Here is a 118,645-nt window from a genome sequence, read left to right as displayed (position 1 = left end):
ATGGACAAAGCATACTAATATATTATATGGAGAAAATTGTGAGTTGAATGTTTCAGGAAAAACTTTATTTCACACGAGAGGGAATCAACAGACAAAATAATTATTGGTAAAGTGGATTTACAGCCAATGGAGACTGTAACTGAAATAGAACTTAGCAAGTATGACAGAAAGAAGATTTCATCTAAGCTAAACGAATTGAAGAGGATTCCCGCATTTAATTTTGAAACTCACGATATTATTCAATATAGTTGGATAACATTTATAACTATTGTGATAATAATGTGCCTAATCTATGTTAAAATTCTCAGATCCAGGTTTCGTTCAAAAACCTGTACTTCGAATTTGGAGGGGGACAGTAAAGCAAAGCAAAAGGCCACACTTAATTTTAAAATAAATAACAAAACAAGGCAAATACCTAAGAAACAGGATCATTATGCGAATTCCAGTGAACTCAATATGATAACACCGTGGACATCCAAGAAGGAACGTATCAACATGAACAATACGTAATTGATGAAACAAAGGGATATTAATTTAATGGTTATACGGTATCGGACCACCACCGGACCACCAGGCAGGAGGATATCTCGGGTATATAAGCAATTCACAAGTGAACTCGTCATTCTCACACCAGCTCTCTATAGTTAAGGTCGTAGATTAAGTAAAAATTGTAATTTGTTTAAATAAATTATTTTTTTTAAAAGTAATCTCGACCGAGTTATTTTTACTTGTGAATCGTTTATGTAATATTGTTGCGAGATAACTATAAATAATTATAAAATCTATTACCATCATACACGTCACAAAGAGATCACACATTGCTGATAGACATCCGCTGACCCGTATCATATTTTGGGCATGAATATGTAAAGCTTTTTTTCTGGTCGGCCCCTCGTCTACATCAATATACAAAAGAGCAGACACAAAATTAAATGTAACATGTTGTAGTGAACGTCCACTTGTTAAACACTGCAGTATTTTATTATAGAGTGGTACATATTTAATTATTACAGATCTATGTTCACCCTGAAATATTCATTTAATTTAAAATCAATTTCAATGTGATAATCCATACATAATTTTTGTATTCGTTTTCCTTACGTTCGACAACAAATAAGCACCCAATGTAGAAAATATATTGATTTGTAAATTCAATTCATACGTATTTTTCAATAGATTTAATAGATCTTGTATTTCATTTTCTGCCTCTTCATGTCTCTTATTAATGTCCTGAAATGAGAACAAGTATTAATGTAGATGTATTAGCAAATACCTAGGCTAAAATCATATATCCAATATATTTTAATTAATAAAATGCCTATATAATTTTTAATTGAAATGTTACAAAAAATTATTTAATTTAACCTTAGATTCAAAATTTACCATTATAGATTGAATTAGTTGCTCCAATCTTCAAGTTTTAATTTTAAGTAATTAATGGAAATTAAATCAATATAGATACATTAAAATTATAATAGTACATTAATTGTACTTTTATAATATTCTTCTGTGAATAGGTACGGTCAGAAGTAAACTTTGGATAATTCTTCAATTTGGATTTTCGCGCTCGCAAATTGCAAAAAAAAAGTCCTGACAGTAGTACTTAACGTTTAGAAATTTAATTGGTACATATAAATAAGGCAGACGTAAAGGTAAGGATTTCTCTTTTCTTCTTATATATTTATCTAATATCTAAACGTGATTCATATTGCTTTTAAAATCATAAATCGGATGTCATATAAATCTTACCGTTCAAATCTAAAAATACAAAGGAATGAATTATTATAGTCGAGCCAATTTAATAGGCAACATTTGACGTCTATCAATTTTATCTTCGAAGAGAGGTAACCTGCTTAAAAACATCGATTAAAGTGATTTAATCGATACGGATTTGAAACATTTGTCAATCGAATTTATTAATTTATGATGATTTTTATTCACAAGTAATCAATGCATTCGATTCTAGATGTCAGATTTCGATTTTTAGAGTAACGTCTCTGGTATTTAAAAAGAAAAAAGGTTTATTGACACAAAATTGTAGCGACGTCAGTTCTTCAATTCAGAAATTATTTATTATGTTTAGTATGGTTTATCAGTAAAATGAAATCTTAAAATTACTTGTATCGGTCATTATTATTATAAATATGTAATCATATTTGAAAAAAGTTAAGCAAATGTGCAGTTCTAACAAAACGAAATATCATGTTATTCTATGTCGTCGTTACTAGGTTACGTTGTTGAATTTTGTTGAACTGTCAAATGTTGCCTATTAAAATGGCTCTACTATAGAATATTTTATTTTGTAGCACGCGTCAACGGCTCCCTAGAGTATATTAATTGTTCTGTGGTCAACGGTCAATTCACATGTCATTTGTCAAATGTCAATTCAATAGGCAAAGGTTGGGCAAAGGCAACGGCAAGCGCTCTGTACACAGAGTACTTTTATATATATAGGTATAGAGGCTTTACTCGGCGGGTTCAGGAGGAAAGTGATTGACAGCGCCATCTGTATCTACAAACTTGCAACTTTCCTGCGATGTATATAACTATAGATCTACTATCATTCCTGCTTTGAGCCTTGTTTGTACTAAGTTTTGTTAATTTATTTATTAATCCCGTAATTTACTCATAGTCAATGGAGAATACGTTTACTAAATTGACTGAGTAAATTACCTAACGGATTAATAAATAAATTAACAAAACTCAACTGTATTCAAATTAGGATGCAGAAAATAAAACCATATATTATGATAATCAAAATAGTTTATTTCTCACCACAAACAGTTACATGATTAAAACTAATTAAAAATTTTGGATACAATTTTGGTCATACATTAATCTTATGTTTTATCTTGCCAACTTAACTTAGAATGATAAGTTGACATGGGACGAATACTAGCGTCCTATGTCAACTCATCATAGAATATTAATTAAGACTCCGAAAAATTCTCCCACCTTTGAAATTTAGCATTTATGATGAAATTAGGTGCAGATTACAAGAAGTTAGTAGTAAAAAAAGATCACACTGAAACACGTTCTGTTTAAATTATGTACGAATGTATCATTTCGAAAGGAATCTCACAATTTTTCGATTTCAGAGAAACTTCCAAATTTCATTTATGCGTTATTACTTTTACTGAACAATAAGGTCTGCTAATTATTGTTATTAATTGTATTTTAATATCCTGATTACATAGCTTTGTTTATTATTAATGCATTCTTGATAATTCTCTTTTATATAAAATAAGACTGATAGTTCAGTAGAAGTTACAGCGTGAAAGTGAAATTAGAATTTCATTGTCTACAATTTAAAAGAGTTGGATTCATATAAATAACTATACTAAGTAGGTAGTACATTCGTATATAATTATACAGAAAGTATAATTATATACGAATCACTGTGAGGATTTTTCAACAATCAGTAACAAACAACTTAAAAAATAACTAACAACTAATAAAGAAATGGTAATAATATCCCCTAATTTTATCAATGCCAAATTACATAGGCGGGAGGGTTTTGGTAACTTAAGCCCCGTTGATTGGACTATTTAGGCTGGTTTTAGAGTCATGCTGATGGTCCACAGTGACAAGCCAGTACGCTCAGCGCTGGCGACCGATCGATGTCATTCTCAAATATTCAAAGCCATAGCTCTATACATGTATGTCGGAGAGGCCACCGGATGGCGAGTGGTTATCTCGACCATGGAGATGATCTAGTACAAATCCCCCTCATATCAACTGAATTAACTCCAAGTGGACTTTGTCGATGATACGGAAATTGAAGCAACTCATGGGATGCGAACAGATGGTAATGCGTTTGCTTGAAAGGTACCTTAATTATGTTTTTTATTACATATACTGGCCGTTTACACACTAGCGAAGGAAAACAAAGAGTTGTGTTCAAAATTGGTAAGTTCACTTGAGGTTGATACGAGGGAGATCCGTACCATTACAAAATCTACATTACTACTCGCCAACCTGTTCAAGTGTTCATGTGCCATAGCTTTAACTAAAGCGCTTCATAAGCTACCATACATATTGACTTGTCAACGCAGACCGTCAGCACACTGTAAAACCAGCCATAAAATTAGATTTTCTAATACATAACCAGAAAGGAGAATGCTCACGCATCATTGAAAAAAAAACCCAGCTTCGGCAGAAAGGAGTTGTATTTCAAATTAACAATAATGTAGTGTGATAAAATAATAACCGGTTACGATCGTGATCCTTACTGGCAAACATAAAAAAATGCAATTTTGTTGTCTATTTTAAAAGTAGTATGTTCCCCGATTTCTCAAAGACGCCTGGACTGATGAGGAAAATTCGTTTTGTCTGAAAGGGTATACTTTCCAGGTGGTCTCATTATTAAAAAATATCCTTTTTTTTTGGAGGCATTGGGTCATTTCTCAAATACGCCTGGACCGATGTTGAATTTCTTTTTTCTGACCTGTTTATTAAGAAAAGTATACCCCTTCAAAATAAAAAAAAGGAATTAGGAAAGTTCTTTGAATAATAGGGGAACATACTACTACTACGAAATACTTTTTTTATGGACAACTGGATAACAAAATTGGAAATTTTTATATGTTTGCCAGGAATCACGATCATACCCGGTTATTATTTTATTACACAATATTATTATTAATCTATAGTACAATTCGTTTCTGCCAAAGTTGATTTTTTTTTGAGCACCCTCCTTTGACATTATTCTAATAATTGCATTACATTGTTGGTACAATGCATTATTATAATAATGTCAAATTTTCCTCTTAAAACATCTTTTAAAATATTTTTGTGCTTTGCACTGCATTGCATCCTCATCGCTGTCTATATTTTTTTTGCCCGTTAAAATTTTATTTATATTTTTACAATATGTAAATAAAAAAAATCGACTAACTAAATTAATTAAAAAGTCTATTAATTTTTCTTTGTGTTCAGAGCATGTCATAAAATTAAAGTCTAAAAATAAAAGAATTATCGTTTTTATATTTTCCCTTAGAAATTTTTGTTTTAAATTAGTAGATATTATTGTATTTATTATATCTTGCATGTTGGATATTGATTCCAAAAATGCTGGGCTTGGGGTGGAAAGCCAACGACGATTGGCAAATTCTTTTCTTTGTATAAAATCATTTTCAATTTCACTATAGAGATTACCCTTACAAACCTCACAAGACCTAAATATTTTATTTTTCGTCTTTTTTAAAAAATATCCCGATACATACTGTAGAGGCCCCATTATTTGGGGCTGACTTTTTTCCTCTAAAGGTGTAAGGGTAATCTCGTTAACAATGTCTAAAGACATATCACCAGTAGTCGTAGGTTCCTTATTTTTAGTAACGATGAGGGCATGTAGTGCATTGCATTGATCTTCTTCACAATTTGCTCCAGGGGCATGGACACTGGATAGGTTATTGACTAATAACGTTGTTAATGCTGATTGAAATCTTTCAGGTGTTGGATTTGTGTTACGGCACCCATGGCTTCTTATAGCCCCAAAGAAATTTTCGATTGGGTCTTGGTTTAGGTGCCGCATCCATATAGATGTAACATTGTAGTCAATGGCTAACATTTTAACTAATGTTTCTATGCCTTCCAGTGTCCATACCCAATTATTAATGGTAGGTACATTAGCAATTTTGTTTTCATCTGTGATAAATTTCATGGATTTTAAAACTTTTTTTGCTTCTCTCCAAAATTCGTGATGTTTGGAATTGGGTGTTACAGGTCCTAGGAGTGGTTTTGCATACCTATTTTTGACAAAGCTGCCATTCACAGAGTCAAAAAGATTATCAAAAAAAAGTAGTACATCTGCAGTCTCCTTACATTCGTCTGGAAGGATTCCGTTATCTGTAAAACAATAACAATTCAATATTAGAATTTAGATCATTTATGCTTTAAAATGTCTGTGCACCTAATGTACATGTTATGTGTATGCTTTGGGATATGTGTTTGCATAGTGGTGTACCATTAAACCTACATTTTAATTTAAAGAGTAACTGAACCCAGGTAATTGCAATAACCAATATTTTGAAATATAATGGAAATATTTAAATTCCGGCAGATATTTAATCTAATATTGTTGCACTAAGTTTAGTTGGCCATTACAAAAAAAACATCTCTTGATCTTACCTGCAAGGTATCCCATAGTAGAAGAGACAGATCTACTGAACACTTGACTGGCGTATTTCACTTTCATCTTCGTCCTAGTCGGATCAACGTGGCTATCAGTTAACTTAGGCACTAATCGTATTCCTTTATATGCAGGATTTTCTTGATGTAGTTTTATAATGTGATCCCACTTAGCCGTCTTTTCTTTATCTGTTTTATACCTTAAATTTTTCTGTAATAGGTTGTTCCTTATTCCTTTTAATAAATGCGGGGGATCATACAGTGGAACAATTTTTTTATCATTAATTATAATTATTTTTGTTTCTTCTCTGACTTCTTTTCCACTTCTCAGCATATGTACCCTGCTTTCATGTAAAAGAAGATTTAAGGCATGTCTATTATTAGTGCCTTGGTCACACACTGTAGCCACTACGTTGAACCCAGTTTCTTGTAGATTTTGTATGATCGTTTTGATTTGTAAAGCCAGCTCTGGGCCTTTAGTGGCCGCCTGTGCAAATGTATAAGCAACAGGTTGCTTATACTTTCTTATCAGACCCCTGATCATAAAAACCTGTGCATGGTCTGCGAATTCTTGTTTTGTCTCGCGTCCATTGTTCACAAAACCTATCACCAAATCTTTTCTCTCATTATAAGTTAAATTAGGCTTCAGAGACATTTCATCGAACATTAGTATGCAGAGTCTGTCTGCTGGTTTCATTTTATTTGCTCTTTTTTTCAGCTGTTCAAATATATTATTATTGATACCAGGCTTTATATTGGCTTGGTTCAAAAATGTATTTAGTATTTGCTGTGAAGGCAAAACCAACATTCTTCGCAGAAATCGATAGCCTTTGGGGCTTTGCTTCAGCATTGCCAAAGCCAATATTTTTTCTTCAGTAGAAAATCTTCTGCCTTTTTCTTTCTTTTTAGACTCTCTAAACTGCAACATGGTTAAAAGTTTAGCAGCACTTGGCATATTGTTAATAGTAGCTATAAAGTTGCTATTCTTCATAAAATTTTTGGCTGCTTTTAATTGCAGGGATTGTTTCTGTGCTCTGTTCCGACACTTCGATAACTTAATCCTAATGTTTACCAATTTTTGGTATAAGGATCGCTCATTTTTGGTCATTTTCTTATGAGTCACTACTTTTTTAGCAGTGTTTGGACCTGCAAATAAAATTAAGCTTTTAAAAACATGCTACCTTAGCTATTATTATATTAAAGAAATTATTTAAACAGAAGTACTGTCCAGCAGATCAAATGTATAAACACTGCTGTGCCCCATGGCTTCAACCATTAAGAGTTGTAGAGTGAAAGATAAAGGCAGTGGAAATGAACATAGTACTCTATCTTTAGGTTTCTATTTCTTTTTTCTTTAAAATTTAAGTAAGGGCCACTCACCATATTTATCCTCCAATTTGTATTCTTGTATTTCAAGATTCTCAACAACTGTATCAGGTTCAACAGTAGCTGGAAAACGAAAGTTATAATTAAGTAAGTTTATAGTTTTAAAACTATATAATTATGTACTTTTATAATATTTTTGCATAATGTGTTTTTGCTGCTGAACTGTTATATGTATAGTAAAACCTAAAATTTGCAATTAGCTAAATAGTAAGAAAAATTTGGATTATATTTAGATACCAACCTGGTGCTGGTGCTTCATTTTCTTTTAATGGTTTTTGGGAATCTTGAAGTGATAGTGGTCCTGAAACAAACACAATAGGAAAATTGTTATAAATGAATTTTATGTTGCTGCTTGCTGTTGCATGAAATAAATTTGCATTAAATTAAATATATATCTGCTCTTAAAATAATTCTTAGAGCAGTTTGAAAATTAAAAATGCTTTCCTGTAAACATCAACTTTTCTGTCAGTTTGTGTGTAGGGACCGATATATATATAACAGGCATTTATCCTTTAAATGCCAATTTATAGAAAAACTTATTCAGATAGTTACTTTAAATCAAAATTGAAGTGTATGGCTAAGAAATACATATTTTTTTGCATGTATTGCTTTTGCTTGGCTAACTAGGTAGCCAGGAACTGATAGCATGGGCTTAAACCAAGTTATTACCAGCTGGGTTAAAAGTTGTAGAGGTTATAGTAAAACAAAACATGCAAAAATAATATATGCACTTACGAATACATAGTATTACTTTGGCTGAGCATTATTTCAGTCACTGTAGCAGTTCTGGTCAAATTACAAGTGTAAAATAGACATGCTAAGTAACATTATCTCCTTAAATCTTCTTGAAGTGTTGACACATCAGTTATAATGTTATAAAACATTGTGTAACATGACAATATTTTGTTACAATTTACATACTTTTGAAGATTTTCTCACAAAACAACTTGAAACTTTCAGACAACAAGTGTTATGAAACATTCTATAAGATTATAGAATGTTTCATTTTCATTACACAACTGCTGTGTTAGCACCTTTATGTGAAGTTTAGGTGTAGGTACTGACCTTTTGAAGTAGAAGGTAAATTTTCAACTTCCCTCAATGGTTTTCTATCAGTGCAGATAAATTTTGATAAAGGTCCTGCAAAAATAATATAGACAATTTTAATAAGTTCAAAATCTCGTTTTGTTTCTACCAAAGTGTAGAAACGAAAGAAACAACCTCTCTGTTGTAAAAAATAATGTTGAATAACACATTGAATTAATTCAAGAACAAACTGAATAATATCTCTAAATCCTAAGGGTAATAAATATTATCTTCCATTCCAAATTCTAATTCAAATTTCCTGAAATGAACAGGTTAATTCTGATGAAACTTTCTAAATTATAGTAATGTTTTACTAGATACAATACATGCAACATTTATTTTCAATTTAATGTTATATTATGACAATAACATAAGGTGCCATAATTATTATGACACATTAAAAGCCTATAGCTACTAAAATATATACTTAGCTACTATAGATTTAATAGACAATTATATAGCTACATAGTTTACCAACCTGGCATATGTAATGTTGGAACAGCTATGTTAGAAATTTTGTTGTAACGGCAACAATATTTCTCTTCGAAATGAGCATGACAAACTCGACGAAGTTTATAAATATTTTCATTGCTCAGACTCAAAATTTCTCCTCCAATAGCATGAACCCATGTTCGGAAACGAGCAATGTCCTTATCAGGGTTTGGAAACCAATGAAGAACTCTGTAAGAGCCTGCAAAAAAGGAGTTTAAGCATTACATTTATAGAAAAAAAACTTGTGACAGACCTATGATATAGAATTACTTCAATTATTATTTTTAAGAGCATCTTCTCCATTATATTTATCTTTAAGACAGTTTAAATGCATAGAGACTATTTGTGTACTTTTCATTATATTATGTTGCAGGCATATTTCTATGTACATACCCCACTTTCTTAATAAACCCCCTTTCTTAATAAAAAATAATGACGTCCAGAGAAGTTTCAAGCTCATGTAATGCAAAAATAATAATACATGAGCTTGAAACAAATATTTATAAGAGCCCTTGGTCAGTGGGTTGTTATGCTCGTCAGGGCCACACCTCATGTTCACATTGTGGAATGCAATAAATGTATTGAGTATTGAAATAAGCCTGTCTGTACGCGCATTACTTTCAAAAGGCCATGTTTTACTTTCAAATTGCACCAGTGCAAAGACAGGGCGTATGAACTGGTTTGGTATCAGGTTTGAAACAGTCTGGTTACGTACCTTCGACTTCCACACACTGAGGAACACAACAACGTTTACTAGACATGGTAATGTCACTTAGAAGCACTATAGTCTCAGAGTCTCTATCTCGAAAAATACTAGAACAAACACTCGACGCTAATCGTGAGGAGCAAGGGCTCAACTCAACGAATTCACGGAGAAGCACTAGTTTGATGAAAACACTCGACGTAAACCCAAGGAGCAGTGGCTCAACTTGAAGAATTACGGAGATTCGGAGAAGCACTAGGTTATAAATTGATGAATTTATCAACAAAAACAACCGGCACTAACGACAGACAGACCGCCATTGATTGTTGACAGCTTGTTTCATTACTGCAAGTAAAAAGTACAAAATAACTACTACGACGCGAATTTTGTTAATTATTTAGATCAAGTTTTTACTGTTTTAAATTAAATTAAAATTATGGCAGTTTTTATAATTTATTTGTTTAAACTATATCTCAAAATATATACAATGATGATAACATAAAACTACTAAAATTTTTTTTTTTTTTGAATGGTAACATTTAGCATCCACCATACGGATTATAATGATTCAAGAATAAAATGGTCACTTCGTCACTACAGCTGTAATGAACTAAAACCGTACTTTCAACTTAGTCGGCTAACAGCAACAAGCGCCATCTGTATCTACAAACCGGAAATACATGGTTTTATAATACAACAAAATTAAAAAGGCATTCACTGTAGGACTTGTCACTAGATGACGGTGCTCTTTCAATTTGGTATCATTACTTTCGCCCAGTTGCACGGTAAAATGTTCTAAGATTGCACAGCCTGGCTCTGTATCATAGAGGAAGGATGTATAATGTGTATAACAGACTGCTCTGTATAACGAATCATAATATGGGAAATGCGGCTGTGATGTTTGTCTTCGTATTTTTGGAAATATAGTAATATTTTAAGAAAGAGCTATTAAATAATAAAGTGCAGGCATTGTTGGTGTTGAACAACTATATTTTTTTTTTCAAGATCTTAATGCTGAGCAAAAATGGATGTTGGTGAATTACTCTCATTTAAGGTTGTTATTATTGTTATTTTGTATCGTTTAGTTGTAAATAGTAGTTGTAATGAATATTTCAATAGTTAATTATATTCCTCCATAGCCCACACCCACTCCAAAACGTCCCAATGAAGATGAACTTGAAGATTCAGATGATGAAAGTGTGCGGTCAAGTAAAGTACGTCGTCTAGTAAAATCGGATATAGAAAGAACTGTTAAATCTCTTCCAAAAGAACCAACTATTACTGACAAAGAACGTGAAGATATTCTTAAATTCGTAGAAAATGAAGTAACAGAGGTAAAAATTTATTTTACATTACATGTTTACTTACTTATTAATCAATTTTAGATTTAATATGAATTAGGTTAATATTATGCTATTATTATTCAGGGTGAAGTTCTAGATGAAACTGCTGTAAAAAAACTAGTTCTTAATTTCGAAAAGAAGGCTCTGAAAAACAGAGAAATGAGAATTAAGTTTCCTGACCAACCAGAAAAATTCATGGAGAGTGAGTTAGATCTATATGAAGCTCTGCAGGAATTAAGTGCTGTAGCCACTGTGCCAGACCAGTATCCCTTGTTGGTGGACTTGAAATGTGTTAATTCAATTTTAGAATTACTATCTCACGATAATACAGATGTATCTACAAAAGTTGTTAATTTATTGCAGGTATGAATTTAAACATGATTTAAATAAAGTATTATATATTTTTTTGCTTTCAATTGTTCTTAAATCATTTAACTTTTTAATCATAGGAGTTAACCGATGTTGATATATTGCATGAAAGTGAGGAAGGTGCAGAAGAGTTGATAAATGCACTAGCAGAAGCAGAGTGTCCTTCGTTACTTCTGCACAATCTTGCTCGACTTGATGAACAAGTACCAGATGAGAGGGATGCTGTTCATAATACCTTAGGTATATTTGTGTTTATTATGTTTAATGTTGTCTTGCTTTTCTAGTAGATAATTAAGCATGATCAAGTAACTGGGTAAAAGTAAGGCTTTGTTAATACGAATAATATATATCATAATTGATAAACTAGCTTTCCACCCACGGCTTCGCCCATGCAGTCAAAGAAAAGCCCGCATAGTTCCCGTTCCCATGGGATTTCCGGGATAAAACCTAACCTATGTCCTTTCTTGGATATCAAAATATTTCTATACCAAATTTCATGCAAATTGGTTCAGTAGTTAAGGCGTGATTGAGTAACAGACAGACAGAGTTACTTTCGCATTTATAATATTAGCATGGATTATTCAATTGTAATTCACTATTCCCAGGTATAATTGAAAACATAACAGAATTTCGCCCTGAACTATGTGTAGAAGTTGCCAAACAGGGTTTTATTCAGTGGATTTTGAAAAGACTCAAAGTAAGTAGAGCAAACATAAAGTATATTAATTAAAGTAATTAAATAATCTATAGACATATTTACAAAATCTTATATGATCTGTTATTTCAGATGAAGGCACCATTTGATGCTAACAAGTTGTATGCAACAGAAATATTATCCATACTTCTGCAGAACACCCCAGAGAATAGGAAATTACTTGGAGAACTTGATGGCATTGATGTCTTATTGCAACAGTTAGCTGTAAATATTTTTATTTGCCCTAATATTTTATATTTTCTGCATTGTGGATGATCATCAACATTATAATATGAGAATATTTTTCATGAATTATGAAAAATAATTTGTTGCAGTACATGTTATTCTATTGCAATGTATTTTTTTTAAACAAAAGAACTTAAATTATAAAGTAAAAATGAGTACAATAACAAAATATTATAAGATGAGAAAGATGAAAATGTATGGATTCTATGTTTTCAGTTTTACAAAAGGCATGATCCAAGTGGTGCTGAGGAGCAAGAGGCAATGGAAAACATGTTTGATTCATTATGTTGCGCTCTCATGGAGCCTAGCAATAGAGACCGATTCTTGAGAGGGGAAGGTCTACAACTTATGAATCTTATGTTAAGGTTAGTTACTGTTGTATAAATAAAATGTTAATAATATCTATATTTTCATGAAAAACTTTTGTTTAGGAAAATGAATTGAACAGTTACTAATATGTATATACTATGTTTTTGTAGGGAGAAAAAGATGTCGCGAAATGGCTCATTGAAAGTATTGGATCATGCACTAGCAGGCCCTGATGGTCGAGACAATTGCAATAAGTTTGTCGATATTTTAGGCTTACGTACTGTATTCCCTCTGTTCATGAAAACACCAAAGAGAAAAAGATTGTTAACAGTTGATCAACATGAAGGTTTGTTTAAAGTAAAAACATTAATGATTTGCAATTAATTTACAATACTTGAAAATGTTTCTTATATATAATATATGTTTATTTCAGAGCATGTAGTATCAATAATATCATCTATGTTACGTAACTGTCAAGGCAGTCAACGGCAAAGATTACTTGCGAAATTTACAGAAAATGACCTGGAAAAAGTGGACAGATTATTAGAATTACACTTTAAATACATGGACAAAGTAGACCGTATTGAAAAGGAAATGGAGGTATACAAATAATATTCTACATAGATGAAATTAAATTTGTTCGAAAAATTTTAATCCATATTTCTCAAAATTATTTTAGCAAGAAACAGAAGATTTAGATGATGATGCACAGTATTTGAAGCGATTGTCTGGGGGTTTGTTCACTTTGCAGCTCATTGACAGGATTATACTAGAGGTATGGTGAAAATAAAATGCAAGAATTATTTAATATAAATTTTCAAATGGCGTAAAGTTGACGAAATTGAATAACTTCCTTTATAAAGAGCATGGGACATTTTAGTATGAAGCCTGGTATACCTACCAATTTGCGATAAAAAAAAAAGTCATTTTGGCGGCAAGAGATGAAACATGTGCCAATCGATAGTACATCAAAATACAAATAGGAAATACTCTTTGGTAAAATGTCGTAATTGATACGGTTTCGGAATAAATAAGAGTTTAAAAAAAATTTTTTCTTTTTAGTTTTTTTAATTATTTGTTACTTCTTACACTTAAATGTTAAGACAAAGCATATACAACTTCTAATTTGTAATAAGTGACGCACCGCACGTGCGTATCCCTAGCCCAAAGTTGGTTTATTACTTTGGTTTAGATAGTAATGCAACATTTTAAAACCCTTTTTTTACAAATTAGAAGTTTTATATGCTTTGTTTTAACCTTTAAGTGTAAGAAGTAACAAATAATTAAAAAAACTGAAAAAAAAATATTTTTTTTAACCCTTATTTATTCCGAAACCGTATCAATTACGACATTTTACCAAAGAGTATTTCCTATTTGTATTTTGATGTACTATCGATTGGCACATGTTTCATCTCTTGCCGCCAAAATGAAGTTTTTTCAAAATTTCCAACTTTAGGTATACCAGTTAGGTTCCTTGCTTTTTGTATTGAAGCTAATATTTTATACAGTATAAGATAAAGTGCTCTTATTTTTCAGGTATGCACAGCAGGTCCGCCATCAATAAAGCAACGTGTGCAGCGTGTTTTATCTTTAAGAGGCGGTTCATTGAAGATAATAAGACACGTTATGAGAGGTATATAAATCATAGCCTTAATTTAATTGTATTTAGAAGTAGAATCACCCCTTCTTTAAATTAAAAAATAGTATTTCATAATTACTATTTGTTTCAGAATATGCTGGCAACTTAGGTGATGCTGGCAGTGAAGAATGGCGACAACAAGAACAACAACACATACTTCAACTTGTTGATAAGTTCTAGAGTGTTCTCGAGTTTTAGATAAATAGAATTTAAATAAAAATAAATATATTTGAGCTGTTATAGTCGTTTTATTACTAATCAGAGTTAACACATTTGTGTCACCTGTTAATAGTTGGTAACATTTAACAACAATATAATATAATACCTTACGTAACAATTTAAGTAGCGCCAATATACATAATGTAGAAATATAAGTACCAATACATGATCAGATAATTATATAATTAAAATTGTTTTCTTTCTCAATATGTTCGTTTGTAGCATATTTAAACACAATGATGTAATTTTATTTGTACCGCAATCTTAAGTACACTATCAGCAAAGAAGAAAAGGATAATGATTACAATAGCAGAAATAATTAAAAAATAATTGATTAGGTAAAAATAGAAATATTGCAACTTTTATAGTTTAAAAAATTAAACATAAGTACTTTATTTTATTGCACATCTGTTTGTTAAAGGCACGTTTTATCTTTAGAGCCACTTACTTATTCTATGATTTCCAACATAAAACAGTTGATGCAATTTTAATTTTGTGACATTATTAATTATATAAATAAGACAGCAATATCCTTAATTTGTAAAATAGTACGTCCAGCGTCGACGAAAATAATTGAATTCATTGGTTTCTAAACAATATACTTCGAATAATAAAATCGATCACAACCTCTCTCAACACACACAACGGCAATTAATAGTAAACTTGCACATAATCCTAATAGGATCTAATAAAATTTTCTAAATACTCAAAAGTGCATGTTTGTAATGCTGTTATAAACTAATAGCTAACATAATATAAAAAGTAAGAAAAAAATACAGCGTTATTAAACGATACATCCTATGAAAAACAATTTGTATTTTTGTCAATTTTGGACTTAAGACTTTCTTGTGGTCATATAATCATGAGTAAAGAAATAAAAAAAATGTACTGAGTGAACTTCAGTGAATAATTATTACTAATTAATATGGATGTCATTTAAAATTTATACTTTCACAGATAAAATTCATAAACCTTTTAGATTTCCATGTAAGACCCTAAAGACCCTCTAAAGAACTATTTAACCATCTCACACATATAACTAATAAACATTTTTCATTATAATTGTAGGAGTGAGTATAGTAACAAAACCGAAAACCAAAGCCGCTAGTCGGAAGGCACTACGTGTATGTATTGTGGGTAAAGTTTAGGGACAGTCTTTGTTCATCATTTTAGTAAATGCTTTGGGAATGTCTTCGTTAGTCTTGGATACGTTGCTGCTGCCGAGCAACGTGGGCGCCGCGATCGAGCCCGTCTGTATACCGTGGGCGGTCTTCAACAAGTCATAGTTTATCTTCTCCGACACAACCGAGTCCTTCCTGAAATAGTAACATTTTAATCAAAATAATGGAAATAGAAGCTAATATTAATCGAAATACCTAATAAATTTCATATTGAAAACTGTAAAACTATAAACCGGCCAATATAAGAAAATTTCTAATAGATTTTCTAAAATTCTCAATTTTTTTTAGTTTCTACGTTTTATCCTCTGTTCAGAGATTATCACTTTCATAAACATAGATTCGGATTAAGTAGCATTTCTATTTCTTTTAAATGTATCTGTTAAGTTGAGAGCAGTGGTGGCTCAGTGGTGAGACCTTAGACTTCGAATCGATAAGTCCGTGGTTCGAGACCAGGCGAGCGCGTAGGAAATAAATTGATTTTTCAATTTATCTGCGCATGTTGTAACATCACCACTGCTCGAACGGTGAAGGAAAACATCGTGAGGAAACCGACATGTCGAAGAATTAAAAAAGTTCGACGACATGTGTCATCCGCCAACACGCACTTGGCCAGCGCGGTGGATTATGGCCTGTAAGGGATAGGAGGCCGTGTCCCAGCAGTGGGAACGTATATGGGCTGATGATGATGATGATGTATTTGTTAATATTTAAATGAATGACTCACTGGTAGGCGGGGTGTTGCGTGACGAACTCGCGCATCCAGGTGGCCATGGTGGAGATCTCCCCGGCGGCGCGGCGCTGGATCAGCTTGAGGTACTGCTGCACCGAGCAGTGCGTGTCCGCGTCCACGTCCATGCCCGACAGGTACGACTCGATCAGCGGCACCAGACCCGGGAACACGCCGTCCTGGGGACACGTGTATTGTCAATAGACCGCTAGATTCAAGCAAGTACGCTCCATCGAGTACGATAGGTGGATTGGGGCACATCATTCCAACTTATAATGTACAACGTTAAATATAGAAATACTACAAACTAATCAAATTATGTCATACATATTGTATAAAAACAATTGAAGTGATCCCCTTGGAACAAGATCTAGTAAAAATGATATTGATTAGAATATATTAAAACGGATAACTGTCTAACAACATGCCTTTCCGTTGACGATCTCGTTGATGGTCATCTCAGCGTAAACGTCGGCGTCAGGCGAGCGCACATCGCGTCGGAACCAGAACTTTTCCTGAGTGCACGCGCCGCGCCGCTGTGCGCGCTGCATGTTCTCGTCCACCTGCACAATAACATCTCATAGTAATTTGTATATATGATAGTATCTTTTAGTCCTCATTAGTTCTGCTTTTTTATAATTTTTATATTAATTATAATCTATTTTTGTTTGATTGAATTTGAGAAATTATATTTATTTTACAAATTTTTATAAATTGTTAACATACCTTACTGATAGGTAGAACAAAGTTCAACCGATAGGACAGTATAACGCGCGTGAGCAGCACCACAAAGCAAACATAAGCCGCGTTCTCGAAGTCCGTGAGCTGCGCCTCGCACGGGCGGAACTCGACGCGCCAGCCGATACGCGAGTTCGGCGGCGGCGGCTTGAAGCGCATCGTCTGCCAGTTCGTCGACTGAATGTTCTAGAACATCACGGGTTTCTATTTGAACGCGTCAATTCGATGTATTAAAAAGATCTTACATGACACTCCTTTATAAGTATACTAGAATTAAAAACTTATAGGTACTTAAGGTACTTAATATTAACCTACATTTGATAATGCCACCACAGCTAATTCTTTAAAAAAAATGTATGTATGTACATTGATGTTAAATACATATTAATTAATTGATGCCATTTTGTTTTGTATAGTCGAGCCAATTTAATAGGCAACATTTGACGTCTATCAATTTTATCTTCATAGGGTGGTAACCTGCTTAAAAACATCGATTAACGTGAATTAATCGATACGGGCTTAAAACATTTGTCAATCGAATTTGAAACACATGTCAACAATTTATGATAATTTTTATTCCGAAGTAATCAATGCATTCGATTCTAGATGTCAGATTTCGATTTTTAGAGTAACGTCTCTGGTATTTAAAAAGAAAAAAGGTTAATTGACACAAAATTGTAGCGACGTCAGTTCTTTAAATCAGAAATTGTTTATTATGTTTAGAATGGTTTATCAGTAAAATCAAATCCTAAAATTACTTGTATCGGTCATTATTATTATAAATATGTAATCGTAATTGAAAAAAGTTAAGCAAATGTGCAGTTCTAACAAAACGAAATATCATGCTATTCTATGTCGTCGTTACTAGGTTACGTTGTTGAATTTTGTTGAACTGTCAAATGTTGCCTATTAAAATGGCTCTACTATAGAATATAATAATATGAATTTTATTTTAACAAAACTTCATTATTAACATTTTAACTAAGCTTAAAAAAAGGTATGGTGTATTTTATGCCTACCTCAAAATGGTCAGTGTCATTTTCGTCATCTTGGTTGACTTTTTCAGAAAACAGCGACACGGTATCCCGAATAAACAAATGAGCAACGTGCAACGCAAGCGGGTGGTCGATGCCGCCCTCGCGAAGGCGTCGGTATATGTTGGGATCGTGCACTATTTGAATATCATTGTATCTGAGAAAAATTGTATGATAACATTTATAACTTTTTTACTCTTAATTACTAAAAATTTTAATATTTTTCTTCATACTCCCAAAAAAATTATGAAAAATTTGCAATCATTTCGAAAGTTACAAAGTAAAATGAGTCATTTCCATATCTTATTGAGCTAAACGTTAACAAGTACGATAGCGAAAAAGTTAATATGTAGTTTAAAAAGTTCACGCACTTCTCATGCTCCGGGGACAGATAGGAGTCGATGGAGTCGTAGCGTGATTTCTGAATTCGGAACTTATTATTCTTTAGTGGTTCGAGCCCACGCTCCTCCCGCGTGCGGCAGTCCACTGACGCGGATATTACGTTCCAGCGACAGTCCACCTCCGTGAGGTAGCCGCGATATATCGGCGACGCTGCCGATAAGGCCAACTGAAACACGCAATGATGAAAGGAATAAGCTTGGATATATTAATATTTCAATTTTTCATGAGTGGAAATCACACATTTGGTTCAAATCTGGGGCATCGTAGTTTTTAAATCAGAAAATAAGTCGCGTATTGAAGCGATAAAAACTCATTAATTAAAAAAATTAGAAAAATAATTATTATTAACTATATGTAGTATCTTTGAAACAAAAAAAAATTAATTGATCGTTTATATTTTATCCAAAAATAACATTATCGCATTTTAAATAAATATAGGAAATTATAATTAAGCATAACACAGATAAGGTTTTTTTCTTAGCTAGTAGAGAATTAAAACATTTAATAAATATCTAGTTGTTTGTTGATATCTGGCCTTGTAGTTTTTCACAAGTATAATTTTAATAAAATTCAACCGAATGTTGCTCTTAGACATAGTTACAGTCTCATAAAATAATTAAAAAGTCGATAACCTTGTGTCGGATTGATAACCAAAGAAGTTTTACGTACTTGTATTTACAATGTAAAATGTTAATATGTAGAATTATTGACTACTAGATTTCCGCCCGCGGCTTCGCCCGCGTTTGCAAAGGATAACCCGCATAGGTCCCATTCCCGTGGGATTTCCGGGATAAAAAACTATCCTATGTGTTAATCCAAGTTACCCTCTATATGTGTGCTAAATTTCATTGTATCGGTTCAGTAGTTTTTACGTGAAAGAGTTACAAACATCCATACATCCATACTTACAAACTTTCGCCTTTATAATATATATTAGATATTAGATTAAGTGATAATAATATGTAATTAAAGATTTCAATGAATCTATGTTACGGCGAAAGTCGTCTACGTCATGCAATTTTAAATTATTGCATTCAAATCACTTGACCAATACAATCATATTGCACATAGTAAAAAGTACTTAGTTTATTTACTTCTCCAACTTAAAAGCACCAAAAATTTATATTCACCATAATTGGGCATAAAGGTGCTAGTTGATCGTAGAGAGTGCGGGCCTCTGTAATGCAGCATGCTTGGAACGTAAGCTGCAAGCAACAGCAGCCCATACCCATCCCCATTGCGTCCATGTACACGCAATCGGGCTGAGCCACTCCCTTCTCAAGCTCGTGATAATTATCTACAGGTATCTTTGTATTGACATCGCGGAATACTGTAAAGAAACGTTTATATGTATATCGTTAAATTAAAATTGTAAATAAATGCATAAAACGCTAAAAAATAAATCAAAATTGAATAAAATTTCCTAGTAGTAGACATAGGACAGGATTAGGTTAATCAAACTGTAATGCTAAACGGTAGTTTTTTCAACTCCACTATTTAATAGTACATGAAATTTTTTTTTTTTTATATTTATATTTGTAAGTAATCAAATATGTGATCATGCATTTACGCTTTCATGTAAATTAATAGATAGGGAGGCGAAGATGGGAATTTTCTGCAATACTCGAGCGTGGCAGTTTAAGATGTGAGAGATACCTTAGACCTAATAGAACAACCTTGTTAACTATTTAGCTCTTTAAGTAGTGACGCGCGCCCAGGATAGACGATCAGATTAGTAAAAAAAAAATCGATAGTCTGAAATACTCGAGCGCGTCAGATTACGATATTGGGGGTTGATTTTAGTGTTTTAAGACTAAATTTAACTAATCTGACGATAAGTCCTTGACGCCGCCAAGTTATAGGGTCGCGAACTTGTAAAAAAAAAAAACGTTAATCCGGCATTCTCGAGCGCGATTGTTTTTATTTTTATTTTGAAGAATATAATCTAAAACTTACTAAAAATACAAAATCTGCCGGTTTCCGCGTGACCGGAAGTCTGGAGGAGCCATTTCGTCTTCCGAAAAACGCGTTGCAGTATATAAGTCGCGAACGATACATTTTACAAAAAAAAAAGTTTGAATAAACAGAAAAGGTAATTTTATTTTACACAAAAAAGGTCTCTTTACATTTTTGTCCAAAGTTAAAACTTTTTGACTTGAAGCATCATAAAAACTCAAACTCCCGGTTTTTTGAGTATATCTCGAAAACTGAGGGTGTTAAGAAAAATTGATATGAAATAACGATGATTAAAAAAAAGAAACTCTCAAACCTTTTTCGGTCAGATTAAAAGAACCCACCAACATTTTTGTCAGATTAAGAAAATATGCTTTCAGGAGACCGAGATAAACCTCCCCTATGAAAATCTGACGCGCTCGAGTATTTCAAAAGGACTTTTTTTTTCTGCATTTTCAAAAATTCATCGTAACTTATCGTCACGCCGAAATCGTCAGTTTTTTTAAGGGGAGCTTCCTTGGGGCCTACTTAACACCCCTTCCGAAAATCTGACGCGCTCGAGTAAATTTTTTTTTGTGCATTTTTGACGAATTAATATGCCTAGCCCCACCACGCAAACCGGCAGATTAGTATACCGTTCTTATCAGAGGCACTTGGGGCATACGTAGTATGAATATCTGACGCGCTCGAGAATGCCCAAGTAACTATTTTTTTTTACATTTTTGAAAATCCGTACACGCCAAACCCACCGCTAAAATGGTTTTTACCATAGAAGCTTTTCTTTTCGAAATTATTTTATCTATCGATTTTGATAAGTCTCGACGGCGCCGTTTAATTACGCCATTTAGCTACCTCGCCTCCCTATCTATAAGAAGACAATAACGAACAGATGTAAAAATATGCATATAATTGTCTTATTCGCGTTACGAGCAGTTTTTAAGACGATCACTATTCACGAAATTACGTACGATTGTTTGAACAATGGTTTGTGACGATGTTTGAGTATCGAGGCGATGTTCACAAGAATGTGTAAATGCGCCATGATGACATATTATCATCATTGATAAACAAGGATAAACGCTTCTAGTTACGATTTTAATAGTTGCTTTTTCCTTACGTAGTACACTATAATATTATTCAACAATAAATATTTAGATTGGTAAACTTTAACACCCAAAAACTATTAGCTTCAATTAGGAAGCAAAAGAGTTATTGCACATGACTTGCGCTTTAATAAAAAAAATACCTAATAATAATTGTAAACAACCATACACCATATTTTTTACTATATATTTATAATTAATGACTTGCAGAATAAACATTGAATCATTGATATTATCATAGTATGTTTTTACCACTTGCGGTATAGATATGATGATATAGATGATATATATATGATGATATATATACTTCCTGGCTCCTGCTCAAATGAAAATAAAACTTTTATATATGTTATTGTTTTATACAAATATTTTTTATACAAGTTATTTATTAGTCTAATGCTAATGTAACATACTTGGTAAATTTACTGCCATCTTCTCCCCTCTTCTGTGTCTTATGTTAGATGTTAGGGTCTTGAAGCGAGGGTGCCCTGGATAGATGGATTCATCAGGAAAGAAGTGTGACCTGGTTACACCTGAACTTGGTGTTGGTTCGTAAGGTGGGCTTGTAAACCCTGGACAGCCTAACCTAGAAACATTTATCAATATGAATTCAAAGTTCAAATCAAATTTGTTGTAGAAATTATATTTATTAAATGAATTTAATTTCTTAAGATACACTAACAATTTTAATATATCAATGTGAAAAATATTGCATTACCTTGGAAAATTTGTAATACTCATTATAACTTCACCATCTTTCAATAATGTACTAGCTTCAGCTCTACGAAACTTCATATTGGCCTCTACAATATTGAAATGTGCTAAAAGGCCTCCATAAGGTTTTCCTGGTGTACCCTCTATCATATATGCACCATACTCTGGCCGCCACAAAGATTTTACATCTAATAAGTAAATAACAAATTGGATAACTTAGCACACATTTATACTGAATAAACAAATTAAAATCAAGTACTTATTACTAATAAACTACCATTAATAATTACTAGAATATTTATTATGTTTTTTACAAATGCTATAAATGAGCTTGCAGGATATCAATATAGAAAATATGAAATAATTCACTTTATGGTCTTGAACAATTGTTGTTGAAATATCACTCAAATAACATGAAAGCCTATAAGTTTACATTTCTAAACAAGTGCCGTTCTGAATGTTTATTCAACATGTAAGTTGAGTTATCCTTTATGTTTTCCAAGCAGCGTTGATAAAGTCATAAACTGAGAAATTATTTAATAACTAATTATTTTTTTATTTTCAGTGATTTGTAAGAACAAGTTTTTTGTTATGTAGGTACATAATTGATTCATAAATTTGATAGACAGCGTATATTCAATTTGATAGATAGCCTATATAAACGAGCATTACGTATGAATAACATACAATTAATTATTGACTGTAATCTGTTCAAGGCATTTTTGAACAATCATCATTCTATGTGTGTTATCTTATCTAATAACAGTTAACTGCTTCTACATAAAGATAGTACAGAGAAGATCTAAATGAATATTTTGAATTCATATATTTTATACAAAATTTTTTGAATGATTACAATAATTGATAATAAAATATTATAAATAGTTAAATAATAACTATTCTTAATATTTTAAACCAACAATGAGTCATGTGCAATGAAGTATGAAGGCCATTACATTGAAGTCAATTCATTATAAAGCAATTCAATCATGACACAGTAGGTTTAGTAAAAATGAATTCATATTATCATGCAAAAAATTAAATTTAGACCAGATTCATCATATAAAAAAAATATGGAGTAGTTGTAGATAGGGAGGCGAGGTAGCTAAATGGCGTAATTCAACGGCGTCGTCGAGACTTATCAAAATCGAAAGAGAAAATAATTTCGAAAAGAAAAGCTTCTATGGTAAAAACCCTTTTAGCGGTGGGTTTGGCGTGTACGGATTTTCAAAAATGTAAAAAAAAACAGTTACTTGGGCATTCTCGAGCGCGTCAGATATTCATACTACGTATGCCCCAAGTGCCTCTGATAACAACGGTATACTAATCTGCCGGTTTGCGTGGTGGGGCTAGGCATATAAATTCGTCAAAAATGCACAAAAAAAAAATTTACTCGAGCGCGTCAGATTTTCGGAAGGGGTGTTAATTAGGCCCCAAGAAAGCTCCCCTTAAAAAAACTGACGATTACGGCATGACGATAAGTTACGATGAATTTTTGAAAATGCAGAAAAAAAAGTCCTTTTGAAATACTCGAGCGCGTCAGATTTTCATAGGGGAGTTTTATCTAGGTATCCTGAAAGCATATTTTCTTAATCTGATAAAAATGTTGGTGGGTTCTCTTAATCTGACCGAAAAAGGTTTGTGGGTTTCTTTTTTTTAATTATCGTTATTTCATATCAATTTTTCTTACCAATTCAGTTTTCGAGATATACTCAAAAAACCGGGAGTTTGAGTTTTTATGATGCTTCAAGTAAAAAAAAATTAAACATTCGACAAAAATGAAAAGAGACCTTTTTTTGTAAAATAAAATTACCTTTTTTGTTTAGTTATTTAAACTTTTTTTTTGAAAAAGTAAAGTTCGCGACTTATATGCTGCAACGCGTTTTTCGGAAGACGAAATGGCTCCTCCAGACTTCCGGTCAAGCGGAAACTGGCAGATTTTGTGTTTTTAGTAAGTTTTAGATTATATTCTTCAAAATAAAAAAAAAAAAATCGCGCTCGAGAATGCCGGGTTAACGTATTTTTTTTACAAGTTCGCGAGCCTATAACTCGGCGGCGTCAAGGACTTATGGTCAGATTAGTTAAATTTAGTCTTAAAACACTAAAATCAACCCCCAATATCTTTATCTGACGCGCTCGAGTATTTCAGACTATCGATTTTTTTTTACTAATCTGATCGTCTATCCTAGGCGCGCGTCACTACATATAGAGCTAAATAGTGAAAAAGGTTGTTCTATTAGGTCTAAGGTATCTCTCATATCTTAAACTGCCACGCTTGAGTATTGCAGAAAATTCCCCTCTTCGCCTCCCTATCTATTGTTAGTTTAAACATATTTTAAATGAATAATATTTACTTTGAGGATCTTCTAGTTCTTTCTTTTGTAATTCAGGTAGAATCTCATCAGCTCTCAGGCTAACTGTTGCACGTTGATTTTCATCATCAAATTTTACTATAATATATTCTACCTGAAAAACAATGTTTTATAATTTTATAATAACTTATATTTCCGACATGTTTACAAAAATGGACGGATGGTTACCGACCCAAGGGCCGCAACATTATGTCCACCACACAGCACCATAGTTACCTAGTTTACGTACAAGAACACGGAAGTTTTAAATTAAATAAAAAATTAAAGTCTTACCTCATCCCCCCATTTAAGTACATCTCCAGTACGATCTCTGAGTTTCTTATATAAATTAATGAATTGTTCAATTCCGTGCTGGCGCACATGTTCTGCTAAAGCTTTTGTTTCTTCCCAAGTCAAAGGGCTTCCTTCGGTAAGTAATCCCATTCTAAGCACTTGGATTCTAAAAGGATTAACACGCGATTTGCACACACTTTTCAAACATACACCACTATAACAGAATTTTCCTAATATTGAAGCAATGTTCATTTACTGTATACAGTAATTGGCTTCGCGGTGGTGAAATATTGTGTAAAGTATAGTTAATTTAATCGATTTGAGTGTTTAGTTTGAGGATATAATGCGAACGGGTCTGTTATTATATATGTTTCATAGTGATTGTAAGTATGACTAAGTTCATTTGTACTCAAAATATTTAATTTAAAAATTCAATTTACACAACTAATACAAATGACATCAGAAAGACAACAATTTTCTGTCATTGTCAGGTGATGTCAAAGTCAAATTTTGACTATGCCTCAGCGTAGATTGTATAAAACTTACTTAAAATTTATTTTTAGCTCGAGAAACCCCCATGTAGCCTTTAAAACCTATGTATAAAACAGAGACTACCGCAAACCTTATTTCACAATATTACCCTTCGTATAAAAAGAGCTAAAAATAAGAATCACTAAACATTTTATGACTAGGTAGTATTGAACGTACTTGGTGCGTACCACAGATTAAGTATTAGTTACTTGCCTACTTGGTGCGTACGACGTACAATATACCTAGTATATTATTTACTCTGTGTTTAATGACAGCCAGCGGCTTTCAATTTTACCACATAGCAACATTGAACATTATTGTTCTGTGATTGTATTGGTATTTGGCAGTATTTGGAATTTTTTAATATTAAAATCACGGTGGATTTAGTCAAGTTATTGTGATTTATTTTCGTCAATTGTTTGAAACCTGACTTTTGTGATAAATATTAAATCATATTTTTATAATTTAAAATAACCCTAAAATGCGATACACATTAAAATTATTAAATTTAAAATGACCAATACTCTATGCAAGTAGCGTCTAAAATGAAAGTTAAGCTACATTAGGGCGGCTTATTTATTTCTGTGAGAATTTTAATTACAATACCATCAACCATGGTTCCTGTTTCTATAGAAGGATGTACCCAGGGTACCGAAGGTGGCGGTGCCCGGGGAGGCTCTATCTCACTGGGACTCTTAATAGATTTCATAGTCCAAAGAACTTATGATGAATTAACAGTTTTAGCCGAGTTGTAAGTGTTTTTCTTCTGTTCATTTTGTTATTATCATAATTTATATATGTATAAGTAATATTTACACTATTGTTTCGTTCAGCCATAACATATAAATTGCTTGATTAACAGAGCCAATGTTTCAGTGTTTGAAATCATAATCTTAATGTCTATATTTTATTAACTGATTAAATATTTGTTTGCATCTTTCAGGTTACCCCGTAAAACAGATATGGAGCGTAAGATTGAAATTTACAAATTTAGTGCTCGCACACGGCAACTATTTGTACGCCTGTTAGCGCTCGTCAAGTGGGCAAGCAGTGCTACTAAAGTAGATAGATCAGCCCATATTATGGCATTTTTGGACAAACAAGCTCTTCTTTTTGTGGAAACAGCAGATGTTCTAGCAAGAGTAGCTCGAGAAACTCTAGTCCATGCCAGGTGTGCATGTTAATAATCTATAATAACCATAGAAAAAGTTTCATCCTTGTATTAGCTAATTTGTTATTATAAATTTATTTTGAGACCATGTATTCATATGTTTGCATGGCATTTAATTTTATTTATTTTACCTAAAACTGAATCCTTGAATTATAAAATTGAATGTTGAATTATACAATAAGGGGAATGAATAAACCCCATATGTCCATAAATGGACTTGTTTTTGACCAGAGGAAACTCCCAGTTTCGATTTCTCTATAAGCAACAATATTTAACAGGTTACCAACATTCCACATGGCTGCAGCAGTGGAAGTGTTAACATTAGGCACATACAGTAGACTTCCAGCTGTGATACGGGAACGTCTGGTTCCTCCTCCTTCTCTCACTCCTACTGAAAGAAGGTCAACATTGCGAGCTCTTGCTCATATTGTTCGTCAAAGATTAACAACAGCCTCCTTACCGTGTGATGTTAGAAATTTAAAGGTAACAATTACTAATCCCTATTTTCTTGATGTTTTAGCGATAAAAAAATATGTCATACATTGCCATACTAGTCTTATTACTGTCATGTTTTTTTAAAGGAACCTAATCTTGTGTCCTCAAGAATATAGGGCAATACAAATCACCAATAATCTACTTCAGAGTTGTTTCTTTACGTTATTCTTCATTATTAAACCCTAGACCTAGGTTGTATTAATTATTGTAATATGTATTATAACGGTATGAATTATTTTTGTATAAAAATAACATGCTTTTTAAACACAAGACAATTACTGATTAATATTTTTCTGTACATGTATATTTAAGGTTGAAAATGGAAGAGCCACTTTTACAGTGGGTCAAGAGTTTAGTGTCTCTTTAACAGTGATGGGTGACGGACCAAATGTGCCTTGGCGTTTATTAGATATTGCTATTCTAATACAAGATAATGAAACTGGTGGTAGGTATAACCAAACAATATACATCAACTTATTGGATATTTATTGATTTTCCTGCTGAAAATTTTTCATTTATTTCAGAAGGGAAACCTTTAGTACACAGTTCTCAGCTGAACTGGTTGCGAGGTGTAGCTCAAGCACGTCTAGCCGCCGCTGGTTTAAATGGAGCCCTCACAGCATTACGATTCTTCTGCCGATCACTATCTTTGGAACTTTTGTATACCCAAACTTTGAGGCTATGTAGAGATCGCTTAGCCCGCCATTTACAAGTGGATAAATACATACCTGGACAAAAACTACAAGTCTCTTATTGGAGGTAATTAAAAAATATGTCACAGTTACTTTATAAATATGTAGTTTTAATATTAATCAATAAGTATTATTTCATTGGAACATGATTGACATGTGATTTTTTTTTTTTTTTTTTTTTTTTTTTTTTTTTTTTTATCTGCAATCAGCGGTTTTCGCTATGAGCGGATGTGTTGTCAGGCAAGGTTTGGCATTTAGAGCGAGCCCTCCAGTGAGGACAACTTCTCTTCAAGTAAGTAGTAAAGCTAGATTATATCTTTTCTTTTCAGTCGATTGTGGTAGGACTTTTTTATCAGTTGGCTAGCTAGTTTGTTCGGGTGTTTCTCCAGTCTGGCAACATAAGACTTTGTATGTGTATTAATTTCCTATTTTTAAAATTGACATGTGATTTGATCATTAATTTATCAAGTACTACTACTATTTATAGATTACGACGATTTTGGTATCGTTAAATCTTGCCAAAGAAATTTCACTGCTGACAAGTGTGCTCGGCACACACGCTTTTTATTTTTCAAAGTCGCCCACCAACATAATTTTACTTTTCCTACAGGGAGTTAGGATGCGAGCTAGGTTACCGGTTGATCATAGGCGCGGAGGGCGAGTCCCTGTGCGTGTGGCACGTGCCCGCACTTGCAGGTGGGGAGCGGGTCGCGGCCGCGCTCACACCGCACGCGCCGTCTATGGAGCGGCTCCTTGCGCACACAGTGCACGTGCGTTCACGTCAACGGCTTAATGATCTTAAAGTGCTGTTGAACGATTTGGGGGTATGTATGTTTTTGAACTATTACTTCGTAATTATAACTATTATATCGTAATTCTTATACATCTTTTAACTCCTGGACCGATTTTAAAAATTCTTTCACCATTCGAAAGCTACATTATCCACGAGTAATATAGTATATTATATTATCACGCTAAGACCAACAGAAGCGGAGCCACGTGGGTAAAACCGCGCGGTACAGCTAGTTTATTATAACTTAGACTCTTAGCCCTCTGTCACTCATAAGCTTGAAGATATTTCGTTTTTTCGGATTTGACTTAAAAAAAAAAAAAAATACATGTGTTTTTGGAATTTTGATTTATTTTAATATTTATCAAGAAAATTACAAAAATAGGGAGTGTTGCCTAGGAGCAACACTGAGATAAAAGGTCAAATAAAAGGTACAATTCTGCAGCCAATATTAAGAGAGATGAAAGTTTCTAAAACAATTTTTGGTTTTTAAAGCTACCCCACATTTTTCACAGACGTTGTGAGTAAATCCATTACACTTCGGTAACTTACAACTAATTTTTTTATCAGACCATTGTGGCCAGTGGCCAATCTGGTCTTGCCGAACTGCTTTAGGTGGCACATGCTGAGCCGGGTCTTTTTTTTTTTTGCTTGAATCTCAGTCTCCAAAGACCGACGAGTAGATACACTAGGTTTGAAACCCATTTTACAAAGTGTCACACCAACTTCCAAGCGAAAGTCTGCCGACGATAATGGCTTGATGGGGTAGTTTAAAGTCTTTGACCTTAGTAACCCTTTTGTACAGAAGCCACGAATTTACCATCGTAAGATCCAGGTAATGGTAAAACAGACGCATTGGCCATCTTTTACTTCGCAAGCGAATCTTATAGATACCCATGAGGCTGTCAAGGAGGTCGACGCCACCCATATGGCGATTGTACTCTCCTACCACATTGGGACGTTTTATATACACGTGCCTGGCATGGCTTGCTGTATTACAGGTGTTCCTAAGTATGGAACTCCAGTGGTTTGTTACTCGAGGTAATGGCACAAGAGACATTATATACACCACACCCATGAATTGCCTGACGTCTTCCTCAGACAACCGAAAAGAATTCGGATCTTTCTGCACTTGATATAAATTAGTCTCCTCAGAATTTTTTTTTAATAGTTCCTGTGGAAAGAGGTGTAAAAAGAATTGTATAGGAGTATCCAGTACTAGAAGATCAGGACCCAGAGTCTTGTTTCCTGTGAATCTGAGCTGTTCTTCATTCAATTCTAGGTTCTTCTTTTTCCAGCGTAAGTTTAGTTTTGCTGGCTTCTCACGTGATTTCTTTGCCTGAGGGGTCCATCAGAAGTATCGCAAGATGGTGCGCTTTCTAACTCAACCGAATTACTTTCATGATCGGTCTATTATGGAGTTCACATCAATATCCTCAAGATTTTTCAAATCTAGTATAAAATCTGGGTCTGCGAGGCTATCGTCATCGTGATCTAAGCCATCGTCACTATCTGCACCATCAAGCAATGCAGAAGCAATGTCTTCATCACAAAGAGAGCGCTTATGAGACATGCTGTAACAAAATAAAAATAATCATAATAAAAGATCAAACAAACAAAGCACCTACACTTTTAGCCTGATGTAGCCTGTGGGCAACAAACAAAAAATACTAGCAAAAACCAAGGAAAATCTTAAAAAATTGTCAAATTTAATATTATATCGTAAAATACAAACACTTACCTGTCCAATTTATAAAAAAAAAAAACGACGAAAACCACTCGTAAAACTATACTTTTTATTTTTCCAATATGCACTCAACCGTCACCTTCCGTTTTCACAAACGAATGCAATATGAATTGTGTTTTGAAGCCAGTAACTCCATCTAGTGATATGCCGTTGTACTTTTCCGGTAGTTCGGACTGTAGACTTAGGGCAACAGTGCTTGAAAACGTTTTCAAATTAGATTTACGAATTTTATAGGACTTTGAACGGTATGTTGCTTACAGTCTACATAATGCTACAGAGGGTTAGAGTTTGTTTTATTTGATATTTAAAACATAAATGAAACACTAGTTCGTTTCAAGTCACTGTATGAATCTCATCTGTAAATGTTACGTAAACTTATAATAAAGATAAATATAATTTGCACAAGGTGGAGTGCATGGTGGGCGGGTGGCCGTGCGTGCTGGCGTGCTCGGTGGTGTCGCCGTGCCTGCGCGCGGAGCAGCTGCTGGTGTCGGTGGGCGCGCACGGCGGCAAGCTGCGCGCGCGCGTGCCCGCATACCCCGCCACGCCCAAGATGGCCGAGCTCGCTGCCGTGCTGGCTGCGGCTGACCTGAGAGCGCTGCGACCGATGCTCACGCAGCTTAGGTATGTTATGTATTGACGTAATAGAAATAAATATTTGCTTTCAGTTATAGTGTTAGTTGCCTCATTAATTCATAAAGAAAGGTTGAAGGGACGTGAATTTATTGAATTTGACTGCGTTGGAATTATAAACCAAAATAACTATAGTAAAGCAAGAGTAAAGATTAAGCAAATTGTAAACATTAGTCTGTATTGTATGGTTCGTTCTATTGTTTTTAAATTCATCATATCTTTTTATAGGTTCTGGTTGGTGGCACGTCGTTGTGAGAAAACACTTCAACACTTACCTGCAAGTGTGTGTGAACACTTGCCCTTCCTGCACGGTGCCGATCATCCGCTCAGCAAGTTGTCGCCTGACCGCCTGTACGTGACCTTACATCGACATACCGATCATATACTTGTAAGTTGTATTTTTCACATTTTCTTTTAATATTCCAACCGTGAATGTTTACAATACATTTCAAAAATTAATCTTCCTGTAATTTCAAGAAGAAAAAGCCTACTTAATTATATAATTTATTTTCTTAGATATAAATAAATTAGAAAAATGCATTTTATTCATTTTAGACATGAAGTTTTTATGTTTTTCTTATAACAGAACCTCCTTTGGAAATAATGGCAAAGTTTTTTTCAAAATGTCCGATTCCCGAAGAGTTATACATCTTTTTTTATGTACAAATGCATCTTTTCTTCACATTAAAATGGCTGACTTTCTCATACTGTTTGATCTGAATGTTACACCGTATATCATGTGTATGACAGGTGGTAGAAATGAAAGAGGTGGCAGCTGGCAGCACGGCGACGACGAGCAGCAGCACGAACAGCGGCAGCGCGTGCAGCGTCGCGCTCTCGTTCCACCTGGCCGGCGCGCGCAGGTGCACGCCCGACGAGTGCGAGGACGAAGTGCGTATATGTCTTCTTTATTTTGTGTGCATAATATTCTTGGTCTTCATAAAATGTTCCAAATTTTTAAAACTCTTACAGAAACAGCAAATAAAGAGAGAATGTATGTAACGGATAGTATATGGTAGAAATTAAATAATTATCAATGTAGTAGCTATTTTACAAAATATCTATTATAAAAGAGGAATGCGTTGTGACAAACTAGTGCCTAGAATGGAGTCAAAATTATTAATATTTTATTTTAATTTTACAGTCATCTACGACCAGCGCGTCGCCGGCGACAGCAAGATGTTTTTTGAAACTCCATTCATTAGTTGAACTTGATACTTTTACGCTGACACATGGACCTTTTACACCTCTGGATACTCCAGGTAAATTCACAATATGGAAAAAAATCTATGATCTTATAAATTACTTCACTACGCAATTTTACACTGAGAATTAAATTCAGTTAAATATAGTTTAGTGCCCTAAAAAGTATTCCGTAAATTTAACTGCCTCATTTTTATAACTGTGTAACAGAACAATACCCTCAACTCCGAAAACTGTTTATTAAAAAATCTTTAAAATGTTCAGGTATGCAGCCGGGCAAACGCAAGTTGTCTGCAAGTTCCACCAAATCGGTGAAGGTGCGGCAGCCCGCATACTTCCTGCCCGAGCTGGCGCACGTGGTCGCCGCTGCGGACGAACGGGTGCCTTTCGTTAATTTGGCTCAAGAGGTATTCTTATTCAATTTATTTGGATTTATTTATTTAACATCTATTTTACGTTTTTTTAATCTAGATAAATTGTGCCTTTTTTGCATTTGGTATAAAAAAAAAAAAATAATAATTTACCAAATGCAAATGAAGGCACTAAAAATTTTACGAATCAATCATACTTGACATTTTTATATAACTGAATGTTACTGGAATTACGAAATAGCTGAATGACTCAATTTCCAAACGTGTGCATTCACGTTATCTATGTTCAGACATGTTATTTGTCTCAGTATCCTTCATCGTTTGATGAATTTGAATATCTTGTAAACAGTACAACGATACTTTCATTCGACTAATTTACTTTGTATTGTACCAGTTGTCAAACCGCGGTGTAACGCACGGCGGCGTGCAGCCCGAGTGGAGCGGGTCAGCGCTAGGCATGCGCATCGTATCTCTCCCGCTCGCGGAGGGCGCACCCCCGCACGCAGCGGCGGCACTACGGGCACGCCTGCTTGCGGCTACCGTACGCCTCACTACTAAGAACCAGGCACGAGTGTGGACCGCGGAATTTGTGTTCCATGGGTCGCCCGTGCGCACACCTAACCCTAAGGAGCAAGGTGCGTTCAAATAGCTTCTTAACTTCAGTTTAAAGGAATATTTACAAGAGAATATTACTATAAATTGTGTCTAGTTAACTACTAATTACAATAATGCAATACGTATAATGTAACTTATCGCGATTATGCAAAAATGGCCGGACTCGAAATTGGTATCTAGGTAAAAGTGCGACATTCGCGCCAATTTCGTATACTTTTTCTAAATATAAGAATTTATTTTCAATAGGTGAGCGTCGTTGCGTGTACCTGCAATACGAGCTGGGTACAGACGCGGGTCGCACGGCAGACGCCTTCCTTGCGGACTGGGCAGCTATCGTACATCTACACACTTTGCTACACGATTTCATGTTAAGGCCTGCTCAAGGTAAATAAATAACAAAATGGATGAAAATTTTATTTCTGCATTGTAACAGACATGTATCTGAAATTATAAATTAACTTATTGGGAATTGAAAATATTGTTAAAAATTTAAAATAATTTGAAAAATATCAGATTGAAGTTGTTAATGCAACAAAGACCTCTAACACGGTTAAACTCTTTAAAAAAAACAAAGGCCTCTAAAAACTCCCTAACCAATGATTGCTAGTAAATTAGATTTGTTTTTCATTCAATTATTTTCAACCTTATCTTCATACCGAAATTGCTATAATTGCTGAAAAAAAATACAATCTATCGAGTATCGGTCTGTAGAATTGCATACGTTGCACAGAGCGCGAGACGCTATGGCAGGGCGTGTGCATCCGCTCGTACACGTACCGCTCGCTGGTGCTGGGCTTCGGGCCGGCGCAGCGCGCGACGGCCGTGCTGCAGTGGAGCGCGGGCTCGCAGCGCTACACCGTGGCCACGCCCGCGCACCAGCCCGCCGCCAACGCGCACCACCTGCTGCACCACCACCTCGACCTGCACCTCAACTGGTGAGTGTGACATACCACATACAGTACCGCTCGCTGGTGCTGGGCTTCGGGCCGGCGCAGCGCGCGACGGCCGTGCTGCAGTGGAGCGCGGGCTCGCAGCGCTACACCGTGGCCACGCCCGCGCACCAGCCCGCCGCCAACGCGCACCACCTGCTGCACCACCACCTCGACCTGCACCTCAACTGGTGAGTGTGACATACCACATACAGTACCGCTCGCTGGTGCTGGGCTTCGGGCCGGCGCAGCGCGCGACGGCCGTGCTGCAGTGGAGCGCGGGCTCGCAGCGCTACACCGTGGCCACGCCCGCGCACCAGCCCGCCGCCAACGCGCACCACCTGCTGCACCACCACCTCGACCTGCACCTCAACTGGTGAGTGTGACATACCACATACAGTACCGCTCGCTGGTGCTGGGCTTCGGGCCGGCGCAGCGCGCGACGGCCGTGCTGCAGTGGAGCGCGGGCTCGCAGCGCTACACCGTGGCCACGCCCGCGCACCAGCCCGCCGCCAACGCGCACCACCTGCTGCACCACCACCTCGACCTGCACCTCAACTGGTGAGTGTGACATACCACATACAGTACCGCTCGCTGGTGCTGGGCTTCGGGCCGGCGCAGCGCGCGACGGCCGTGCTGCAGTGGAGCGCGGGCTCGCAGCGCTACACCGTGGCCACGCCCGCGCACCAGCCCGCCGCCAACGCGCACCACCTGCTGCACCACCACCTCGACCTGCACCTCAACTGGTGAGTGTGACATACCACATACAGTACCGCTCGCTGGTGCTGGGCTTCGGGCCGGCGCAGCGCGCGACGGCCGTGCTGCAGTGGAGCGCGGGCTCGCAGCGCTACACCGTGGCCACGCCCGCGCACCAGCCCGCCGCCAACGCGCACCACCTGCTGCACCACCACCTCGACCTGCACCTCAACTGGTGAGTGTGACATACCACATACAGTACCGCTCGCTGGTGCTGGGCTTCGGGCCGGCGCAGCGCGCGACGGCCGTGCTGCAGTGGAGCGCGGGCTCGCAGCGCTACACCGTGGCCACGCCCGCGCACCAGCCCGCCGCCAACGCGCACCACCTGCTGCACCACCACCTCGACCTGCACCTCAACTGGTGAGTGTGACATACCACATACAGTACCGCTCGCTGGTGCTGGGCTTCGGGCCGGCGCAGCGCGCGACGGCCGTGCTGCAGTGGAGCGCGGGCTCGCAGCGCTACACCGTGGCCACGCCCGCGCACCAGCCCGCCGCCAACGCGCACCACCTGCTGCACCACCACCTCGACCTGCACCTCAACTGGTGAGTGTGACATACCACATACAGTACCGCTCGCTGGTGCTGGGCTTCGGGCCGGCGCAGCGCGCGACGGCCGTGCTGCAGTGGAGCGCGGGCTCGCAGCGCTACACCGTGGCCACGCCCGCGCACCAGCCCGCCGCCAACGCGCACCACCTGCTGCACCACCACCTCGACCTGCACCTCAACTGGTGAGTGTGACATACCACATACAGTACCGCTCGCTGGTGCTGGGCTTCGGGCCGGCGCAGCGCGCGACGGCCGTGCTGCAGTGGAGCGCGGGCTCGCAGCGCTACACCGTGGCCACGCCCGCGCACCAGCCCGCCGCCAACGCGCACCACCTGCTGCACCACCACCTCGACCTGCACCTCAACTGGTGAGTGTGACATACCACATACAGTACCGCTCGCTGGTGCTGGGCTTCGGGCCGGCGCAGCGCGCGACGGCCGTGCTGCAGTGGAGCGCGGGCTCGCAGCGCTACACCGTGGCCACGCCCGCGCACCAGCCCGCCGCCAACGCGCACCACCTGCTGCACCACCACCTCGACCTGCACCTCAACTGGTGAGTGTGACATACCACATACAGTACCGCTCGCTGGTGCTGGGCTTCGGGCCGGCGCAGCGCGCGACGGCCGTGCTGCAGTGGAGCGCGGGCTCGCAGCGCTACACCGTGGCCACGCCCGCGCACCAGCCCGCCGCCAACGCGCACCACCTGCTGCACCACCACCTCGACCTGCACCTCAACTGGTGAGTGTGACATACCACATACAGTACCGCTCGCTGGTGCTGGGCTTCGGGCCGGCGCAGCGCGCGACGGCCGTGCTGCAGTGGAGCGCGGGCTCGCAGCGCTACACCGTGGCCACGCCCGCGCACCAGCCCGCCGCCAACGCGCACCACCTGCTGCACCACCACCTCGACCTGCACCTCAACTGGTGAGTGTGACATACCACATACAGTACCGCTCGCTGGTGCTGGGCTTCGGGCCGGCGCAGCGCGCGACGGCCGTGCTGCAGTGGAGCGCGGGCTCGCAGCGCTACACCGTGGCCACGCCCGCGCACCAGCCCGCCGCCAACGCGCACCACCTGCTGCACCACCACCTCGACCTGCACCTCAACTGGTGAGTGTGACATACCACATACAGTACCGCTCGCTGGTGCTGGGCTTCGGGCCGGCGCAGCGCGCGACGGCCGTGCTGCAGTGGAGCGCGGGCTCGCAGCGCTACACCGTGGCCACGCCCGCGCACCAGCCCGCCGCCAACGCGCACCACCTGCTGCACCACCACCTCGACCTGCACCTCAACTGGTGAGTGTGACATACCACATACAGTACCGCTCGCTGGTGCTGGGCTTCGGGCCGGCGCAGCGCGCGACGGCCGTGCTGCAGTGGAGCGCGGGCTCGCAGCGCTACACCGTGGCCACGCCCGCGCACCAGCCCGCCGCCAACGCGCACCACCTGCTGCACCACCACCTCGACCTGCACCTCAACTGGTGAGTGTGACATACCACATACAGTACCGCTCGCTGGTGCTGGGCTTCGGGCCGGCGCAGCGCGCGACGGCCGTGCTGCAGTGGAGCGCGGGCTCGCAGCGCTACACCGTGGCCACGCCCGCGCACCAGCCCGCCGCCAACGCGCACCACCTGCTGCACCACCACCTCGACCTGCACCTCAACTGGTGGGTGTGCTGCTCCGCGTGTATAATAAAGGCTCAGACTTTTATAGGAACTATTAAACAGCTAATGAACATCGATTCATTCGCTATAAAGAGTGTTTTTGTAGAATACAGACTACGCTTTTGGATTTACAATTAAATATGTTAACATGTTTAAACAGTAAATAATTTTCTTAGCCGTTTGGATACGTTGTCTGCGTGCGTATTAATTTTAAGTGCAAAATCTAAAAAAATGTCAACAAATCGAAATAGCGTATAAGTACAGTAATACAAAATTAATAATGCGCATGCAAATCTTCGCTAATTGTCGTATTTCCGAAGACACTCGAATCATTGAATCGTAAGAGCCCTAAACAACGAACTTGCATTTTACACCTTGTTCAAAAGAAATAGAAGTCAATTCACGGTCATACACAATCAAAAACAAATCGAGCGGTAGGTGACAGGTGATTTTGACTGTCAGTCAAAAAACTCAAAAATCCGTCAGTTGTCTTTAAATATTGGTGGTGACTGCACGTGTTCTCTCTGTGTGGAATTATATAGAGCTGCTATTACGTACCCTTCTTGGTTTTGTTTTTAAAGGTGAATTGAATTAATCGATGAAATGATTTACACAGGTGATGGCAGTAGGGAAAGTGAAAATGAAGAAGAGTTCCGATGTATCTAAAATGTCAGAAATAAAGATAATCCCTAATTTTGATTGTTTTTATTTTTTTTTTGTAATTGTCATAGTATTGAAAAATGATCAGTACTGTAAATACTTTTGAACTGAGATTTTTTGATAAGATTTACATATATGGTTTAAATATAAACCTGTGTTTGAAAACCATACTTTATCTACGCTAATATTATAAAGAGGTAAACTTTGTTTGTTGGTTTGTTTGTTTGATTGTAATGAATAGGCTCATAAACTACTGGACCGATTTTAAAAATTCTTTCACCATTCGAAAGCTACATTATCCACAAGTAACATGGGCTAGGTTTTATCCCGGAAATCCCGCGGGAACGGGAACTATGCGGGTTTTTCTTTAAAAACGCGGGCGAAGCCGCAGGCGGAAAGCTAGTACAATATAAATTTTGTGTTATTTTAACCTTCTTTTCTTCCATTATTACACCAGCTTCAGTAAGACACTTTAAAAGTACTATAAAATTTTCCAAGTAAATCAATCCAACAAAGATAATATATTCGCAATCGTGGGGTTATACTCGCTATTTACTTACAAGGAATTATCGAAACAAAATCCTTACTTACCTACAAATACATATTAATCTCTTTTGGCACAAAACATATAATTTGACTAAATTATTATGCATGAAGAAAATGCATTTAACCGCTCTATATAGATATCATCTTCGGACGCTCCGAGAATATGACAGTTGCCGAACAGTGACGAAGATTTCTATGCGCATTATTACTTTTGGATTACTGTAAGTGGCTCTATAAACACGTTATAGAGATGCAATCTACAGATTTCCATCAAAGTGCGTGAATACTTTTTATTCTATGTTAATGCTATTAAAATAAGAAGTAATGTTCAATTTAATACAGGAACAAGGATCTTCTCTCTCTGGGCGTTGTGCTTCGCGAGACGTACGCGCCACTGCTATCTCTATCCCGGCTGCCGACGCTACCACAGCTCGGCTTGCACCACGTGCGCACTATTATGCCCACGCCCACTTTCACACTATTGGCTCACTCGTGGCGAAAGGTATGTTCAAAAATAAAAGGAATGAAATTGCTTTGTTGAGAAATTATATTTTGTTTTGTAAAAAATTTGATGTTTCTTAATTGTGTTTATGTTAGAGAATTTTTTACTTTTCGTCTTTCCATTAAATAGATTTCCTTCCAAAATGTAATTTATTTACAGATTCGGATAATATACGCGGGTGCCTATTCACTAGAAGTTGGCATTCGAGGAGGCAATGTAGTCACTATAAGAGATGGTGCCTATTCTAAATTCGACCGTGCTCCAGTTGTCGATGAATTTGCCCCAGCTCAAGGATTAAAAGTAAGATTTTAATGTAAAATTTATTAATAAATAAATATTTCTGGACAATTTTCACACACGGCACGGTCTGATCCCATACAAAGCTTTCGCTTGTGTTATGGTAACCAGATGGCTGATAAACATACATATATATAATTTTAAATAAATACATAAATAGATAATTAACACCCAGACACAGAGCAAACATGTTCATCACACAAATATTTGCCCCGGGTGGGACCCACTAATATCTATTTTTTTTATTCTTGGACCATAATTAAAACTATTTTATCTTCTAGGCTTTTTTGTCACGGTATGTTGAAGATAACATTAGTGCCCGGCTTCTCGCTGAGGACGACAATCCTCCTTCACCAATGTCGCCAATGCCACCAGGTACGTTAAAATCATTAATTATTCTGTAATCACACAATAAAAATAACATTAAAGTATACTTAACACTTTTCAGAGACTAATTTGACTGTGTGAATAAGTCTTTTGAAAATGTGTCATGTTATTCTCAGGTGGTCTACGTTTCCCGGCGCCGCTGACGCCGCCGCAACCGCATACTCCACACTCAGCGCCCGTTACACCACACCCCGCTTCGCCTGCGCATCAGGTTAGTGCATTGTTATAATATATCAATTATTGTTCAAAATAAATACTTGTCTTGTTTCAAATTGTCTAACCTTTTAGGTAGAAATGGTATGAAGTCAGTTTGTTTAGATTATTACTCATTTTATTGTTTTTGTAATTTATAAATTTAATATTATAGACCGTTAAGGTATTTTTGTAGTTTAAATATTTATCTTAGATGGAAAAAAAACCATGTAACCAACCAACGATAACTAGCTCAAATATGTTCAAAAACTTGTTCCTATAATAAATGTATGTACGCTTGCAGATGGGCGGCGGCTCGTTCAACCTGACGTCCCCGCCGGGCGGCGCGGGCGGGGCGGGCAGCGCGGGCGTGGGCGCGTCCCCCGCGTCCCCCCTCGCGCCCTCCCCGCTGGCGCCCGCCGCGTCCCCGCACCCGCCCCCCACCTCGCCCTTCACCACGTGGCCCGCCTCGCCCTCGCTGCCTCGCCCCTCGCCCGGACACCACCCCTCGCCCAGACATCATATTGAACACAAAGGTACGTTATCTAACATAATTACAATTTATAGATAAATTTATAAAATTGTAAATTTTTTAAACGTAGACCAGTCTATCCAATATTACAATGAGTTATATTTTCGTTCAGCACCTTGCGTTTTCGTATATTTCATACAGTTTGCTTATTTTTGATACTACTTTTTTTAATTTTTATTAATGATTTGTCCTATGAAATTAATCACTCAAAATTTATACTATTCGCGGATGACCTTAAAATATTCAAAAATATATATAATACAGAGGATGCTAAATTTCTTCAAGACGATCTAAATCGAATCTCAGAATGGACAGTATCTAATAAGCTACCGTTAAATATAAATAAATGCAAATTTATAAAATTTTACAAAAAGTTACAACCTCAATCATCTTCGTATTCCATAAATAATATCATCCTTGAGGAGATAACCCAAGTGCGAGACTTAGGAGTAACATTTGATAAAGAATTAGGTTTTATTCATCATATTAATAATATAGTAACGAAATCTCTAAAACTCCTAGGGTTTGTATGGAGAAATTGCAAAATGTTCAGAAAAGTGCTACCTATAAAGCCCCATCCACACGCTTGACAAACAATGGCAAACAGCAAACACGGACGTGTGGATGGGTGTTTGTCGTTGTTTGCCTGTTTGTGTTTGTGTTGGGCAGTGTTTGGCATCGGTGTCAGTTTTCTTGCCAGATCTAAGGATGCATGTTTGCCGATTCGGAATGTTATGAACGTTCGCCTAGCATGTGGATGGCTGTTTGTGTTGGGTGATTGTGGTTGGTGATTGGGACTTCGTTTGCTGTTTGCGGTGTTTGTGACAAACAGCCAGCGTGTGAATGTAGCATTAAACATCGGAGATGGATGGCAGATCAAATGTTGTTATATAAAATTGTTACAAATTCGTATATTTGTCCTAATCTACTATCAAAAATTAATATAGCTGTTCCGAGGAGATACTCTAGGAAAACTAATGTATTTTTTGTCAAAAGATATAGAACCAATTTAGGCTTCAACAGCGTCATTGCTAGAGTTTGTTGGGAACATAATAGATTATTTAATAGTACAAAAGTTGACATCAACTTTCTTAGTTTGTTTGCATGTTAAAGCGTTTTACATAAAAATTATACTGATTGATAATGTTTTCTGATTAAAATTTATACTACGATTAGAAGCTATAATTTGATACAACTCAAAAATGCATGTTGTATTTGCCTGTAATTGGATCTACATCTTACTATGCATGCTAATTTATGTCACATAGTCAAAATACATATATATATATTATAAATATAAGATGTAGGTTCATCTGTTGGCAAATCAAATAAATAAATAAATACTAAAACTTTTGTAATTTACTTTATTGTGTTAATTTACACAAAATTCTGTAGTATTTAATTATAATAAAATTAGCTTGCAGTTCTAATATTTATTATAAAATTAAGTTAATGCAAGAACGTCTCATCGAAAATGTACGTTGTCTTTAGTATGATTACTTTATAAATAAATAAAAAAATGTTGTATACATTATCAGGTCCACAAGCGAGTTCAACTAGCACGGCGAGCGGGCGGGGCCGTCCATGGGCGGGCGCCACAGCCACCCCCATGGCGGTGAGCAAGCTGGAAGCGCTGTGCACGCCGTGCGAGCCGCCGCCCGGCGCGCCGCCCGGCCCCGCGCTGGCGCCGCTGCAGCGCTTCCTCGCCTGCGTCTACATGAAGCGGGCCATGCAGCGCGCCGTGCAGCAGGAGGAGTTTGTGAGTATATCGCCGCTGATGTGTAATTGGAAAGCGCTTCCTGCTTAAAATGTTCGTCGTTAGAAAGCTATTTGTTCAAATATAATGAATACTTTGTTATTCGATGTTCTACTTAGACGTCAATCAAATACAAAATAGAACCAGACTAAAGTGATTTTAATTATTTTATGGTCTGGAATAGACGCTAATAAAAAAAAATGTTTAAAATGCACATAAAAATAATTTTTTACGCAGTACAAAACCAGAATATCAGATCAAAATGTTAAGCCAAATTATTAAATTGTCTCAATGTCGCAGTTGACGCTGGTGTCGGTGGACGCGACGAGCCTGACGTTCCGCTGCGACACGGCGTGTCTGGCGGCGCGCGTGGCGCTGCACCCGCAGCACATGCAGTCGCTGCACCTGCAGCTCACGCCGCTGCCCGATAATAAGGACAATTGGTCCGCTGAGGACTTGCAGGTAAACTATTTTTAAGCTTATAGAGTCATCTAATTTTGAAGAGATAAATAATAAATAAATGATTTCGGCAATTTCGCAAAATAACGTAAATACAAACTAAGAAATCTCAAATCTTACAGGAAGAAAAAAATACCAAAAATGTTTTTTTTTTAACATCATACTTCCATTGACTGAACAATTTTATACTCAACTAAAAACTTATGAATGCACCCAGTTTAGTGCACTAGTCAACTAGTCGATTATAGGTACCTAGTTGTTAACCACGCTATCAGTGATCTTCAATAACCATATTGAATTAAAAAATGACACGTAACGACAATATGTCAGGTGATGGAGAAGTTCTTCGAGCAGCGCGTGGCGATCGCGCCGTACCGCGGCACGGCGCTGCAGGGCTGGTGCCGCGCGCTGGGCGCGCCGCCGGCCGCGCTGCCCGCGCTGGTGGCGCTCATGCGCGCCGAGCTGGTGCCCGTGGCGCCCGCGCTGTGGCAGCTGCAGTGGGCGCTGCGCATCCCGCCGCACGGCCCGCAGATCGTGCCCGCCGGACAGCCCGCCGTGCTGCTCGCCAAGCACAAGATACTCTTCTTCGTGAGTGCCACGTCTCCTCATTGTGCTGTACACTTTATATTGTACAACTAGCTTACCGCCCGCGGCTTCGCCCGCTTTCTCTAAAACGATTTGAGATTTAAACTATCCTATCTCTCAAGTTGGATCGAACTGCACATGGTGTGCGAATTTTATTATAATCGGATAAGTGGTTTAGGAGTCCATTGAGGACAAACATTGTGACACGAGGTTTATATATATTGTACAATAATATTATAATGTGGGAAAGCTATAAGTAATGGAAATTGTGATTTTCTTATTGCATAAAAGGGCAGATATATCTCGTCTACAGTATATTATTGTTATTTTGAATTTAACACTAAACAAGTATATTATGACTTATAATTTCAAAAAAATTGATTACATATTTAAATTCATAACCACCTAAATAATATTGTATACAGATCTGTCTGACGCGCGGTGACACACAATTAGTTCTTCCACTGGTATATGACGTTCAGTCCAATGCGATGCAAATTGCTGAGCGCCGGGACGCACAGCAGCCGCACCTCATCGCTGTCAACCTTCATCTCAAACGGTAAATACAATGACACACTCTATTTCTCTTGAATAAAACATTAAACATTTAAGAAAAATAATGTCTTATTAAAAGGGTGTTAATCCAGTATTTTTATGGACTACATATAGTAAATTATTATTATATGTTGAAATAACCAATTCTTGTACGTCAAAAATGTTACCATCCATTGTTTTTGCAACACTCACCAATAGCACATTAGTGTTCACTGTAGAATCGCAATATTCAAAACAAGCACTCCTTATTTAAGTCATAAACATCGATTCCAGGTTCGCAGAGTTCCACCAGCCGCACGGCGAGTGCATCCTGTGGGCGGGTGTGCGGGACCTGCTCATCAACTTCTCTCTGCCGCAGGACGCCCCCCCGCCCCCCGCACCGCCGCCCTCCTAGCCCCTGCACACCCTCTACCCGCTTAATGCGGCCTCTACCTTGTAGCACCATAGACTACTCTTAAAAACTACCTTTATAAGTTGTTTGTAGAACGCAGCCTCGTAGTCATCTTTCAATGTGACCTCTATAATTTAGAATATACTATAGACATCTCTTAACTACTCCCCACCATATCAAACTTATAAACAAATTGTAGCAAGCAGCCTCTTCTTTGTAGAATAAATCCTCGTAGTTTTCTTACAATTTCTTTGCAATGGTTTCTTTAATATACAGATTTCATACTATAACATTAACAATTGTTTTTATAAGAAATCAAGTTTATGGAATCTGTAAGCAATGTTTATTTGTGAGGGACCACATAAACAATGTTTTATTTTATTTAATCACACGTTAGTCTACTAATTGAATCTGCGAAACAGACACTATTTTTTACTCTACCAATGAAAATTACATAAATATCCGTCCAATAGCTTTTGCGGGAATACTAGAACAACATAATAATTTTTTTTTTGTAATCATAATCATTAATGACTTACTAGTCAAATACTAACTTAACAATGTTTTGGATGTATAATATTTCTTATAAAAGATTATATCAATAGGATCGTGTTTTTTTGCTGTAACGAAATTCGGAATATGAAATTTCCACTACTAGAAATTTAAAGATGTTAATTAATGTTTGGATGTTTGGCATATAAATTATTTATTTACATCAAAGAATATTCTTGATCATACTATATTTTTATTCTGGATTTCCCCACAAGACTTTCATATAAAACATGCCTTATCGGAAATAACGAGAGAAGATAAGAATATTAATAGTATATTAATTAATAGCTCTTGGGCGATTGCTGGAAATCATTTGTAATGGATTCTAAAACATCAATATTGCAAATGTGCCTTTTGTGAGTGCCAGTACCAGAGAGCTCCTAAAATATAATTTATTAAAACCATTTTTAGTAAAATTGGTTGTACACCTACATGAATAAAAAAGGGCGTGTGTGCCGAGCACACGTGTCAGAAGTGAAACTTCTTTGGCAAGATTCAAAGATACCAAAATCGTCGCCTTACTCCATGACGTGATGGTATTGCCATGACGCGACCTTGAAATTTTACTCAACGTGCCTAAAAAAGTTTCACTTCAAAATACTTCAATTATTCAATGTCATCAATATCAATGAACTTTACATATTTACAAATGCTAATCGGACTCTAATTAGTTAGAAATTTATGAATCATCTCTCAGAAACAGGGTTAATATTAAGCATTTTGCCATTGACGACCAAAACAAATAGAATCAATCACGCTCAAACACTGTTCGAATCAAGCCGCGCCTATTAGGCAGACTTTTGTTCTAGGCGTTTATAATATACTAGTTTTCCACCCGCGGCGTCGCCCGCGCAGTCAAAGAAAAACCCGCATAGTTCCCGTTCCCGTGGGATTTCCGGGATAAAACCTATCCTATGTCCTTTCTCGGGTATCAAAATATCTCTAAACCGAATTTCAAGCAAATTGGTTCAGTAGTTAAGGATTGATTCTGATCTGATTGAATAACAGACAGACAGAGTTACTTTCGCATTTATAATATTATATAGTATGGATTTTGAGCGTTACTACTACGAAATAAGATGTAAATTTGATGGTATATTTTTACAACGCGACCTTTTCGGCGATCTTATAAAAGACCACAGTGAGTCTAGTTGTATACGTCAATGCAACAATATTTTCGAGGTTACCTAGTAACATGAATGCTTTGCATAATATGTATTTGGTAGAGTGTTATGAAAATTATAGTTCTTTGGCATAGAGGTTGTATAAAGTTTACCATAATCAGATTTGTATATCATTAAATAATGAATAATGTATAAATTAAAAATACAATTAATTATTAATCCTGTAAATTTAGATCATGTCTCATTGTTGCATTAAGGTACAATAATTTTTCTAGCCGTACATAGATAATTAAATTTTGTAATAATCCAGGTTTATTTTTTGTCAAGTGGTAAAGCCAGAAATGTTTTGTAGAATAATTGACTTCGAAACCAATAGGCGTTCAGAACAATTAATATTTATTAAGCCCTCTATTTATAAACATCTTAAGTTATATGAATATTTTTGTATACTAAAAATCTCCACACCGCGATCGGTGCCGAAATTCCAACAAAATGTGAATAGTGTTTATGTGTGTTTCTAAAATCTCATTTGTACGTACAGTTATAAAAATGTACAGTAGTTATTAAATTAGTTGGATAAGAATTTATTGTTATTAAGATTAATAAAAGAAAATTAGCAAAATTAAGTCGTTTCATTTATTCAGTTTGTCTATAAAATCGAAACATGAGGAATAATCACACTAAGGAACACACACTCTTTATATACAAATTTTCACGAATATCGTTTATGTGTAAAATGTACCTATCTGATCCGTATAGACAAGACGGTTCCACCCACAGGTTCCACCCGTTCCACCCACGTTCCACCACGATTCACAGCAGAATCAAAGCAGAATAAAAATATTATTTATACTGACTACGCGAGGACTACTGACAAAAGTGTCATGATGACATATTAAGCTAAAAGTATATCAACAAAACCAGAATATTTAATTTAATTTCATTACCAAATCTAACTGAGTAAAGACAATGGCGAACAGAAATCAAAATTCTCTGGATGTAATACTTACATACGACAACAGGAATATGGTATTGTTTCACATTTACGAAAAATATTTTTAGAATAGAAATCTTCGCAATATTTTGTTTAATTGGCTTCCTCGTTATTATTATTTTGTTACTTTAAAGTATAATTTTATGTTATAAAATAGCAAAGCGATACGTCTGTCGTGGTATCAACGTCTCACATCCCCGGGATGGATAATGCGGCGGGCAGCGGGGCGCGGCACGGACCTGCGGGACGATCTAAACTGCGATACGGGTCTCTGGCCTTAGGGGCATTTCTAACTATGCACTGTCGAGTTGCGGCTTCAGCTCTGACTGGTGGTTTTTGTACGAATATCAATTATTTTTCATATTAGCAAATACCAAAGGCAAATTGAAAAAAAGGCAATTGTCAGTAGAACTATTTTATTATCAATGCTAATACATTACATAAAATAAACTCGTAACTACATAAAACAATAATAAAATTATTAATTCCCAGTCCTTTTCATATTGTTTCTGGTAACGGCAACTGCAAGTTTGGCAAATCCTATGCGTCATTTCGAAGTATACCTTGGTCAGTGGAGTATCAGTGGTCCCGGTCGCGCTTTTCGGATTATTCCTATGCTAGATGGTAACTAAAGCCGAAATTATCTGGGTCTTTCAAGAAAAAAAATATATAATCTTAAAGAAATATACAAAACTGAAATAAATGCTCTATCTTCATAAATTGTTTTTATAAATAAATTCAAATAATTGGTCTTATAGGTATTGGAATTGCAATATGTATAAATACATTAATACGTGCCATCAACTGTTGCACTATAGCGGCGATAGCAGCGATTTATGTATTACACTCAATATCGGATTCCAAATTACCATTCACATATTGTAGGTATGTGGACACTGGACCTACAAGTTAAAATAAATCTGAACCAAGATATTATATTTTATCCGTCACTGTTAATTTTTCCAGGGATTTTGATTTAAAGCCATATGATCCTGTTCTTAAAGATATTTCTACGTTGACTCTAAGGGAGGTTGGTTAAATATATTTTCAAAATACATATATAGTCATACGTGTTTGCGTGATACTATTATACTTAATTATTTATGCGATGGTAAGATAATCAGAATTATATAGTCTAGGTTTTCACTATCGGTCGGAGAAGTAGATGAAGATTATAGAGATGATGAATATTATACTGTGGGTACAGACGATTTCGCTTGGAGAAATGCGTCATTCAGGAGGTGATATATTTAAAAGTATACTTAATAATTGATAAGTAAACATAATGATTTTCTTAGATTACTTTCATTGCTACTCATTTATATTGGTCGTAGCGTCATGTTATATAGCTTGTATTCGATTTTAGAGCATCAACACAAAAAATATTCTTCATTTCGTAATTCATAAAACTAGTGCGCAAACAATGCAACAAACTCTTGAGCTATATAATATTATATTAACTAGCTGCTCCCAGTGGTTTTATCCCTCCGCTGACCGCTTCTACTGGGCTTAGCGTGATAATTTTATAAGTAGAATTCTTCGATAAATGAGACAAATCGCACCCGTAGTTCCTGAGATTAGTGCGCTCTACCAATCAAACTTAGTACCTACTTAAGTGTTAAGTTGTCAAGAGAACTTAGCTAGTTTATAATACAATATAGTCTACATTGATAAATCATGAACTTTTGTCCTTTATTGTTGGAGTGAGCTGTGAGCTGCATATAAAATCTTAAATCATTATACTGCTTTCAGCGATGTAAGAGATTCAGATGTAAGCAAAAATACTCATCAAATACAAATGTGTAAGGAGGAATATAGCTCTGGCTACCCAACACTGTATAGCACTCCAGCATATAACTTTTTCTAGTAAGTATATCAATAATATTTTTTAGATATTAAGACATGTCTCATCATTTTATACGCATATTGAAATATATTACGTACGTTATTTAAATGTCTTAATAAATTTTCAGTGTGGAGGTGGCTTCACTGCGTACAGACTATAATTTTGGCCAGTTTAATATGCCTCTTGTGCTAAGTATTGTGCTTGTTTGGATATCGTTGTGGTTGTTAATGATAAGTGAACGTCTGGCATACGGGCGAGTCAGTATCTCTATTCTAATACTACTGTTTAAAAAAATATAGGTATTGTATTCTTATTCAAAATGTTTCAGCTAATTTGGAATAATATGCAGACTTTTCTACTGGCAATACCATGGATTTGGTCATTAATATTAGTATTCACGGCTGTTACAAATCTCGCCTCCATACCTCGAGCTTTACGTAGAGTTTACCGAATCGGTGTAAAAGAAATATTTGCTGTATGCTTTTGTATACTATTACATACGTAGTATATTATTATTAGTCTGTGCTATTACTATTATAATATGTTATTTTTTATTTTTTTGATAATTACATTAACGTATACATGAGCGTATGTAATTCAGTGATTATAATAATTATATAACGATATTGTACAGGGTATTGCAGATGCATTGGAAGTAGCGCTCTATATACATTCTGCTAGTACTGGTACTGAACTAATTCACGGAAAGGGACTCAATCATTACGGTGAGTAGGTATAATGATTAATGTTTGGAACCAAATATTAACACCTTACATGTTATACGTAATATTTATTTTTTTAGCTTCGGGGCATATAGATCCACATTTAAATAGTGAAAATGTATGGCATAGTGGACTATTATTATTATTGACTGGCTTACACTCGAGCGGTGCGGCTGTTTGCGCTCTCGTAGACTACATACAGCCAAATACAAAAGCAACATACAATATGCGTGAAAGTGGGTATAGTTCACAGTAATTATGAATGCGTGAATAAATTATATTTAAAATCAATCTTGATTTTAGGTACACTATGGATAATACCTATGTACTCGAAATGTGTTTTGATCTGTAATTACTCGCACTTTATGTAAGTGATTTCTGAATAAATCAACGTGCACACACTCAGAACGAATTTTTAATTTTGATATCTAATTATTTTTCAGGTCTGTACTAATATTTAGCGGTCTTGCCTTATCATACATGACTGTGGCATACATGTCTGTGAAAACGGCTCTCCATACAATCTTTGAATACAAAGTTAAATTAGTGTAAGTGAAGTTTGTCTGGATAACGTTACGAATATAATATTTATGTATACGACGCTGAACAGCTCTCTATAACTTATATACCTACTCCTGAAATATTGTAATAGGTTTGCAGAACAAGTAGTAGTAGCAGGCACCATATTGAGTTGTATGAGTCTCAGCTTGTTATACGCTACTACCGTGAGTATTTTCGTTCTTAATTAATTTGAAATAATCGTAAGCTCTGCGGTTTTTTTTTCTATATTTGTTGGATTTTAGGGCGGACTTGCACTATTGGAAAGTGTCGATGCAATTATGACGGGAATATCGATGCCTTTTGTGTGCCTGTTAGAACTAATCGCTATGCTATACGTATATCGCAGTCACGACTTTGTATCAGACATGAATATTGCGACAGAAGAGAACGCTTGTTCAACACGGATTGACGCCCAATGGCAAATAATACCATTTGTTACTTTTGTTAGTACATGCCTCATTTAATTATGTGAGAAAATTATCTACACTAATATTATAAAGAGGAAAACTGTGTTTGTTTGTTTGATTGTAATGAATAGGCTCATAAACTACTGGACCGATTTTTAAAATTCTTTCACCATTCGAAAGCTACATTATCCACGAGTAATATAGGCTAGGTTTTATCCCGGAAATCCCACGGGAACGGGAACTATGCGGGTTTTTCTTTGAAAACGCGGGCGAAGCCGCAGGCGGAAAGCTAGTAAGAAATAAAACAACAATTTAAAAATGATCCACCTTCTTATATCTTTACGATTTTTATGGGTCACTGAGAGAATAGCAAAGTGTAAATAAATATTTATTTGTAAAAATATTCAACTGAAAGTGAACGAACGCTATAGCACGTACGAGTACTAAGCAATAATCAATAAGCCTACATTAAAGATAGCGTGAATAAATATATTATCTTCATATTAAATTCAGTGAATAAAACGAGCTCTCTTAATTTCAGGCAACCATATTGATGAAAGCTTCTGCTCTAAGCGATGCTGAAATGCCCCACATATTTATGTTCTTAGCACTAGTGCCTTTAGCCGGTGTGATGCTCTCTGTGCCTACTAGAGCTTGTGTTAACGTATATCGTTTCATTAAATCAGGCAGACGCACTCGAAATTAATTACGGATAATATTATATAAACGCGATGTTATTATTGTTGTAGTTAAAGATGAAAGGTATTGTAAATAAATTAAACACTTAATTCAAAATAAACCTTTATTTTTTTCAATCATTAAACATATTTATAAATATAGATCTTTGTACAATGCAGTTATATGCGTACATTTGCGACAGTAGACGCACGAGTTGCCTTTGAGCCTACACCAACTAATGATGTAAAAATATTCGAGGGCGCATGCGCAAGATTTTATTAAATAATAATATTGGACAGACACGCTATATACATTGAATGGTTGACGTTATAGATGCCAACGTATTGTATCCGGTCTCTACGGTAAGCGTAATTATTTTCCGCCGTCTCCGTTAGCAACAAACCAATGTTAGGAACGCTGTGCATTAATTTCAGACGGAAAAGGTAGTCCACCGAATACAATTACTACTCTAACCTACATGCCTATTACACGATTAAATTAAAATATCACAATATGTACAAATTATTCAACACTATATGGATAATATCAATATTTTGATTTGACACGAAACTCTTCCGAATGTCTAATCGATATTGCATTAATCACAACATTGCACACAATTAGACAGTAATGAAAATTTTGCATAAAATATATTAACATGATTGTGGATATTGATTAAATATCTTTATTATCTAAAATTTTTGTCTCGCACCATATAGACATCAATTAAACATACTCAATATTTTTTTTGATTTAAAATCACTGGAAATCTACGTAATGCAATCTTATTACAAGTCCTTATAATGTTATAATACTATCAAAAAGATTCACTGAACCCGAAACAAATTCGAAACCTGCTTTATCGAAGGCACTTCTTACCCGACACGGCCTCGCCGAACTTTGCACCTAAATAAGTAACATAATTGCTAAGTGTCCCAAAAGTATCGACGTGGAATTAGTGTCAACCAATTAATTTTACGTTTTAGGAATAAAGCGATGTCACATACGCAATTATTTACATCTATAAACTCTACGTAATTTTTTAAGGTAGATACAGATTCCCCGTCAATAAATTAAAAATTCAGGAACCATAACCCACTGGATTGTGAACATACAGAGTTGAGCATCCGGTACCCATATATTATATGTGTTAAAATTGATTTCTCCTATAAAACTACCCCAAGGGCATGTCTACTTTAATCATAATAATTGTACATACGCGTGATATGTCATAAGAGTCGGAATAATACCCGATTTTAAATTGCAGTCCTAAATTAAACTTCACACTCACACAGATACACTTGAAATTCGGCTCTACATTCACTAACATCTTGTGATAATTAAAATATTACGAAATCAGATAATCATTCAAAAATAATTATAAAAAAAATCGAAGTCTGTTCAAATGTGCGATCTAGAATTAATATTTTGTGCATTATAATACAATAAATCATTCAGTCTTAGAAACGAATTTTACAGGATCATTCCGACTCTTATCAAAGTTTAAACAACAAAAGAGTTTGTCTAATAGACACATTGTAGATACTTTACAAATTTATAACAAAAATAATTAACTGAACAAAGGGCATTGAAACTTTCTGGCATATCAAACCCGCCGCCATTTTGATTTTTTTTCAAAATCGCGGCGCACGATTAAAGTGGTATGTATGGATAGAGGATACATAGACAAACAAAAAATGTCTAATAACATAGTACCCTAAAGCGTCACATTACCGAGATATTTTTTTGAAAAAAAATCAAAATAGCGGCGGGTCGATATGCCAGCGTCCATACAAAAAGTTTCAAACCCCTTTAAAATGTAAATTAACGCACCGTTTTTTATATTGTTTTTATTTAAATAACATTTATTTCACATTTTCCATCAGTGTTTTGATATAATATTTTGTTCCAAACTTGATATGAATTAGTATACGATTTTATTTTATTTAGCTTGATGCTCTTTTCCTACAATAATTACTTGTCTATTAAATCGACATGCAATTGTTGTCATTGAAATATTCGCGACGATGGGGTCGGGCGCTAAAGTGCGAGCGAAATTCACGTTTTCACCACTTTGTCCAGTAATAATTTCTAGCACATTACGGATACGGAAAAATTTCACTCTAAGAATGCATCTGAATAATATGCAATGAAGCAGGCGCTAACATTGAAAGCAGCTACACTTGATGCATCGTCAGAGCGATTTGGCCGCTATAAATAGTATCCGCGTGGATTACGATCCGCCACCCGCTCACTCAACCACTATAGGGCGAGCGTGGAACAATATGACGTCACGAAAAGCTACGTACACTTAGTTTAGACTCTTCCAGCCCCCTCCAGCTGCACTACACAGATTTACAGCGCTACAGCACGATATACGTAGCACAAAATTGTTTATACTTCCGACTATCGTCCCGCTGGTAAAACGCTCAGGAATCCGAACTCCGCAATGTAACCACGATATCCGTGCACAACTCCCGCTAGTACAGTGGTACTGCTAGTGGTACTGCTGGTGGTACTGCTGGTGCTAGTGGTCCCGCGCGGGGCGGGTGCGCGCGCGTCAGAAGCGGCGCAGCGCGGCGGCGGCGCCGGCGGTCGCCTTGCGCGTGGGCTGCACCGACAGCGGCGCCACCAGCACCTCGCCGCCCTCCCCGCCACCGCCGCTGCCGCCCATCTCCTGCAACACGACATAACATACATGTAGAACGAGGGCTCAATATCGTTACTATGATTCCTTTTCTAGATTTTTATACACAGTTAAATTTGTAAACAATGAAGAGTATTAACTTTTGTATAAAATATATCTTCTTTATATAGGATCACTGTTTGTTTATAAACGTGGATTCATATTATTGAGAAATAAATTTATTGATTCTTTTTTTTTCGTTTTATTTTATTCATATCCTATTATAGTTGATGGTAATACAAATCAGAGCATTATATTGTGTAGCTGGTATTCTAAAACAAATCTTTTAAGCTGTTCTTTGATTATAAATCTAATCTATACCTTTATTAACACAGAAACCACTTGTAGTTAAATAAACAAACACGATCTAAGCAAAAGTACAACACACATTATACCTATTTAAAATTTAAAAAGAATGATTTCATACATAAGACAAACTTACATTAATATTATTGCAACTCGCAAGCCTCATTTGCGCTAGTTGCTGCGACGCGGGCGTGAGGCTCGAAGTGGATCCGAACGGGGATATTATCGACGACATTGCGCGCTTCAGCTTTGACGGCGTCTTGTTGAACGACAACGCGCGCTCCACCTGATATCGACACACAATATTACTTATTGAAATAGTACGGTGTCGGTTAAGCGTTTGTTAGTTATAACACAATTTATAGCCCAAAACCATACGTCAATTTACTAATGATAACCATGATACTAATTAATTACAAACAAATCAATATTGTAATATAATTAATTTTATTAGTTACCAATAACCTGTAATGAACTATCTACAATATATTTATATTTAATATCATTGTGTTTCGATAATTATCACAAAACCCATTAACTTAGTAAATATCACCCAAATGTTTACACACAACTTACTAGCATACAAAATGACAATGCGATGTTAACATAATAAGAGTTATTAGTAGTTTTGTAAATGATCACAATATAGCTTAAAAACGAGGGGTATAGCACGCTCACAAACATGTTACAGATACATCCGAAATATTACAAAAGAAAGCATCAAGTAAGTGAACGCAATATTTTCTATTTTTTTAGTTAAAATTACGAAATTTGAACCGAGTTTAGTTCGGTCGAAAAGAAATGACATTTCGCATCTGAATGCAAACAAGTTTCGAGTGTGATAATGATATTTGCATCCGCATGGATCCCAGGTTTAAAATGACAAATGATACCAACGCAACAACTACGATCGTACACAGAATAGACTCAGGCAACACTCCGTCCCAAAGCGTGCCACCGCGTTCAACCGAGAGAGTGCATCCCAAGCGTTTAAATGAGTCGACACAACTGAATTAGTAACAAGAGGGTGACCAAGTAGCGCAGAGCGAGAGTCGGGCGAAGCGCACGTATCGGATGCGATTAGTGAAGGTGTCGCGAGGCGTCAGACCTGTGGTAGTAAGTGAGCGCGCAATACCCAAGTGTCGAGGAGCGCGGCCGACGGCGCCGCGCGCAGCCAGCCGCCCAGCCCCGCCAGCGCCTCCAGCTACAACACAACGCGCAACTCACACCACCCACTCCGCTCGACAACACACTCCAATACTTCCAACTTATCAAATATACTTTTCCTTAGCTCCGCTAAATGCCGCTTTCCAGCGTTCATGTGAATTACACGCTGGTATGAAATACTACTATAGAATAGCGAGACATACAAGTTACGAATATAATCAGAATCTCGATCGCAAAAAGAGTGTTATTCATAATTATACTAACATACAGTGACTATTTATTATTGCTACATTCTAAATCACTAATTAGGACTTTTTTAACTATTCAATCATCATGGCCATCGTCTTTTATGTACAATATTATTGATGAATTTGAATACTCATGATTTAACTGGGTAAAATTGAATTGAAAGTCCAGGAGAAAAGGACAAAGAATACTAAAATACTGGAAATATAAATTAACAGACAAGCAAATAATAATAGATAGGGAGGCGAAGAGGGGAATTTTCTGCAATACTCGAGCGTGGCAGTTTAAGATATGAGAGATACCTTAGATCTAATAGAACAAACTTTTTCACTATTTAGCTCTATATGTAGTGACGCGCGCCTAGGATAGACGATCAGATTAGTAAAAAAAAATCGATAGTCTGAAATACTCGAGCGCGTCAGATTAAGATATTGGGGGTTGATTTTAGTGTTTTAAGACTAAATTTAATTAATCTGACCATAAGTCCTTGACGCCGCCGAGTTATAGGGTCGCGATCTTGTAAAAAAAAAACGTTAACCCGGCATTCTCGAGCGCGATTTTTTTTATTTTTATTTTGAAGAATATAATCTAAAACTTACTAAAAACACAAAATCTGCCGGTTTCCGCATGACCGGAAGTCTGGAGGAGCCATTTCGTCTTCCGAAAAACGCGTTGCAGCATATAAGTCGCGAACTTTACTTTTTCAAAAAAAAAAAAGTTTAAATAAACAAAAAAGGTAATTTTATTTTACAAAAAAAGGTCTCTTTTCATTTTTGTCCAAAGTTTAATTTTTTTTTACTTGAAGCATCATAAAAACTCAAACTCCCGGTTTTTTGAGTATATCTCGAAAACTGAGGGTGGTAAGAAAAATTGATATGAAATAACGATGATTAAAAAAAAGAAACCCACAAACCTTTTTCGGTCAGATTAAGAGAACCCACCAACATTTTTGTCAGATTAAGAAAATATGCTTTCAGGATACCGAGATAAACCTCCCCTATGAAAATCTGACGCGCTCGAGTATTTCAAAAGGACTTTTTTTTTCTGCATTTTCAAAAATTCATCGTAACTTATCGTCTTGCCGTAATCGTCAGTTTTTTTAAGGGGAGCTTTCTTGGGGCCTAATTAACACCCCTTCCGAAAATCTGACGCGCTCGAGTAATTTTTTTTTTGTGCTTTTTTGACGAATTTATATGCCTAGCCCCACCACGCAAACCGGCAGATTAGTATACCGTTGTTATCAGAGGCACTTGGGGCATACGTAGTATGAATATCTGACGCGCTCGAGAATGCCCAAGTAACTGTTTTTTTTTACATTTTTGAGAATCCGTACACGCCAAACCCACCGCTAAAATGGTTTTTACCATAGAAGCTTTTCTTTTCGAAATTATTTTCTCTTTCGATTTTGATAAGTCTCGACGACGCCGTTGAATTACGCCATTTAGCTACCTCGCCTCCCTATCTATAATAAACAAGGCCATGATAATAGTTTATTACTATTTACTTCATAATATAACGTTTTATTGTTAAGGATAACGATAGCAATCAAGGAATATGTACAATATTGATAAGATAGTAACAATGAATTACAATCATACAATTGTTTAAAGTAGCGTCTTAGTGCAAGACTTGTGTACAGATATTTTACATAATATACTTTGTTAACTGTTCTCTATTAATTTCCCACTTTTCCCTTATCCAAGAAAAAATAATATTTAACTATATATGAGCGGCGTGTCAATTAAAGGCTAAAAAAGAAGTAATTTTATATTCCCATTGATATAATACATAAGCCCTCCTCCTTATTTAATGTGATATAATATATTAATTTATGTCGCACCATCGAGAATACAAGTGAAAACACCATTTAGTGGATACTATTTATACATGTACATGCTTTAGTTACGAATTACGATACTAAAAAATAGCCAGCTTTTGGACATCACTTACCTACCGTTACTAAGTTACTTGTCTAGACACAAAAGCTGAGCTAACACGTCTATAAACTATTCATGCTCGTAATGGAGTGTGACAGTAATACTTAAAAATAAAGCTTTTAAAATATATTCGATTTTTGAAAATTACCTTGAACTTTATGAAGTGAAACTTCTTTAGGCGCGTTGGGAGTAAAATTTCAAGGTCAATGGCAATACCATCACGGCATGACATCACGGAGTAAGGCGACGATTTTGGTATCTTTGAATCTTGTCAAAGAAGTTTCACTTCTGACATCACGTGTGCTAGGCACACACGTTATTTTTATATTTAAATATGTAAATGTACAAAATGGTGATGAAAAGAATACCTTTATTCTAGTGCGAGCTGCGAACTTGGAGACTTTGGAGAGAGTACTTAGTGCAAGGTCGCTAGTATCGATGTCTAGCTGGTGAGACTCGAGGCACGCTAGAAACTTGTCCTACACACATTGAATACAACTAGTTATTTACACTATTGTAATAAACAATAAAAAACAGCAAACCTATATCTACTATTTGTTTTACACTTTCTATAAAACTAATTTATAAGTAATACAAAATAACTTAATCATAAAAAAAGACGGGTTGCACTCCGGAAGTGCCGGCAGAAGTGAAAACTTGATTATTAACGTTGAGCATGTTTGATATCCATCCGTCTTACGCTTTTTCGATCAGGTCACGTGTCCTGACGCGAGTTTAAGATTTTATACCCATTACAGAAAAAGTGCTCAACGCCGCTAAAGAAGTTTTCAGTTCAAAAATATTTATAAATCTAATAATTATATTTTTTAGTGCGATAACTAAGACATTAAAAAAATGTATACTTACAGCATCAGCTTTACAGACAGTATTAGCCATTTGCCGGCAAAGCTGTCGAAGAAAGTGTCCTTTATCCACAGCCTCGTCTGTTATCATGAACGAGTATAGCTTCTCCTTTAGTTCTTGATTGCTTCGACACATCAACGCAAAAACGTTGTGACAATCTAGAAAAAAACAATGAATATTGAAAATATTAGTCACACTTGTCTTTTTGACTATGATTGGAAATTAATATATTTTGTGATGCATCTTTTAAGCAAGGCCTACTGACACAACAAAAAAAAATAGTAATATTTATTACCTTCAGCCTCTCTTATATCGACGACCCGCTTGACGGTGCTAAGTGGCATGAGCGATATGTGACGGTATGGTTTGCTGGAACCTATCCTCATAGTGCCCGTGCCGTTTGTTGGACTTTTACTGTTGAAAGCCTATAATATAAAAAGAGACATTTTTTAATACAGTAGAAACTGGGATAAATACTATGTAGCTCACTGACATACAGTTTGAATATGTTAAAGGAATAACAATATACGATAATACGAGTTTGTATTGTGTGTTAGTAATAGCGTGTACAGAGTAAAAATACATTTAAACATGTATCAATCTCTAAAGAATAATTTAATCATACCTTAGATCTTTTCTTGCAAACTTCCATGGTGTCCGTAAAAAGGAACAGTACAAGGTGGTCCCCTCTACCCGAGAGTTCTTTGGATAATTCGACGACTTCGCATCGAGACACGAAGGATCGATGTGACGATACTAGATGAGCCTGAAAATGTTTACAATCCATATAAATACTGCTATTGCTATCCTTTATATGACTATAGAGCAATAATTTTGCTGAACCAAATCAAGAGATAAAGGTATTTTATTTATATACAATTCTATCATTTGTTTAACTAAAATAAAGACTTTTAACGCAAAACATACGTTCGTCATCGATTTGCGGAATATATGCCTATAATAATATAATTATACAAAATTTGCAACATGAGCATTTCAACAATAGTCTTGTTATAAGTTCTCGAAAGCACAAATTTTGTTAAACAAAAAAAAACAAAGCAAATTACGTACGGGACACTGATCGATGTCGTTATAAATGTCGAACATCTGCAGCTGGCCCTCAGTCTTGCGCTTGTCCTCGTTGATGTGCGACATCACCTCGCGCAGGCCGGCCAGCGCCGACACCAGCGCGCCGTGGTCCGGGTTGCTCTTGTGCGTGTGCTTTAATATGTCTGCAGAGAAGGTTTTAATTAAACGAGTTTTAGTTTGGATTACTTTTGGAGCTGCTATTTTTATCTCTCGGTTATTTTTATTGAACTTTTTGATTTATTCTAGCTGGATAAAGAATTTCTAGATAGAATTTAGATTTAAAAAATTACTAAATACGGATCAATGTCCAAAAATGTACCTTAAGGCGACTACACCACCGAAACTAGCGCCACCGAACATTTTATTTTTTTACTCCTAAACCAGATCAAATTTAAAAAATCTAGCTCGGTACTTTGCTAGTATATTACTTGTAGTATTTTTGGTATTACTTTTCATTATTTTGCATTTGGTAAATTAGGAGAACTTTTGATTACCGCCAAAAGTGGCCACTTTTGGCGGTAATCAAAAGTTCTCTAGAATAATGAACAGTTAGAATAGTGAAAAGTAATACCAAAAATACTACAAGTAATATACTAGCAAAGTACCGAGCTAGATTTTTTAAATTTGATCTGGTTAAGGAGTAAAAAAATAAAATGTTCGGTGGCGCTAGTTTCGGTGGTGTAGGCCTCTTAATACAATCCAAATGAAAAATCCATTTCTATATCAAATACGAAAAAATAATTTATAGTATTGCATAAATCACTTACTTGTCAGTGACATAAATAATGATTTTATTTATTGCAAGTAAATAACGCGTATCATAAACTTACCATCCAGCAATAAGCTAATACTAGGTAGTCGCTGAACAGGTCGAATCAGGAGTTCCTGTAAGCTTTGCCGTCCACATTCTGGCTTTGTTTGGCAAATTTTCAGGAATGCATGAAATCTGAAATAATAACATTGTTTTTCAACATTTAAAAAAATATATCTTTTAATTACAATAGAATTGATTTTTATATAATATTCACCTAGGATTCTCACGGTCACATTGTTGAAGCATTTCCTTGGTGTTTTCAAAAAAGTTAACAAATGGCGGGTAGGCTTTCACCATGTCAGGAGTGTACTTGAGCACTAGTCTACCGATGCTCACTTCCTCACTCCAGTGGGATTGCGACCAACGAAGCTCTTCCAACATACGTCTAAAAAAAGTGTAAACGCTTAATATTTTTTACCTATCTTGCCTACTAGAACCCCTATTTTACATTAATATATTTTATATTCAAAAATATAATATTGTTATATTGAATTGACAGAGTTTAATTACAAAATATTTGAAATAAAAAACATTTATTAAAATTATATAATAATTACAGAATAATCAATTGAAATAAACATATAAATACTCACTGATGTAACTCATAAATAGGCGGTAGGTTTCCAAATATAATTTTTAGCTCAGTATTATTTAGAAGAGCTTGGTTCTTGCCATTGTTTGTGTCTTCTTCAGCCATCTCTTCAAGAGGTTGCTTGAACATCTGGTAGGAAATATTATAATGTGAATAAGTATCATATTATTAAAATAAAAATTACTTGTCTTAAAAAGATCATACTCACTGTGACTATCGTTTGAAGTATTCCAACATAATTGGATTCAGTCTGTAACAGTTCCATAAATACTTGCTGGCGTGGCGACATCAACTTTCGAACTACATTGTCTGGTACTTCTGATTCTACAAATGCACAAACATATTCACCAATATAATTCCCATTACATGATATAATATATAAATTACGTTTGTTATAATAAGATTACAGTTGATAAAAGAAAATAATCAAAAGGCAAGTGCAACGGCGGTACCTTCGAGCAGCTGCTTGCCGTCGGGCGAGGGCGTGCAGTCGAGCAGGTTGCCCGAGAGGCTGAGCAGCACCGCGTCGCCGACGGAGGAGCGCCGCTTGTGCAGCGCCGCGTCGCCACCGCGCAGCTTGCGCTTGCGCATGCGCTGCAGCTGCGCCGGCGTGCCGCCCGCCGCGCCGCGCTCGCCCGCGCCGCCCGCCGCGCCCTCCTCCCCCGCGCCGCCCGCGCCCGCGCCCGCGCCCCCAGCGCCCGCCCCGCCCACCGACGACCGCCGCGACACCTCCTCCAGGTACTGTACCCCATATACATAGTACATTTTGGTCATCATACAATCGATAGTAAAAAATTTGTCCTCTTCGCTTCAAAGTTACAATTTTATAGCTGTTGTTCTTTCACAAAAGTTAAAAGAAATAAAATAAAATGTAAACTTACGTCTTTAAACAGGTAATCTCTCTCGTCTTGAGCTTCTTCATTTTGAACTGACGCCCAGAACCATTCGGCTTTCACTACGTGAATGCGCAGGGAACAATCGGGCACCACGACTGTATTGTGTTCGTCCACGACCTGCAATTATTTAGGATAAAAATCTCTTACACTTAAAAAACGGTGAAAACTTTCCATGTATTTTTAACATTGAGGCATTTTTGTAAAGCATCTACATAGATAATATAATAGACATGCATGTCGATACTGTTATCGGATGGCGTAGCGGACTGTATTTCTTTGATATAATGGCATGACAATTCGCTATTTTCTATCGAATAGCAAGCTGATCTAATATTTAGTAGGTATTACTGAATTAAATGAGGGTTAGTACCGGCAACAAGAGTCCATGGCATTGCGAAATGGCGCGGGCGTCGCGGATGGGAGGCGTCGAGGCGGGCGACGGCACGGCGCGGGCCCGCAGGGCATCGGAGACGGACTGGCACGGGGACGGGGGAGGGGGGAAGCACTCTGTACTCACTGGGAGGTGGCTGGCACTCTTCGCCCTTAATTCTGCACTACCACAGATAGAATGACGGTGGGTTCTCAACCACACTCTTTGTGGTGTCTTAAATATCGCGGATTCGTCCAATTCGTCGAAATTCCGCGTTTCAATGGTTGGAGTTCTCATGTCGGTGCTATCGACCGTATCGACTTGTACGGGAGATATGTCTAAATGCATATCATCTAAATCCCTCTTAGGCGTAGAAACGTTCTTTAAATCTGAGGGTAAGTGAGATGGATCGACTTCAACTGTGTTACGCTCGGCACGCTTTTCATATTTCTTTTTTCGTTCACTTCTAAAAGAAGCCGTAAATGACTTGACACTTCTTCTTAGTTTAGATTTGACCGTTTTAGAACTACGGATCGATGCGAACGAAATATCAAAAAATCCAGATTGCTTACTGAGATTCATTGAACAAATTGATGTATCATCGTCTTCCCTGATTGGGGAAGAAGTTGTAGCGACAAATTCTCCAGCTGGATCAGTCGGTTTTACGCTTTCTGGGCTCACAGGCTCGACTGTAATATCTCCAGGTACCTTTGTTACGGAATCTTTTTTTGTGCGTTTAAATATAGTTGGTCTATTCTTGAATTTGAAAGAATCTTTAATTTTTAGTCGTTTGATAGATTTCCAAGTGGATTCTTCCGTTTTATCTGGCGATAAATTAGTTGCATCTACCGGGCTCACTTGAAAATTAGAATCCGTCGAATTCCGACTTCTTTTCTTTCCCGAAGAAATTGTTGTTGTAGACTCTTGTAATGCTTTACATTCGACCGATGTTGGTATTAAAAAACCAGTTTCATCTTTATAATCTAAATCGCATAAACTTTTGGTAAGGGAAGAATTCAGAGATCCAGTCTCTGTTAAGCAATCTACGATATTAAAAATATTCATAGATTTATTTTTAAAAACTTCCCTTTTATCTTTCATATGACCTCTTGTACCATGCAAATAGGACATGTGTTTATTTTCTTTGTCACTAGTTTTATATTTTCGTAATTCTATTTGTTCATTTCTTTGATTTCTATCGTTAAAGCTTAAACGTAAATCGTCTATAAACGTGTTATCTATATTATTAATACTGCTGTTACCATCGTAACTTTTATTCTCACAATTATTTCCTTTACTATTTCTAATTCTGTCTCGTGCAATTTGTAAACGTTTTTCCCTCTCATCTTTGAGAACATCTTCATTCGTTTCATTACTTTGTTTATTAGGACTAGACCGGCAACCCGATAGTCTTGCCGACAATCTACGGTACAGAGAGCTCTTTGGAGTGGTTTGAGGTCTATTGGGAGTAGAACGGATAGCTTTTGTTGAAGTGTTAGGGGTATTTGAATGGGGTGAAAGGACAAGCGAACGACCGAAAGTCTCCCCATTGGCCATAACCTGAAACATGTGTGAAACACACCACGCAATGATGTAATGAAGCCATTCCATCTTAATCATGCAGAACTATTGAGACATAAAAAGCGACTAACGAATTAAGTAACTGATACAGAAAAAGATTGAAAATGATAGTTTTAAAATAGTTTTCATATTTTCAGTTATAAAGTGGATAGGAAGCATTAAAATATACACATTAAGAGTTGAACTTGAGGTGTGAATTGATGAATGTAAATAAACTGCGCTAATGTTATGACTGTGCTACACCAAATATCTCTAAGTGAACATAAAAGCCAGTTACAACTGAAAATAAAGCGAATATTTAAATACACGCATTTGGTTTTGCTGAAGCAGTGAAAATAGACAATGGGTCGACTTTAAGCCGTGTGGACAGGAGTGATGTCAGTGCTTGGGCAAAACCTACTTTAACTACTCCTTTTACTCTAAAAGCTGTACTACTATTGGAAATAAAAACAAAGGAACTATGTCATGGTATTTGTAGGAAAAATGCAATCTGAGCATGAAAAATGAAATTTCAGGTATACTTTATATGCCAAGAAATTTTCTATACACTCATATTACCAACGAAACCTAGTAAGTGCACCAAAAAATAAGGAAAGCTAGCACCACTACTATAATATTGTATCTACTAAGAATCGTGATCTTTAACTACTACTTAGATACTATGTGCATGCTTATTTTGCGAAGAGTAAAGTTTACATGATACTGACGTAATTTTTTGTATCTCACTCAAATCTGTTTTTTTTATACACATTCTTACTTAAAAAAAAGTATTGAAACTTTATTTAAATTATGATTTATAAATAATATGTAAGTTTACTTACAACGTGAGTGCAATCAGGATCATCGAGAGGACAAGAAGAACCGCCATTGCTGGCGAGAACTTCAGCCATGTGCTGCGTCTCATCTTCAGGAAACCCCACGAAGCACACGCGAGCACCCGCGAAAACTTTCAATTTGTGCTCTTTCTGGAAATTTCAATCAAATTATTTTGACAGTAATCAAAAGAGATATTTAATATTAAATTTACATTTTTACATTGTTCCAAATACGAAAACAGTTCCAAAAGTAATATATTAATTAATAGGAATATTACGTAGGTATCCAGGTAGTTTTTGTAGAACTTTGCATTTTAATTTTAGGAAGACATAACTGGTACATTACCTACTATTTCAATGTAAATAATGTTGGCATAATGTATTTAAACTTACAATCATACTATCATCTGTGGCAAAGCACGCGGGGTCATCGCGTCGCTCCCAACAGGCGTCAACCCACGAGCGCGCCAGCACCGGAAGCCCGAAGCCCGACGCGTATCGATACTTGTCACCTGTCGCCGCAGCCGCAATCAGGTGCGTCACCTTACTCGACATGTCCTTGCGAATAGAGCCCCCCATATAGTGTATAAGTGTGATCAGGTACGTCTGTCGAAAAAAAAACAAACATTGTAAATCCGCTAGTCGATAAATTAAATAATACAACAATAAATATTTGAATCCTTACGAGTTCATCCTTCTTGCGAAAACCCGAGAAACATATGACGGCTCCGCGCATGGCCAATGAATATAGAGGACGTGCGTTGGCCGGCGGAGGTTCCTCACGCTCCGCGAGCTGAAGCACCGCTGTTGGACCCAGCACCCTGCATCATAATATATTTTTCATGTTATTTGATAAATAAAAAAAGATATATTATAAAGATAACACTATTGTACACCATCCACATTCAACTCTAAAAAGTTATAAATAATAACAGTTTACATTAGTAATATTTTTTAGTATTTTCATTCGTTAAGTACCTATAAAGGCTCAAATAAATACCCAGTATGAAAAACTGTAAAAAATATATAAAAATAATAATTAAAGATTCGTTCATAAAATCATTGATATTCATTCACTCAAATACGTATGTGACATTCTCATACTGTTTCCGTCGGGCTGAATGAACCGGAAGGACGCCACGTTAAATAACAGAATTAAAAATAGTCATCCCATTTAACCAAAATATTTACATAAATCTCGCCCAAATCTACAAGACAGTTATAGTCTAAAAATATCTGGCAATAATACAAATAATGCAATGGTTTCCGTATACATCAGTTCTATATACATGTTAATTAAATTACAGTTGTACAAATTGCGAATCAAATAACCAATCGTATTAATGTTTTTCATAAAAAAGTATTATCAAGACTATGATAATAATATATCCATCACCTGACATGAGAAAGATATCACCAGACGTTTATTTTGTGAACACTATATAGTTATGCATATCACGCGAAATTATTATGGATCCGATAACGCGCTTGCTTGGATATCACTAATTAACTTTACTAAATACCGTTTAGGTATACGATACAAATGTTCCCAACTTCTTATATTACACATTTGAAGGTTAAAGTTAAACTAATTTATTACAATATTTCATAAATACAACTAGCGGCTGGTCCCGGCTCCGCCCGGATACATAATTAAAATTTTAAACAGTTACCGTTTTTCAGTTATAAGTGATGTTATTAAAACTACATACTTTATTTTACAAAAATAGATAAAGATGGATAGATAATTACAATAATATAATATCTGAACCGGGACGAGTAGCTAATATATACCTAGATTTTCATTTTATAAAAAACTGTTATCTGATGTTGTGTGACAATGAGTTAATTTAATTTATCGTGTTAGTACTGTCTTGAATTTACTTATGATCTATTAATGTATTTAATTAAATTCTCTGCTCTACAAAATTTATGTACCTACATAAAATATTATATTAATTCTAGTAAACAACAACTAACATAATATTAGTATCAATGCAAAATTATAATTGTAGTTTTTACAATTTTTATGTTTATCAACTTTAATTTATTTCTTCTTGTACAAACCCGCGGTAACCATAAATAAGGAAAACGGAAGAAGCTTTTTTCTATTTGTTCCAATACCAGCTACTTAGATCATGTTTTAATTTAAATTTTTAACACTCATAGTCATAGTCGCAACAGGGGACGGAAGTTAACAATTTTTAAGAAATAAAAAAATATCTCGTGAAGCAGCCGCGGCGCGGGCGCCGACGCGGTTTCAGTGACGTAGCACCAATATTTACAGTGGGTAGGAAGAAACGTATCTACTCAACGATCACATATTCACATCAGACATGAGCCGATTTAAATAGTTCTGACGAAGAATATATGATTCTGCGGAATGTGAGTAGTCATACATGTATACTATCTGCTTATATTAAAGTAGGTTAGATCGGAGCACAGAAATATTGAATAATAGTAAGCTTGTGTCTGTAATAATTTTGAATGCCCACAAATAAATATAATCGCGTTTCATAAATTAATAATAACCCATTTTAATAAATATATCGAAATAGTTAAAGATGTAAAAAATCTTTAATCACACCATACAATATCCGTAAATTTAAGACGAGAAAAGATGACCAACATTTCACATGTTCGAGACTCTTGAATTTTCACGTCAGTCAAAAGCTCTTGAGGTGTTTCATCCTCTTCGGGGGTGGGAGGTAATCGTGTAGGGCCCATCCTTACAATATACTGTCAGCACTAGTCCGCAAGTACACATAAACACTTTTATAACACACTAAACAATCACTGAAAGTATTTAACATCGTATCGGTCGTCACCTCCATCATTCATAAAACGCGCACACGTTATCCAGCATACTTCACTACGCTATATAACCAAATATATTTTAACATGAATGTATATTCCGTAACTATCCTTACGCGATTCACTTTAATTCGAACAAAGCCCGAACAGCACGCACGTTATGCGTTTCAGGATAGATTGAAAAACAGCCGCGAGGAATGTTGGCCGAAAATAGCGAGGAGCGTCGTGCGGTAGCAAGGGCGACCCTCGTGCTACGCAGAGCGTCGTGCTCGCGTCGTCACCCCGCGGGCCGCGCTTGTACTCGTACACCTACTTACACCTTTATTTACAACGTTCAGTAAATACACAAAGATCACCAACTTATATGTTAAAAACATGCGTAAATCCAAGACTACAAAGCCGCCTTATTGCAGGCACATAAAAGTAAAACGGTCCAGTGATCAAAATAGTAATTGTATTTAATTGACAATATTTGAGACTAATCGGCTTAATTGACTAAATATTGCGTGTAAGTGAGCATTTAAAATACACCTTGACCAAGAATACATTATTGTTATTGAAATCGAACATGCTTATTACTCTCTCTGTTTTGGTATTTCAATTTTCAATTAAAATAATTTATTAAGATGATAATAAAGTATGTTATCTATTATTCTATTCTAAATTCATATACATAGCAATATTCTCAAATGGCAGACAATTTATGATTAGCTATGTGAAATAAACTCAAGAGTTTGAATTATACAATAGTGTTAGCGGTCGATAAATAGTAGACTGTATATCTACTGTAAATTGTAATGTAACTAAATGCATGATGAAAAATATCTTTTGATTAGTTAACCACTATTTCTATGTTTGACAGGTTGTTAAAACAATCATGATGTGTTTATTCAATGTAATATGAATTCCATGAACTTATCATTATTATTTTAACGGCATATGGAATATGATAAAGAAAATTTTCGAGAAAACATTATGGTACAAGCTGGTGATTACTATACGTTTTGTAAACAAAGTTAGGTGAATCATCCGTAAACCCAGAAGAGTGATAAGTAGAACCTAAAATTAATTTTCTCAAAGCAAACATGAGTCGAGGTGTAAGGTGGCTCCAGGATTGGTGCGGCGACCGTTTAAAACAATAAACATTTAATCTCATCAATTGGTATTCATGTTGAAACAATGAAATGTTCTTGAAACAAGACTTGATCTACCAGTCGATATTTTTAGTAGGCTGAATATTTGACTTAAATTAACATTGAATTTGGTAGCAATGTGTTTTAATTGAAAAGAACTGAAATATCTAGAAATTCTAACGTTATTATGAACGGTTAATAATTTTGCAATCACAAGCTAACGCATGGTGCGGTGTGCCAATGTTTTCAATTACAAATAACGATCAGTTTTAGCACAGCAGTCAAAGCGTTAATAGCTCCATATAAAAACCATAAATCATGATCTAAGGCCGATTAATATTTTTCTAAAATTACATAATAGACACATTTAATAAAATAAGTACATTAATAACAATTTAAACTGCACCAGCAAATTCTACATTATAAATAAATATTTTAAAATTAAATTTACAATTACATTTTTTTAATGGGCATCTATTAATTTGGGGGGATGGGAAATTTTTATTTTAATAGGACACTTATTTACTTTTATGTTAACATTTAGGGAAAGGGTGGATCACTGAAACATTATATATACAAAGGAATATATTACATAATGTTAAATACGCAAGTAGTGATATCAAATTTGAAGTTTATCACATACCTACTTATTTGTATTTTTCCGTTTCCATGTTTTTTTAGGATAAACTATACTATGATTTTTTCTGGGTCTTTATGTCTGAGGATAAATCTAACTTAGAAAATTTTCAAAGACACACGTAGTATAACGCGAACAGATAGAAAATAGATCTGAAAATGGCGGCGGGTACTTATGGTACGATGGGCAAAACAACTTCTCAAACATATTTTTTTAAAGTCCATGTAACGTCTTGGCTTTTCTATATGTATGATATCACCTATTTTAGTCGGAAATTATTTACCTTTCCAATGACGCTTTTTTTCGAACCAGACCTATAGATTTAAATTGGATTATAATTGAATATTTGAATTAAATCGTTACAATCAAACAAATAAAAATCAAATCATTCCTCTCTATAATTGTAATTTCGAGTGCTTGGACAAACAGAAGCGGAGGAAGAGGAAGGAGTCTTGATGGAAATTTTATAATTTATTTGTGATTTAGTATGACTGACCTGTATTTTGCCTTGTGTGCAGCATCGAATAGGTCCCCATCGAATGGTGTGGTTACAAGATAGGCTGGTGGTGTGGGCGGAGGCTGGGATATGGGCAGTCCTTCGGGCCCGGGAACCGCTAAAACGGTACCAAGTCGTTCGCAAGCTGCACGCACTCGCTCACACTCCAGACATAGCTCGCTCACGTACACCACTGCCGTAGATGAACCTGTCAGACAAAAGGCATGGACTTCCGTTATTTTAGTGGCCTGAATAACCGTCGAAAAATAATTAATGTATTTTAGTAATACATTTTAGTTTAGTTCCGTTATTTTAAATCAATGTATTTAATACTATTTTCAATATTGCAATTTTGTCTCAGTTTTTAAAAACCAGTTTTCTACACGTAGTGATAAAATAAGTAAGCATAGAAAAGGAACCGTTAGCTTTCAACACTCAGAAGCTATAGGCTCATTTGTGCTCACGCATGCCAAAAATTCATAACGACAGATAAGTAATTTTAGAGATATAACATTTTACAAGGATGTACCATTGACGTATGTGAACGACTCCACGGTAGGATTTGTTCACAGTATTTAAATCCCAAAGAAGGATGTTTTGTACATCACATAAGGAAGTCGTAAGCTATAAACAAGATTTATCTTATCACGACAAACCGCTCGAAAAGAAACAGACGCTGACGTTTAACATTTTCTTTGATCCTGTAATAATACCTACTTTGTCAATTTGAATTTGAAATTTGTATTAGATCTTTTGATATTGCTCTATGCATTATATTGCGTCCTTTTCAAATGATTATTCTATTTCCTTTCTAGGAAATACAAGGATACCTAGGAATTACGAGAGTAGGTACATTTTTTCATGGAATACCGTTCGTTAGTGACGACCTTTTGGGACGTTATAACGTTAATGGTTCAGGGTCGCTGAGTCATCTCTGCGACACACAGGGAACACCCGGCACTCTTGGCACACAACACTCAATGAAAATTGAACAACCAAATGACACGAAAATTTTCAAAAGGTGGTTTCAGGTAAGTATAGGTATTATGTGAGTAAGTAAATGATCATTATAAAAAATAATCATAAGTTTCATATTTCATCTTGTAGATATGTAAGTGTTAACTTCTCATATTAACTTCTTTTACGGAATAAGTTATGTTGAAATTTTTATATATATAAACTATATCGAAATATATCTGAATTTTATGGCTAGAGATTAATATTTATTTTTTGTAATTCATGCTATAAAGGCATTATTAACAACCTAACAACTAAGAGTTATTGTAAAAAAATTTTGCGCAGCAATTGACAAAATTTTACAATGACAATTTGAAACTGTTCAAAGGGTCCTGAAAGTAAAGTTTACTTATTTTTCTGATTGAAAATCTGCTATTTGATTGAATGGCTAGCATGTTCATTGAATGACTAAAGGACAACTTGTCAAGTAGGTTAATAACATATACAATAACATTCCACGTCTTGACCGAATGTAATTTAGCATAGTCGTTGCTTAGGATAAGGGGGTAGGTTAGGTTGGGTTCATGTTATTTTTTCTACACAGAATTAGGAACCCCGCGCATCGGGGCTTCTTGTGGATGTTTCGAAAATCATATTCCATCGTCATAATATGAATATGGCAATGAATGCGCTAGACCTTCAACAATATTCCGATGGTTATAGCTGAGTGACTCTCGTTAAGACAATATTCGGCCTAGTCATTCAATTAAATGTCGTCATTCAATGAACGCGCTCGTCATTCAATAAAATAGCATATTCAACCAGATGACGATGACATATACATTATATATTTCATTTAAAGTATAAACCAATAAATTTAATTCATAATAACTGGTTTTCTTACAAAATCTATAACTAAAATTCTAACCCAAATTGTTTATTTTCAATGCTCAAATTGTTCAAAGTATTATACACATTACACATAAAGATAGGGATTTAAATATGTTAGGCTGGTTGCAGAGCTTGACCGACCATCAGTGCGTACGTCCATGGCGCTTGTCATTGTATGGAAATTCATAAAACCGTTCATAGCTAGACCGACCATACGCACGCGTATTGTCATGCGCATTAGTGTCATAGTCATACAATTGTTGATACGTATCGTTAGGACCGACAGTACGCACTGACGGTCGGTCAAGCTCTGCAACCAGCCTTAGAGCCCAAACCTAATTTGTGCTAGTATAGTGTACCACAGAAAGGAATATGTTGTGAAAGAAAATTCTATATCATTAATTGTAATTTTTTTGGTAATATGCATACAAGTTTACATTATGAAACATGGAATTTAAATATATATATTTCTAATAATTATACTTATCTCCGGTTGATTTATTATGATATTATACTTGTTATAAAGATATTTTGTAAATTAGGATTCAATTCAAAATAATTGTAATAGAACCCGCAGTATTTATTTATACTTGATCTCTTATAAAAAAGCTGTAAAAAATTACAGCTACTTCAATATTAATATCACACACAAAATAATTAATAACCAAAAGCACTATAAACTAAATTTTAAGACACAATAAAACAAAGCTTAGTACATATTTGACAAAACTTGTAATTTTCTCTTTAAAATTATTGAATTATCTGCTTTTTGATAAGATTTTTTTTTCACCAGCATCTTTTATTTTAAAAGGGAAAAGGCAATGTGTACAAAATGTTTTAATGAAATAACAACCATTTTTTTTAGTATTTATAACAAACATTAATATTTTTATTTGCAAAATTTACATTTAAATCTGCTAAATATGTTTTAAATAAATTGATCAAATATCATATTTATGTTATATCACAAGAATCACACCTCAATTTATGCATGCAAGTGCACTCACATCCTCCACCGAGGTATGACCGTAGTGTTTCTACCAACGCTAGCATGGTTGGCATGACAATTGTGAACCACACATTACTCCATCTGCAAATGCTGTGCCTATTGACATTAATAAGCATGAAATATAAAAAGTAATGAACAAATATATCATTTACTGATTGAAAGACTGAAAAAATAATGATTTAAATAAAATTAAGTTTGATACTTTAATTTATTAGCCCCTTCAGATATATATCACTTAAATATGTGGTAAATAACAGAAATCACATTTGATGTGCAGATTTTAACATAAAGAATTACCACTCATCATTTTGTTGTTAAATTATTCTTTATTTGAACGATCTTAGCTAGGTTTTTATTTTTTCTCTTTAAGTTTATTATTAGAATTGATTTGACGCTTTTAATTGAAAATATTTTTTTAAATCAAATGTTAACAGTATTTTTGTTATAAAAGGAATGGCAATGGTATTTCAAGGTTCAAATGTTTATCAATTGACACCATTTATCCAAGTTCAAGAGTTAATATTATCAGTAAACACTTAATAACTTACATATCAATGTTATTTTCACAATTCTACACAACATTTCTAATGTTTATATTATGTTAACTTACATAAGTGTAAAATGCACAACATTTTCAAATGTAATGACTTCATTATTTTTAAACCTTGTCTGGAAGGTCATATTACAACATACATGAGACATTTTATTGGCTATTAGCAGAAGTTAAAGTGAAGTCCAAATAATGTTATATCAATATAACTACAAATCAGAGTAACAATCAATTTTGTTGATTTTAATTTATTGGAAGTGTATGTGGTGATATTTAATAAATAAATAAAATAATATCTGATCTCTAATCATTACATACCTATATTTTTTCAAGTTCAATTTGCATGTTATGTTTCATTCATAAACCATTATACAAATTAATAGTATGTGAACACAACACAATAATTACAATACAGTAATTACACAGACAAAGATTTTCATTTATGTTATAAATAGGGTAAGAGGTACAATGATTGGCACCTAAAGCAATTTACTGACTTTTAACGCTTGTGTAAAATCAACCGTTTATACTAGTGACCTACACTTTATGGCATTTGATTGTAAAATATATTAGGAACCATTTCGAATCAAAATTTAGCTGTATTAATAAGACTTTACATGATAAAATTAAACAAATATTGAAAAAGTCCCCAGGGCACTATTATTGGCACTCGGTGGTATAGTGATTAACATAGTGAAAGGTACAATGACTGGCACTGCCAATAATTATACACGTGGTATGCCAATCAATACGACGGAGAACAAATAGTGTTGGGAATAGGCTTGTAATAATAAAATGCTGCAACAAATAGTAGCTAGGTATCTATTAACTGTTAAAAGCCATGCAGATTAAAGAATCGAATTGAAAATGGGCGTCCGCTCGCTTCGTGATTGGTCCGCCTCTCATACGTTCTCGCTCTTCCTAATAGAGATTGAAAAGAATGCAAGATGTAAAATGATTTATCTTGAATATCTTTGTTGAATTGAATAATAATAAAAAAATCTGGCTTAATTCACATAGCACCATCCAACATTGTGTTTACTACCTCAATTAAATACCTTTTTTTAATTACATATTATTATACCTACATGTGATAGCACCTTAGACACAACATGATTTTGTTATGAAGAAATCAAATCCAGGACCTTCTGCGTAGGAGGCAATGTTACTTTCTATCAGGCCTGTTATTGTTATTATAATTATTTACCTAATAAATCACATGAACGTTAGCACATCACTACTACTCCTCATTAAAAGTAGGTATAATTATTGGCACCGTACGAGTATAATGATTGGCCCTGCCAATCGCCTTAAAAGTACAATAATTGGCCCTGCCAAAATTTGGATGCAGACTCACTATCACCATAATATGGATTTTTATGAATAGAACTTTTAATGCACGTCATAAAAAGTCCAAAATCTAACATGGATAATTGTTAAACCGTTATCTATTCATTGGCCCCCGTGCCAAAAAACTGTACTATCATACAAAACATGGCTCATAGTCATTGGCACCCCAAGAACTCAATAATCAACAGATTTTTATGACAAATTTTGCTTTAAAACCGTAATATAATAACTCATTAACAAGTACAAACAACACACCAATCATTTATTAATCTAGTAGCAAAGAAAAACAACTTACAAACTTACCCAGTATTAGCAAAATTTGTTAAAAAATCACGATAAAGTTGTTGCGCTCGGAACCATGACAGAAAAGATTTTTTTTCTCCGTGTTACGAGTTATTAAAATTCATAACTACCATTTAGTGTTGCCCATAAATAATGGGGGCATTATTTGGTAAATTTTATTTTTGGTAATTAGTCAACGAACCATAATAATTGCATGTTAAACCTCAAAGTGCCAATCACTGGGGGGGTGCCAAGGTTAGTACCCGTTACCCTAATTTATGAATGTACTTAATAAAATTCACATGTAGGTAAAAAGTTCACTGACAAAATGTACCCATTATTTTTAAGATTTGTTTTTTGACATCATCTATGACAGTCATAATCAACGCCAAACTCAAAAATACGTTAGGACATTTTCAGTAATTAACCTTAACATCTATTATCATTTTGCTATAATTTCTACTAATAATTGCACAGGGGAAAACTAAGATGAAAAACATGAAGATGTGTAATAGAAAATTACCTACCATCATTTTCTTGAGTTTTGTCAGTTACAGTGGTGCTTCCTGTTTGTGACATGCCCCTAGACAATTCGTCCATCTTGCGTTGCACTAATTCAATTAATCATTCATGAAACACGAAATGTATAGGCTTACACATAATTCTTCACACATAACTATACACAACACTTAACAAAAATTTGAGTGTTTTTCGCATAATATAAACAATGCAATCCACTCTAAATACATTCCCAAACTTCAAAATGACCGTAAACGAAGTGAGCGCTCGCCACCGCGGGTGACAGATTTAAAATCAGGGCTGCCAACATTAACAAAGTGAACAAAATGAATGTAGAAAATGAATTATAGAGTCGCTTGTACACTTATATGTTTTTTGGTTTTATTACAAACATATTTGTTTCTTTGAATTGATCAAATTATGTGTTATATTTTGTTTGCTCGATCAAAATGTTAGTAGAATTAAAAAGTGAATAAACGCGCATATTTCTTCTGCAATTTGTTAAAAATTTTTGATTATGCCCTTATTAAACCTCCCTAAATCTAGTTAATATTTTCGAAGGCCATTTAGAAATTAGTAGCTTAAGATTAAATTCTCATATATTTAGAAAGTAAATCAGTTAATCAACATAACGAGTGTTTTGGAAGTTTAGAACACACCCTGGGGTGTGCAGAAATTATTTCAAAATCGTTTCACATATTATTAAATCTCATGACATCCTTAATTAATCATCAGATTCAGAATCACGATAATTATATACTACGAGGAAGTCTAATACTTCTTATTTATTCAAAGAAAGATATATGTGATAATTTGAAATTATCTTCTTAATTATGGACTAAATTTAGAAAGGTGTAATATGCGTATTATTAAACCGACAGCAAACAGACCAACGCAAACTTAGCACCCCATCAATGGAATTTTGGGTCGAAAATGACCTTGATCGATAGGTCTCCGTTAGGTCCTTTAAGTTCCCACAATTTTTTCGTTAGGTCCCCTTTAGTTTCTTTTTATAATTTTTTAAATTTTGGGTATAAAAAAATTACACTTTAGCACCCCATCCATAGAATTTTGGGTCAAAAATGACCTTAATCGATAGGTCTCCGTTAGGTCCTTTAAGGTCCCACAATTTTTTCGTTAGGTCCCCTTTAGTTTTTTTATAAATATTTTTTTTTTAATTCTGGGTATAAAAAAATTACACTTTAGCACCTCATCCATAGCAAAATTGGCAAATTTTAACAAAATCATATTCTTTACCGTTAGGTCCGTATAGGTCCATCATTGAAATTGTTAAATTATTTGTTTTATTAAAATTATAAAATAATTAAAACCTGTGCATATCGATAATCGTCGATGTATCGTTTAGCGATATGATCAAGACAAATAATCGAGTCATGTTTACTCGATCATTGATGTGGCCTCACGAGACTGGAAAAAAAAATACTCAAATTTAATCTTTATGAACTAAGCAATAAAGTTGAATTTAGAACCTGATATTGAACCGCACTCCCCACGAGACGATTTTGGAAAGAAATACAAATTTAATCTTTATGAACTAAGCGATAAAGTTGAATTTAGAACGCGATATTGAACCGCACTCCCCACGACACTATCTTGGAAAGAAATACAAATTTAATCTTTATGAACTTAGTGATAGAGTTGAATTTAAAAACTCGTCGCTTAAAAGGTCGTAAATTTTTACGACTTTCTTAGTGACGGACTACTTCTAGCTATAATTTGAAATGAGATGAGAAATAACCTTTATTATATTAAAATTATACACAACTGCACAAAAAAGAGTATAATGTTTATTTTGTAAGTATATATTTATTAAAATTTTCGCTCTGTTACTTTTACTGACAGAACATTTTAATGGTACGGAACCCTTCGTGCGTGGGTCCGACTCGCATTTAGCCGTTTTTTTTTTGTAATGTTTAATCTTGTAACCTTTCTATTATGTAATTCGTTTATACGTATGTATTAATATTGCGTACTTAATTGCGTATGTTTCAGATTATATATTTATGTCATTTCGTTCAGACTGTCATAAACTTTTAGTACTACTTTTAATAATGTTCTTAGGCCGCGTTTCCACCTGCAAGAAAACTTCCGCGAGAAATGTCCGACAGTCTGTCTGACAGCAACTTGCAAGTCTACTTGCAGGTGGAAACGCGGAAAAAAAAACTAAAGGGGACCTAACGAAAAAATTGTGGACCTTAAAGGACCTAACGGAGACCTATCGATCAAGGTCATTTTCGACCCAAAATTCCATTGATGGGGTGCTAAGTCCCGATTTCACCAATATTTTCTAAATCAGAGATTTATTAATCGAGCTTCAAAATAAACATGTATTTTAACATCGTTGTCAACTCTTCAGGTCCCATGAAGGAAATCTAACAGCCGATTATCAAATCGACCTTTAACTGAGCGACTCACGAATCATTCATTCGTATTTTAAACCGCCCGAAACAAAATGTCATAGTTGACAATGCCATAGTTTCGCACATTAGGGCTATTTGTTCTAGTTGTATAATAACTGTCATGTTTGGTAATTCGACTAAATCGAGATGTTCTAATACAGTATAAAATTTAATAATCATGTAGTAACTTTTACGTTTACTGGTTTATATGTCAAACGATTTGGTCGTTACCATGGTTACAAATGTTTGATGTTATTTGGAGATTGTTTTGTTGTGATTTTTCTTGTGTTATTTTAATTTTATTTTGAGTTGAATAAATACAATAATGTTGAAGAAAAATCGCGGTTCAATTTCACTTGGTAGAAGGTAAACTGGATCTGGTTGAAATTACGAAAAAAAATTCGGAGTACGAAGGAAAGTGGAGAGATCTCATACTAGAAGAGCAATTAACAAGAAAAATAAAGACAAACATAAAAGAAAGCAGTAAATTAATAGTAAATTCTTGTTCGTAATAACCTATTATCTAGTTGTTATAACCAATTTATTGAATGATGTTGATAGGTACAATCTAAGGGTACAATAAAAATGTTTTATAAAAACACAAGTTTTATTTATTTAGGTAACATGAAAAATTACATATTTCTATAACAATGTCACATTTAAATTAAATTAGGATCATCATCATCGTCAGCCCATATACGTTCTCACTGCTGGGACATGGGATTGGTAGTGCTAACTTAAACTTAAACACGGTAAGGGATCAGGTCATTATCCACCACGCTATCTTATGATATGTCGGTTTCCTCACAATGTTTTTCACCACTGAGCCATCACTGCACTGCACTACAATAAGCTGTTGGTCTGTAGGTGAAACTGATTGATTCCTAAAACAGAATTTAAAATTAAGATAAGTACATTTCATAATCATGAGGAGGCCTGAGCCTTACCTGAGTAGTGGTGAAGTTTACATTTTAAATAGGTACCTATATTGCCTATATTGGTATTCAATACTAGATTTGACATGACTCACAGGATTATTATGGTTTAATTGAAAATAATACAGTATGTAGGAAGAAACCTTTTATGCACATAAATATATTTATATTTATTATAAATATTTTTATATTACCTCACGAGATAGTTTTACTTACAGATCCGACGGTTATTCAAGTTTATCTTCAATAAATTGCAATACTTCCAAAACTGATTGTTTTGATAAACGAAATCTTGTACTAAAATCAACATCATCATATTCTACGAAACAATGACGACGTCTTTATAAATTCTGGGCCGTCGCGGTCGCACTATATAATCCAAATTATACAAATCATCCAACACAACTTCATTTTCAAAAATAAAATAGTATGCAGAGTCCATCTTGACAGCAAGAAAACATCAAATCATTTTTTCTAATCGCTTGTTAAAAATTTAAAGAGCCTCTATGCCAGTAATTAAATATGATGCCTTAAGGAAACTAAACCTCGATTAGGTCATGGTGGGACACTCCCTAACATTGATGTCCCGTTAAAAGAGTTAACAGCGTGTTAAACTAACTAACAGAGCTTGGTGAAACTGGGCCTTAAGTGTATTTTTTTAATACCCAAAATTTAAAAAAATATTTAAAAAAAAACTAAAGGGGACCTAACGAAAAAATTGTGGGACCTTAAAGGACCTAACGAAGACCTATCGATCAAGGTCATTTTCGACCCAAAATTCCAATGATGGGGTGCAAAGTTTGCGTTGGTAGCAAACTTGGTAGCAAACAGTGACTAAGGCCGCGTTTCCACCTGCAAGAAAACTTCCGCGAGAAGTGTTCGACAGTCTGTCTGACAGCAACTTGCAAGTCTACTTGCAGGTGGAAACGCCGAGTTTACACATGCAAGCTGCTGTCAGACAGACTGTCGGACAGTTCTTGCAGAAGTTTACTTGCAGGTGGAAACGGGTCCTAAAGCTTCTAAATTACGATATAGCAACACAGACGTGTTTACATTTTTCAGTACCTACGTAATATACCTAGGTATCTGTAGGTACTTATTCTTCTCTATATAAATATAAATCTATTTCAATTTTCAATTGTTTATTATATGTAGGTAGTGGTAGGTAGATTCGTCGCCCGTCGGATTCGTAGTGATAAGATAAAAACAATATGGACATTAGCATACCGATAAAATAATACAATGGGATAAGACAATATGTATATTTAGCAGTTAATTATTTTCAATTGTTTTCTCGGCGAGGTAATAGTTATAGGAATGGAACATTTTGGCTTGTCGCACATATTGAGTGAGCCAGATAAATATAGTCCAGATACTTTGGACTTATTAGCAGATGAAGATGCAAGGGAATACTGGTTAAATACATGCGAAAAACTTGTAGATAAATATGTTAATTTTGCTCTAACCAATAAAGATGACCCTACAATTGAAATACGAGCCCTAAAGTTCAAAACTTGTTACGTGGAGGCATTAAAAGAACTACGAGTTAATCCTCTGTAAGTAGATTATTTTGTGTTTATTAAATTACAATGAAAAGTGTTAACATTTACCTCATATGATAACAATTTTATTTTACAATATTTCAGTGCTCATGGACAGTTAACGATACGCTTACTGCTTGATATAAACGAAACTTGCCTTCGAGCACAAGGTTTTTTTGATTTATGGAAACAACAAAAGAAATTTGAAAATGAAGCAGCACTGGCAAATCTCGCTTCAAGACTGGTTGAAATAGATGCTTTTGTTGATGAAAGACAAAGATGGATTGCCCTTTGTAGTGGTGTCTTAGCAGGTAAAGAAAATTAAATTAAAATGTATTTGATAAATTGCAATATCTCAATATAATACTGTAATGTTGATCATAGGCAATATGTTTGATTGGGGGGCACAAGCTGTAACCTCTATTCTTGATTGTGGTCTATATGAGGCATTACAAAAAATTCAAAAAAGACCTTGGCTGTATGATTGCTTTGACAAATGGATTGAAAAACTGGAGGTAAGAAATCTTAAAGTATTAATAATAATCTAATTATCATATTATTGTCATAGTGTACTAAGTTTAAGATAACTTTTGCTTCACAGAAGACGGTCCATCATTGTGCTGCAGTATTTGTAGACAACAGTGGTGTTGATGTTGTACTAGGCATATTACCTTTTGTAAGAGGTCTACTGCTCAGGGGAACATCCATTATACTGTGTGCAAATGAATGGCCTGCACTAAATGATATCACAAATGCAGAGCTGGAAAATGTACTCCAAAGTGCATCACATATTTGTCCTGTTATTGCAGGTGCTATTGCAACAGGCAATTTAGTTGTGAGATCAAGTGGCCAAAGGGGTCCATGTCTTGATCTTAGAACTATTAGTGTAGGTATGATGATTTTTATGCTTTCTATTAATTCATTTATAAAATAATATCCATACAATGTATATAACTATAATGGATAAATTGTTTTTAGATCTTGCAACAGAGATGAAAATCAGAGGGGTAGATCTGATTATACTTGAAGGAATGGGCAGAGCACTACACACAAATCTCAATGCACGCTTAGCTGTGGATTCCCTAAAACTGGCTGTAGTTAAAAATGCCTGGCTGGCACAGAGACTCGGTGGTCCATTGTTCTCTGTTATATTTATATATGAAGACAAGCCTTCACAAACATAACTATATTGATTTAACTTACTATTGTGACTCTTACAGTATTTTATCAGTCTGTCAATATTTAACTACCAGCATATTGTCTCTTGATACAGGAAATTTTACAATTGTGAATGTTTAATAATAACTGTGTTAATGTCAGCTGACATATTTTGAATATATTGAGTGTTACCCTCAAATAATATTTTAATTTAATAGATACCCATTTATTTCAATATAAACTAAAAATTGAACAACTGTTTGTGAATGTATATGGAATTAAAATACATAAACTCTAATGTGATTTAGCTTTATTAATAGTTATAAAGTATAATGACCCAAGGAAATGAACAATGTCTGTGAAAAGAAACTTAACAGTTCATTTTTTCATTAAATATAACTAACTAGAATACCAACAATGTAACCACATTCACTTAATATAATCAACTGCAGCAGCACAATCACAGAAGTATAAAAATGCACCTATTAACTAAACAAATCAAATTGCATTAGATGATTAACACTTCCTTCTTTATAAATTTAACTACAGTGGATCAGGGCTCTATAAGATTTGCCACCCAGTGGTTGCATGACAAATTTCATGAAGTCAACAGTACTATAAAACTTCATCTTAATTTTATGCTCATGATTATAGATTAAGATCTATTGAGCCAGGCGATCACTTTGAATAACAAATAAGCAATGCTTATTGCATAAGCAATTTTCTCCTTTTGTTGTCTTTGAAGTGTTTCTGCTTCAATTGTCATAACACGTCGATTTAATTTGGCTATTTGCCGACGAAGATGAACCAATTCTTCAGCCGCTGATAGCCCCTCTCCGTTTCCTATTGGAGGGGTCGGATCTCTGGAAACAAAAACATTATTGGTTATTTAAATGAAGTACCATTCTTCTTCTATCTACGATTCCAAAATATTATGATGAGTGTTTTCTAGCCAAGAATATTCTATTATTATTAGAAAGAAGAAATATTCCTAATCATTACAAGTTGGAAAAATAATCACCTTAGAACCAAGCGGGATTCTGTCATGGTAGACTCATTAAGATTATCAGGGTGTGCTAATATTGGGCGAACTACTTCCCCCTGTGAACGTGCGGATCTTATGTGCTGAGGGGGGGAATTAGCAGTTCCAGGTGGAAAGTCATCTGCAGATGGGAAGTAGTGCTGGTCAAGTGTGATCACTCTTGGTGGTGTGCTAACACGAATCATTCCAGGATCAGTTGGTAGTACAGCATTATCCAATTGAATTTCCCTCGGAGTAGCCTTGGTGCCTTTAAATAAAATAAAGGAATATTTGAATAAATTTAGCAATGTCATAAGGTTTATCATTATCATTATTTTATACTAATTAATTACAGATAATATTTTCCTTCTATTCTATTTACACTGTAATTTCCTTAAAAACGTTAGTTATAAAGGAAGAAGTTAAATTTGTAAAGATTTGTAATTATTTTAGGTTTACAATGATTTGAATATTATGATAGGATTTTGGATATAGATTAGATAGATTGAATAAAATTACAATTATTAATATGAATGGATAACTTATTTTAAAACTAAATTATATTAAAAATCTGCTCAAATTTTCAGTATAGTGAAAAAGTGGGCCCAGATTGTATTTTAGAGTAGTCATCCAATATTTTAAGGTATTATCTAAATGTAAATGAATATATTTAACGCTCCTAATTAACAAGTTCACATGAAATTTACCAATGTGCTGATCCTGGCCTACAACCAAGATTCTTTCTGGAACTTTCATGTCAAATTTCTCATTTGCATAGTCCCATCCAGATATTATTCCATTTGGTGTATTTTCTTCATCCATGACATCTCCTGTAGCCTAGATAAATAAATATATAGTTTTCTTAATGATATACAATTCGTGATGATCTTTCATTAAGTAAACCTATACTTATTATGCATACTTAATATTATTAATTTAGAGGTTGTTAACTTAAAATATATTGATACAAAGAAACTGTTAATGTTTATTTCATTATTTGTTTAATTACCTTTATTCTTTGTGGCACCGTCATATTGTGACTTATTAGCCGAGCGTAAGCTTCATCTGAAGTATACTGCATTGTTGTATCTTTCATAAAACCTAATATGGTAAAGTCAGAAAGATTTATAAGTGGCTTCTAAAGAATTAGAACATTAGAACACGTATCTTTTACGAATGGAATGTAGGTAGGTATGCAAGTCACCAAAACTTTTGTCTTTTACGTTCTTTATCTAAATATTTTATTCAATAAAAAAATAAATACCACTCACGAATTTAAAACAAAATGTCTGCACAATTCATTTATACCTTACTCGATTTAGTTCAAAATCCTTAAATTTTACTGATAATCCATAGGTAGGTAGGTATCTCGATTCTCGTATTCAGATTTCAGAATACAGAAATCTGTCAAACCCACAGGTCAAACCGACATTTTTTTACTAAAGTCAAAATAACGTTTCAATGCATGCAGTGTATTGATTTACTAGTACCACATTGTAGTACCATAATATTATTCGTAGATGGAATGATTAAAACTTGATTAAAATAATACGGGGTAAAACTAGCTTAGAAAAATAGTGTTCTAATAATCGAGACATAAATTTTAGTTTCTCCTATTTAAACTAATTGAAATTTTTACTCAGTTTATATTATTTTTACAAATATTGTATGTTTAAATCTAAAAGTAAACATGTGGTTCTTTCTTGGAAATTAATAAAAGCTATAGTTTGTAATCCGTCGAAAGTTACCTATATATTTATAGGTGGTGCGATTAAACTTCAACTAAAATACGAAACGAAGGACTGTTCGTAACGAACACAGTAACGAACGAACGTTTCCTTTCCTTTTTAGTTCTGTAGGGTTTAAACCAAGATAATCACATAGGTTACAGTCAAGGATATTGAATCTAGGGTAGGCGGTAGCGAACACACATGGAACACACGAATTTTGAAATATTTGGTCACAGACATCAAAATATTCCCTTCGCGTTTGCCGCGGGATTTCTTTCGTGACAATTATCTCAGTATAGCATAATATCTTGATGGCATTGCATATGGCATGGCAACGGCATGGCTCTGTGGCATGGCTCATCTCACAGAACAGTAAAAACTGTTTTTACTATAAAAACAAAACTTTGTTTTTTCTATTCTGTGGCTCATCTTCTTGCCCTACAAAAAAAAATCTCAATGACAAAATTGACGTTTGGTGCAAAAGTCATTAGAAAACTTTATCGTTCACGTTACCTATGTCAAAATCAAAATTGTGCCGTGTTAATCGGTCATTGGCGGTGTTAAGCCCTATGGTTAAGCCTAGCAGTTTATGTGTACAGGCAATGCATTAATGTTATTATTAGCAAAATTAAATTTAGAAATTAAATTTACTTATCATAAGAAAAAATATGCATATGTTTAATGTAACGTAGTAATATATTATTTCATATCAGGCCACTTGCTTATAGCGCTTATAACGTGAAAACAATGAAGACAACCGGGTGTATTATTTTTATAATAACATTATTAGCACATGTTTTTAATGGCATTGCAAATCCAGAAAAACAAAGAGAAGAAAAGAAATCGAAAGGAGTTACCACTTTCGTGAGTGCAAAATGGGAAGCTACTCCTATAGTATTAGAGTTAGCTGAATATCTCTCTGGAGAGAGTGTAGATTTGTTTTGGTCTTACGTTGATGGTATTAACTCCCTAAAATCTAGTCTCTATCTTTTGGGTAAGTGGATAAAATATTAATCAAAATAACTAAGTTTGTAAAATTGTAGTCCTATGTCTCCTTTCCGGGCCTTTAATTAGGTAATGCAATTATTATTATATATTTTTCATGATTGATTTGACGTAAAAGAAGGTGATCAGCTTTCTGCAGACCTTATTCTTGTTTGTCTATGCCGAAGATTTGATCAGAACCCCTTGATTTTGCACTGTACCTCCAAATCAACGACCCTACATTTATTTCTTATGGGTGATTTAATTCTGTTTTTCAGAAACAGACAAAGAGATTTATGATTCATGTATAGGCGTTGCAAGCACACTGCTGCCACCAGCTCAGTTGCGTATGGCTAAGCTAGCACTGTCTATGCACTTGAATTCACCAACAGTTAGGATGTTTGATGAAATTGCCAACCAAAATGGAGCCAAAGTAGTGGCCTGTGATGTATTTGTAGCAATTGCGTCTCGAAAGATTTGCGATAATGATGCATTACGAGATGTCCTTAAATCTATTGAGAAGTTTGAAGCTGTAAGTGGATTAATTGCTATGAAAAAAATAATTTAGATATAATATGTTTATTTCATTTCTTCATTTCTTCATTTACATTATTTTTTTTTTATTGCAGAATGATCATAGATTGGAGACATACTTGTTAGATCACACATATCCAAGCAGTGATAACAGAACAATCACTGCAATATTGTATGGTGAACTTGGAATGCCAGAGTTTTCGGTGAAGCATAAAATATTAGCAGCCTATGCTGATAAAGGAGTTATCAACTATGTTGTGAGATGGAATGTTAAGGTAAGAATTGTTAGACTAGCTACACCTTATTACATGAAATACTAAAAATTCAACCCTTTAAATCTTTTATAGGGTCAAAAAGGTATTGCATGCACAACATAAAATTAAGTGACTAAAAAGAGGTGCCTGTAAGTAAATACGGGTAGTCTATGGTTTGACTATACAGATAGATCGCTTAATGCCTTACGTGTCATGTATAATAATACGTTTAGAATGCTGTTGGGACTGCCTCCCTACTGCAGTGCGTCTGGAATGTACGCTAATGCGCATACTGACGATTTCTGGGCAATTATACGCAGAAAAACAGCGTCTACTTTAGATAGAGTGCGGCATAGTCGCAACAGTCTCATGATGATCATTTCGGAAAGATATATGTCATCTTTCATGGGACACTTTGTGCGTGAACTTGTCCATTCAAAGCGACAGGTCTACGCATAGGGTGCCTCATCAACTGACAATAATTAGTGTATTTTAATATTAACTAACATTAGTTAATAAGTCACTTACTAACATAAATGGATCTCTGTAATCTAATTGTTTAAATAAATAAATAAATAAAATAAATAAATATATAGTAAAAATGAGTAAGCCTGTATTTTTCAAATAAGTATTTTCAATTTTAGCCAAGGGGTAAACCAAAACTCCGTTTATCTGGCTATGGTGTAGAACTGCAATTAAAAAGCACAGAGTACAAAAGTCAGGATGATACAACTCCTAAGGAAAATGAAGGTGATACTTCAGTACCATCAGAAGAAGAGGACGAAAATGACCCGCAAAATCAAATAGATGGATTTAATTTTGGAAGGCTTAAGTGAGTAAATAATGAGTAAATAATAAAAAACAATATATTAATGTATGATGATGTTGATTTTTATAACTTTTTCATTGTTTCTAAATTCCAATCCATTCATATGCCAACAAAATATTGCTATGTTTATAGTCATTTTTCATCATAAGCACCTTTTAAATGTATAAATGTATGGATATTACAGGAATCTATTCCCTGCACTCCGAACACCATTGGAAAGGTTCAGACGTCACCTGTCTGAAATGAGTGAAGAGTTAGAGCCCCTTAAAGTGTGGCAAATGCAAGCACTCAGTATGCAAGCTGCGGCTGCAGTTATTGATGCCCACGATGCCGGTGGTGATGAGGCCCTGCGAGTGCTTACGTCTATAGCACAGAACTTCCCTATGCAGGTTACTACTATAAAACAATAATTATTTAAATTCATTGTTTGAATAATAGTTGAATAAATTTTATGCTAGATCTACCCAATCGAAATTTATGTGATGTTTCGAAATATAGAAAGAAAAAGTGTACACACACAAAAATTCTTTCATAATCAAACTTATATTTTGCATTTGAATTTAAAAAATCCTTGAATGACATCAAACAAATAAATTATTTAAATTTTAGACAAAATCTCTTATTCACGTGAATGTACCGCGATCTTTCCGTGACGAAGTATTGTATAACCAAGACGTGTGGGCATCGTCGCTGGGCCTGCGACCGGCAGAACCGTTGCTTTTGGTGTCTGGAGCGCAATATGATGCAGAAGAGGTTGATATTATGGCGCTTTTGAATTCTCTGAGAGAAGATATTGGACCAATGAACACACTTCATGCTTTAGGTAAAAATGTGTCTTGATAAATGAAAAAAAAAAACTGCTTTCAATTCTCTATATTAGACATGAGATATGAAAGTGTAAATATGCTGAATTAGTACAATAGCGTTTTACAAAAAAATTATAATGTGATAACATTCCTGGCCATTTTTGGTTTACATAAATGTAAACCAAAACAATGTCTATTTAAAATGATTTTTCATACTTTTGTAAATAATTATAATATAAGTTTATAATATAATTGTTAATAGGCCTATCAAAGAAATTAATAAATACACTAATGACTTTGGAGTTGGGTGAGTCCTACACTTGGGAGGAGTATGGGTTGGACATCAGGGACTCTTCTATAACCTGGCTAAATGATCTCGAATCGGATGAACGTTACCGACGTTGGCCCTCTTCATTCATGGAATTACTGAGGCCAACATATCCTGGAATGTTGAGGAACCTGAGAAGGAATATTTATAATTATGTAAGTAATTTGGAACCCTGTGGTCAGTTAAAATTTAATAAAATAAATTAAAATATTTTCCTACATTATTATGCAGTATGTTATCATCAATTCCATAAATTTGACTTATGTGTTTGGGTAAGTAAAAAAATATGTAATTAATCCAGATCTTCATATATAAAAATTCAGCTCTAATACATAATTTCACTTTGTTACATATATGTATTGTATGCTTTCCACAATCTGTCTGCAAACTAAAGCACACAAATTTGCAGGTAATAATTGTCGATCCAACTTCCGCATCATCTGCACCGCCATTAAAACTAGGCGAAACTTTACTCAAGCACGCAACTCCGGTACGTGTGGGTATCGTGTTAGCTCCCAACAACACGCCTCTGGGCATCGCTGTACGAAGTGCTTTTAATTATGTCGCTCAGGATAGAAACTCGAATAGGGAAGCCTTTTATTTCCTAACCCAGGTATGTTTATTAGTAGTTACTTACTTACTTACTCCTGTGGCGCTGAAACCCCGAAGTGGGTCTTGGCCTCCGAGACGAGAACTCTCCACCTTCCCCGGTCCTGAGCGGTCTCTTGCCAATTGTCAAGTTATTAGTAGTTAAGAATGATTTTTTCCTTACGGCTTAGATGTATATGCTCTTATATAATACATTCATCATTGTTCTTCTAGTTACTTAATTCATTACAAGATGAAGAGTTGAGTGTGGATCACTTGAAGAAACAGTTGAAGAAATATACCAGTGCAAATGCTAATATAGATGAGATCACATCAGAGGATTCAGAGTATAATTTCGGTCACCAGCTCGCAGAGGAGTTTGTTTCGAAATTAGGCACTGAAAAGTTCCCTCAGGTAGGTTGTTACTTCCTATGCATTAAATAAATTTTGATATCTTTGATATTAGTGTATATCTTATAAAAAGTATTTTTTTTTATGTTTTGACTTTAATTGTTTAATTAAAAATTCCCAACAACACACTACGAAAAATGTTTTGTTAATCATTTAAGACTCAACATCCTCAGGTTCTAGTGAACGGAGTGCCACTACGGGACGAAGGGCCGGTAGCACTCACATCATCTGTGGACAGTTTGGAAGAAGCGCTAGTGACCGCGCTATCGAGGCACACGAGCCGCCTGCAGAGAGCGGTCTTCAGGGGAGACTTAGCAGATTCGGATGATGCCGTGGATTATATTATGAAACAACCGCATATTATGCCGAGGTGAGTTTTTGATTTGAAATATAGGATGGATAGTGAGTTTAACATTTTTAACCACTTTTTTTTTGTTCCGATATAAGTACAGAACAAATAAAAATATGTATCCTTATGTTTCCAGCAATTAAATTAAAGTTAAATTAAAATAAAGCTGAAAAACTGTCCCAAAATTTTCTGTGATCATAAATTGAGATCCGCCAATTATTTTATTCAACATAATATTATATAACTTCAATAATATTTCATTCTTTCAGATTAAATCGTCGTATTTTAGGCTCCGATCCTACACAGTATTTGGATCTGTCTGGAATAGCCTCTTCAACTGAGTTGTTCACGCAAGATAAGATACATAAAATTTTACATTTAACAGGTATCATTTTATTCTAATATGTGCAAAAAATAGCAATATAATAATCAATGTCATTTAATTATAAATGTTTATTGGTTATATTTTTATTCTTTCGCAGGGCGTGACGCACTAGCTACTGCTTTGCCTATATTAAAATACTTTGTGAAGTCTGAAAAAGCAGAAAAAATTACACAAACCATTTGGGTTATTGGTGACCTGAACGAAAAAGCATCACGGGAACTACTTAAAAATGCATTAACTTTTATGGTAATTACATACATTATTTGTTTTGTCTATTATAAGATTAATTTATCTAATATTTTTTTTACAAATAAATAAATATAGGTATATATTATTGCTTATTGTGTTTTAGAGAGAATCTGGCGGAATACGAGTAGCTTTCATTCCTAATGTTGATGGACAGTCAAATGTCGATCAATCGTTGAATAAAGTGGTATTAGCTGCACTAGCTGTGCTTGAGCCAGTAAAGGCTACTAAATATGTGGTTCAGTTGCTTGAAGATGAAGGCTGCCATGAGAGACAAGACTGCAATATATTGGTAAGTTATTGTAATATCTATTGTATTTGGTTTCGTTGTTTTACATCTATTTTGTATTAAATTGTAAAGTGGATTTTTAACACTGTTGCTATCCTACTACTATTGTAAGTATGGATGTATGGATGTTTGTTACTCTTTCACGTAAAAACTACTGAACCGATTACAATGAAATTTAGCACACATATAGAGGGTAACTTGGATTAACACATAGGATAGGTTTTATCTCGGAAATCCCACGGGAACGGGAACTATACGGGTTTTTCTTTGAAAACGCGGGCGAAGCCACGGGCGGAAAGCTAGTGAATAATTGAAACTTAGGGAAAATGTTAAAATAGTCTTTATAAAGATTCCATCAATTCAGAGATCAATTAAGTGATTAAGTTTTGTAGACCTTTTCCGCGTGATATAAATTAATCTATAACATAATAATAATACCTTGATTTCATCCAAAATTTAACAGTATATTAATTTGTAGCCAGAACTAGTGGGTGCATTAAACCAACACGAGTGGGTACTTAAAGCGGCGCGCGTGCTATGCGCCCGCAGTCTGCGGCTGCGGGCGGGCGCGCGGGCGCTCGTGCACAACGCGCGCAACATCGGCCCGCTCGCTGCGGACGAACAGTTCTCGCTGGAGGACATTGTATTGCTAGAAAGGTTGGTGTTCTAAAGCCTTCCTCCATAGAGCCAAGCCATGAAATCACTGTAAAACGTATTTTTGACGCAGTCATTTAATAATAATTTTCCAACAGTGTAATGCCATGAGAAATAAAAAAGTATAATAACTGGGCTCTCTTCATAATAATGCGCAATAAATGATATAGCATTTTATACTTTACTCTATTATTTTGTATTATAGATCATCCTAAATATATTATAAAGGATTATTGTGTTTGTTTAGATACAGCAATCAAGTGTACGGTGAAAAATTAGCTGAAGTCTTTAAAAAGAAGAAGACATCAACAAATGAAGTGTTAGACGACGATGACGATGGTAAGTACATAAATACATAAACAATGATTTCGCATTATTGCCCTTCTCTAGAAATACTAAATTATTTTTGGTTTTATAAGTTTGCAAACGACATCACAACAGGTGTATAAGAAAAGTTATATGTATTATCATAAAATCTTATTGTATAATGCCCTAACAGATGTGGACTCCGTAGAGGTAACAACAGACGTGTACCTGAAAGTGATATCGGTGCTAGCGTCCCGAAGCCCGCGTGTGAGGACGCCGCTACCAGCCGGCTTGAGGACTGAACATTCTTTGGTCGAGTTGCCTCCTGTTTATTCTGATGAAGCAGCTATTGAGGTATAATATATAAATATTAATAAGGGCTTGATTAAATATGAATAAAAATTTATTTGTTTCCTGTAATTTACAATATTATTTACATGACGAACTTTAAAGATTGGGTATTGGGTGCTATTAAAAGCACGATAATGAGTTACGTAGTATAGTCAAGTAAAATTTTATGTATGTATTTAAATTTTTACCAATGTAGGATTTTGAATTGTCTCCTTTTCTTATATAGATTGTAGCAGTAGTTGATCCTGCGTCGAACGCGGCGCAGCGCCTCGCTCCGTTATTGTTGGTGCTGCGGAAAGTCATAAACTGTAGAATCAAATTATTCCTCAATCCTCAAGACAAAAACTCTGATATGCCGCTCAAAAGGTATGTAGTCATGTTTCCAAATTCCAATCTCCATAATTTTCTCTTTAAAATATCAATGACAGCAAGACTGCATATAACTACTTACAGTTTGTATTAGTTTTTCAAAATTATTAGGAAGATAGATTGTTTTGAATCTTGATGAATGCTTCTCCAATCATAGCACAAATATGTTATTTCAATACAAATCACTAGTAACCTGAAAAACCGTATCTGCCTAATATAAAAATCAAAATACTCTCAAAGAAAATAATGATTGTTTATCAGTTATCATAATTTTGAAACACAATTTTAAACCACCAGTTTCTACCGCTACGTGTTAGAACCGGAGCTACAGTTCACGTCGTCAGGCGCTAGTACGGGCGGTGCTATAGCTCGGTTCAACCGTTTACCTCACGCGCCTCTACTCTCTATGGAGCTACGGACTCCGCCCAACTGGCTCGTAGAGTGCGTCAAGTCGGTGTATGACTTGGATAATATACGACTGGCTGATGTTGAATCTTTGGTGCATAGGTGAGTTATGGAGACTAATATTAAGAAATAGATTTTGTTTATGTTTGTTATAATATCGATTAGTGTGTTGGATTTAAGTTATTGCGCAGTTTACTTCTTTTGAATATGTATGTTTTGTCTTATAAATATTGCTTTTGAGATTAGATATACATTTTGTATAAGATATAATGTACCTTTATTTTTCAGTGAATTCGAGTTGGAATATTTATTACTGGAAGGTCACGCATGGGACAGTACTCTAGGCACACCGCCTCGTGGTCTGCAGCTAATTCTTGGCAGTAGAGATAATCCAGAAACTATGGACACCATTGTGATGGCTAATCTTGGATACTTCCAGCTCAAAGCCAATCCTGGTGCTTGGATATTGAGGCTGAGACCCGGCCGTTCGGAGGAAATTTATGAAATTGTAGGGTAAGAATAATTAATTATCAGACTGAGTAAATTGTAATTAATTATTGAAATATTTTCCTTAGCATATAAACCTAATGGCTACATCCGAGTTATGAGCCCTGAAAAGTTACTAAGTTTATATTCATGCATATATTTTCTCAAATATTAACTGTATCTCTTTTATTTTTACATAGGCACGATAACACAGATACTCCCGCTGGCAGCCCTGATATACAGGCGCTGATGAGTTCGTTCCGAAGCCATGTTATCAAGCTACGCGTAAGCAAGAAACAGGACAAGCAGCACCTAGATCTTCTAGCTGAGAACGACGATAAGAACTCTGGAGGCATTTGGAACTCTATTGCTAGGTTTGTGCTTGTTTGAAGAAAATTAACAACTTTTTACGGTCACCTCTCTATGACCAAATATTATTATGCTTTTATTGTCATGACCTTAAAAGGAATTGTTCAGATATGCGTGCAAATGGTAGAACACAACATTTATTAAGAAGTTTCTATTAAATATAGTTCGTTTGGCGGTGGTGGCGAAGAGCAAGAAGCGCAAGATGAGACAATTAACGTGTTCTCAGTGGCGTCGGGACACTTGTACGAGCGGTTCCTTCGTATTATGATGTTGTCTGTACTTAAAAATACCAAATCACCCGTGAAGTTCTGGTTTTTGAAGAACTACCTTAGTCCGTCATTGAAGGTATGAATTTTTTTTTACTGTAGGCTCACAATGCACTATCAATTATAAAATTATTTAATTCAGGACAAATTATTGCATAGTAATAATACTATGTATACTAATATTTCTTATGTGTGTAAAGAAGTTATGTTATACCTTTAATCTTAGTTAATGAAATAAATATAATGTGTACATTTTTGACAATTTAACTTCTCTCAATACTCTTATAATAACGGTGTGTAATTATAATTTATAACATTTAAGTCAGTGTTAAAATACTGCTGAGACACTTAACTTTCTCAAGCTCGATTATGGAGAATAAAGAAAGACAGAAAAATTATTTCTTCCAAATAACAATAACACATGATATCGCAAGATGAGATTCTTTCCTTCAATTAATAATATATAATATATAAAAATCAATGCCACTTTTCGTTGTAATTCCATAACTCGAGAACGGCTGAACCGATTTCGATAATTCTTTTTTTATTATATTCCTTGAAGTACGAGGATGGTTCTTATGTAGAGAAAACGTTAATATGTACCACGGGCGAAGCCGGGGCGGACCGCTAGTATAATATAAAACTCAAAGGTGACTGATATAGTGATCTATCAACGCACAGCCCAAACCACTGGACGTATCGGGCTGAAATTTGGCATGCAGGTAGATGTTAGGACGTAGGCATCCGCTAAGAAAGGATTTCCCGAAATTCTTGCGGGAACGGGGAAAAACGGGGATGCACGTACAAAGTCGTGGGCGGAAGCTAGTTAATAATATAATACGTGATATGTAGGACATTCTGCCGTACATGGCGGAAGAGTACGGTTTCTCGTACGAGCTGGTGCAGTACGTGTGGCCGCGCTGGCTGCAGCGGCAGCGCGACCGACAGCGCACCATCTGGGGATACAAGATATTGTTCCTGGACGTGCTGTTCCCCTTGCACGTGAAGAAAATTATATTCGTTGATGCTGACCAGGTGAGGCATTGATGGAAGAATATGTTCTGTGTTTGTATTTGGGTTTGTTCTGTGACATGATTTTGAATAAGAAACCTAAATTTATAGTAATATGCAGCATTTGATAAAGATATTCAAAAATTCTCTAGGTAAAAATAAATTATATACTTAAAATAATAATACATACTTAAAATAAACAACTATTTTTCTGTGTATATTATGAGTCTATTTACATAATTGCTTTAAACTATCGCTTTTATAAATGCAGTTTAAGTATTGCGATCTTCTCGTTTTATTGTGCTTATATAATATGTACTACTGCCCTACTTCTAGATTGTGCGGGCGGACCTTAAAGAACTAGTCGATTTAGATCTCGGGGGTGCGCCGTATGGCTACACTCCATTCTGCGATAGTAGAAAAGAAATGGAAGGTTTCAGGTAATTAAAACAATTTCATTCTATTATTAATATTAAGGATTTAGGTTAAGGTTAATATAAAATATTTCATTGCTCGATATATCGTTTTTTAACAGACTAGTTAATAATTATGTGGTTAATGCCTTGGAAACGCAACCAGCCGTTTGTTAATTAAATATTAACAATACTAATATCAAAATAGTAAAATTAATAGGGTCTCTAGTGCACTGCGCATTTTCAAGATTTTGTAAATAACTGTACTTACACGAACTTGTTTGCGCAAAGTTATATCAGTTTGAATCTTGATATCTTTACGTATGGTCTAAGATCCGAATATAAGTCGACCTGCACCGGCGTGATATAGAATGAGACCAATTTTATAATAAACTAGCAGTCCGCCCCGGCTTCGCCCGTGGTACATATTTACATTTTCTCTACATAAGAACCATCCTCGTACTTCAAGGAATATAATAAAAAAAGAATTAACGAAATCGGATCAGCCGTTCTCAAGTTATGCGCTTACCAACACATTTTGGGATTCATTTTTATATTATAGATTTAGTGTATTAAAAAATGTATTAAAAATGGGTTGACTGGGAAAATCCTGCACAGGATATTTATTAATGGTGACGTTGTCGCGTAGGTTCTGGAAGCAGGGCTACTGGCGCAGCCACCTGCAGGGGCGCAGCTACCACATCAGCGCGCTGTACGTGGTGGACCTGAAGCGGTTCCGGCGCATCGCGGCCGGCGACCGCCTGCGCGGCCAGTACCAGGCGCTCAGCCAGGACCCCAACAGTCTCTCTAACTTGGGTGATTATAATATTATAATAATAAAGTTGCGCGTGTACGTCGGTTTGTGTGCGTACATTTTGCTTGTTTATTACGGTTTGTAATAGTCATTAATAAAACGGATATCTGATCCGTTTTCGCGACGATTGTATGCAAGCTATTCGACAGTTTCTTCTATGATTATTTTGTGCAAATAATGAAAATAATTTATAAATAAATAAATTACAATGATAAAATAACTGGCAACTGCCTCTAACCTTTTAAACGTTATGTATTCTTAATTAATATTGACCAATTAAAATGGTTTTATTTCATTATCACAGATCAAGACTTGCCAAACAACATGATACATCAAGTAGCTATCAAATCATTGCCTCAGGAGTGGCTGTGGTGTGAGACATGGTGCGACGATACCTCAAAGCAGTATGCTAAAACTATTGATCTCGTAAGTTATACGTTTTCTACAATATTGTATTATTAACATTAGAGAATACCTTTTCTTTCGTGTTTTTGAAACTTGATTAGATTATTTTTGTTAATTACTTTGTACTAATTGTTAATTTGTTAAACTTTATATTTGTTAAATTTAGTTTACATAACAGAATTCAACACAATATGTGTGAATACTCGATTCACCCCGAGTACCGTAAATATCATCAACATAAATTACAAAGAGCATAGGACCGACATATGAACCTTGTGGGACCCCACACTGATTCGCCCACTATTGCAGTGCAACAACCCGATGACGAAGGAAGCGAAGCTGTCAGCGGCGATGCGCATCGTGCCCGAGTGGCGCGAGTACGACAACGAGCTGCGCGCGCTGCAGGCCAGAGTGCGCAGAGGACTTTACCAGAGGAATGACTCCGATCAGGTATGTTTTTTTCTAGCGAAGTTCTTTATCGCGCGTTGCGACACATAACCCACGGCTCCTTCCCCGGGGGCCGTGGGTATCTTTGTATCACTATAAAAAAAGAGGGGCTACACGGAATTAAGACCAAAAGTTGTAACGAGACTTCTTGCTATAGTTGTAAGCCGTGTGGCGTGCGCGTTTTTCTCTGTCTCTCCCACTATCTCTCTCTCTCTCTCTCTCTCTCTCTCTCTCTTTCTTATAGAACTTTGCTCCATCCGGGTGTCCCTTGACACCTCTCAAGTTTTTTTTTGTGTTAAGTACACAATTGTGTATTCTTTGTGTACGTATAATTATGTGCAGTTTTCTGTCTTTGTTTTTTCTTAGTTATAACTATTCAGACGCAATTTTTATATATATTGCATTGCAGATTATAATAACAAGCGCATCGAATCCAGTAATATCATAAAAATAATTAAATATCTTTCAGTTTATATCCTGACTATTCTATGCTCATTATATTAATGAGCATTTTAAGAAAAAAAATTGTCAAACTTTTTATTACATAACTACGTTTTTACTGATATACATTTAAATAAAGGAAAATATAAATTTATTGTTTGAGTTTAATTTACAATTCAAATTTCAAATTCATTGCTTTCGTTTGAATGTTTATTTATCATTCCAATTTTTATACCTAAGGAGTTTCTTGACGGTTCGTCTTCCTAGAAACGATGGTATGATAGCTTTCCGAATCGATGGTAAATTGTTAAACGTATGTTATGACGGTTCAAAAGTGCTTCTAGAAGAATTTTAATTTAATAAATAAATGATTAAGTTAGGTTATATTTTTTTTATTAGTGAATTGCAGTTTATTTTGGTGACACCTTTGTATCTATCTCTATCATATCTATACATATAATAAATCTGTAGAAGGTTCAATTCTGTACATTGAAAATATTGAAAAAATAAATAGCAGGGGGTGTTACTGGATACTGGATTTTGTCTGTCTGTCTGTATGTTCAGGCATCACGTGAAAACTAACGGTTAGATTTCGATGAAACTTGGTATAATTATACCTTATTATCCTGGGCATAAAATAGGATACTTTTTATCCCGGAAAAATACGTAGAAAAAAATAAATCTTAATTCTTCCGCGTGGATGGAGTCGCGGGCGGAAGCTAGTTATGAATAAATTTTGTTTTTATTTTGCAGGAGATCGAACACAATCAAGCAGAAGAAATACCAGTTAAAGAAAGTAAGTACTAATTAGCGGTTTTTTATTACATAATCATTTGAAAGCTCAAAAAATACATACTAATATTGATTTTTTTTTTCAGGTAAAGAGCAACAGCATACAGAGTTATGATGAAATAAATAAATAAATTTAGAATTTTTGTTATTCCAATTATCATAAGGTTGACTGTGGGAGTGAAAGTTGTGTGTCATACTGTTCTCTGTATAAAGTTCTTCATTTATAATGTGTAGTATATTATCATTTTGAAAAGTACTGAAATTGTATTTTGCTATTTTTTATATTTGTCATAATTACTGTTCATGTATAAATCATGAATTTTCATCACTGTTACGGACCAAATTAATTCTTATGATTTGAAACTTGCATTCATAATTGTTAACTTAAGTGCAAAATGTGATTTTTAGGCGATAAGTGAAATTTATTTGGTTGCAGTAAAAATTTTGTGATTTTCAAATTTTTACGAACACTATTCTCTAACTAAAATTCAGCGGCAAATAAATGTTTTATCCGAATTGAGTACCTAGTCCTACCTAGCATCTCATGAATGTATTTCTTTATATGTTTGGCTTCATCCGAAATCCTTTCACTCTTTGTAACTGAGAACTCTAAAAACGTGAATAAAAATCCAAGCTCGCAGTTTGCAGTGAATAAAACTTTAGAAAATATTTTTGTTTTTATTTACCTCCGCTATTTCAGGTAGTTAGTTAAATGAAACTACGACATCAATCTAAGTACGAATTTATTTACAGTCGAGACAACAAAGGGAAATAAGTTATTAAGATTTTTATTTATTTCTAATATCGTTGTCTCATAATTCATACAATTTTTAAGATCATGATTTTTAAAACTTTATTTACAAGATACATTTGTGCGGAAAAATACATGCATAATATCTAACGCACCTACATCTAAACTACACACATTTATTGTCGTACAGAATAGTCTAATTATCTATGCCTAAATAAAGGATTAAAAGTGGATATTCTAAGTACAACATCGATTTATATGTTAAATAAATACATTACATTAGAATAATTTCTACAAGCATCCACGTATGATTTTATAAACTAGAAATTATACATCAATTCCAAAAAATATGACTAGTACATTATTGTACGCGTAGGAATTTCTTTGGTGGCATTACAAATACTTATTTTTAAAACGTCTTATAATAAAGAAATAGTAAACGTATGTATTATAAACATCCTCGGCGTTTTTGTGGAAATTTGTAATAATTTTGATACAAGTTTTTTGCCAATAGGATAAGGTACAAGTTTATGTACGTACGTGGGTACATACTACGAACGTACGAATTTATAAACCTTTGAAACGAAAAATAAATTTGGAACGTACTTTAAACTATTTAAGGACATCAGCAACAAAACTAGGCTACAACATACGCTAAGGATTCTCTTAAGGAAGACTGTCTTAATGATAGAAGCTGACTGTATAGAAATGGCAAAGCAAATCTTACTGCATACCGGTACTAAACTAAGAGCCACGTCGAGAGTTGAAAAGAACAGAACACACATTTACATTCTGAACTCTCCGTTATTCTATATGGGTTTGAAACAATTTCTTCTTAAAAAACGAACATATTATATTAAAAAATTTTCTTAAACACTTTTAAACATAAAAATAATGAGGCCAAATAATAATTTAATTATAAAATATATTAAGAACACAGTAAATGGAGTATTAACATCTCAAACGGCAACACTATAATCTAGTCGGCGTTTCTCAAGCCGTGTTATGTGTGATGCAGTCAGTTGCAGTAGTGCTCCTCGCTGGTGACGCGGCAGAGCTGGCAGTCGACGCGGCAGCACCAGTGGTAGCGGCAGCGGCAGCGCTCAAGCCGCGAGTGGCGCAGCGCGCGCCGCCCGCGCCCGCAGCACAGCCGCCCGCACCCGCCCGCTGCGCTGCCCAGGCTTGCGTTGCATTTCCTACGATCATTCATTTTATTAAAATATTTTTCTCTAAAATATTTTTCTCCTAGAGACTCTAATTGTTGCCATAGCCAAGATACCAAAAACTTGAGAACAGTAGTACTTAACTAGTATAAAATATTTTTGAATCTTAGTCTGTAAGTGTGAACTATAAAGTTTTTAAGTTATTTTTATTTCATTGAACCTTAAGGCATAAAATTGTAATCTATATGAGCGTAAAAGGTTGCATAGAAGGCATAGAACATGCACTGAGAACACTGAACACAACTGACAACACAATTTCCATCTAAAATGGGAACTGATAAGCCATAATTAACACATATTCACATGATCCTACTAACCTGCCATGAGTGCCGAGTGATCCAGCTGCGTGGTCCGGTTCGCAGTAGTCCGGGCTGGGCGTGACGTACCGCAGGCGCGGCTTGGGGCGAGCGGCGCGGCGCCGAGCCCGCAGCGGGCCCGCGCGCGCCGCCTCGCGGGCCAGCTCCGCCGCCGCGCGCTGCAGCGGGGCCAGCGAGCGCCAGCACGTGCGCACCGAACATGAGCCTGACACGCCGTGGCAGGTGCATTTCGTACGCATGCCGCTAGATATTACCTGTAAGTTGAATCAATTATTTACCGAAAATTTACCGAAAACAGCATACATCTGAGAACAAAATGCTCTATAACTCTGCAACTCTGTTGTAGAAATATAGTTTATTAGATTACATAAGAATATTATTATTTATTATTAAGTGTAATAAATATAACTGGACAATTACTACTTAGTGAAAATAAAAGCTTAAATATTTTAAATTATCTCTAAATCTTTCGCTCAAGCTATAGTACCTACATTTAAGAAAGAATAAATCCAGCTCATTTTATAATTTACGTACTTTTCTACCAAAGCGACCGTTCATCAAGTTTGCAGAAGCTATGAGCGGACGTAAACGTTCGAGCCGTGTTTGTAAATCCACTTGAGGGTCAAAGCGAGGGTCGTCCGCAGCCATACGATATTCTATGTTGCGATGTTTGAAACCTCTGTCGTCGTACTCGTATCTATAATGATATGTTATACTGAGTTCAAAATGTTTCATAATTAATACCATATTTTACTTTAGAAGTATTAATAATAATAAAATGTCATTATATCAATTTATGTCAATTGTAGGTACGTTATTACAATTCTAAATGAATATTTTTTATCTTACCGTTCTCTGAATCGTTTTCTTGTTGGTCTTCCACGACGCGGAGATCTTGGCAATCGCTTGCGACCACGTCTCCCCTTTTTTCTCGGAGTCGCGGTGGTAATATTTGGCGAAGCAGGTTGATCATCAACCAATATAACCACAGGTGGTGCCGTTGTTGGGACCGGTTGTGTAGTGGGCTCCGTTGTAGTAGTTGGTTTATCCATCGTAGTAGTATCAAAATCATAGTCCTCCTCTATATTACCATCTCGGATATCAATTTCATGTGCATCCAAGAATTGTTTTGCGAATCTAAACGATCACAACAAATTAGTACTTGTTTTTAAATAAAGTAAGTCTAAAATCTCTATAAAACTATGAACTGCATTATAAAGAAAAGATAGCTAACAACTGTGCAACACGAACTGTTGACTTGTTTCTAACGAGCATTATATTTTAATTATCGCTCTTTATTAATCTTTTAAAAAGTACCTTTCGGCCCACTGAAAGTTGTCCCCGCAGCCGCCCCACTTGAAGCGCGCGTGCGGCTCGGGCGGCGCGGCCTGGCGCGGCGGGCGCGGCGGCGCGCGGGGCGGCGCGGCGCACGAGCACGCGGCCAGCGCGCCCGACGCACACGCTCGCGCCACTGTCCAAGACAGCGCGGCTGCCGACATCGCGTACACGTATGCTTGCTCGCGAGTCCCTTGTATAATGTGAACAACCGCAATTATATCAATGAAATCTGACAAGTGAAGGAGCATAGAGACCGGAACTGCTACAATGAATATATCAAAATACTTTTACAGTAATTAAACAACGGAGTTGAAAACCTCAGTCTCATCCATTTATCTACTCGTAAGCTATGTTAGACAGACAGTTTAAGCTGGGAGTTAATTTCGATCAAATTTCAAACGTATTTGAACAATTGATATCTAATGTTATGCTAAAATTATTAATGTTCTTTGTTTAAATAAAGCAAATCGAGTAAATGTGAAGTTTTTTTTTATTGAAATTGAAACCTTACAACCATACTTTCTAACGAAGCAGTTATTATAATTTATACCCCCACTTACAGTAATCATATTACGAAATGTCACTGGAACTTTATTACCGTTTAGATGTACTTAGTAGTTAGTTACCTACTTTCAAAGTATTGCTACATATTGTTTTGTATAATTATTATTAGGTAGGGTGCTTATCAATTAAATGCGTTTCTATTAATTAGTCATGATAACAATGTGATAGCATCAGCACGTCCTGAACCTGTACAATAGAAGAGACTGGCTTATCATTGTGCATCGCAACGCGATTCGCGCGTGACTGCACCCCGTATTCCTATCGCTGGACCGCCCCAGACCTCCTTCCCCGGCCCACACGCTTGATTCATGCGTGTAATTAAATCTTTTGTCCGACTAACTATACCTCGACCCTGTTCTGGGCGAACTATCAAATCATCGATATCCTTTTCAATTTAAGCAGCTAAGATAACGTATTGGGATAATCGAAATGTCAATAAAGATTTGGAGATTGATGAACGATGGCAAATCCCTTGTCTAGAAGTCATGATGATGCCCATTCATTTTCCATATAATGTGGACCTATGTCAGCTTGGTATGTCAGCATTCTATAAAATTATTTCTTAAAATTATAATTTACAACTTCTTTCGCATAAGTAATGTACCTAATTAGCGTTTGTGAAAAGTTTTCCCTCGCGCTGTCCTTCTATAGTAGCTTATAAAAGTTTTAATTAAAATGTATTAGGCTTGAATAAAGATTCGTACGTAATTTTGTTTGAGGGATAATTTTATTGAATTAGTTAAATTGTATGGCGTATGCAGTTGCTCTGGCTACCAAAACAATGCCTCGTATTTCGTAAAAGTACAATCATGTAGACAGTATCCGGCATGGTCCGTTGCCAACGATACAATTAGATAGGGAGGCGAAGAGGGGAATTTTCTGCAATACTCGAGCGTGGCAGTTTAAGATATGAGAGATACCTTAGACCTAATAGAACAAACTTTTTCACTATTTAGCTCTATATGTAGTGACGCGCGCCTAGGATAGACGATCAGATTAGTAAAAAAAAATCGATAGTCTGAAATACTCGAGCGCGTCAGATTAAGATATTGGGGGTTGATTTTAGTGTTTTAAGACTAAATTTAATTAATCTGACCATAAGTCCTTGACGCCGCCGAGTTATAGGGTCGCGAACTTGTAAAAAAAAAACGTTAACCCGGCATTCTCGAGCGCGATTTTTTTTATTTTTATTTTGAAGAATATAATCTAAAACTTACTAAAAACACAAAATCTGCCGGTTTCCGCATGACCGGAAGTCTGGAGGAGCCATTTCGTCTTCCGAAAAACGCGTTGCAGCATATAAGTCGCGAACTTTACTTTTTCAAAAAAAAAAGTTTAAATAAACAAAAAAAGTAATTTTATTTTACAAAAAAAGGTCTCTTTTCATTTTTGTCCAAAGTTTAATTTTTTTTTACTTGAAGCATCATAAAAACTCAAACTCCCGGTTTTTTGAGTATATCTCGAAAACTGAGGGTGGTAAGAAAAATTGATATGAAATAACGATGATTAAAAAAAAGAAACTCTCAAACCTTTTTCGGTCAGATTAAGAGAACCCACCAACATTTTTGTCAGATTAAGAAAATATGCTTTCAGGAGTCCGAGATAAACCTCCCCTATGAAAATCTGACGCGCTCGAGTATTTCAAAAGGACTTTTTTTTTCTGCATTTTCAAAAATTCATCGTAACTTATCGTCACGCCGAAATCGGCAGTTTTTTTAAGGGGAGCTTCCTTGGCGCCTACTTAACACCCCTTCCGAAAATCTGACGCGCTCGAGTAAATTTTTTTTTTGTGCATTTTTGACGAATTAATATGCCTAGCCCCACCACGCAAACCGGCAGATTAGTATACCGTTGTTATCAGAGGCACTTGGGGCATACGTAGTATGAATATCTGACGCGCTCGAGAATGCCCAAGTAACTATTTTTTTTTACATTTTTGAAAATCCGTACACGCCAAACCCACCGCTAAAATGGTTTTTACCATAGAAGCTTTTCTTTTCGAAATTATTTTATCTATCGATTTTGATAAGTCTCGACGGCGCCGTTTAATTACGCCATTTAGCTACCTCGCCTCCCTATCTAAATGTCGCAGAACACGCTAAAACTAGAAAAACATTGCTGTGTGTCGATTTTTCCTTTTTCTAAATTCCAGGTCGTCGTTTTATTATTTCTTCCAAGCTATACGATCTGAGTATAAGTATTTCGCAAAATTGCAAAACTTTTAAAAGATACCAGAAGGTTAAGATTATTATCGACGAAAAGATAAAAATGTTCAATTTAACCAAAATAAAAACTTTTTATACTTAATATATAAAAATTGCGAAGGTATGACTTTCATAATAGTATTTAGGTAAAACAGCTCGGTACTTCCTATCGCGTTTCAGTGTTATTACCACGCGATGTTGTGGACGGTAATTTGTCAAAAAAGATCAATAGAGTGACACGGAAACGATACAAACGCAATTATTTATGGTATAGTATATTCGTCATAGCACGAAAAATATATTCCATTTCCAAGCAATTTTCGTTCGTATTCCTTTTGCTCTACCGTACTATGCTGCAATTTAAAGTTTCGCAAAACCGTATACCTACAAGTATTATTTTATATTTGAATGTACGTAGGGAGTTATGTCACGGTATTCACGACTTTAGGTATTGACATGATATTGAGGATGGTTTCTGAATAATTTTCATGATGACACGCAACGAATAAACACAAAACACGTAGTTATGTAGTTCAAATTGAAATCAGTAGGTAAATAAAATGTTTGAAAGCAGTTATTTAATGTAACGTTAAAAATTAATTATCCGAAAAGTAATAAATAAAAGCATTCACTAAATGTTAATAGAATGTTTAATGCGGAACCGAGACAACGGGTAAAGAAAGGGCGCTGCGATGTCGTTACGCTAGCCGCTCTCGCACAATGTCCGCCGTTGATTTAAAAGACTCTGTAAACTCGCCTTTCTTATCTATCATGATTGTCGGAAGTTCTCGTCGACATAGAACGGATTCACCGGTACACTGCACTCGTGAAGAAACTTTAATGAAATGGAATTGATACAGACCGACGAAGTGCAGACTTTCCTAATTTGATTAAACTTACATGCTCGCAAGGGCACTTCCACTTTTCTATTAGACTAATTGGAAACCGTAGTACTTTTATTTTAAGCTTTTCCACATATTTGGGTATATCAACGAATAATTATAATATAGTATAAACTTTTCAAAATGACAATTATTATCTTCTATAGTATTTGCCTGTTCATTCGGTTATCCTTGGAAAAGTATGGGTAGATTTTGACAGCAGTTTCACTAGGAAGCGGGGTGTATAAAGAGAAGTGGAAGCTCTCATTATTTTGGAAAATAATTCCTGCAAAAAACAATCGTAGAACAGTAACCCTAGCGATCAAATATACCATAGATAACATGACCCATATACCTATACGTACCTACCTACCTAGTTGAAATAAGGTTTTTCCTTGAATTTAGATGCAAGGATCGAATTGTATAATTTGCTAACATTCAAAACAAATACTAACCTGTTAGCAAATCTGGTGTGAATTTCGGAGCTAATTCAATAGACGAACAGTTCCATCGTTCACCAGCATGTGCAGAAAGGCAAGCTGATCGTGCCAGCCTGGCCGCTGCCGCGACATGCGGCATCGCTGTCGGCTGTCGCCTACACACACGCGCCTGGTCACTCCATAGCATTCCATTTTGTTTTGCGTCCCAGCAGTCACTTTCTGTCCAATTACCTTCAGTATCGTGCAAGGCTCTGTGAATAATTAACGTAGTAGGTACATGAACAGAACACTGAATAATAATAATTTGGTATGAAAAATCTAATATAATTTTATTGCAAATAATTTGATCACTTAAATAATTGTGGTTATTGCCATATTAAATTTGATCATTTAATGCTTAGACATTATTTATTCATATATGTATTTCGCTATTATTATTTCAAAGGTATAAAATAAAACAGGTTTTTTAAAGTGCATGTATATTTTCTGCAATAAATATTTTTTATTCGAATTCGGTACATCCTAAATTAAAATATGTGTTCAAAATTAAATAAGTATTTTTTTTCTTTTAGAAAACTATTTTGTCCTTTTCGTTTCTTCGCCAGACGGTTGAGTTATAAAATCATTTCGACGAGCTGATTGCGGTGGCAATCCTCGCTGAAATGCTTCACACATCTCATACAAGTAATTTGGTAGAAAGTCATTGCCTTCGCCTTCTCTTCGTCGAAGCAGGCTGTATGCTTCTCGTAGTGTTGGTTTTGGCGCTAAACGTAATTCCAATTCTACGGCTGATGGAAAATGAGCAGCTAGAGAATATATTATTTCCAGATCTGATGGCGGAGGATTCAAATGTTTGTAATTAGTTACTTTTGATAAAAAGTATTCAGACATAGTAAGACGTGAATCGTTTTCATTATATTTTCCCAACTTCATGTCGTACAAGACTGTCTTTTGTCTTTCGGAACCCCAAAATTCTTCTTCAAAGGAAGAATAAAATGTATCGATATTATTAAATTCATTTTTAAAACAGCGTACCCACATAAGAGGAACACCACTAAGGCAAGATATGATAAATGGTAGTTGCTTTTTCTCTGGCATATTCAATTCAGATATATAATATTTAACATTTTCTAAGAAATCCATAGGATGCGTTTCACCACTGTCATCAAAATGTGGTCTATTGTTTAAAGAAGCAATTATTAAATTATTTAATTGATCTGATGTCATATTACACAGCGTCTGCTTTTCTGTATTATCATCAATTTCAATAATTTTCGTTTTATTTTCATGTGACATAGATAACTTATCAACATTTTCCGATTTCCCTAAATTGGGGAGCGACATATGGCTCCTTAATCTAGACGATGGCATATTTTCCAAAATATCTTCTTGACTTTGTGAGAATCTTACTCCAAGGCCTAAAGTAGCAGGCTTGTAAATGTTTCCAAAGAGTGCAGAGTCTACACTTTTTTTTCGCCCATGATATGGGGTGTCTTTACAGACCGAACTCGATATTTTGTCTACCATTTCTGAAAGACTTGTTACTGATGATTTAATCTGCCGTAAATCAACAAATAAACTCATGTTGTTTGTCAAAGCAAATTGTACTTGTCGTCCATATCGCATCTATCTGCATAATAAATAATTGATCAGCTGAAAAAGAATAGAATAAATAAATAATCGGCCCTATTAACTGCTCTCCTGAAAAAACAAAAATATATTTTTAATTTCATAATGTTTTAACTCACACTGAAGTTACAAAGATGTAATGCATGTGAATTATTATAAAATAAAACTTTTAAAATGCCTTAAGGTGCGTAGTAAGTTCGTTGAAGTGAACACAGCTTACGTGCGGCAGTGACGGGCGGGCAAATGGTACTACCTGAACCCTCCCTTAAACGAGGAATACCGCGGTTGCAACTTTTTATAAACGTACCTATTACGATAACTGGGTTATGGTTGGAATATTAAATTTCATTGACGTGGTGCCTGCCAAGGACAGGCGCTACTTTTGCTTGCCGGTGACTTCCGATTCCGTGAAAAAAGCTCGCATTTCAAGAACTGATTAGTTAGGACAGTTATTAGTTTCTGTAATTGCCATTGTAAAAGAATCAGGAAAACTTAAGTAGTAGTGCGACTAAACAGACAGAACTTCATGATTTATAGTATGAGTAGGTATTTTAATTTTTTAACCTACATTTTTTTCTATTAAATATATCTAACTAAATGTACTTACTACCATGTATGTCAATCATTATGTCTATCCTCTTGGTAAATTATTATAATTACATTTAAGAGTTATAAACTGTATCAACCCCTTTATAAACCCATGTAATCGTTTTCCATTCTTATAGTTTGGCCTAGAATTGTGTACCTAAGCATCTTGCACGCAACGTCATCGGTGACGTGTGATGCCGGAATCTCGTCGATCGTTCGAAGCTATTTACGCGCCCTACGCTTTATACTAAGGGAACTGTTAGTAAGCGTTCATTACTATAGAACTAAATCGCGAATTTAATACACAGTTTCACCCATAGCCAAATTAACATTATAGTCAATTCAAGCGCAATCTACTATTCTGCGCCGGCTCTGTACCGAACATTATCTTATTCGTCACGCAACGCACGTGCGCATACAATAAAATAAAATAATTCCCGTATCAAATTTTACGCGTCTATCTTGATCTAGGAGACAAAAGCCCGTATAGACCGGCAAAGGGGACCGCTTTATCATAACTGGTTTTGTTACAGGATAAAAGACCACCGACCTTCTTTGCTTAACCGCTTTGTGTTTTGTTCACGCACATAATTATAAAATAGGTTACAATGTTAATAATTGTGTAAATTTTATACCTACGCTGATGGCCTTTTGTAATCTGAGCGCTACTAAACGTGTCAATGCGATTGTGCGATAGCCCGTTATAGTTCAGGATACATCGCCCATTTTTGCAAGTGACTACTATCAAGCTGATTTTCCGTTTGTAGGTTTATTTTGATGAGACACCGAATAATTTCGTGTACGAAACTCTCGATTGTGGTAGCTAACAGAGATAACAAGGATAAATTTTTTTGATTTGATGGTTCTCAAATATTTATTACGCAATTTGTAGGACAATATGTCTGTTGAATTATATAAACATTAACTAAGTGAAAACAAAAAAATCAGCTTGTTAGTAATCATTTATGATGACCTCGTTATCGATACACTTTGGACACTTTGGATTTTGTAGGACAAATATTTTTTCGAATAATTTAGGTAATTATCTTGAGATTGAACAAAAAAAAATTCAGTTAGTAGATAATAAATATTTGAGAACCATCAAATCAAAAATTTTTATCCTTGTTATCTGTGTTAGCTACCACAATCGAGACTTTCGTACACGAAATTATTGGGCGTCTCATCAAAATAAAGCTACAAACGGAAAATTAGCTTGATAGTAGTCACTTGCAAAAATGGGCGATGTATCCTGAACTATTATAGGCCATTTTTCTTATTCATTGATTTAGTACCTACCTAGTCTGATTTTAAGTTTCAGTTAGAACATTAAACTAAATAATAAAACGATTGCAAGTCATTTTAAACCCAAATTATCAATAAACGCAAAAACTGTTCACAAGCCAAAGCAGCTGTTGCGAGTCCAACCGTCGCCGCAGCCGCGCCGCTGATTCGGCTTTAATGATGATTAAACGTTGTATGATTGTTATAGCGTGCGTGTGCTGTAGGTACCACCAACAAGTTTATGTTAAAAAAAAAACAAATCGTATTTTTTAGGTGAAAGTTACCAAAGTTACATGTACCTCTGCCTCATCAATCGATTGTGTAGGTATTATAAAATTTTTGGATATAATATAGCTGTATTAGCTAGTGGAATCAAAAAGCATTCTATTTTATTTCCTATCAATGCAAGGTATAGAGACGAGCTCCAAGAGAAAATATATGTGAGCCACGCTTTAAATATAAGTATTTCGTACCTAGATTTCTGATCTAAAATTTTTCGCAAATTAATTACAGGATCGAGAAGCAAAATAGCTTGTATCTATCATATTAGAAGTTAAAGCAATTATTGATCTAAAATTAAACAAATACAAAAATTTTAAGTTGGCTTTACTGCAAATATGTAGTAATTAGGGTAGGAATGAGCGGTCCTCGGTCGGTCCTCCCATCAGTTCTGATTTATTTCTTGACAAACAACTGGTCTCCTGTCGCGCGTCAGTAAGCTTCCATGCCCCATTAGACACGACTACAATGATACTCTAATTATGTACCATTCGACACACTCACAAAAGCTACTTGTATAATGACTACTATTAATCAAAGACAACTACGGGTGAATTTGATGTCCCCGTATTAATTAGGGAGAGCAATAATGTACTACACGTAGTTATAGATTACACAAATGTACATAGACAATGAGTATGTTATTATGAAAGCATTTCACGTTCTACAAATACATATCTGAAGTCCCATTTCATTATTAATGTGAGGTTTACGCTCCTATCCTAAAATCTCATACAAAATGAGCAAACAACACGAGTAGCATTATCATTAAATTATAATTTAACTTGTTTATGCAGAGCACGCACTTGAAAATCCCATTTCCTATTTAAATGTGGGCAAACTTAAAGGAGCACATAGGAAGTCGAAATAATTGAAACAAATGCAAGGATTACTCAACAAATTGTACAATACAAGGGCGATTTGTCTAAATCATCCTCTTTAAGGCACAATTGTTATTTAATGGTGTAAATTTCATTGGAATAAAACTTACGTTAATAATGTTAAAACTACGCATAATATCTATACTAATATTATAAAGCTGAAGAGTTGGTTTGTTTGGACGCGCTAATCTCGGGAACTACTGGTCCGATTTGAAAAATTCTTTCGGTGTTAGATAGCCCATTTATCGAGGAAGGTTATAGGCTATATATCATCACGCTACTACCAACAGGAGTGGAGCCACGGGGGTGAAACCGCGCGGAGCAGCTAGTTTTTATTATATATAAAGAAAATACTCTGAAAAATAAATACTGCTACATAGTTACACTTTACAGCCCCGAAAATGTTTGTCATCATGCATATTGTATATGTACGAACTTGTATTATTGTTTATCACAATACGTAGGTATACATGAAGGGTTGACTATAATTACCTACGTTCTGGTTTATATAAACAAGACTTGAATAGGTAACGTGCTTGTTTTTGAATACTTTACATGCAGCGGTATTACTCTGGCCGAGGATTGTGGACTAGAGGGGTCGGGCGACGTGCCTTATCTTTACAGTTTTAATAGGATTGCGAAATATGAATGTAAAAACACCTTTGGATTTTAATATTCTGCAATTGTAAATAATGTTATTATTAAACGATTAAATTTTGTGTAAAAAAACTTGGAATATAGCCTAGGCTAACGGATTATTATTTTACTCATATGCAGTAACATAGATAGGTAGGTAGGTACAATAGACTGGATGTCAATAAATGAAGTGCAAGTGAAACGAAGTATTTACTTCTTCCTTGTAAATAAACAGTAACCTCAACAGTAATCTATGATTAAATCGTAAGGTTGATATGAATGTAGGTGTGAATGTAGGCATACTTATTGTCTATTCATGCAACTTTTCCACTGTTTGCTATAAACCAAAGATTTACTCCAGACAGCATGACTTCTCTGGAGTCAGTTCGTCACTGTTACAAGATTATAAATTACCTACTAACCACCTCGCTTTCTTTTCTTTTGATTCTCAGAAATATAAATCGATTCCACTCCAATATATGCCGGTCTGCTCTTCTGCGAAATAGAACAGATAAAAATTATCCAATATCTAATTATTAAAGATTTATTATTATATTTTGATTTAGAATTTTGATTAGTTTAACGTCACGGTCTTTTTAATATTAAATTATTTTCAATTTGTAGTTCTATAAAATAAATATAACCATACCTAGGTACTGCTCGGCTGTCGGCAACCTGACATTGTGTAAATCCGCACTGATAACAACACAGCAAGGATTTACAAAGGTCTATGTGTGTTTTATAATAATAGTATAATAGTAAAACTAGAAACATAACTAAATGTCCGATATGAATGTGTGCCATTAGTATAATTGACTTACGGTACAGTAAATCCACAGCTCATTGATAAATGCGTCACACTTCAAAGAGACTGTCGATGCGGTTAAACAAGAAATCGGTGAATAAGATTAAAGCTAAGCATATACGCTCTGGTGCAAGGATGTCGGTAATTTATGAATTTGTCAGGACAAAGTGTACATCGTCGTCGGCGTAAATAAAGAGCGCTGTGGCGCGGATAAATTTGTGTCAGATCAAATGAATCGTGCACGAAGCGATTTGTTGCACTTATTTCTTGTTATATCTACAAAAACCATTACGAGATGGCCCGTCGTTTTGGTGTAAAAATAGCATTAGTTCGATAACAAGGGTTAGCTTTACATTCGTTCATAAAACGATCGCCTTGTGAACAATGAAACCTTTTTATAGAAAGCGATTATAGTGGATCGAAACAGACCTACATAATACAAAGGTATACTTAGCCATATAGGGTACCTAATCGTTACTCGCCCGGCACTCCGCAAAATTAGCCCTCGCGAAGCCCTACACATATACCTTCTACATGTTTATGGACTGTTGTGCACCATAGTCTTAATCAGCACTTTTAAAATAAAACTTTTTTAAAAAGAGCGTAAATGTTTCATTTGGTGAAGGATCATAAAGTACCTAGGTAATTTTTAACAATAAATTTAATAATATATCTACGATATGTTTATTTGATTGATTATATTGATAGAATAAAAACAGGTATAGGTATGTACCTACTTATTTTTGGAATACAATGCTCTTCCGCAATTATTACAAAGTAAACATCGTAATTAGATGTTTCTCTAAGTTCCTCCTGGCAATTAAGAAATGGGTAATTAGTTATTGTAACAACCTGTATGACCAATTACGACGTCTACCTACGTTTATAGTGAGTCGTATAAAGAATTTTCTGTCCGATTCAGAGCAATAAAATAAATCTTCTGAAGTGGCCCGTATTTCTCCTTCACCCACAGCCGAGTCGCCCGCTCCGACTAAACTTATAGATGTAGAATTCAATAAAAATCACAATCGTAAAAACTAAGATGGCAGTCATATAAAAATACCTAAGAGGGCATTAAGAACCGTCCCCTTATAATAATAGGCCCTGCCAGATGCACGGGACGACCGCCTGGAAAAGTCACAGTAGGAACTCGAGCGAGAAAAATTATTTTTTTCGGTCTGCCACACACGGGCCGGGCCCTTGCTAACTCGGCGAAAACTAAATCTTTCTTCTCACGCGAATTACTTACAGATGGTAATTCATGGTTCTTTTAACTTTATTTCCCTTCCTTATATACCCACCTATATAATTTATAATTATTATTGTGACTATTAATATCATATATAAGTACGTAATATTATAATCACATAATATACTAAATCTATTAAAAAGTGAAAACAGTTCAAATCGGTTTATATGAACATTTAAACCATAATAATTAGAAGTAACAAACTAAAAAAATTGGCCAAATGCGAGTCGGACTCGAGCACCGAAGGTTGCGAACAAACCTATTTTTCATTATATGTTGTAACTAAATTTATGCTTTATCTGGTGGTATAGCACTTTGCTTTGTATCAAATTTCAAGATTCTGTGTTCACGACCGACATGTACCCTGTAGGTAGGTTTTAATTCCCTTGCAAATTTCGATACTTTTCAGCATAAACGGTAGTATTTTTTTTAGCTGAACAATAAAATTGTCAAAGCATCCAGGGACTTGACTATTTAATGCAGATTTTAGCTTGATACCTCTACGTGGTCGTGAGGAAAATGGTCTTGACAGAACTGTCTGTCTACTGAGACACACGGACAACAAAGTGATCTTATACCTACGGGTTCCGTTTTTTCTCTTTTGTGGTTCGGAACCCTAAAATTTTAAATCCATCTGTTTTGAAGACTATATCGAGCATATATGGATACTAAATACTAATAATTCTAAATTAAAACCTTGCTGGAGATGAGCTGGAGATTGAAAGTTAAATCGTAGATATATTTTCATAATGCCAATAAGCTCTACGTTTTATGATACCAATTTATAATTAACTGATACCCTGATGTAGTATTCACAAATTATTATCGATGTGACCGATGTATATCTACTTAACCCAACGCACAATTTTCATGCATTGGTTGGTTGTATCTCTCCGTAAGCTCTACGTAGGTACTTAGTCATACATTTTTAGAAAATATTTAATAGCAAAACATTTTATGACTTAACATATATTAGTCTATTTCTATATTATTAAAAAAAACATAAGATTTATAGTTTTAGATGGCAAGTCTAATAATAATATATTTAGGTATTTTGAAATAGTTTTCGGTCTGCGTGAAGGAATGCAGTTGAATGTCGTAAAAATGTTACAAATATATATATGTTTTGTTTACATTTAGGTGAAAGTTCATTTTGATAGCCATAAACTTGCCATAAATGAGAATAAATAAGTAATTATGGTTCCTAGTATTTAAGTTGGCCGCAGTTATGAAAGTAATACTTACCTTTACCTATACCTATAATGGATCTAATTACACTTATATTTGATGATTGATATGGCTATGACGGAAGTCTAAAGAATGCTATTATTAATAATATTAGTTGCCTTCATATTAATAAGTACCTATTTCTAACCATCAGTTCGGATAAATAGGTCAGAATTAAAAGCCTTAGCTGATACTGAACATGATTGTCAAAAGTTCATTCCGTAAATAACTTCTCATGCGAGTCTACACAATAATATTATGTTCAATTCGCTTTAACACAAAAGGGATTAACTATAGTTAGTTACGGTTAATTATGTAACAGAAGAAAATATTCTTAAAAAATAATAAATCAATTCGAGTTACGAGTCCCATGTAATCCTAACAGTCGTAATTAATGTTTGTGCAAAATAATTGGAATCGATAGTCCAATTGTATTGGCGTCAAAGCTCGGATTTCCAGAGATATTTCCGGGTTTAATCTCGGGGGCGAATAATTGTGGGCTGCAACGGAACAACGCTGCTCATTAGTGCAATGTTCAATTAGGGCACGATGGACGCAGGGGCGTCGGGTTACCTTACCTCCTACACTCTACAATTGAACTTGTGAAGAAAATTATACCCTGTAAATCAATTCCTTTGCCATTTGTTCTATGTGTGTGTTACAGAGATATAATTCAATTTAAGGAAGTGTTATTTATTTTAAAGGTATAAGTAGTTTATAAAAGTAAATTCGAATTATTTTTATATAGTGCACACCCAAAATTTATAATTATTGTTTTATAAATAGATATTTGCTAGGCAGAAAAACTCTTTCTTTTTATTTCCCTGTAGTTAGGTAGTTAGTTATATTTCATAAACTTATTAGCCCTCGCAATCATAAGATAGAGCCGTTTATGTTGCAACTTTTCACAAGACATTCATGACACTTTGACATTCGCAAGGGAATCAAAACCTACAGGGTTCCCGTAAACACAGTCTTGAAAATTTAGCACATAACGCCATCTAGATAAAAGAAAAAATAAAATGAAAGTTATAACATATTAAGAAATAGGTAGGGTTGTTTGTTCAGAACCCGCGGTGCGCGATTCCGACTCGCATTTGGCCAGTTTTATTCAAAAGTACCTTAGGCAGTAGTTATAACAAAAAAAAATGTTATTTAAATATAATGATTGGGTAAATACATCGATATCAGCGCGGTATGGACAATTTGGAACTTGATTTTTTGCATTGATTTATTCAATTAGGTAAGTAATAAATACCTAACACTAGACTACAATGCACATTGAGTATACCATATTCATCTCGATTCTCGATTATGCAATATAGTATCACCCCTTCATTATAGTATTAAACCCTTGTCTTTGTTTCAATGTGATTTGAAATCAACAATTGCGACAATTAATAAAATAAGAATTATTAATTTGATCTTTATAGGTAATCGAAGACGAATGAGATTCATAAATTAACCCATAGATACAATTTTAGTTTGTACCTACATAGTACGTACATAAAAGTTTTATACAAGAAAAAATGTGGTAGTGCTCTTATGAACTACTTAATTAATTGATTAAATAAATAGGTAATGTTTTAATAATATCATTTGTGCTTGGCATAATAATCCGTATAAAATAGGATCATATACATAAATAACAATTAGTACAGGTATATATTACCTACATTTACCTAACAGCAAGAACTTAATATTACCAAATACCTAATAATGTGTTACCGAAAACTTTCGGTAACACTGAACACATTATTATTATTGATGATACGTAATAGTGTAGGTAACTATATCAATTCATAATAATGAAATATCTATAGGTAATAAAATAATATTTGGAATAAGCTAAATACTTTATTTTACCTTTCAACTAAGTAACTAAGTATGTATGTACATAGCTTAAATAAAATAATTTTAGAAAATTTGGTGTCAGAGCAGACCAGTGGTCTGGAATGTATTGTATAGTTTTCATTAAAAATAAATATTTTATGATTAAGTAAAAAATGTATTGTAAATATTTATATGAGTAAGAAAATATGAAAAAAATGCGTATACTCACAACCATCGAATCGCCTCTGTCGCTCTCGGTAAAAAAACAAAAAATAAAATAAATAACACAACGAAACAACGCATCACTATGTCAATCGATAATTTAGTCCTTGTGCACTTGTTTAGACAAAAATTAAAAAGTTTTGAGTGGAGAAAGGGCGCGAAAAAATTTGGCGGGAAAATCTGTAGCTCCGAATTGCTTTGAAGCCGAGACGAGAGTGGAGTGAGAGCAGCGTGCGAGTGTGCGAGTGCACCGCGCCGGGGAACACCGCGCCACTAGCCGCCAGCGAGCGGACAGCGGTCAGCCGGCCGCGCCGCCTGCCGCGCCGGACCACTCCGACCTCGCATAGAGTTCAATACTGCACAGAGCGGCCAACGTTGAGTACCTTGGCTTTCATTAATTAGATAGGTATACTAATTTAATTAACTACTTATATTTGTAGATAGAAATATATATATATATATATATCAATTTACAATACAAGAGAAAAGTTTTGAGGCATCGAAAAACGTTTGAAATAAAAAATATTTTTATTTTTTTGTTTCCTAATTGCTCCCTCAATACTTTTATCGCCTTAACTAATAATTAGGTACCTACCTATTAAATGTAGAGAAAATTATAAAAAAAAAAACATTGTAATACTTTTCCAATTAACTTATCCACTTTTTACCCTCCGAGGCAAAAAGCTGATAGTAACAAAGAGTCTGAAAGCCACGCGAGAGCACGCTAGGAACGGGCGGGCGGGCGGCTGTGCTCCCCACGCGCGGTACAACCCACTTATCAATTCAGTCGAGTGGGCATTCGTTCATTGTGAAGGATTGTGTCTATTATGCGCGGATTCGGTGCTTATTTACCCGTTCACATGCCACTACAGTATAACACATCGTAATCAACCACTTCATGCTTTTTAGAGTTGTTCCAGAAGTGTTATTTTAAACGATTTAACTTTTAAGATTCCATTTAGATAAAAATTGATAAATTGTTTATAGTAACGGTGGGCTTTCGAATTGATTTATTTTATATGAGTATTTTTTTTAGTAAATGCTCAATCAATATAATGCACAAAATAATTATTTAAGTGTTGTTTAATATTCCTTGGTGTTTACGTTATATAGTGTAAATGATTTTTATGCAATAATAAGAAAAAATATTTTTTTCTATCCGAGACCGTATGAGTATCAGTAAAAGTTCAAATATTGTTTTAAATGTTTTTTTGAATTGAATTATTGGCTTTTTAAATTAAAATGTATAAATAAATGTAACTATTTCGGTAATAGTAGTATGAACATTAGAATAAGATATTACTTTTACTTGTACTATATGGGGTATGTGGCCTGAATTATTTAAATCGAATTGATCTAGCCATCCTTGAGTTTGACGCTTAATAACTCACTAGGAGATTTATTTTTAAGTATAGTCATGGACCAATATACTCAAGAGGACTGACAGTCGCCATACTAGAGATCGTAGCACTAAAATTTCAAACTGTTGCTAGATGGCGCTCTGATTTGAGCTTATTATTTAATTTGCAGTTTTCAAAGCGCCACTAGTGACCAATTTTAGAACTAAGAAAGGAAGCAGCTATCGATTTTCTCGAAAACTAATAACATTTAAAAGTACTGACACAAAAAATAATTAGTAACAAAATATAAAGGTAATAATTATTATGTTATAAATAAAAATAATTTTTTGCCTGTGATTTGATATATTGTAATATAACATACGTCAAGATACTATATACATTTTGGCATATTGATTTTTTTTAGTAGCGACATCTAGTTCTTTAACGATTTTAATTACAACGTCTTCTAGTAAACGTCTTTGGTTATAAAAAAATGCCAAATGCTATGCGAGTGACATCTATCGACAAAATTGGGAACTGAGAAACAAATTACGTTGTTTAATATGGCGATTGTCAGTCCTCTTGAGTATCTTGTTCCATGGTATAGTATAAGATACGTAGTATATTATTATTAGTCTGTGGTATAAGATATATATATATATATATGTTACCGGAAATGTATGTAATCCGTCATTGTATACAATTCCTAGGAAGTGTATGTAATTCCTAAAATCGCACGGAAATGTGTGAAATAAATTACCTTTTTTATACACATTTCCTAGGAAATCTATACATTTCCTAAATAGCGATCGGAAATGTAAAACATTTAAGATATTGATATGTCGCAGGAAAATTGTATATAATCTGGCCGTTTAAAAACGGTCGGCATTTTGTAGTAACTATGCCGATAATTCGTAATCAGAAATTTTTGGTTTGGATAAGGGGGTAGGTTAGGTTAGGTTCGTGTTTTTTAAAACTACACAGAAATAGGAGCCCCACGAAGTGGGGCTCCGTCGGCTCGCGACCGTCTTTTTGTAGAATTTTGGAAAAAGACGAATTTTCGGCATATTAAAACAGCTAGCCGTAATGTAATACGGCGGATTATACGATCCGACTGCGCCAAATATACGCAGCGGGACGAGGGGACTGATTACTTGCCAAATGAAAATTTGATTTTATAAGAATAAATATAAGTTGATTTTGTGATATTTACATTAAAAGTTAGATAGTTGATTTTTAAAATGTTAATTAGTAAGATAATATATAATATGAACATAATATTATTATAATTTTACGGTATGACTGTTACCCGATTGTATCAATAAGAGCTATAATAAAAAAATAACAACGTGTTTTATTACAGAAAGCATTTACTTTACACATTTCCTAATACGATATTGGAATTGTATACAATTCCTAGGAAGATTATACATTTCTGAGGATATGCATGCATTAAATAGTTTTTTAAACAATATTTTATACATTTCCTAAATTTTATCGGAATTGTACACATTTCCTAGGAATTGTATACAATTCCTTGATTTCATACATTTCCGGTAACATATGCAATATTAAAACTCAATTCTTACAAATATTGTAAGAATGAGGATTAATTTT

At 35.3% G+C, this 118,645-nt stretch overlaps 10 protein-coding genes across 12 annotated transcripts; 5 read left to right on the top strand and 5 right to left on the bottom strand.

Moving 5' to 3' along the window:
- Window positions 1–10,645: 10,645 nt before the first annotated feature.
- Window positions 10,646–14,637, top strand: LOC123705729 (beta-catenin-like protein 1). The gene is made up of 12 exons (XM_045654714.1): window positions 10,646–10,853; window positions 10,939–11,133; window positions 11,227–11,505; window positions 11,592–11,751; window positions 12,117–12,208; window positions 12,299–12,430; window positions 12,668–12,816; window positions 12,931–13,106; window positions 13,194–13,360; window positions 13,440–13,535; window positions 14,297–14,393; window positions 14,491–14,637. Exons 1-12 carry the CDS (start codon window positions 10,824–10,826, stop codon window positions 14,577–14,579), a joined length of 1,662 nt encoding a protein of 553 aa, XP_045510670.1. The 5' UTR covers window positions 10,646–10,823; the 3' UTR covers window positions 14,580–14,637.
- Window positions 14,628–25,588, bottom strand: LOC123705728 (glutamate--cysteine ligase catalytic subunit). Its single transcript, XM_045654712.1, has 11 exons — window positions 25,116–25,588; window positions 24,825–24,936; window positions 22,475–22,658; window positions 22,170–22,342; window positions 19,831–20,030; window positions 18,670–18,866; window positions 18,284–18,455; window positions 17,253–17,450; window positions 16,955–17,089; window positions 16,524–16,705; window positions 14,628–15,934 (listed from the first exon to the last, which is right to left on the bottom strand). Exons 1-11 carry the CDS (start codon window positions 25,365–25,367, stop codon window positions 15,763–15,765), a joined length of 1,977 nt encoding a protein of 658 aa, XP_045510668.1. The 5' UTR covers window positions 25,368–25,588; the 3' UTR covers window positions 14,628–15,762.
- A 383-nt stretch (window positions 25,589–25,971) lies between these two features.
- LOC123702886 (mediator of RNA polymerase II transcription subunit 14) lies at window positions 25,972–45,095 on the top strand. The gene is made up of 24 exons (XM_045650734.1): window positions 25,972–26,397; window positions 26,590–26,817; window positions 27,096–27,300; window positions 27,625–27,757; window positions 27,837–28,071; window positions 28,615–28,828; window positions 30,948–31,165; window positions 31,403–31,562; window positions 31,925–32,065; window positions 32,319–32,436; window positions 32,642–32,784; window positions 33,143–33,383; window positions 33,610–33,747; window positions 34,094–34,298; window positions 38,805–38,964; window positions 39,124–39,264; window positions 39,543–39,636; window positions 39,765–39,859; window positions 40,145–40,376; window positions 41,911–42,131; window positions 42,429–42,590; window positions 42,918–43,175; window positions 43,598–43,731; window positions 44,001–45,095. The coding sequence occupies exons 1-24, from the start codon at window positions 26,261–26,263 to the stop codon at window positions 44,119–44,121; spliced, it is 4,134 nt and encodes a 1,377-aa protein (XP_045506690.1). The 5' UTR covers window positions 25,972–26,260; the 3' UTR covers window positions 44,122–45,095.
- Window positions 45,096–46,688: 1,593 nt separating this feature from the next.
- Window positions 46,689–51,061, top strand: LOC123705567. Its single transcript, XM_045654412.1, has 16 exons — window positions 46,689–46,823; window positions 46,946–47,126; window positions 47,281–47,412; window positions 47,547–47,673; window positions 47,755–47,818; window positions 47,923–48,029; window positions 48,541–48,654; window positions 48,762–48,891; window positions 48,963–49,109; window positions 49,269–49,359; window positions 49,437–49,592; window positions 49,660–49,723; window positions 49,800–49,904; window positions 50,009–50,081; window positions 50,160–50,360; window positions 50,866–51,061. Exons 1-16 carry the CDS (start codon window positions 46,764–46,766, stop codon window positions 51,028–51,030), a joined length of 1,917 nt encoding a protein of 638 aa, XP_045510368.1. The 5' UTR covers window positions 46,689–46,763; the 3' UTR covers window positions 51,031–51,061.
- Window positions 51,062–51,112: 51 nt separating this feature from the next.
- LOC123705558 (protein ECT2) lies at window positions 51,113–75,276 on the bottom strand. Its single transcript, XM_045654399.1, has 20 exons — window positions 75,012–75,276; window positions 69,446–69,653; window positions 65,051–65,186; window positions 64,759–64,971; window positions 64,372–64,515; window positions 61,970–63,529; window positions 61,585–61,716; window positions 61,156–61,444; window positions 60,912–61,027; window positions 60,705–60,832; window positions 60,326–60,496; window positions 60,128–60,243; window positions 59,280–59,440; window positions 58,834–58,974; window positions 58,504–58,633; window positions 58,212–58,366; window positions 57,713–57,823; window positions 55,103–55,198; window positions 54,131–54,280; window positions 51,113–53,679 (listed from the first exon to the last, which is right to left on the bottom strand). The coding sequence occupies exons 1-20, from the start codon at window positions 75,082–75,084 to the stop codon at window positions 53,563–53,565; spliced, it is 4,347 nt and encodes a 1,448-aa protein (XP_045510355.1). The 5' UTR covers window positions 75,085–75,276; the 3' UTR covers window positions 51,113–53,562.
- A 4,248-nt stretch (window positions 75,277–79,524) lies between these two features.
- LOC123705537 (4'-phosphopantetheine phosphatase) lies at window positions 79,525–81,355 on the top strand. Of its 2 annotated transcripts, none has more exons than XM_045654367.1 (5): window positions 79,525–79,914; window positions 80,005–80,210; window positions 80,284–80,414; window positions 80,501–80,789; window positions 80,878–81,355. In XM_045654367.1, the coding sequence occupies exons 1-5, from the start codon at window positions 79,676–79,678 to the stop codon at window positions 81,081–81,083; spliced, it is 1,071 nt and encodes a 356-aa protein (XP_045510323.1). In that variant the 5' UTR covers window positions 79,525–79,675; the 3' UTR covers window positions 81,084–81,355. The 2 variants fall into 2 exon arrangements, with proteins under 2 accessions (XP_045510323.1, XP_045510328.1); XM_045654372.1 differs by having other exon boundaries at window positions 80,501–80,785; window positions 80,878–81,032.
- On the bottom strand, window positions 81,351–83,526 carry LOC123705547 (transport and Golgi organization protein 11). 2 transcript variants are annotated; one of them, XM_045654386.1, is made up of 5 exons: window positions 83,387–83,526; window positions 83,088–83,179; window positions 82,786–82,915; window positions 82,079–82,346; window positions 81,351–81,920 (listed from the first exon to the last, which is right to left on the bottom strand). In XM_045654386.1, the coding sequence occupies exons 2-5, from the start codon at window positions 83,172–83,174 to the stop codon at window positions 81,713–81,715; spliced, it is 693 nt and encodes a 230-aa protein (XP_045510342.1). In that variant the 5' UTR covers window positions 83,175–83,179; window positions 83,387–83,526; the 3' UTR covers window positions 81,351–81,712. The 2 variants fall into 2 exon arrangements, with proteins under 2 accessions (XP_045510342.1, XP_045510337.1); XM_045654381.1 differs by having other exon boundaries at window positions 83,350–83,503.
- Window positions 83,527–84,374: 848 nt separating this feature from the next.
- LOC123700409 (UDP-glucose:glycoprotein glucosyltransferase) lies at window positions 84,375–98,009 on the top strand. The gene is made up of 28 exons (XM_045647622.1): window positions 84,375–84,802; window positions 85,071–85,324; window positions 85,422–85,601; window positions 86,225–86,412; window positions 86,594–86,798; window positions 87,019–87,232; window positions 87,478–87,698; window positions 87,953–88,156; window positions 88,366–88,545; window positions 88,716–88,912; window positions 89,161–89,276; window positions 89,374–89,522; window positions 89,629–89,814; window positions 90,290–90,468; window positions 90,713–90,804; window positions 90,965–91,125; window positions 91,349–91,488; window positions 91,789–91,998; window positions 92,185–92,409; window positions 92,583–92,756; window positions 92,916–93,096; window positions 93,870–94,052; window positions 94,365–94,468; window positions 95,091–95,257; window positions 95,560–95,681; window positions 95,970–96,110; window positions 97,302–97,344; window positions 97,427–98,009. Exons 1-28 carry the CDS (start codon window positions 84,556–84,558, stop codon window positions 97,453–97,455), a joined length of 4,692 nt encoding a protein of 1,563 aa, XP_045503578.1. The 5' UTR covers window positions 84,375–84,555; the 3' UTR covers window positions 97,456–98,009.
- Window positions 98,010–98,066: 57 nt separating this feature from the next.
- LOC123700417 (protein Wnt-11-like) lies at window positions 98,067–116,051 on the bottom strand. Its single transcript, XM_045647629.1, has 7 exons — window positions 115,696–116,051; window positions 105,074–105,309; window positions 100,949–101,159; window positions 100,481–100,768; window positions 100,166–100,328; window positions 99,632–99,885; window positions 98,067–99,287 (listed from the first exon to the last, which is right to left on the bottom strand). Exons 1-7 carry the CDS (start codon window positions 115,767–115,769, stop codon window positions 99,110–99,112), a joined length of 1,404 nt encoding a protein of 467 aa, XP_045503585.1. The 5' UTR covers window positions 115,770–116,051; the 3' UTR covers window positions 98,067–99,109.
- On the bottom strand, window positions 105,542–106,691 carry LOC123700426. The gene has a single exon (XM_045647639.1). The coding sequence runs from the start codon at window positions 106,682–106,684 to the stop codon at window positions 105,635–105,637; it is 1,050 nt and encodes a 349-aa protein (XP_045503595.1). The 5' UTR covers window positions 106,685–106,691; the 3' UTR covers window positions 105,542–105,634.
- Window positions 116,052–118,645: the final 2,594 nt, after the last annotated feature.

The sequence above is a fragment of the Colias croceus genome, chromosome 2 (assembly GCF_905220415.1).
Source record: "Colias croceus chromosome 2, ilColCroc2.1".
Classification (NCBI taxonomy): domain Eukaryota; kingdom Metazoa; phylum Arthropoda; class Insecta; order Lepidoptera; family Pieridae; genus Colias; species Colias croceus.
Note: the sequence above shows the minus strand (reverse complement) of the source record. Positions and strands in the feature narration are given on the sequence as shown.

What these genes read in the sequence shown, in the direction of transcription:
- LOC123705729 (XM_045654714.1), top strand. Translation starts at nt 10,824, where the DNA reads ATGGATGTTGGTGAATTACTCTCATTTAAG. An exon ending in GTGAATTACTCTCATTTAAG is followed by an intron (nt 10,854 to 10,938) that starts GTTGTTATTATT and finishes ATTCCTCCATAG; the next exon opens with CCCACACCCACTCCAAAACG. An exon ending in AACAGTTGATCAACATGAAG is followed by an intron (nt 13,107 to 13,193) that starts GTTTGTTTAAAG and finishes TGTTTATTTCAG; the next exon opens with AGCATGTAGTATCAATAATA.
- LOC123705728 (XM_045654712.1), bottom strand. Translation starts at nt 25,367, where the DNA reads ATGAACATTGCTTCAATATTAGGAAAATTCTGTTATAGTGGTGTATGT. An exon ending in TACTTAAATGGGGGGATGAG is followed by an intron (nt 24,937 to 25,115) that starts GTAAGACTTTAA and finishes ATTGTTTTTCAG; the next exon opens with GTAGAATATATTATAGTAAA. An exon ending in CTGTCCCCGGAGCATGAGAA is followed by an intron (nt 18,456 to 18,669) that starts GTGCGTGAACTT and finishes AATTTTTCTCAG; the next exon opens with ATACAATGATATTCAAATAG.
- LOC123702886 (XM_045650734.1), top strand. Translation starts at nt 26,261, where the DNA reads ATGGTTCCTGTTTCTATAGAAGGATGTACCCAGGGTACCGAAGGTGGC. An exon ending in TTAACAGTTTTAGCCGAGTT is followed by an intron (nt 26,398 to 26,589) that starts GTAAGTGTTTTT and finishes TGCATCTTTCAG; the next exon opens with GTTACCCCGTAAAACAGATA. An exon ending in TACACCTCTGGATACTCCAG is followed by an intron (nt 32,437 to 32,641) that starts GTAAATTCACAA and finishes TAAAATGTTCAG; the next exon opens with GTATGCAGCCGGGCAAACGC.
- LOC123705567 (XM_045654412.1), top strand. Translation starts at nt 46,764, where the DNA reads ATGGCGAACAGAAATCAAAATTCTCTGGATGTAATACTTACATACGAC. An exon ending in GATTATTCCTATGCTAGATG is followed by an intron (nt 47,413 to 47,546) that starts GTAACTAAAGCC and finishes TTGGTCTTATAG; the next exon opens with GTATTGGAATTGCAATATGT. An exon ending in TGTAATTACTCGCACTTTAT is followed by an intron (nt 49,724 to 49,799) that starts GTAAGTGATTTC and finishes ATTATTTTTCAG; the next exon opens with GTCTGTACTAATATTTAGCG.
- LOC123705558 (XM_045654399.1), bottom strand. Translation starts at nt 75,084, where the DNA reads ATGGACGAATTGTCTAGGGGCATGTCACAAACAGGAAGCACCACTGTA. An exon ending in CAAAACTCAAGAAAATGATG is followed by an intron (nt 69,654 to 75,011) that starts GTAGGTAATTTT and finishes TTTGTCTGACAG; the next exon opens with GTTCATCTACGGCAGTGGTG. An exon ending in CGGCAAGCAGCTGCTCGAAG is followed by an intron (nt 61,028 to 61,155) that starts GTACCGCCGTTG and finishes GTGCATTTGTAG; the next exon opens with AATCAGAAGTACCAGACAAT.
- LOC123705537 (XM_045654367.1), top strand. Translation starts at nt 79,676, where the DNA reads ATGGAACATTTTGGCTTGTCGCACATATTGAGTGAGCCAGATAAATAT. An exon ending in GAACTACGAGTTAATCCTCT is followed by an intron (nt 79,915 to 80,004) that starts GTAAGTAGATTA and finishes ACAATATTTCAG; the next exon opens with TGCTCATGGACAGTTAACGA. An exon ending in AATGGATTGAAAAACTGGAG is followed by an intron (nt 80,415 to 80,500) that starts GTAAGAAATCTT and finishes TTTGCTTCACAG; the next exon opens with AAGACGGTCCATCATTGTGC.
- LOC123705547 (XM_045654386.1), bottom strand. Translation starts at nt 83,174, where the DNA reads ATGAAAGATACAACAATGCAGTATACTTCAGATGAAGCTTACGCTCGG. An exon ending in AGGCCAGGATCAGCACATTG is followed by an intron (nt 82,347 to 82,785) that starts GTAAATTTCATG and finishes TTTTATTTAAAG; the next exon opens with GCACCAAGGCTACTCCGAGG. An exon ending in GAATCCCGCTTGGTTCTAAG is followed by an intron (nt 81,921 to 82,078) that starts GTGATTATTTTT and finishes TTTTGTTTCCAG; the next exon opens with AGATCCGACCCCTCCAATAG.
- LOC123700409 (XM_045647622.1), top strand. Translation starts at nt 84,556, where the DNA reads ATGAAGACAACCGGGTGTATTATTTTTATAATAACATTATTAGCACAT. An exon ending in GCACTGAAAAGTTCCCTCAG is followed by an intron (nt 88,546 to 88,715) that starts GTAGGTTGTTAC and finishes CAACATCCTCAG; the next exon opens with GTTCTAGTGAACGGAGTGCC. An exon ending in TATTCGTTGATGCTGACCAG is followed by an intron (nt 94,053 to 94,364) that starts GTGAGGCATTGA and finishes CCCTACTTCTAG; the next exon opens with ATTGTGCGGGCGGACCTTAA.
- LOC123700426 (XM_045647639.1), bottom strand. Translation starts at nt 106,684, where the DNA reads ATGCGATATGGACGACAAGTACAATTTGCTTTGACAAACAACATGAGT.
- LOC123700417 (XM_045647629.1), bottom strand. Translation starts at nt 115,769, where the DNA reads ATGCGTTGTTTCGTTGTGTTATTTATTTTATTTTTTGTTTTTTTACCG. An exon ending in ACAGAGGCGATTCGATGGTT is followed by an intron (nt 105,310 to 115,695) that starts GTGAGTATACGC and finishes AATTATTCACAG; the next exon opens with AGCCTTGCACGATACTGAAG. An exon ending in ACGGTCGCTTTGGTAGAAAA is followed by an intron (nt 99,886 to 100,165) that starts GTACGTAAATTA and finishes TTCAACTTACAG; the next exon opens with GTAATATCTAGCGGCATGCG.